Source organism: Phragmites australis, chromosome 11 (assembly GCF_958298935.1).
Source record: "Phragmites australis chromosome 11, lpPhrAust1.1, whole genome shotgun sequence".
NCBI classification, from domain to species: Eukaryota; Viridiplantae; Streptophyta; class Magnoliopsida; order Poales; family Poaceae; genus Phragmites; species Phragmites australis.
This window is the reverse complement of record NC_084931.1, coordinates 31751934-31891474: the sequence shown is the minus strand read 5'-3', so window position 1 is coordinate 31891474 and position 139541 is coordinate 31751934. Positions and strand designations below refer to the sequence as shown.

Sequence of the window (139541 nt, the reverse complement as noted above, 5' to 3'; positions counted from 1 at the left end):
TAGCATTGCAATTCCGTCAATCTACGGACTACGCGGTGTTTGCATTAGTGGTATTTCATCGGGCTTTCGTACATCCTAAGATGTTGAGGCCAAATGTATTTCCATTATAAAAAGAAAAGTGTATTTCATGGAAAGTCTTGAAACCAATACTCCAATCCAATATCCTTAGTCTTCTTCCCATAGAAAAAATGTAGTGGGGTGGGGTGGGGTGGGGTGGGGGCAAGACCCTTAGATGTGTTGTTAGAATTGACGCAATTATATTGCACCAAGCAAATTGATGTCTATAATAATAACAGCAAAGTTGCATCTCGAGCTTAAAAGGAATAAGATCACATCAAGATAGTCAACAGATACTGTAACAACACAAAAGAAAAGTAGATGACCTGTTTAAAAGCTACAAAACAAGTTAATGATGGAATCATTTTGTCGACAATAGCGTCATTACAAACGTGTTGTATGTGTTTGAAAAAGAATATTTTGCCAATAAGTTCAGTTTGCTTTCAGGAGGTTGCCGTCAAAATGGCAGATTTTAAAAGTTAGACGTGTCGGCTAAAAGTTATAGATATCAACTTTTAATGACAAAGGTAGAACGGCAAGAACGTGAAATCAACGTTAATACTTCATTTTCACGTGGCAATGTCTCCGCAAAACACATGTCATCCTTCGTACATTTGCACATTCTTTATGGAAAGCAAGCGCTTGTTAGTAACACCGTCAGCCCCTTGACACATGTACCGAGATAGGAAACAACCGTCGCCATGTTCATGTAAATAGAGGCAGTCGGGAATTAATTTTCGAATGTTTATTTAATGAAAACTAGTAAGTTAGCTCATATTAATAGGTGACTAGTTTTACTGTAATTTTTTATCATAATAATATTTAATTAATTATATTTATACAAACTTTTTATTTAGGTATTTAATTTTTTTAAGACTATATTTGATATGGATCATTTTTTTTTCTATTCTAACCTTAGATTTTAATTATTATTTATTTTATTTGAACTCTTTATTTAAATATTTTGCTTCCCAAACCTTATAGAAATCAAATTGCTAATTTTTCATAATTTTAAAATTTGAATTTAGCTATTTATTAATTATAATTGATATTGACTGTTTGGTTTAATCTAAATCGTTAGATGTTCATAATAATTAGTGGTATAGATTATTTTTTTATTAATGTGGTGATTTTGTAACTTTAAAAGCAAACGTGATAACTCCTTTTAGCCCTCAAATAATAATATAATATATTTAAATAATAATATAATAGATAGATATCGGTCGTATCCAGTTACTTGGAAAACCTTTTCATTTCATTCCTTTTCGGGACGAAGCAAACGACTGCAAATGAAAAGGAGCGCTTTGAACCTGTCGGGCCCTTTGCCTCCATGACTGGAGCAAGCGCAACGTCACAGAACCACAATCGCAATCGGCCGGCGTCTTCTCGATCGATCAGCCTGGCGGCCAGAGCCCGTGACATCGTGAGGGTGAACAAGAGCAACCGAGCCAACGCAAGCCGCAGCAGGCTCGAGTGCTCGACCCGAGCCCAAACCCAAGAGGAAACCGCGCGGCGCGGCCTCTGCTCGCTTCGCGACCTTGCGCTGCTCGCAAGCTTCCCCCTCTCGACTCTCCCTAATCCGATCGGAGAAACGAATCAGCGAGCAATCGAGAGGAGCCCCAGACCCAATCGCGCCATATATAGATAACGCATGCAATTGCAAACCTAGTTGCTGCGCTCGCCCGGTCTCCCCTGCGCGCGCACATTTGCCGCCTCTTCCATCCCCTCTCGCGTCTCGGCTCGCCTTTTCTCCGATGGAGTCCTCGCCGGCTGCGACCATGGCCCCGCCGCCGCCCGCGTCGTCGTCGCGGTCGAGGGACCCCCTCCTCTTCAGCAGCTTCGACCTCCCCGCCGGCTGGGGCTGCCGCAGGCCCATGGCCTTCTGCCGATACATTGACGCCGCGCACGTCGACTCCGACTCTGAGCCCGCCGCCGCCGCCGCCGAGCCCCAGAACAACGCCCCCCGATCACCGGCTAAAGGAGCCGCGGCGGTTGTGGGCCAAGAAGCTCCCCGGAGGCAGTGGAACCTGCGGGACCGGACGGCCTGGAGGGATTACAGAGCGGAGGACGCGTGGCAGCACAAGAAGCTCGGGAACATGGACGCCGGCGGCAAGAAGAGCCGCGGGTTCTCGGTGGCGCTAACGCGGCAGGAGATCGATGCCGACTTCGTCGCGATCACCGGGCGGAAGCCGCCGCGCCGGCCGAAGAAGCGGCCCAAGAACGTCCAGCGCCAAATCGACGTGAGTACTCCAACACACAGATAAAGCATTGCTAATCTTGATTTTGATCGCAAATCTTGTTCTTAGTTCTTTGATTACTTATCATCCAGTTCGCGCTTTCTCTTCTCTTGTGGCGCAGACGCTTTGCCCTGGGAGCTCGCTATCGGAGATGACCCGCGATCGGTACAAGGTGAGCGAGGTATTCACAAAAACTTCATATTTGATTTCCCCGGCATCTGCTTTGGAGGTTTGAGACGCCGATTAATTCGACTCTTAATTGGAGCAGAAAGGGGGCTTCTGAGTTGCACAAGCACGACGGAGGAGGTGATGGATTTACAACTGAGGAGCTTGAACGAGCAATGGCTCATCAGAGTTGTGAAGAGAAAGATTTAGGGTTAATTGCTTCAGTTTGCGGGTGTTTATGCAATTGATGATGTATGTCAAACCCTAATCCTATGTATGTTGGATTGTAGGGTTTTTCTTTTCCCTTTGATTATTGAGGGGTTTGCTGTCGGTTTCCATCTAGCCGGATTCTCTAGTTCCGATGTCAAACCCAGTCGCCAATTTTGCAGAAGAATCACGAAACTTAATTTCTGTCAGCGAGAAATGCATCTGTGGATTCTTCATCAGTTCTGGATGTCATGTAATCTTCTCCATTGATTTCAGTCCAGTATTTTTCTGCTGTATCTTGATTTGCACAATGCAGTTCATAGCAGTATCTGCTCTATTCATCAATCAGTTCTGCGCTTGATCTTGCCACACAGTGACCCCCATCGCTCCCCCGTCAGACAGACGCATAACACTATCTCTTCCCCATTTCTTCATCGGCGCCAGGAATTGTTAACGTTTGTTACCACAGCGAGGATCGTTCCGAATCTTGTAAGCATCTGTAATTTTTACCGTTCTCCTCATGCTGACCAATCTGCTTGAAGATAGCAGAGGAATTCTACGCTGATCTTCAGTTCAGAAGGCTCCAAACAAATATGAAAGAGTAAATTTCAAAAACTTACAATTATTTTGATATATAGTATTATAGAAGACTATAACTTCTATGGTTTATTTTTAAAAACTACAACTATTTTGATATATGTTAAAAAAATTATAACTTTCTCACGATTAATTCTACTATTACATACCATAGAGAATAATGAGTGAAAATATGATGAAAAAGTTATAATTTTTTATAACATATATCAAAATAGTTGTAAATTTTTGAAAGAAACACTAAACGTTATAGTTTTTTATAATATATATCAAAATAGTTATAGAATTTTAAATTTTACTCTATATGAAAAGAAAAACACTTACCAAAAGAGAAAGGGGGAGACGATGTGTGCTACTCCACACTTCAATAAGCTAGACCACCATGATTTCCCAATCATTATTCTGGTGGCATGGAATGTTTGTTCTGTCAGTAGTCGTTGCTGAAAGCGACCCCTTAAACAATGGAGAATGATCCTACTGGAGTAGTACTACAATCTTTTCACAGCCTAAAATTCTATTCTAATTTGTACCGGCTATTACTTTACCCTCCACAAAGATGTCGTTGTGTCGCACTGTCACTGATTTCAAGATTTCTTAAGTTTCTCAAAATTTTCAATATTAGGTTATAGATTAAATAATTAGAATAGGAAAAATCCTATTTTTCTAAATTCTAATTCAAATTTGAATAATGTTATTAATTGTTTGAATGCGTTCATGCTGGAAATAGGCATTCAGATTTTATTTTGAGTTGTGGATTTTCTCTGGTCTTTATTGGATTTTATTTGAGCTTATTTGGATTTTAATTAAATTTATTTGAGTTAAGTTTAATTTTAAATATACCAAAATATTTTCATAAACTAAAAATAATTTTATTTTGGCTTCTAAATGTTTTCAAAAGTTTGCCAGAATTTTCTAGAATTTTTAGGCTTCATTTGAAGTTTTATTTGGATTTCAATTGCTAGCTTCTTTTTTGTGGAAATTCCCAAAATAAAAGAAAAACCCTCTCTCCTTCGTACCCAGCGAAGATTCCATCCCAACTGGGCCAAGCCCATTTGGCCTTCTTCTTCCCTCCCACTTGGGCCGGCCGAAGCCAGTCCAATTCCTTTCCTCAACCGCCCCTCTGACCTACTTCCCTCTCGTGCACGTGTGGACTGGAAGCCGAGCCACAGCCTAAGGCGCACGCCCTCACCCTCTCCCTCTGTGCCACTGCCAGCTGGGCCTGCATGTCAGCGTTGTCTCTTACCTCTTGCCGAATATGTTCCCTACACCATTGAGTCGGTCGGCTAAATCCCATGCCAATCCGATCAAATCCAAACAAGGGAATCATCTTGAAGCTTACCAGATCAAGTCCGCGTGATCCCCGCATCCTGCTGTCATCTTATCCCCTAATAAATCTTGTTTGAATGTGGAAACCAGGTAGAAATTTGGTCGCCATCGCCTCGGTCCCCAACTCTCGTATGCCTACTCTCCGCCCTATAAATCCCAGATCGGGCTACGCCCTTGCCTCATTTTTCGTCATCAAGTCACTACCTCATGTGCCCTACTTCGCTAAGACATCGAAAACCTTAGCCGTCGCCCGCCCGCCATTAACGCCTCAATCGAGCTTGCCAATCCGCTGCGCCCAAGCTGTCTCCGGCCTTCTGAGTAGCTCTTCAGCACCGCAGCTGCACAAGGAGCTCATCCCGACATCCTTCGTCGTCTCTCCGCCGCCAAACAACTCTCCCCGACAAGCTTCAATCCCTTCATCACCACCTCGTCGTCGCTGATCATCCTCCGCCACACTCCTGTCGATGAGAACCACGCTGGTGAGATCACCGTCCATCCCTCTCCATTTTGGTATGTTTCCCGTTGTCCTTGGAACACTGGAGCACAATCATGTGTGTCTCCGGCGATCTCCACCCATGTCTGTGGCGGGGCCACCTATCTCCAGTGGTTGCCAGCCGTCAACAACCCTCAAACAACTAGCAGCAGTCGGATCCGATCTCAACGACTCTGATTAAAATCCCACCACCGTACCCCTGCGCCACATAATCGATCCACCGTAGACCGGTGGACCATGCCACATCAGTCTGTTCACGGGTCATGGTCCCAGTTAGTGTCCACGTGGCTGCCATGTGTGCGGCCATGCAAGCCAACCGAGCCCAGTCAACCTTAGATTTACAAATAGGATCCTGGCTAGTTTAAACAATTAGATATAGATTTTTTTTTCCAGATTTAATCCAAAACTTATTTTTAGAGTATCTTCTTCATTTTAGCTCCGATTTGAGTGATTTTTACACTTAAATCTTTCTAAAAACAAGATCTACCCAACCACAAATAGTAATTGTCATATCTCTACATTAGTTTTTCCTTATTAACATGTAGATCCCTACAATATGAAGATATTATTTTGATTAGTAAATTTATGGTTGTCATAGTGACATATAGGTCCTAATCATTTACATATCATTGTATCACAAACATAGGTTTATGATATTGAAACAATATATTAGTTTGTAGATTACACATGTGAATACTTCAACCAATCTTTTCTATTATTTCATGTAAAGTCCTAGTTCCTATATCTTTACCTTTCTTTGAAAGAAGCCCAATCAATTCTGTTCTCCTTATCTAATCCAATCCAAGATACCTGTCCATCATTCTATTTCTGTTATGTTTTTAATTTTGAGTTTATTTGGTGTTTATTCGATGTTGGTTTTGTTTGTTGATAGAATCCGCGATTAGTCGATAACGCTTAGGATCTGTTCGAATGACTTCAAGATAAAGGTTTCAATAACATTAAACAGCATTGGGTAAAAGACAAGTGTACTCATTGATCATATTGCCCCTATGTTTTAAATATTTTGTTTTACAAAATTACATGCAATGTCCATTTAATGGGTAGTCATCTATGCTATGGTTTACCTAGTTTTTCTTTTACATCTTTTGAAGCATATATGTTATATGAGTCTTTTAGTTAGAATTGTTTAGTTATTCTGTCGTGATATTGGGAAGTGTCATTTACAGGATTAGTGAACATATGCGGTTTTGATGGTAAACCTAATATAGTGACATGGAAACCTAGGATTTAGGTAAGGAGATGGTTTGATAATGCTGGTTCATGTGGTGGGTTTGTGGATATGTTCTAAGCAAAGCTGTTAGGTTATGTTGGTTATTTCCCATTCAATAGTCTTTGCCTAAGTGTCATATATATGGATCGGTTCGTGAAGCGATAACCCAAGAAATACCGTAACAACCATGAGACCGATATGGGTAAGGCTTAGCATATTGATTAGACACATGGCTCGCGTCTATTGGAGTATCTGGATCTAATTGATGGATCATGCTTCGTAGTGATCTTCTAACGATACACTATTAGCGTGTGCTAAGTGTCTTGTAAACACGACAACATGGAAATCACGACTCATGAGAAAAGCTGAACAATCTCTGCAGAGTGTAAAATCCGATATATTAGTTGTGCTCACGGTCATGAGAGACTTGGATCCTCACATGATTAGTTTGCTTGGGTTAATAGTTATGGATATGTTTATGGATACAGTCTGATGATATGGGATGGTTATGGTTTGTAAGGTGGGTAGTGTTGAGTGATAATTATTGGGTCGTTTGGGTTACATTCACTTAATAATTTTTAATTACATTACTAATTTTCTAATGGTATTTACACAAATATATCATGTGTTAGCCTATCATTTATATAAGACTGCATATTATTATTATTCTGTACACTTGTTGAGCGTGTCATGTACTCACACTTGTTATATTTTTATATGTCATGCGATATGTGTGATGCTACTCAGTGAGAGAAGATGTTAAAGTTTATCAAGACGAGATTATAACGTTATAGACGCGTGTCTCATGATCGGTTGCTTGTGGTATTATTGGACACCAATACTTATGTTCTGCTACAGATATCTACATAGAAGATAATATAGGTTAATTATTATAAGAGTTAAACGTTTATTCTATAAAAAATATTGTTTTTATTATTTCATCTATAACATTCTTACATATATTAAACATTCTACGCACATATAAATTATATCTAATTTTTATTTATTAAAACTAGGTGTGACACGCACTCATCTCTATCGGGCTTTTCCCTAAACTGGTAAAGCCAACTAGCCAAGGACCTGAGACTCAGAGTCAACGTGCCCTTTTTTTCTCCCGGAATATCAACGTGCCCTTCTTATAGTACAACATTTATCTGTCTTAAGCTACGGCCATGATAAGCTAGTAGTAGTACTACTACCAGCGACTAGTACTAAATTATGATATCGCTCTCATGCAGCTTCGCGCCAGACTGCCGGTGTCTGACAATGGTACTTGGTGATCTCGATGTGCCCAATAAGCTAATGCCCGGCTGCCTTTCTGAATGCTGTTTATGACGATGCTTTAGTACTCCCATCCGTCGAAAATACTTACGATTTAGAGTAGCACTGTTTTTATCCGTATTTTTTATAACTATTTTTTATTAAAATATATTTATAAAATATAATAAATTTATAAGATTATGATAGTATTTTTCAAAACAAATTTATACTTATAATTTTCATATTTCAAAACTAAATATTTTAGAAGTTTTTTATAGTTAAAATTTTAATTAGATTTTATCTAAAATATCATGTACTTACAATCGGAGGAGAACCATATTTACTCACTGCTACAACTGTTAATAAGAGTATGAGCTTCCACTGACATAATTGCGCCAATAACTGCATAATTATTCCACTGTTTTCTGGGCAAGATAGATGCGCTCTATTCGACCAGTACTCCTACCTGTCATGGCTCCTGAAGAACAAAATTATACTAACACTCCGACCTGTCCATCATATGCAATAGAGATCCTAGTCGCAGCAAGTTTCGTATATTATTTTCCAGTTAGTAGAATAGTAGTTAGCTGGCGATCAGCCGCGATCCTCCTCGTGCTGCGCTGCGTGCCTATATACAATTCCCATCTGAAACTACATACTGTGGTTGACGTAGATGTCAATTGTAAGGACCAACTCTCTTCTTCTTTCTCGATCTCATCTCCTTCTTTCTCTTTCTCTTTCTTTTCCTCCTTCATCCCTTCTATCTAATGGAGAGCAGCAATAAGTAGGGGGCATGAGCTCACCCACCCCGGTTGGATCCGCCTCTGGCTATGCACATTTGTTATACGTCCATGTATTTCAACCATGCGTTGGTCTCCGATCTCCATTGACGAACCTCCATTGACCTTTCTATACCCACATTTCTATCCCCTCTCTTGCACGTGTTATCTCCATGTAATCCCTCGTCAAAAAGGACAAGTTTCGGACGGCACGGTATCTGGTTGGTTGACGCTTTACCCCCGGGCAGACATAATATTCTGCGAGCCAAAATGCCACTACTCCTCCTACATGGCCTATTTGATTTGTGCCTAAATTTATTACATCTAAAATTAGTCACATCATAAATTTTTAGGTAATTATTTGCTTATTACTACAAATATAGCAAGTCACATTTTATTAGTCTCCTAACTTACATGTCATATACCCAGTTTTTAACTAATATTGTCAATACTCAGTTTTTAACTAATATTGTCACACTTATGGCTCAAAATTTGGACTTGTGTGGTTCATGACTAATTTTACCATATATTGCTGCCTAAGGTTAGTTTGTCACACTTTTGTGGCAAAAAATTGATTAACTAACCTTATACAAACTTTGGAAAATATCATGTATCTGACTAGTGGGTCGTGAGTAGGGATGACAATCGGGTATGACATGTACATGTAGTGCTCATTCATACCCGTACTCGTCAATTTTTACCCATCCGCAGTATACCCGCGAACACCCACGGGTGAAGAATAGGCACCAAGCCTATCGCTCGCGGGTATTCGTTTACCCGCTGCATACAGAGGAGAGGATAAATCGCTAGAATCTAGACGGTGATGAGCTTCACTGTGGTGGTCGACGGAATCAAGACGATGGCGTGGCTAAATGTAGGGAAGGAATAGGAAGAAAATGTTGGTGGCTCACCAGTGTGTGGATCTGCTCATTGGGGATTTCGGCCGTCATGGGGAAGCCCCAAAGTAGAGGTCTGATGGTAGCAACGAAGCTCAAAGTTGGTGGTCGGCCGTGTGAAAGAACAAGTTGTGATTGCCCGATTTGGCAGAGTAACCATGGATTCGAGCAATACCGAGTTGAAGAAGCCTCCCTGTGACCCTCCTTGCGCTGAACATGCCTTGTCCCTCGTGGATCCATGCCCAGCACCGATGAACGGGATGGGGTGGGGCTAGCCATAGTGTGGGCTAGTGGAGGCGGTGGGGGGAGAGGGTAGGGACTGGCCACGACATGGGTGGGTGAGGCGGGGTTGATGGCAGTGTGATGTGTGAGTTGTGGGCAGTGAGCAGGTGGCGGCGAGTGGTTTGGTGGTGGTGGACCAGCGAATCTCATGACTTTGTTAAGGTTTAGAGGATTGGGCTCACATGTCAGCACAGATTATACGGGTAAACGGGTTTTATGGTATTGGTATGTCTAATCTATACCCGTACTCGATTACTCATATACTCATCGGATAATATTTTTTACATACGAACGTACCTATGGGTACTAAATTTGAACCATATTTGACCCTATTAGGTTTTTTTGCCTGTGGGTAAATGGGCAATCGAGTTAACTTGTCATCCCTAGTCATGAAACTAAAAAGTTAGACAAGCTGGAATGGTGAAATCAATCAAACACTGTCTTACAAAACTAAGGTTGACTAAGTTTAGACGTGGCAAATATAGTTACAATCCAAATATAATCTTTATTAGTCACACTTTTTTAACAAGTCATACTTAACTTAATTTGTTATGATAAATTTAGGTGCGAACCAAATATGCCATTAATCCACTGTCTAAGATAAGAAATTACTAGCCTTCTTGGCCAAATGAATGGTCCTCCTCCTCATTATCCATCACCATCTTCAATATGATCAAAACCAACATTTGTTTCAGAGGCACATACACGATACCAGAGCAATATGGGTCTGTTTAGTAGAAATCTAGCTCAAAAATTCTTGCCGCAAGATATTTTTAGGTCTAGAAATCTATACAGTTAGAGCTGAATACGCATTAGAGATGTTTAAATGAGTTATTTTATTAATATTTTAGATTAAAAATAGATTTTTAAATTACTTTATATTAACATATAAATATCAGATCTAAGTTAGAGCCGGGAGCTAGAGATTATTGCCAAACAGGTTCCGTATATCTTATGGCTGCATGAGCTTCTCCCGAGTGCAAAGCAACGGCTGTTCGACGAAGCCAACACGACAGGCAAGTTGATCGATCACCCGTTGAAGCACGCGAGGCACGACCAGCTTTTGAGTACTTCTAGTAGGGCAGCAACGGGAGGAGCACGGATGGGTGCAGGCCGCGGCCGCGGCCGCGGGTGGGGGACCGCGCGCCCACCCGTCCCACCGGTCCGGCGGAAAAGACCAGGTCCAGGAACACAGAGCGGACGGCGTGCTTCTTCCTGACCCGCGGGTCCCACCCCGAAAATCCGAGGCGACCCATCACGTACGAGGACGCTCCCTGCCCGGTGGGCCTGACTCTCGCCCTCACCAGCTTCCGAGTTCCACCCTGTTTGGTGGCCTCCGTCCAATTCCGTTTCCGTCGCCAACCCCGCAGTCACCGAGCATTCAGCTATGAGGGACTGACAAGTGGGTCCGTAAATGTTATGGGCCCAGAAATCAGTGCCGCAAGACTGTACGTTACGGGCTGAAGCAGTTGGGCCGAATCCTCCGACGTGGGAGTCCTGGCCGGAGAATTACCAGGGTACCCTTGCGCCCGTAACAAAACGCGAGAGAGACCCCGCCCCTGTGGCCTCAAAAACCTCCTCTCCTCCTGCCCCTCACACCCCTCTATCTCTCGACTCCTCGCCGCCGGCGCAGCTGCCTCTGCGCGCGCGGTAGCTAGCTATGGCGGCAACGGCAGATCCGCGGGCGAAGCCGCCGGCCGCGCCGCCGCACCACCTCGAGCCGTGGGCGCATCAGCCACCTGCCGCCCACCGCATGCCTGTACTCCCCGCCATAGCCTCGCCAGCGGGTGGCTGCTGCACGGACCGCGATCGCCGCCGAGCGTCGTTCCACCGACGGGGCGCCGCCGCACAGGTCGTCGGCGAGGAGCCATACGACGGCGAGATCGAGGAGCTCAAGGCTAAGCTCATGGGCCACCTGCGCGACGCCGCCGACCGGCTTCGCGTGCCTCAGACTAGTCCCTCGCTGCCTCCTCCGCCGCCGCCGCCGCCGAAGCCCGCGAGTCCACCGCCGGAGATAGACTCCGAGCCTGAGCCCGACCCCGAGCTCAGGGCGCCGCCTCCGCCTCCGCCTCCACCGCCGGCCCCGCAGCAGCAGCCACAAGCAGACGTCGCCACGAGGCCGTGGAACCTGCGGGAACGCACGCGGCGGCGCCCCGCAAAGTCGTGGGCCGCGTCGGCGGCGGCGGCGCCGCCCTCGTCGTCGTCGCGGAGGCGACGAAGGCGCGCTCCGTTCTCCGTGTCCCTGACGGCGGAGGAGATCGAGGAGGACATCTACTCGCTGACCGGCGCCCGGCCGCGGCGGCGGCCGAGGAAGCGGCCGCGCGTCGTACAGCGGCAGCTCGATGTAAGGCGAATTCCCCGTCCTGCCCCTCCCCTTCCAAACCACTTTATTAATTATTTACTTAATCCCGCTTTTATTTATCCCCTCCTTACGCTTTAAGCTTACTTAGCACTAATATCCTACTCATATATATCATTGTTGAGTGCAAGAATAATCCTCTTGCGATCCAAACCACTAACACCAATCGTGCGGCGCTCTGTGCCTGTGCAGTCGCTGTTCCCCGGCCTGTGGCTGACCGAGATCACCGCCGACGCATACCGAGTGCCGGACGACTAGCTCCTGCCCTGCCGGCGCTCCAAGCCCTCCAACTCCAACCACCTCGCTTCATCGGCTCATCGCGTCGCAGTCGCGTCTCCTCATCACATGAACCGCACCCACCAACTTAGTTCTATGTCTAGTCGAGTTGGTAGGTCATATGTTCCAGGCCCAGGTTTTACAGCGCGTCAAACGGTGTACGTCCCTTCCCCCCGACCTCTTTGTAGTTTGTAGTTTGTACAGCGGTGTGCTTGTGATCATCTACTAGTCTAGTACTAGTACTACTAATTCACCGGCCATAGTACCTGTGCTCTGCCGTTGTCATTCAGTGCTGCCTCTGCATGTGCTTGTTCCATTTGCTGCTTGCCCCGGCACGTACGTGCTCCGCCAGCTCCGCCTTTTGTGCTGGCCTCGAGGATATTTGATCCGGTCGTGGTGCTGTCGTGGGGGCTGCCCAATGCTTCGATGGATCGACGGAGAGGACGCAGCATACGCGGGACGCGAGTCGAGCGGTGGTTGGGCCGGGCGTTTTGGATTCTTTGGACCCCTCTCCCCTCCGCTGGGGACGACACGCCACGCACCACTACGCGGTGCAACGCCGTCTGTCATCGCTGGGGGATAGCCGGATAGCTCCACACAAAGGCAAAGGGGACCTGAAACTTTTCGCGTCGTCTTTCTGGCCCAATCATCAAGCTAGCAGCACCGCGGAGAAGCTTGGAGTTAAGGCGATGCTGCCGCTACTGTGTTGCAGCCTTGTCGACGTACAGGTTTGTCATGTCCCTGCCGTACGATGGAACCGCCCCGGCCCCCGGGGATGCGGTTTTGTCGGAACATCGGTCTCCGTGTGTTGCGCGCGCAGCGAAAACAGTTTCGGGCAGTCTGTGTATCCGTTAATCTGAGGCTGGAGTGCCTGACCATATCGAAGAAGCGCGCATCATGCCGAGGACGTAGATGATGGTGCTACTGCGGAGAGGCGTTCGAAAGCTCTTGCGATGAATGGAAGAACGGACGGAACCATCACTCACGCACACGGCCGCGTCGCACCAGGTCCGTGGTATGTTAATGGAGGAATGCGCTATTCCTGTACCCGTCATGGCCCATTAAAAGGGCAATCAGGCAGTGTTCTGAATACACGATCTTTTCGGGTCCACCTGTCAGGTTTGGCCGGTACACTCGTGATAGGAGTACCACGTGCAGACCTGGCGTCGGGCCTGCCGATAATACTGCAGAGCCGGTCCCGCGTGTAAGTCTTACTAGCCCGCTATTCGATGAACAACGCAATCTTTTAAGGATATGTACTGTTAGATGGTGTCAACGATCTATAAAAATGTCATATGAAATTTTAGATGATGGAAAATGAGAGGAGTGTATTTAAAAATATCGTATAGTATTTTACAGATGGTCTATTAGAAAATTTGTTGCCGTTTAAACCATTATATAAACGGTTATTTGTGCTATAGCATTGCGTGCAAGTCTTAAAAAAAACTTTTATAGGTAATATATTGTATTTGCTATTTTTTTTACTTTCTAGAAACGATATGGATGAATCTTATATATAAATGTCGTCTCGACAACCATACATGCCCTTAAAGCTCCAGGTCCATCGAATAAGAATGTGAACACACTGCTACAGAAACTACCGATCACTGTCGGTTCTAAATACATAATCACCGTCGATTTTGAAACCGGTTATGGGTATCAAGCAGTGAAAGTTAAAGGATTATTACTGTTGAATCCCAAGCTGCTAGTGTTGCCCCTTAAAAAACACAAAAAGGAAACAAACCGGCTTGGCTGCCACGGTCGTCTCCGTCATGCCCGATCAGCCCCTATGCCCCCCTCGCCAACCATCATCCCATCACTCGGGATCCCACCATCACCACGGCTTGCGCTCTTGCGGATCCTTACTGACAGACGTGTGTGGAAGTTGACGAAGCGACGACAGCCGCCATGGCTATGGGCGACGAAGCAACCTGATGCGGTGAGGCGGGCCTGCTCCCCTGAGGTCCTCGTCGAGACGCCGTCGTGGATGACAGTTGCAGAGGGAGCCTAGGGAGGAAGGGATGGCGTCTAGAAATTGGAGGGAGCTTGGGAGTAAGGGAGGGTGGCAGGGGCTAGGAGCGTAGGGAGGGAGGGACGATGGTAGGGGACGGAGGGAGGGGAGGGGACGGAGGGAGGCCAATGGGTGAGAGAGAGAGAGAGAGAGAGAGAGAGAGAGAGAGAGAGAGAGGGATATAGATCGAGAGGGAAGAGAGCGAGAAGGGAGAGAGAGAGAGAGAGAGATCTCTTGGTGCAGGATGTCAGGAGGGGTAGCGTAGGAGGTCGGGAGGGGAAGGGAGCTAGTTGAAGGGAGAGAGATCAAGAAGATATCACCCGACCGGATATGAGTTAAAGGTCGATTGAATAATTTTTTTAAGTCCATTCTAACCATCACTACCGACTCGAATTATAAACCGACAATGACACTCTCACTGTTATAAGCTAATAGTGATAGTAATATAGATCTATCGATTATTTGTTACAACTGGTAGTGATATAGCTTTTTTTACGGATCAAAATAAAAAATGTATCACTATATATTTTAATTGATTGGTAGCGATGGACAAACATATAAAACCCATTTTATATTTGTGACGTGATCCATAGCGTTAAAACCGCAGAGGGCAATCCACTCCCCGCTGTGCCGTCCGGAGGTGATTGGCTGATCGGACGGTCAAGATAAGATATGATTACATGATAGACGATCTCCAAACGATTAAATCGAGTCACAGAGTTGTTAGAGAACAAAAATCAAACCAACTTGAGCTGCTCACAAGGGGAAAGGTCCACACGTGCCGGGATAATCGACCGAACGTACTGTACACGAGGGACTTGTTGGTTTGGATGATTGACCTGCCAAGAAATTCGCGCGCCCATTCCTGCGTACGAAAACCGCTGTGCGAGCGTAAGTGCGTGACGTACTGACATTGCCATCCACCTGCCGCTTTCAAACGTCGGCCTCAACCTGTAGACTCTAGCAGCGGTAACGAAAGGATTCCATAACCTGCGATTAATCCTCTGGCGCCGTCGTTGCCATCATCTTTTTTATATGCTTTTTTCTTTCTCGGCCACGCCTTTCACATGCCCGTCAATTCGCCTCAGCTCAGCTCTGCTCAGCTCCGTGGCGGCTGCACCATGATACAAAGGCATTCAAGTGGATACCCATTATTTTTACAAAAGATTTAACACATACAATATGTATTTGTATAGATAGTAGTTGGTAAGTATTTTCATATATTTGTTGTCAGTTTTGAGCGCTAACAGATAAGAAAAACCTTCTACGTGAGAAATACCCATCTTATACCGGTTACGCTATTTAGCCATTCCATCACTCTTAGCCCTATTTTTCATCTTCTCACTTTACCAACCTATTAGTCCAGCTAAACACTCCAATTTAAAACTTGAGGAATCAAATTTAAAAGCAGATAGACCGTCGTAACTTCAATCCTTAACCACTGAGTAGGCAACCTACGTACTCTAGTAAGGAGGCAACAACGGCCTCCTAGTAGTCAAGCACATGTACACCCTAATTCCATATTGGTGTTAGAGTTGTCACGTCCATGTTGGAGTGACGTCTCCTCATGGAACATCAGAAGTCTAGCACTGTCCCATTCCCATATCCATTATGCCATTCACAAACTCTATGCAAGCACAATAAGTTTCCAAATTTAAAAATACTCTATTTCTTTTTTTTTAAAGCCAGTAATTCTAGGTCTCACTTCTTTTGATGTTGTTTTGATGGTCTAGAAAACAGTATTAGTGTCATGGTCTACCATTGAAAATTGTTCATGTAAATTTGATCTTCTAACTCTACAGATGTTCCGTATGTATTAACTAGTGTGTTTCACCTGCATTTCATTTGTTATTGGACAATCAATGGTACGAAAACCTTCCTTCGTGCTATCGCGCCCCATCGCGTAGTGTTTATATTAAAGTTAAATATTTTTTAAAAACTTTGAATACACATTGTTTAAATCTGGCTTCTCCATCCGTGGCGTCACCATTACATGGCACCAGCAAAGCTAGCTAGCCCAGGCATCCTGTGCACCCCGGGGCCGCACGCGTCGCCTTCCCGCTTGGACCGGCTCGCCACATGATCCGTGCCCCAGGATAGTCGAAGACACGAGGAGACGGTGCTCGCTGCCAGCCCAACGGTTGCTGCTTCACTGATCCGTGTGTTCGCGGCTAGTTTTCCCTTTGGGATTCGGGGCCTGATGCGAAATGTTAAGATAAATTGAGTTTTACAATTGAATATGAGTGCATCTTGTTTTTTTAAAGATTCAATTATATATATATATATATATATATATATATATAGGAAAACTAGTATGTACTCCTGGGTGTATGTACTCCCACCTCTCATATACCACTTTTACACGTGTGTTATACTTCTTTATCACTTTAAATATACTTCATTAGTAATTATAAGATACTACAATACAAATCCCACGATTTTTTTTATGAAATTCCATGATTTTTATCTTAATTTGCGTATATACTTCTTTTATGTATAAAAAAGAGTATATAGCAAAAATAAAAGGCTAACATTGAATTTTTTTTCATACAACTCATATTGGAGTATCTTAGAATTAGTATTAGAGTATACTAAAAATGATAAAAGAGTATAAAGTGTTTGTTTAGGTGGTATATTGCATATGGGAGTACATACTCCTAGGAGTATAGAATAGGTGTCCTATATATATATATATATATATAGAACTTCTTATGATAAATACAGATGAATAAACAGAAAAAAAAATTCACTATATCGTGTCTATATTGTGCAATTATTTTCTTAAGGAATTTCTGGATTACACCTGGTAGTAGTGGTTCCTCAACACGTTATTAGCATAAAACTCTGCCAGAGACTAAGTTAGCGGAAAGAATCTGCCTACGACTAATCTGCATTTCATCGACATTGTCGTCAAGCAGGAAAGTTGTGAGGAACAGTGACATCCTAAGAGAAGAGTAAATTAGGACATTTAAAAACTATTTGCCTCCAAAAAAAAATCACAAGATAAACATATTTAAATTTCTATCTAAGTGTGATCTAGATTTATCTAATGTGTCTACTCTAACATTTAATATGATTGCAACCTACTCTAGCAGGATAAATTGTAAATAAGTAAATATGAAAACGTAAATAAGGTAGAGAGACAAACTCGGCACAAGTAATTTTTATCCCGTGGTATCGATGACATTAATGCTATCCCTAGTCCATGTTGAAGCTTCACAAAGGATATACTTCAGGTCGATACCCGATCACAGCTATTAAGTCACTAAATCACAAAGACAATGTCTCAAACCGGATTAGCCATCAAACCACCAAGGCAATGCCTCACCACAAGGCTCCCTTCCAGTTTCTTACTGTCGTGATCACTTTAGAGTTTTAGCCATCAAGGTAAGAGTCTCTGTGTCCCTGTACACATACCTTGCTGCTGCTCCACACCAAGTCGGAGGGTCAACAAGCTTGAGCCATAAGGACCCAAAATGCCAGTGAGTAAAAAACTCCAAAGCACTGACATACCACTCTGTACAAGCTAAACTACATTAGGTCATAGCTACTTCAACCATTTAAAAATATGCCAACTAGTAATGTATCATACAAACATTTGGTGTAAAACCAATGGTACGGGCTATGATGATACAGTTGGGTTTAATATGACCAAAGGGAAATGAATTAAGACTTGTCTTCATTGAAGTCGAAAATGAGAGTTTATCATAGCTGATCATAAAAATATCCCAAAGGAAGAAGGGGAGATAGTTGAGACCTGACGATGGTATGAAACATATTGAAATAGGCATATCAGATTTGAATCTTCCCACTCAGGAAGAAACTTGTGAAAATATGTGCGCTAAAATTAATGCTGATAAACTAAAAGACCTTACTCTTATAATAAAAAATAATGAAGAAGCACCTGAAAGTGCACCTAAAAGAAATAATAAAGAGCAAGATGAAAAAGCATATGAAAGTACAACCCATGATGAAATAGCCAAGTCTTGTATCTACTTTGATTAGTCACTCGAAAATATTTATATGAAGTCGCATGAGAATGCGCTTGGTTTATAAGAATAATCAATCATATCGAGCTGTAACGTGGTTTGAATACTACTAACACCCCCACTATTATCTATGAAGATATTGTTGCATGTGTTACACGAGTGCAAGCGAGATATATGAAAAGCAACTTAACAAGGCATATTAGCCCGAAGTTCCCTTTATGCCCAAGAATTGCATAAAATGAATGACATAAATGTAATACATACCAAATCATATAAAAATCTTGAAGATTTATTCATTAAGTCTATCCTTGCATCTAGTTTTGAAAGATATGTTAGTGGTAATGGGATGATAGAGCTTAGAGAGTTGTATATTTAAGGGGGGGAATTTTCACATATTACTGATATAAGAAATTAAATCTGAGTAAAGAAGATTAAGTGTCCAAAGTTAATTATGCAGATTATATGTAACATTTTGGTACTCTTTTTTCATTAAATGAGTTTTCCTAAAAAATTATGTAATAATATTTTTAATAAGGCAATTTGTATAATCATGTCACGAGCTATGTACTCTTTTTTCTAATTTTTCTTATTGAATTTTTAAGGAGTTTTAATAAAACATATGTATTTTATGAGAAATACTAAAAGGGGAGTGTTAAGAAAGCTAAAGTTTTACCATCGAATATGAGCTCATGCAGACCGTTTGAAAAATTCGATTATATTTCTTAGAGTTTTTTTATACTATATGTATAGGATAAAACTCTTTATTATAAATATAGATAAATGAAATATTTTTTTATTAACATGTATTTTCTTTCCCAGCACAGCTAAGACGGTGGCCTGAGCCAGCCCGCGCGACGCCGACGCCGACTCACCTGCTCCACACGCCTGCCGACCGCCGCGGAGCGAACGGTTAGACGGCGTCTCGTGGCTTCTCTACAGCCGTGTTGCGCTGAGCTGACCGCGAATGTTCGCAAAAGGTACGTGACCCCAAAGCCAAAAAGGATGGGCTGTGCTGGACTGGACTGGACTTTTGTATAGCAGTTGTGTCTGGCATAGTTGGGCAGTTGGTTACGTGACATACGTCGGGCCGTTTGAAGGGGAGTCGATATACTCTGTACGGGCTATGCCCTATCATGCTGGTTTGAGTTTGGAAACTACATTCAGGTGGCGCTGAAACGCATTCTGGGCTCTGTAAGGTCCAGTTCAGTAAGACCGTTTGCTGTGCAAGTGTATTACTGTATAAGCGACAGCGTAACCGACGTGACTGTTCAGCGTCAGTCAGAGACACCGTTTGGCAAGTCTCCAAGCATGCAGAAATTCAGTCTCGTGTCTTCTCCGTTTGCATCCACCGCTCTTCAGCATAAAAAAACCGAATATTATAATATAAGATCATCTTCAGCAGTTTTTTTTTCTGAGTCCGGTTACATTTAAAAAAATTCTCATTTATTTCAGTGTTTCAACAATCTTTTTTCACGATTACTTTTTCACTCACATTTCGTCTATCACAGTATTATCTCACCTTTATTTTCATAAATCTCTTTCGATGAAAATTATTGAAGATAAGATAAAATAAAAAGTTATATAATACAATGAAGAATAAAAAATATATAATTGAAGAGACCTAAATCCAAATTTTTCGACGGAGAAGGAAAGACATCGACGGGACATGTAAGATATCGATACGAGTATACGACGTGACGCACTCCAGCATCAACTGCTGCACAAGCGAAGAACATTAGGTCCTCCTGTTCATCCCCACAGGGACAGGGGCCACGGGATTTGCATCTCGATTGACACGAACTCGCCACGCCGAGTCAGCTTTCAGTGACCATTTTCGTTCTGTCGCTGTTGGCAACTCCGATTGAGAATACTAACTTCTGCTTGTGAAACGTGTCATCAGGTTACGTGTACTCTACACCTTCTCGTTCGTCATTGCAAAGAGCATCTTCTCTGTTCATCGTAAAAGAAGAGGGGAACCACCTCACAAGTTTTGGAACTGGAGTTTTCGTTTCTACCTTCTCCTCGATGCAGGCAGGGTGCCAACCAACCAATCATGCCGTTTCAGGTTCAAGTAGACAGCACTGGCACGGCACGGGCAGAAGGCGCCACTGTCACCAGTAGTGCGGCCGGGCGCTGCCAGCCACCGTTGGATGGATGCGTTGCAAGTGGCGGTGGGCGCGGGCAGCGCAGGTGGCAGCTGCAACCATACGCCTTTCTGTGCACGGCCAGGTTGTCCCGTGCAGAGACTAAAATTTTGCATAATTTTTAGTGAAATTTTACGAACTCGTGATTTTCGGAGGAAAATAAATATCTATTTTTGAAATTTTTTATTGACATGTGAGATCCATGATGAAAAATGGTCGAAATTTTGATGACATTTTATGAATTTCAATCTTTTTGTCGATGAAAAAAATTTGTAAAACTAAATTGAACTCCTGGTTCCGTGTATTTGTTCCACCCGCCCCTACTTGAGATCGGATTTATGCATGCTACATTGCTACTACTCTATCAGCGTTAAATTAACCTCACTACGATCAGAGCGCTGGTTAGAGAAACCTGAAGTTTTGAACGGCAGTTCTTCAGGGGGGGGGGGGGGGGGCTTCTGGGGACCTGCAATACAGTACAGTACAAGTACAACCAATAACTGGAGCCTGGGCCGGTAAAAAGAAACACCCGCGCGGTGAAAACGAATGTGCACTCTGGTTTCCCGCCATTTCACTGTCCGAAACTTTCTTGTGTCGGGCCGATTCGATGTAGCCCAGGGCATTCGAGTCATGCATATCCTTACCTTCAGCACAGGCGATTTTTTAATAATATCATTTTATTAAAAAATTTAAAAAATAATATCCAAATTCGAAAAATTACAATAATAGTTACTTGTTGGTATACAGAGTGACGAACAGAGATATGTTAGCACGCAAAATACTGACTAGAGATCTGTCGATACTTCACGTGCCAACCTCCTACGTGGAAGTGGGTCCGGGGACGAGTACCGACAAGACATGGGTCTGACGAAATGGGGTGCCATGGAGGCTTTCGGCGCACCGTGAGCTGATAGATGCCAGCTCAGCCCTGTCGGCACACGGAGTGCTGACAGACCTATAACTGACAGGCCTATAATATTTACATGGCTGTCGATCGATTCAGCTTCTTCCCCAAACACTCGCCGTTCGACTGACCGAGAGGAGTGACGGTGCACGAAGGAGAGAGAGGGCAGTGGCGCGTGGAGGAGAGCAAGCAACGGTCGGCGGGGCACGAAGGAAGAACCCGTAGCGCTGTACAATCATCTGTACTTTTTTCTTTTTTTTCTTTTATATTTAGATTAGAATAGGAATAGTAGTACATAGTATAACAAACATCTTGGTAGATTTTTAGTAAATTTGGGTAAAATAAAATTAGGTTAGAGGCCCAGTTTTGTAGAATAATAGATAAAAAATTTAGAGTACGATTTGCACGATATGTTTATAATTCGATATTTAGAGTGTTTATAAATTTTATTGTAGGATTTTTTGGTATATTTCGATTAGAACATTCAAGAGTGTTTAGAATTGTTAGACTAGGATTTTCATGGTATAAATAGAAAATTTAGAGTAGGATTTTTGCGGTATAAATAGAAAATTTAGAGTAGGAAATAGTCTAGGTCTATTATTTAGGAAATTTTGGTATATGTCAAATATGATTTTTTTATTAGATTTGAGGCATATTTAGAGTATAAATATTCGATACATTTAAGTTTATTTATTTAAAATTAGTAGGGAGAAATTTCGTAGTGTTTGATAAAATATTTTTGAGCATATTATTGATTAGGTTTGGCTTATTATTAATGTATATGATTGGTTAGGTTTGATAATTTAAGGTTTGGTTAGATTAGGTAATGTAGATACAAAATTTAGGATTAGAGAAATTTATATAGAAACACAGGAGTAGAGTAAGAAATATAGAAAATAAGGGACATAGAAATTAGAGTAGAAATGTAGAAGAAATGCAGTAGGTATCCGTAAGAATTTTTTTTTCTCTGTTTAGAAGTAGTTAGAAATTTAGTAGTAGTTAGAATATTAGAAATTTAGTAGTAGTTAGAATATTAGAAATTTAGAAAAACAGTAGGATGTGAAATAGTTAGAAAAACAATAGGTGATTTAGAATAAATAGTAGAAAATAGTTAAAAATTATGAACAATTAGAAAAATTAGAAAAACAATAGAAAATTATTAGAACAAAGAAATAGTTAGAAAAATTAGAAATGCTTAGAAAAATAGTCAAAAAATAGTTAGATAATATTAGAGAATTATCGAGTAGAGTAGCTAATTTAGAAAAATAAGGAAATGAAATGTATAATAGAGTATGTATGGTTCGGAAATTAGCTATATGTAGAAAATATAGTATAGTTAGTTAGGAAATGTAGTATAGTCTAGATTTGAAAAATTGATATTATTAGGAAATGTAGTATAGTCTAGATTTCGTAGATGTTGTATGTTGATTATAATTATTTAATTCGACGGAGTATAGTATAGTTGTTGAATCAAGGATGTCGACTATAGTGAGGTTTAGGGTTTTTACGGTATTGGATATATCATGCATTATGACAGTGATGTGGATTTGAGTAACTTCTAGTATGCAGACACAAAATTGCATAGTCCAAGAGAGTTACGACGAGCACCTTTCAATTCAATTATAATTTGATGTCTGACATTTAACATAGTGGTAGCATACAACAGTTCCAACCTCCTTCGACGCAGCGTCCGACTCGACGCACTTCGTACCGCACGACTGGTTGGCATTCGCGGTTGATGAGGAGGGCCCATCGCAGATAGTGAGGGCACCTCTATTGACGCAGCCGTCGTAGCCCGACTCTTCCACCCCTCCAGACGCTGAACGACCTCGACACCCTCCATGCGATCCCTTTATGTACTCCATCGACCATGTGCGTCACAGAGCAGCTGGCCAACGGATGGCGGCAGGCGTGCTCAATAAGCGCGCACGTGGCCACAGCGACGCCCTTTGATTGCGCTATTACATAGTACTTGGATATATTTATGTTATTTCTATTATATGCTTGTCATGTCATGTAGGATGTTTATGTCGGTATTATTTTATCATACATATTCTTATTACATGTGTTCTCGTTCTATCTATAACATCTAGGCAACTAGGTAAGTAGTAAGTGTTTTGGTGATTAATGACAATCGTATCATTGTGACTAACAAATTTATTTTGAAGGGTATAAAAAATTAGTCCACAATAATGATTGAGTATTCTTGGTCCCTAAAGCGTTTCTATGGACAGTCAAGGAGCATTAATATTAAGGATCTTCTAGTTCTAAGTATCACAAGGAGATAAATAACACTTAGAGTAGTATAGGTCATATTTCTTAGTCTTTTGTCCATACTATAAAGAGAGGCTAAGAGTAATAGCTTGACCTAGGTTAGTCTAGACATGGTTGATACGCACTTTTGAAATTCTTGCACTAGGCAGCTCAGAGAAGCCCATGGATGAGTTGTCAAGAAGTTAGAACTAAAAAATAGTTGAATTAGATGAGTTCAGAAAAAATTACATACACCAGATGGTCCAGCGATTAGCAGATTGAACACGCCAGAGTGTTTTGACTCAGGAGGGCAATTTCAATTCAATACGCCGGATGGTATGGCGTTAAGGATAAAGACACCGAAGCATTTTTAGGAGATGTAAAATTTCAGAAGAAGGTGAAGTACAACACACCGGATGATCCGACGTAATATCAATGGCTTCGCCAGAGTAATTTTTGCAAAGCGGGTTTCATCATCTGGTTTTCGTGGTTGTGCCTGTCGGATGATCCGACGTGTGAACAGGAGACTTTGCTGGAGCATTTTAGAGCAGTAAACGGCTTATTTGCACAACAAACATTTTTGGCCGTTCAACATTCGCACGCCTCAGCCTCTGTGTAGCCATAGTTGATATTTTTAAAAGAGTTTGAATTCTTTTATAGGATGTTACGTGGATATACATTGAGCTCTCAATGCATCTCATTAAATACATTATTCTTCCCAAACTATTAATAAAAACAAAAAATAGATGTTACCTACCGGCAAATAGAGTGTCAACAGACCTGTTAGCAAACGAATTACTGGAAGGTTATCGATATTCTAAGTATCAACAGGCCTGTCGACTATCAGGTAGCGCGACACCCATATCGATGTCTACTGTGAATCCTGTCGACATGCAGAGTGCCGATAGGCCTTTTCGGCACAATATGTGTGCCGATAAGCCCCTAGACCCACTGCCAATTGGCTGTCCAAAGCATCGAAAGGACAGGGAACGCGTGCACAACAGTTTGCTCAAAGTACAGTATCTCGACATGTGCCACTGCAGGTGGCCCAGGAGTCCGTTGACAAGGGTTGGACCATACATGGTACTTCTGTTGAGCCAGGCTGTTGTCTGGCTCACAACTGTATGCGCAGTGCTCGTACTCGTACTCGTACTCCTACGTGGTACTACGCCATCGATAAAGTTACCTGCAATAGGATAGGATGCTGGAAAGGAGCTGAATCACAAATGTCCCGGTACATATGGTCCACAGTAGTGAATGATCAAATGTGCATTGATGTTTTTTTACTAGTACCTATAAACTATTATACATTTATATCATCTTAATGTTTTTTAAATGGAGATCCTATTTTTATTATTAGAATAACAGAATCATTCATCGAACATAGTTTACAAAATTTAGATACGAAGCAATAGTATAAAAGATCATCCGAACCATATGAAAAAACCATGAACAGTGCGAGAGGTAAATATGCATACTAAACGTTAGACTATCACTAACATGTTAGGGCATAACAAAAAAATATCCAAATAACCACAGCAACGGCAGAAGCACTCGGTCACTCCTCCTCCTAGTTCTCCTATATCATCTTGATATAACGATAAAAATTTAATAAAACTTTCTTTTTAAAAAAAATTCTGGCTTCTACCCCAAAATCAATGGGGGCCTGAAAGCAGAAGCAACCATACTAGCAGTTTAGGAGCTAATCCTTGCTATTGAATTTGCTATTAGTCAATGTTATATTCTAGAATGTCTGACTAAAAGCGTACCGGCTGGAGAAGAGCCTTATCTTTTCCCCTCGCTATAGTTTAAGCTTGGGCGAAACAGAGGCGACTGCCTTCTGAGGTTGATTCAGTAGGCCCCCTCACCTCTGACGGCCTCTCCGGTATCGGAGGGGGAGGGGAGCCTGGTCAGCACCTTTTAGCAGTGTAGATTACTATGTTTCCTAGGTATAATTTGGTAGTTAGGGTTGTTTTCGACGGTGTCGCCTTGGAGTCTGTCGATGCTTTTGGTTTGCCATAACTTTGGTGATTTCGATTTATTCGACTTTTTCAGGGCTATTCAACTAAGGGAGCCAGCCTGTGTCCCTGCGGTGTATCCGCAGTGCGGTTTTGCTTCTCCTAGCCCCTTCTTCAGTGACGACATCAACGACGTTGACTCCAGTTGGGTGAGGGTGCTTTTGTGGTTTTTTTCTCTTCGTCATCTCACGACGTTGGAGATCGTGGAAGGTCTATTCTAGTTTGCTTTGTTACGGAAGAGATGGAGCTTGTAGGTCTCCCCATGGTGGGTTTTGGTTTCCCTGCTCATGTGTTTATCACCAGTGGGGAAGATGTGTTCTGGACAGTGTGTATTGGGTTCTCCATGTTGCGCTATCGTAGAGTTGCCTCTGAGCTACTACTTCTGCTCGATGGCAGCAACGCCAATTCTTTTTCCTTGTGGTGTCCGATGATTCGGCAGTCGATACTCCTTCAGTGGTTTAGATATGTCTTGCTTGTTTCAAGGCGTTAAATTCTGCGGCGTTTTCCAATGTTTGGAGGCCTTCGCCGGTGCGGCAGTGGAGCCAGTTCCGGTTTCGGCAAACTTCTATGGCGGCGGCAACTGGAGCTACCATCGTCAGTTGATGGAGACAACACAGAAGGGTCTGGTTGTAATTTTTGTTTTCTCGGGGCCTGTCTTGAAACTTGGGATGTACTGTCACTCCTTTTTAATATAATTTCATCCCTTTGGCAAAAAAAAAAGAGAAGAATGTCCGACTAGAACACACGCTTGAAATACATTGGCGCTACCGTTATCACACGCATTTGACCTAGCGACCTGGAATCTTTGCACATCTGCAGACTTGATGTACCCTTGTTTTGCTGCGGTTCAGCACTCAAGGCTAGCCGTCTCATGACTAAAAAAATGTTCGCTTCGTCATTGTTGTCTGAAGGTATGTCATTTTAATCTGCCACTACGACACTAGGCCTTTGAAAAGTTTAAATTTCAATCCAACGTCTTGTCATATGCGCCATCCTGTTCAAACTTCCTAGCAGAGTAGTTGACAAAAGGAGCAAACATAAGACACTGGCGCTACCGTTATCTTGAGCAGTAAATTGAAGAGCAGATGGCCTTTCTAGTTCAGTTACTTGACCTGTCCGTATGCAGCAGCAGCAACCTTGTCTTTACTTTGACCTCACTCTTCAGTTGGACACAGCCTACGGCCAATTAGATACACCAGCACTGTATGTGTCTGAAACAATTGAACAGTCACTCTGATTGTCACAAGATGGGAGTATGGAACTTCTTGTGGCGAGTACAATGTTACCATCTCAATGGCACTGATGCTATTCAGCAGTACAAGCAACGTTTCACTTTTCATTTCTTCCTTAGATTCCACTCAAGTTTATGGAAAAGATAGTAACATTTCGCTCGAATTCATCTAGAGCACGTTTTTTTACTCTGAAACTGCAGTTGCATAGGACATGAACAACTTTGGAGTTTGGATCAGGATTAGACCAGTCCAAAATTTCAACAGAACCGCCAAAAAAAGAAAAAAAAAGAAATGCAGCGAGACCGGGAAGCAAACGAACAAAAACGAGAGAAACCAGCACAGAAAGGTTCGCCGCTGACAGAGCCAGTCACCTACACTGGCCACACATCACACTCGCAGAGTCACACACAAAGAAACAAACAAATTTTTTGCCAAAAAAAAGAGAGAAACAAGCAATTTTTCCCCAAAAAAGAGAGAGAAACAAGCAATTTTCCCCTAAAAAAAAGAGAAACAAAAACAGTCTCTCTTGAGATGTCGCTTCCTATCTGTAACAGCGAATAGTGCAAAGTAACACCCCAAAAGCCTCCTTTCCTCTCTCTTTTCATCTATAGGCCCCCCTCCTCACCTCTCCAATCGCCCGATTCTAACACTTGTCTTGCTCTGGATCACTTCACCAGTTTTTCTTTGTCTGATATAGAATTTAGTTTACAAAGGGCTCACAAGACTTCAAGAGGAATCACAGTTCAGTAGTCATATCTTGAGCATGAGTTCATGGGATGTGACCAAGGCATGATCTATTGGGCATTTAGTGATCCCTTCAAGATTCACCGAGTCAAGAAGAACCGGAGGTAGCAATTAATTCTTTAGGAGAGCAGAATTGGCAGCCACTGGTTCAAGATTCTTTTTTTCTTGCATTTATTTTGAGTTTCGTAAGTATGTGCGAGAGAGAAGCATTCAAGATTCAAAAGGAGGGCATGCATTGCGTTACAAGTCTTGGAGAGAGTTGAATTTGAAATTTTCTTGTGGGCGTGAAGAAATGAAGAACGGCAGCGGCAGCGCCTCCGCGCCGAGCGCCGGCGGCAACAGCCTGGCGATCGCCGAGCGGCAGAAGCCGGCGCCGTCGTGCGTGGCGGCGCTGTTCCAGATGTTCGCCAAGAGGAAGCTCTTCTCCTCGTCCTCCAAGAAGAGCAAAATGCTTCCCCAAGGTGAGATTGCAAAGAAGCTACATTGTTCTTGCTCTGCGCCAGTCATGTTCCCTTTTATTCACGGAATTGTGCAAATCTGCCGCTATTCGTTAGCTTTTGTGTCTTCGGTGTTTTAGTGCGCGCGCAGAAGTTCTCGCCTGGGAGACCGCCGGGCGGCGGCGAGAAGACGTCGGCGGCCAAGACGCGGCCCCTTTTGGTACGGTACAATTTCCTCCCTTCTTTTCCCTTTTCGGCATCAGAGTTTTTTGGGGGTCAAACTGCAATTTTGCTTCGGAGTTTTGGTTCTGAAATTGTGATGAGCTGATCACGGTATTTTGGGCCCTTGCCTGAAAAGTGAAACCCTCCTTCCCCCAAGCCATTTACCGTTTATTTTTCCAATAGTTCTAACTCTTTCATGTTCTTTTCCTTCAGCTTGATTCTGCAGATTACTCCAGAAGCAAAAGTGAAGGCAATGGCACCAGTCGCTACCCACAGCCAGGCCAAGAAAGAAACTGCAGTGAGAATGAAATGTGTACTCCAGGAGTGGTAGCCCGGCTGATGGGTCTCAGCTCGATGCCGGCTGTGAGCCATCAACGGCCGACCAAAGCCACAGATTCCTCTGAGCCTGGTGATCACCGGAATTCAGGCCCTCCAAATTGGTCCGGTACATCTCAGAGCATATACACATCACCTCAGAAGCAGCAGAAGACAGGGCAGTTCACAGACGATCGGCGGCATGAAAGTGCAATTCAGTTCAATTCTCCAGATACACGGTCGTTGTGGCCACGAAGGCATGCACACAAGGTAGCTTCACCTGTTAAGAGCCCAAGGTCACTGTCCAACAGGAACAAGGCTAGGTTGATTGAAGCAGCAGCAAAGGTTCTCGAACCTGGTTTGCAGTCCAGGAATCGCCGTCTCTCTCGGCGACATGCATATTTGGAGTATTCATGCGACGGTGTTGATGACGCGCCCGGTGCTGCTGCTGTCGTACATAACTTATCTGACCAGTTCTTAAGAGAAACGTGTGATATTGATGCACCAGGAGTAGGTGCTCACAACATAGGAGTTACCTCTCTGCACAATTCTACTTCTAATCAATGGACTGAAGAAGATAGTAGCAGGGGTATTTCGGTTAGGTCAGACAAGAATGTATCATGTCAAATGCAGCCTGAGAGAAATGGTAAATGTTTGCTCGTTAGCTCGAGCAAGAAGGCTGGATTTGGGGACAGTGTTCAGGGGGACACCAATCGTATTGCTGTTACAAATCAAGATGTCCGAAAAAATCAGCTGAGGAACATATCCCGGGGGAGTGTTCCTTGTGGCCCTCTCAAGCAAAACAACCTGAAGCAGAATGCACTGCCTGTAGCTTGTCGAGCGGCAGATCCAGGATACATTGTCCAAAGGCATAAACATAGAAGTGGGGAGCGAAATCCAACAAACACAGCCCAAGACTTTGTTTCTCTGAACAAAAGGATGACTGGCAGTACATCTTTGAGGTCAAAAAGAAAGGTAATGGATAGATTTGGTGAGTCACATACTAGTGCAGAGAACAAGAACATGAGCACAAAAGGTCGTCAAACCAGTAGCCTGCATAGTGATAACTCTAACAAACTGAAGCTAAAGACTGCAACACCAAAAGCTATGGAGAAAGACATGATAATTGCAAAAGGCGCAGGGTTAGTCAGTGAGAAACCGAAGTCTGCCAGTCCAAACTATGCAAGGAGTGGTTTGCAGAGACAGGCAGTGCCACGCAATATTTCAAGGTGTAACAAGAAATCAGACATCATTTCTTTCACTTTCAGTTCACCAATAAAGATTGCCCCTACTTCTTTGCCTGGTGATAATGCTACAGGAACAGGTAGTGCTGTTCAGGGATCTCCAGTCGGTACTTGCTCTAAAAGACACCCTCGTAGAGATTGTCAAAATATGTCTCCTCAAAGAGAAGTAGTTTTCAGGGAAGTTTTACAAGGCACATCATGCCTGGAGACTGCAGAATCTGTTTTCTTTAACCAAGATGAGTCGAAAAATAGATATATTTCTGGTGGTAGAGCAGCCTCTTCTTTGTTTGAAAAGATAAGTGCTGTCCCTGTTACAGAAGAATCTTTAAGCGATGAACTTCTAAGGCAGTGCAACTCAGATGATAGTGTGATTGATGGCTTCAGAGACCCTTATAAAGCGGTCCAGTTGCGTGAAGCTCATAGAAAGCATGAGGTCAGTAATTTTGTTCTTTCTTGTTCTCAAACATGGCATAATAATGAGATATTTCTCATGAAAACCACACTAGATTTTTTGTCTGACAGAAATTCCTTGCTCGCTACCATCTGCAGGCTGATGCAAAAGGTACTCATCCATCTCCATCTATATCCAGAGGCAGCAATAAGCGAAGCCCTACATCTATTCTTCATTCTACATATGCAGATGATGCCTTCATTTCTGGTATTCCACTCAGCGCTGCAGGTAAGGAAACAACCTTTTTAGTGCACTGAACTGAAAGCAATCTATGTTGTTTATAACTAGTTTATTTCTTCCCTCCGTTTTTATAATTTTGGTCAATCAGCAAAAGCTTTCACTAACGAACACTGAACATGCGGTTACCTTACCTTGTATGTGCTATTATGTTATAACATGCAACATCCCGAGAGATGTGTGTGCTGACAATTTCGTGTCTTCAACAATTGCCAACAGAAGCTGCCTTCACTGACAGCCATCCAATGGAGACATGTACCGCAGCAGCTAGCATGCAAGATGTAACTACCGAGAGAAGTTCCAGGTGTTCTGAACCTAATTTTGGCCAGCATGGTGCTCAACCGTTTGAACCGGCAGTCCAAGGCAGCAAGCTGACACCTGGTGAGGTTAGAACAACTGTCGAACTGCTGCTAACACACGTTTGCTCATCTAGTCGACGTAAATCGAAAGGATCATCCAAGACATTCCTTCGCCAGACAATTGAGTCTGCTCTTGCCACCTTGACGACAAGCGCCAAGCAGGATTTCAACACCATCAAGGGGACAGAAGCGACCCCACTAAGAAACCTAGCACTCGATTTTGTTCTGGAGTGCCTGGACTCGATGTGTGTTCAGCTTAGCGGCTCGGGTTACCGGTCATTCTCAAAGATTGCTCTGATCTGCACCGAGGAAAGGCTGGCTGCCGAGGTCAAGAAGGAAATTGCAAGGTGCAGTGACATGGCTGGGAGGGGCTTGGATGATCTGGCTGTGAGCGACGTCGAGCACGCGGTTGAGGCTGGCATGAATTTCATGCTCGAAGCGTTTCAGATTGGAGCCCAGATCGAACAGGATTTGGTCCAGGAGCTAGTAAACGAAATCGGGCTAGACATGTCAAAGCGTTTGTGACTCCCTAGTACTTATATGACTCCTAGAGTTCTATTTTGCTGTGTAATACTTTTCCTGTTTGCCTGCCGCAACGTTTGCAAAGCCAACGCCTCCAGAGGAGAACCCGTTATCGTTAGAAAGCAGTGCGTGCATGCCAACCAAGCTCACGACGGCGGCCGGCGAAGGAGGTAGTGGTAAGTGGTTGGGGCCTTGGGTTTGGGGTTGACCGGGAGTGAGGAGGTTCGCCGGTAATTAAGCCGGACTTGCAGAGGCGGCCGTGCCCCGCTTACCAGATAGAGATCAACACCAGGAAGGCGGGGCACTGTTGCGAGTACTAGGCTTTGAACATTGAGATAGGTAAATTATAAGATAGGTGAGAGAATTAATAGATGGAAGAATATTAGATAAAAAATAAGTCTATTTTATATGAGGGATGAATAGACAAGATAAATCTGTGTCCATGTCGTGTAAAGTTGCCTTTCCCGGCACTGTTCCTACAGCTTCAAACGACAGATGGGGGAGAACAAACAGCTGGCCGGGTCGTACTCGTGGGCCTGTCTGTTTGCATCTCCCTCCGCCGCGAGCGCCAGGGTCCATGCCGAATTGCCGATCCAGCGTCCGAGACGCCTGGCTGGGCTGATTCGGTTTGGCTAGTCTCGCCATGGTCGCGTCCCGCAGCCCTCGCCGTCTCATCCTCGTAGGAACTGCACGGCACGGGTGCACTACTCGACGCTTAGGTTGCGACTTGCGAACCGGCACTCCAGCAGTGCCCCACGCCAAACCAAGCGGAGCGAGTGGCGATCCAGCGTGAGTGCGCGACGGTGCATAGCCTGCAACCCGGAAGTGTCCCAGGCCAATCTGGCTATGAAATGAATGACTTATTTATCAAAGCTACGAACACAAGGTTTCCCTCTCGTTGACATAAATATATTTACAACAATGAATCGCACAAAAAGACGAGCAAATAAATCTCGCCTGGTTAATTTGATGTAGAACACTCTGCCGTGTCAGTCTTGATGACTCTGGTGTTATACGAACCACAGAAGCCACATTTGTGGTACAGCCAATGGAAACGAGATCTACCTTTTCTCTCACAGTCGTTACAAAGTATGTCCTGGGACAATCACGCAACGCAATGGTAAATATACTTTAGCCGTACGAAAGAACGAAAGTGGGAATAGGAGAATGGTGTACCTGACAACGGTCCCGGTATTCCTCAGGAAGCTGTTCTGCAGCCAGCAAACCATCAAGCATGCCAAAATACACCTTCAGAGAAAATCAAAGATTGCATCAGTTGCTTTACTGAACTGGAGAAAGGACTGTACAACATAAATCATGCATAAAAATCTGTGAGCAGAATAAGACGTCCAGAAAAGATACTGATAGACCATTCGATATGCACATCAGACAGACGCAGCGAGAGAAAACACTACGGAATTTACTCCTGAGGTCCAAAGGAAGACTCTTAAGGTTGTCTAAGCTGGCTAGCTGCTGCTACTTCGAATGCAAAAGAAGAAACAGTGGTTTCTGCATATGGAACAGCAACTTGGAGAGCATAGCCTGTAACTTGTCAGACCAGCTTATGATATATCAAAGTCTGTTTCGTGACCCTTCTCTTCTTTTCTTTTCTTCCAAAATGAAACACTTCGAGCCCATATGATTCTTAGGCATCCCTCAGATTACTTTGGAAAAGAGAGCATTAGAAGAATATTCCTACGAGCTATCAGTGGCAGAGCAAACCAAAATGGTAAATGCAAAATAACTCCCAAGGATTACCGTCATATCACCCAAAGATTTGGAGCAGATTGGACAAGTGTAGTGAGTACAAGTATATGCCTGAAATTGAATCTGTCAGAACAGCACTTACCCCCGCCATAGTACTACATCTACATCAGAATACTATCAGATTATCGTACCTGAAAGCAAGCTGAATGCATGAAATGGCCACAAGGAAGACCTTTAACTGCTGCACTTGATGTAAATAGGAAGTCGCAGCAGATTGGACAATTCATCTCTAGCATCTTTTCTCGGCATTTATGTTCTATCAATTTCATGCCAAGGCAACAGTTGCACTTCATGCAATGGAAGAAATCAGCACCCAATCCGTTCCCAAGACGACACAAATTACAAAAAGGACAATGATAGACACTCCTGAAAAACAACCCAAAATTAAGAGTGTCTAAAATAGTGCATAGATTGTTATGGAAAGTGTTATGGAAAGATTCAAGTTAGTTTAGGCAAGTTATCTATGTTATGGAAAGAGTCAAGTTAGTTTAGGCAAGTTATCTAGTTAGTTAGTATTAGGTAAGGTTAGAGAATCCTAGGTGATTGTCTATTTCCTAGTTTCCTAAGTTAGCTAGATGGCACCTCTCGTATAAAGGTAGCTTAGTCCTTGTTAGAGGGGAATCAAGCAAGAAGAATTCAGAAACGGGCTTTTGCCTAGATGGTTAGATTAGAGTCTCTTCTCTGCGGGAGGAGCTCAACGATTAGAGGGCGATCTGTCCTTGGTATCGACCAGAGCCTCCTCTGGTCTATCGGAGAAGCCCAAGATTAGAGGGCGATCTATCCTACCCTATCTCTTGTATCAACTGTTCCTTTCGTTACCATAATATTCAGTATCAAAGCCGTTTCCTTCCAGCAGATCATCACCCTCCTTCGATTTCCGCCGCCTCACATCAATCCGTCGCTGTTGTTCTCCTATAAACCTTTGTCTTCGGCCTAGAAAGCCAAAAAAAATCGCTTTCTAAGGTTAGAGAATCCTAGGTGATTGTCTATTTCCTACTTTGCTAAGTTAGCTAGATGGCACCTCATAGCCCAGTCCTTGTTAGAGGGGAATCAAGCAAGAAGAACTCAGAAAAGGGTTTTTGCCTAGATGGTTAGATCAAAGCCTCTTCTCGGCAGGAGAAACCCGACGATTAGAGGGCGATCTGCCCTTGGCATCGATGAGAGCCTCTAGTCTATGGGAGAAGCACAGGATTAAAGGGTGATCTGCCCTACCCTACCCCTTGTATCCACTATTCCTATTGTTACCATAATATCAATGGACCACATCAACTAAGAATAATTCTAAGTACTGCAATGCAGTTCATTAACTAAATGAGGCACATAACATGAAAAGTTCTCACAACTTACACTGTAGTGGTTTGAACTTTTGCATGAAGCTGAAATTAGAAAAGAAAATAGCACACGGCATTTTTACTGTTCATAAATAGAATACAACAATAAGAGGATATTAAAATCAACATCCGTATATTCAGTGCCAAGAAAGGGAAGCAGTATTGTTCCAAAGAAAAGTGGCCAAAATTGAGCCACCTGGCGGAGAAATGTACCTAACCTTACATACTGCAACAGAAACTAAAATCTTGATCTGCACAGTATTACCTTTCATCGTCAAAAAACTTGCATATGCTACAATAATACTTTGCCATAGATAGCCCATTGCAAGAAGGAGTTTGGCAAGTTGGACCAACTGGTTGAACATTCAGGCATAGCATGCACATCATCTCCACCGTTGCTTTCCTACAAATAACAGCTCCACACAGTAAGCTAAGTATTTTAGCTTTTTACCTCATAACAGATTTCTTAAGTTCTAACAATCAGCACATCATATAGCATGCACATCATTATTAAGTACACAAGTATGTATGTATCCTTATTAAGCCTAGTTGATATACTAAGAACCAAGCTGCTTCAAAGAAAATAAAAGGTACAACTGGAATGTTTAATGAGGGAATAAGTTCAGCTCACAAGGGAAGTGCAAGCCCATAGCAGAACTATAAACAACTATTTCCATGTAATAAGTGAGTGCTTATTTGTTGTTTTTAGTTGAATGATGGAAAAGGGGGGGGGGGGGGGGTAATCCTTGAAATTTTACTAATTCAGAGGCACAGAAGAATCCCTCAGAAGTAAAAGTGTAAAAGACATTGAGGTGAGTGGTTGAAGTGAGGTTACCTTTCCATTGTATGGTCACTAGCTTTATCATGGCAGAATCTGCATGTGAATAGCTTATTGCAGCATACAGCAACAAGCTTGCAGTTTCGTTTGTAGTGCTCACAACCAAATATTTGTTTCTCTGGATCTCGATATGAAGGAACACATCCAGGTATTCCTGTACATCTGTTATGATCTTCTGCACTTGGTTGTGATTTCTGCTGAGCAGCTATCCAGCGGCTAAAATTTACAAAATTAGAAATAGACAATAGCCATATCAACTTAATTACTTTACTTTTAGGGGAAGTAGTAGGGAAACCCACTTAACTTATTTACTGTATTTTTATATTACAAACCTGGTCATGAGATTTTGGATCAGATAGGCCTTCCTCCTTGGATCTAGTGTAGAATCTCGAGATACCTTTCGTATCTCAGCCTCGAGCTCACTCTGATTCATTCGGAAGATGTCCTTCCAGCCAGGCCTAAACATCTGGTCGCACTGTTCAAGATTCTCCTGAAAATGACTTTCTACAAGGCCAAAGCAAAAAAAAAAAAAAAAAAAAAAAAAAACTCAGTGACACAGAAGTCCCTTCCACCATTTTGGAGAGTGAAACCAATTGAACAGACCTTCTGGAGGAGCAGCCTTGCCTGATGGGTCTGATGAAGTTAAAGGTCCCTTCCACCATTCATTTAGCCATTCATCGAACATTGTATTCTTAGTCGCTTGCTTCCATGTATCCAGCATTTTGTTCTGTTCCTCAAGGCTAAGTGCCGATGTAACCCAAGGTAACATTGACTGCAGAACCTCAGCACCTGTTGTTCCTATTATACGACCAATAATCTTATCCTGCTCCTCTACAGAAAAATGTTTATCAAACAATGGCCACAACTCAAGTTCTTCTCTGTGAACGTGATTAGACAAGGTGACCCGAATAGACTTGCACAATCCTTGAAGCTGTGTCAAAAGTTCATTACGCTTTCTGACAGCTTCAACATCAAGGGGTTGGCCCAAAGCATCATGTAGTTGTGAAATCTCAGATAGGACAGTGGATATATCTTGAAACAATTCTTCTTCCTGCTTGTGATCAAGAGTGTATGAGTGGCTGACATTGTGCAATGTCTCCTTCGATTCAAGAGCAGGAAATACAGTCTCATCTTCAGCATTGCTGTGCGCTCTATAAAGACCCCACAGTAAATGAAACCTTCCAATGAATTGGCGAAGGCAAGATTCATTCTCATCGATAAGCTTTCCAGACTCAACATCTAAAAACTCTAAATCCTTGCGAATTGCCTTATGAAACTTGAATATGGTGTCAATCGGCCTAGAAATGTTATCTGGGCCAGAAAACGATGCATCTGTCTCCCATGAAAAAAGGCTTGAATATAATGAAGGTGCAGAATAGTTGTAAGGCAGAGAGCGGAAGGACTTTGTAGAGGCAAATGAATTAACACAGAGGTAGCTACTTTCTACTCTTAACCTGGGAATGCAACAGGGTCTGTTGTTGCATGGAGATTCTTCAATGTCAGCACTTTGCAAGCAGTGATTTCTGTTAATATTGGTACTAGATTCTGCACGACTTGCTCGCTTGACTGGCCTAGAAAAATCTCCATTGTAACCTATAGAACATGGACAGAATGACAAACATTTTTTGAACTCATTTCCATCCAATGCGGGGCTCATTGCTCCTGATGTCAAGCATATAAACTTTCCAGGGTTGGATGTGTCCTCCAAACGACCTTTGCATGCCCAGCCGGAGAGAAGGGTGACCAATGCAGTTTCAGAGGAAGGAGCTGTGCCATGCATTTTTAGTAAATATAAAAAATTTGGAAGGGTTGTGCAAAGCTATTGTATTATCCAAGAGAGCAATAGGAAAGTAAATGAAGATAACCTGCCAATCGCATATTCTGAAGAAAAGACACCGCATCTTCATCCCTCAGCTTGGCTGTGAACCATGGTAAAACACGTTCCAGTAGCTTCAATGGCATGACACATAGACTCCTATATAAAAGTTCCCTTTGTTTCTCAGGTGAGAAATTTATTCTAGCTTCAGGAAGTACCTAGGTAACAAGGTAAACAAGAGAGGAGAATCTGTCGGTCAAATAGGGTTAAAACTCTGACAGATAGGACAGTAGTTCCAGCTTCTTTGATACTAAACTAACCTTTGTTTCCTCATCATTGAAGTGTCTCTCGATTTTCTGCATTATCTGGTCAGCTTGTGCACATAACTCAGAGTAAAAATCCACTGCAGTTGATCTGGCTCCTGCTTTTTGAACTTGTTCAATTAAACATCTAAATTTATTAAACCGTCGCTCTTCTTCAGCATGCTCCTGCACAAAGGACAATTCACCATCCACTGCAGGGAATATAACTTGATCCTCGGCAATACTGCAGACCAAGAAAATGCGACTGATGAAACTAAGGAACCGATATAATTCACTTCACTTAAGAACGCAAAAAACATTTTAGATCTTACACATCAAGCGCTTTGACCTAAATAAGCATCTATATTCTAAGAAGAAGCAAACAAAGAACATATTCTAACATGTGGCTAGTATGTTCACACCTTCACTGTTATTGACATCTGTAGTGTCTAAAGTGCCAGAACATTAAGCAATGTGTTGTCACATTCCGTGTAAGTAATGTAATGTGCAGCTGAACAATAAGTGTAACAACAGAAATAAAATTTCATTGACTGTCAATTTGCCATGTAGCATATCGAATAAGAGGAATTATTCACAAAAAAAAAAAGAATAAGAGGAATTGGTTACACAACAGGCTTTTGAAACAAAGATGCACATGAGTAGATTCAAAGTCTCATACCTGTGGAAAATGCACACATCTGCAATAAATTGCAGCCTCGTATTAAAGGCTGATATGCCAGAGAAAAATCCAGACTGCTGGATCCTCCTTGTCTCTTCTGCTATATCACTGAGTTCGCTCCGAATAGCATTGTGCCAATACAGAATCTCATCAATTGGATGCACGGCAAGCTGACTATGACTAGATTCTGAGCACTTCCTCTTTCCAACTTTAGAATGCTCAAGTGAGCATACATGCTTATCTGATTGATCAGAGCTACACTCATATCTGAAACTGCTTTTTGAACAAGGACTGCAGAAATCTTGTGTTATTGTTCTGAATGATTTACCTTCAATCCATGAGAATATAATCTTCACAAAGTAAAAAACTACATTAAGTAAAAACAACAATAACTTTGTTAATAGAAAGGTAATATGCATGATGTCATGATCACAAGGACCTCTTGGAGAAGTTTCTCTTCAGGAACTATTTTACGTAGGCAGTCAAGAATATCTTGGTTCTCATCAGGTGAAACAGAAGCTGAAAGCCATGGAAGGAACTCTGCCATCATATTTACAGGGATGCTGCATAAGAACTGCCAAACTAAACCAGCTTGCTCTTCGTGTGAAAACTTCTTGATGAGCAATGGGAAGACCTGCAAAATTCTCAGAAGATTAGACACCAACGTTAGATGCCCTATGCTGGAAGGAAAAATAGGTGATCAAAATACAGGACACTGAAATACTGAATAATTGCATAATTCAGATATGTTTTAAAACTAAATACCACCAGGCGAAGAATTGTGATCGAGTACGTGATCTAAAAGGTTTCTGTAGCATTAATAAAAATTCAAGAGAAAACATTTCATTGGTGTAAATCTATATTTACTCTCATCCAATTTTCTGTGCTGTTAAAAATCACTTAAATCAAGTCTTATATGTGATACCATTGCATATCTTTGAAGTAAAAGACAAAGTGTTGGACAAGAAAGTGCATATGGAAGACAAAAAATGCCAAGTTCTTTCTCTTATCTAGGAACCACAACAATTAGTGAGCATACCAACAGTAACATTCTAGAGATACTCCACAGTTGGCATCCAGATAATCAAGTCTTAACAAACAAGTGAAGAATTACAAGTTAAATACATACTTGGGTTGTTGAGAAACGTCTTTTATACTTCAGCCACTAGTGTTACAGAGATCATTGTGAAGTTACCACAAGTTCACAATATTTTACCTGTTGCTCATTAAAATGATCCGAACTACAAATTGGAGTACACTATACTATTATAGATGTGACAAAGAGTAACTGAAAGGTCCACAAATACACCTTATTAGACTACTAGAACATGTCAGCACATCTCATACAGCTGCTCAATAGAGAAACTGAAGGCCTGGAGTTTTATTTCCAATATTTCATCGGAAGACATACAAAGGGAAAACAGGGAAAGGAAAACCTGTTCTTCTTCCTTGGACATATGTTGGGTTAGAAACGTTTGAATTGCTCCAGTACAGGATGCAAGCTCCCTCCGAATACCATCATCATTCTGCACATCTAGCTGTAGCAGAGCGAATAGATGTGCAAAGAGATCATTTTCCCCTTTGTGTTCAAGAGAATATGTCCCTGCTACATTTTTCACTCGAATATCCAGTGCTGGAAAGATAACCTGCAATTATCAATAGAAAACCATAAACCCAAATGTTCAGTAAACACTCTACATCGTGATAGGCTAACAGTTGGCTTAAAAATCTTTCGCCAATATATAGGCTTAAGTCAGTGGTGAATCTACAGTAAGGCTATTATGTCCCTGATTTAAACAATCGGCATATCAGCATTTCCCTATATAGCTGTATGAGACAGGAACAGCAGTTGTAATTGCAAATAACAAAAATGGCAGAAACTTTTTCACTTTCTGGATAGCATCCTTCGTTGGGTCTACAACATCCAGCTTCTAACAGGACGGAATTTAAACAAATTCAACACATTCCATTGTCAGCAAATCACATTGGCTATGCTACTCTAGCAAGCATTAGGAAACATGTAATCCGAGATGGAACCATATAAGGGTCAGAAATAAATCAGTTTTAGCAATTTAGTTTAAGACACAACTAGACGTTTGCATCGGTGACAGTAAAATCCTGGAAATCGCCAATTATATCAGAAAAGCAGCTAACTGTTTACAGTCACATGGACCGTACACGTACAGCATCTTACTATGCACTAGAAAATAACCAAATCGCACAATCAACTCGCTGTACTTGCAAACTACATCCATTTTCAGATCATGTTGATGCAACCGCAATTCAACCCGAACCCAAGCCAAATCCTCTGAGCCTACGCTACAATTCCGCAACCCTGAACCCCTCCCCTCCCGATCCCGACAATTTCGCAAGCTGAAACATCGGCGCACTGGTAGTCACCCCGATTGCACTACCAAAGCAACGCGAAACAACAATGCAACGAGAAACAGCCGAAGCCAGCACCGGGTCGCACCATGAAACCGTACCGCGTCCTCGGCGTCGCAGTGGTGCCTGTAGATTGAGAAGAGGAAGCGGCAGCGCGCCTCGAGCGCCGCCACGTCCCCCGCGCGCTCCGTCGCGAGCAGCACCGCCGCGGCGCGCATCCTCTCCAGCTCCGCGCGGATCGCCTTGTGGAAGTAGACGAAGATGAGCACTGGCGCCTCGGCCGCCGACACCCCCGCGGCCGTCGGGAGAGGAGGAGAGCGCGGCAGTATTGCCGCGTGCGCGATCGGCCCCTCCCCGGCCATCGGTGTCGCCATCCTCCGCGGCGGCTCTGCCTCCGTGCGCCCGTCCGATTCTCTCTCCGCCCAGTCGGCTGCAAAGCCTGTAATGGTTTGGTTTTCTTCCTTTTCTATGAGCTTATATGCTCGTGTGCGCCGGTCACTTTCCATTTTTCCAGTGGGATTGCAATTTAAGGCCGAGGGCATGTTTGACTTTTCTTCTCACTAGGTAGAGGCATAGAGCTTAGCCGGGGAAGCTCCGTACGTGCTAAGAGGTGCTTAGCTAGCACCGTCTCTCTCTTACCATCAACTCTGAGTCACTTTACGGACAGATTTTCATTGTGGAGAGATTTCTGTTCTTTCAGTATTTTTAACGACTTTTCTTCACGGTTTCCTTCACGACTAGATTCTCAGGGTTATTTTCTTCAGAACGGGATTCTCTCTCCATTCCCTTCGCGATTTCCCTCGAAGGGAAGCTGTTGGAGATAAAAGGAAATAAAAGGAATGAGAACAGGAAAGGGAATCGGGAAGGGAACGAAATGAAGGGAATATGGTTGGAAATAGTCTTAACGTCTCTTTATAGGTCAAAGTAATTTAAAATATTTAATTTTATTATTAAAATAAAGTTAACATCGATAGTAAATTTTATTATCGATGGCATACGTTCCAGCTTTAACACTCATACATATATTACTTAGTATCAGCATTAACTCATTTCTCTCTCATACCTTCTCCTTAGCTCCAATGAATATACATACTCTAAACCGTTTAAATCAACTGCAGAGCTTGGCTAGAAACATTAAACATATGCGCGTGGAGTGCTAATTATCTGGTTCGTCCAAGGTGCTCGTTGACGACTTGGGTTAGGATTTGAGTAATCGGTTGCCAGGCTTAGAAGGATTGCCTAGGCTAGCGGTCGGACCGACAGTGTGTGGTAGCATGGTAGTGCGGTAGTGATATTGTCAGAGTCGTGGGAGGCATAAGGGCGATGGATGGGGAGAGCGGCTGCAATGGTTAGGGAAGGGTGGGGTCAAGGTGTTGATGACCGGAGGTGGGCGATAAGGCGAGGTGGTGGGACATCACCAGTCGTGCGTGGAGGGAGGGGATAGGAGGGTGCAATGGAAAGACGCGGCACCAACAAAGACGCTAGCGACCATTACTGCGATGAGCAGCGGTAGGGGGCCGCAGTGGAGGAGCCCCAGCCTGGTGGAGGTTGAAGAAGGAGAGTGGGCTACGGGTGGTATGGCTCCGCCTAGGCAGATCCAAACAACCCTTAGGGATTTTTTTTTTGATCTAAGATGTCATGCAACCAGCGGTAGGGCTGACAACGAGTCGGGACGAGTCCGGTCCCCACAGGTTTTAGACCCAGTGGGGACAGGGTGGGTGCAAAATTTGCCTTGTGGGGGTTACGGATTAGGGACCCGATAGGTGTTCGGGTCGAGCGTGAGGATAATTTTTCGCTCACGGGCGCCCGATAACGAGTGCACAGTTGCCAGCCTAACTGGCTCAGCCCATCGAATCAGCACCGCCGCCCACTTGCCTTAGCGCCGCTCACCCCAAGCCATCGCGGCACTCGGCACCTAGCTCTCACCAGTGGGACCCCCGTTGGGTTAGAGATCGGGGATGAACCCGTTAGTTATTTCAGACTTAGATCGGATTTTTGGTTAGGTGTATTTTTGCTGCACCCGGCTTCGACCCATCTCGTTGCCGGATCTAGCCAGCGGTGGATCTATAGTGTATTGATTGGTGTCCTATGATACTAATGACAATAGCTAAATGCTTTTGTAAAACCGTTGTTAAGTAGGAGATGGTCATATGACTTTAACAATATTATTGTTCAGTGGCACGAATGATTCGATGTTGTGGATCCGCCCCTGCATGCAGTCAGTGCACGTATGGCCCGCTGCCGTGTCAGCTCCAGCTACGACATAGTAGAAAACAATGCGTGCCGCGTAGAAAATCTGATGGCGATGCCCTGGAACGATGTCTGATGTCTCCCATAGATAATGTCGAATCCATTTGTACATAGTAGAATGTGACGTTGACAACGAAATTAAGTATGGTGTTACCAGATCAAGGGTGCAATTCAGACATGTCACGTGGTACTGTACTGATTTTTACAGGGTCTCTGTCCAGCTCTGACTTCGCAGTCAACATTTCAGAACTTGGATCACTTTCAGTTTCAGATTTGCTAGCATAAAACAATTCCCAGAATGGAAGAAGCATCAGAGCACAAGCAGCAGTGTCCCTGGTTGCCTCCTCCACATTCTGAAAGGGTGCTTTCGGATATACTACTAATACAACACTGGTCAGTTAACTAGTTAACTCTTCTTTGCACTGCTTAGAAGGACCTTATTAAGCACGGCCAGATCATGGGAGAAATTTGGAAGTATTCGGCTGCTCTCCCGTCTCCCCACCCAAGCCCGGATCCATACGTTTTATGCGTCACGGGAATAGAAAATTCTACTGGCTTTTGCACATACATATGCTATTAGGATTATTTATTTACGTTGAGATTCGTATTAGATATGTAGTTAAAAAAATCATAGAATAGATTAAAAAATTATAAGTAGTAAGATAATTAATGGATAGATAAATATCAGATAATAAAAATATACACAGATAAGATAACATATGTGTCCACACTCCATACAAAGTTGCCTTTCCGATCCGTTACGTCGCCATCTAGATCGTCCGGGAGTAGCATATATCGATTGGAATATGAACCAACAAGCTGATAAATTCAACCGGGATCCAGGCTACTGTATCATCTATTTAGAGATATAATAAACTTTGTTAGGTCTTCAGGTTGCCACAGGAGTATAAGCATATATTAATGCGTGGATGCGTGTGTCCTAGTCAGTAACCACTAGAGACGAAGATAACATTTAATCAGCTATACGGTTGAGTTGGAGAAAGGGTGATCAGCAGCTTCTCATGAGTGATATTAGACAGAAGCTAGTAGGATCCGAGTGTATATGTATGCCTTCGAAAAAGGAAAGGCCAGGGAGTGGCCAGCTCTTGCATTGGACGCCAGTGGCCAGCTGCCCAGTGGAAAACAATGGGTCATCGTTTCCAAAATGGTTTAAATCACTTCGCATGAAACAAACCAATCCAGATCCACTATCTATGATCGATCATGGTTGCAGCATTAGTTCGGCCGAACTGATCATTTCCAGAATTAAGAAAAAACATCGTTAAAAAAAGAATTACTGAGTAGTAAGAAAAAAGGGTGAAGGCGACGATGACGGGGACAGCCAACGTAGATCATTTCCACAAATCGCCCCGGCATAGAAGGTCAAGGACTACTCAATAAGGTCCTCGATTCATGTCAGTATCAGGTAACGAACGGGACAGAAAAAAGAGTCACTGCCTCACTGCTCGATCGTTTGCATAGAAGACTTGTAACGGTATTACCTGGTGTTCGCGAACCTGATGACCTGTCTTGAGAGTTGAGACCCAGCGTGAATCATGCATGCCAACACGTTACACGTACGTACGCTCCAGGAGAACACTTCCCAAACCACTTAGGGTATGTACAACGCAAAGGTGCTTAGATAGACGTTTAATGAGAGATGATAAAGAAACATTTGCATCAGTCTTAATCTACAATGCAAATTGCTAATTTTTCACACTAATCTCCACACTTAAACCGTCATTTTCCATGCTCAAACGACTCCAAGCGCCGACGCCTTTGCGAGCAGCGACGCACATGCAAGCGCTCAGGCCAAGCTCCACGGTGGCGTGAAAAATTAGCAACCTCCCACAAACGGCTGGCCACATGTACGCATTGTACGTGGCCTTATGTGAATGTGGAGCAGTATTCGTGGATCCGCTTGCCCGGCGGCATCTGCCAAAGACCAAACGCAGTGGTTCGTGACGTACCCAACGGGCCCAACGCCACGCATTCGCAAGCTCAGGCGGGTGGCCTCTTCGGCATCGACATGTGCCACCTCGCGCATCCGTCGGCGTCACGCGTGGCAGCGTTGGCCTGCCGCGAGAAAACGGGTGCCGTGCAGCGGGGCCGGCACGTGCAGCGGGGCGACGGCGCGTCCCGGGACCGGGCGCGGCACGAGCCCCTCGGCCCTCGCGCGCCTGCCGGCTGCCTGGCGCCTTGGTGGCGCGGGCGCCCACGCTTGCGCCATCACGTCACGCGCACTCGCCTACCCTTTTTCTGAGTGTCCAGCGCACCGCTGCGCCACGCAGCGGTGAAATTTTGGAGACCCCAAGCTCAAGTAGATGAAGTTGGGCCGCCAAGTTCCGTGCCTCCTGGTCCTGGAACGCCAGCTCGGCGACCATTGTCATCATCGCATCAAGCCCAGTAAGTTCTTGAGGAATAGTAGTTATGCTGGTTGGATGGGCCTAATTAGATGGGTCACAACTCAAAACTGTATGTTGCCCCGGTTTGTTTTTGTTTTGACAGCTATATGGCCCACAAGTATATCTTGACAACTACACCGTTTAAAAGCCGGGCTCGGACACTGAGAAAGGAAACTTTCCCCAGTAATTACTTGTACCACGCGCAGTTCCTCAAAAAAAAAAAAAAAAAAAAACTTGTACCACGAGCGTTACCAGCTGCCGCAGTATCAGACACGATCACTGCTCATATGTACATTCTACCAGTTTCAAAAAATTCAAGACCAGCATAATTTACATCAACAAGCGGCCAAAATCCCAAAACTTCCATGGATCTGATCCCTGCTAGAGAGCAGGTACTCACTGGCTAATGCTGGCCGTTGTACTCATGCTGTCCCACGGAGCATGGACGGTGTCAGGGGAGCGGGGCGCGAGGAGCGGGTCTTTCTTCTTGGACCCGTCCTCCTGTATGCTCCTAAGGGCGTCGAGCACCTCCCTGATCGGTGGCCGCATCTCGCCGTTCTGCTGCAGGCACCGGAACGCCAGCTCGGCGACCATCGTCATTGCCTTCCTCGTCGCCTCGTCGGAGCCGTACCTGAGCTTGAGGTCTACCAGCTCGTCGAGCTGGCCACGCTGGATCTTGTTGACGGCCATGCCGGCCAGGTTGATCTCGTTGCGGTCACGGGTGACGTCCACGGCGGGTTTCGATGAGACGAGTTCCACCAGGACGACGCCGAAGCTGTACACGTCGCTCTTGTCGGTGAGCTGGTAGCACTGGTGGTACTCTGGATCCACGTACCTATGTCACGCAGAACATGTCACAGAAACACGAGTTTCTTACGGTCAATGTCGTGATTTTGGTGTAAACTGCAATTGAGTATGCATCGATCTTGGCTTTACCCTGGGGTGCCCTGCGGGGCGGTGGAGACGTGAGTGACGTCGAGCGGGAAGAGGCGGGACAGCCCGAAGTCGGCGACCTTGACGTGGAAGTCGGCATCGAGGAGGATGTTGTTGGTCTTGACGTCGCGGTGCACGATCGGCGGCTCGACGGCGTGGAGGTACGCGAGCGCCGCGGCCGCCTCAACGGCAATGTTCAGGCGGAGCGGCCACGTCAGTGCGCGCTCCGGCGCGCGGTGGCCGTGGAGGTGGTCCGCAACCGTGCCGTTGGGCACGAACTCGTACACCAGCACGAGCTCGCGGCTGCGGCTGGACGTGCAGCCGTAGAACATGACGAGGTTCGGGTGGCGCAGCCGGGAGATGATGGCCGCCTCGTTCAGGAACTGCTCCACGTGCCGGCAGCTGTTGTTGTAAAGGCGCTTCACGGCCACGACGCGCCCATCTCGGAGATGCCCTAAACATGTCAAAACAACCCAATCCAATTTGATCAAGTACACGCCACACTGAAAATCATAGCTGGCCTAGGCCTAGGAACATGCTAGTGCGTGTACCTTTGTACACGGTGCCGAAGCCGCCATCGCCGATCTCTCTTGTGCTACTGAAGCCTTCCGTTGCCTCCTCCAGCTCCTCATATGTGAAGTGGTGCCTTTGTGGGCTATGGACACTGCCGGACTCCATCTCCATGTCACAGTTCCATTTGGAACGCGGCGTGTCGCCAGATGCAGTGTATTTGAGGAGCCTGGAGGACGAGGTCATCTTGTACTGTCTTGTCTTACGGATGTACAAGAACGACACGACCACGAGAAGCAAGAAGAAAACCCCGGCAGCTACGGAGGTTCCTGAAGTTTCAGATTTGCAGACGGTGATGAAAAATACTGTTCATGAAAGACCATGTGGATTGATGTAGGAAGTTGTATGATAACAATATAGGTTAGTGTTGCACGCCTGGTTGCTTTACTTTCTAGCACTTTGCACTCACTATTAGGCTCACAATAAACTTTTTACGTTTTTTATGTGTTTTTAGTACCTGACATATTTCCAATTTTCAATCTTCACTGCAGCTAACGCAAAACTTCAGAAAAAGATCATTGATCAATATATAGCTGACCCATGGAATTTTTCTGACTGGATAGGCTAATAATCAAAACGAAGTCTTCAAAATTATAGATACTTCACCAAATAAAAGAACTTTACAGTACATGCATGTAAGATTTTCGTATCACTGGTAAAGTAGGCCAAGATTTCAGAAATTACCTATAGCAATTGCTTTTTTACTGGATTTCTTCAGCCCTGCAAAATAAGAATTTTTTTTAACAATGGACAAACCAAGGCTACCAGTAATAACTTAGTGCTACAAGAAACTCCCAATTAATTATGTCTTATTGCAATTCAAGCTAGTTACAAATTTATCTCCTTGGTTAGTATCTTAGACTTGTCAAAGAACTATTATCCTCACCAAATTTCATCTTTATGTTTATGAAAGATTCTAGTGGAGTACTCGGTTTACCTTGAGTCATAAGAATTAATTTTGCTGTATCTCCTAATCTTCTATAGTCAACAATTAACTATACGTATAGGTGCAGTGTCAACATCAAAGATGAAAATGTTTTCAGAAACAAATAATAGACCAATTCAAAAGATATCTGAATTTTCCATCCAGGTAGCGTAAGCAGTTTCGGGTAATTTGGACCATGTCAAATGCACCATGGTCAAAGATTGAATTCGGTAAGTAGATGGGAGCTCCAGCAAAGTTCATATATATTCAGGTCAGAACAAGACATCACACGCAGAACCCTTCCCTTTGAGTTTTTACCTGTCTAATACTACCAAAAGGATAGAGCCTAAATAGCACGATTATATTATTTTCTATCAAAGGCTATTGTCCTTAACAAAACAAATATGCTGCATAGCAGCCCTGAATCAACCTTGACATGTGAAAGTTTTGATTTGAGGACAGAAGATACCTGAAGAACACGACCCAATAGATGGGCCATCAGGGCAGAAACATGTTTGATCACTAGGATAGCTACCATTATATCCGCAGATCCCTCCGGAATACCGACAGTCTCCACACCACCCCGTACCCGCCTTCCACTTCACCGCGAAACCGCCTTTTATCGCATCCCCAAGGCTGGAATTCCCGGCAGCCAGTGAGCCCGCCATCGTTGAGTTGTACGGAGTCACCAGAGTTGAGGTACATGATCCCATCACATCCGGCGCCAACGTGCCATTATCCAGCGTATAGTAGGATCGCCCCCCAGACAAGCACGAGAATATATCATACGCAAAAGGAATCGACGATGATGTGGCGCTGCAGTTGATGTACACCGTCAGGAACTGGTCACGGTCGGTGTACATGAACATGGTGTCGTTGATGGTGGTGTTCCGGTAGGGCTGCAGGCACGTCTGTTCGGCTAGGCTCTGGTCGATGACGGTGAGGAGGTGGTTGTCGTAGTCGACGCTCGTGACCTGGAACCCGGTGGAATTCTCGTCGATCACCAGCTTGTCGTTTGTGCAGGAGAGGCTGTACCCAGGGAACGAGCAGTAGTCCGGCCGGTTCACGCCGGTCACCGAGAACGGGTAACCGACGTCGAACTTGACTGATCCGCACTGGTACGGTGTCGGGGTGCAGTTGCTGTACCGGAAGTAGGGATCAGATTGTGGCTTGCAGGGTGGCACTGATGAGAGAAGAATGATGAAGAGCAGTGGTGCTAAATGCAGGCAACGCATTTGCTCTGAAGGCGCCATTACTTGATGAACCATTGCAATGGGGAGAGACGTAGAGAGGAGAGAGGTATATGAATGATCAGAAATACTAGACGAGTGTGTGGTACTTAAGATGGTGGTTCAGACATTGCAGTGGTCATGGTCCATTTGTGGCATTGTCAAGGTCAAGAGAGGATGGCTGAGCAGAGGAAACAGAACATGGTGCACGGATGTTGATCCATTCCAATGGATTCAAATATCTTTCTCCTTCCTTGGCGGCTCAAGCAGAAGAAATTTCTGGTACAGTGAGGCCAAAGTCAAACAGTTGAGGCGCCTCTTGCTGTCTTGTAGATGGCTTATGTGAACAAGATGAGCTGATGAGCATCGAACTCGGTTCGCTCGCGTCACTAGTCTGAAACTCTGAATAAAATTTGCCGTTGTGCCACAATAAACTAGGTCAGAATCGACGACGGCCACCGTTTTTCACTGCGACTTTGTCAGCAAGAAATGTATCCTATGCTTGGTTTGGTGACCATAGCTGCCCACCAATTAAGACTAGTGGTCAACTCAGTCACATGGCTGCGCTCCGCAAGGATCAGAAAGACAGAAACCACTGCCGCCGACCGAGTGACCTGGAAACAGATGGAGCAGGAAGAGACCAAAATTGGAAGAAACTTGAGTTTTCTAGTGTTCTAGTAAGTCGGTACAGTCCAGCAGATAGCCAGTCCCGTCACCGAGCAAGCCGCGAACAAGATGTGAGACTAGGGTTCAAATCCCGGCCGGCTCGGTACCATTCTGGTACCTTGCCACCTGAGCTACAAACAAAGTAGAGGAGCAAAAAAGCAAACGGGAGAATGCTACTGGACTAAGGTACCTTTGGTTTAGTTTCAGTTGGTTTTTGCTATTCTGAAGCAGAAAATTGAACAAAACAATATGTTTTTAGAAATAACTTCGGATAAGCAAAAGTTGTTATTATTTGAAGTCAGAAGCTAGTTTTGAGGAATTTTTTAGCTTATGAAAGATGATGTTATGAGATGTATTATATATATTGTATATTTCATACGTATTAAAAAGGTAATTTAAAAACAACTTTTCTATAAATAGCTTTTCAACAACAACTTTTAAAATTAGTTTTTGAAAAAATATAAGTCCAACCAAATAAACTCTAAGCTGAGGCAAAACAATAATTTTGTTTGATCCTATTACAAGGTACGCATGCATGTCAATGTAAAATCCCAAGTGGTACAGTAATACAGTACTGTAATATACTCGTACTTTGACATGACGCAATGCAAATTTGCGCGTCTGTCTGTGAAGTTACGTAAGAAAAAAAAGTAAATACGTTTGTAACAGAGAGACCGAGAGAGAGACTTACCACAATCCGGGAGGCGCACGCGGCCGTCGGAGCACAGGCAGCCGATGAACTCGCCGCTCTGGTTGTAGCTGCACTGCCCCTTGGAGTGCTCGCACACGTAGCACGGCCCCGCGCTCGGGTCCCAGCTCAGCTGGAACCCGTGCTTCAGCACCTGCCCGTACCAATCGTTGTTCAGCCGCGGCAAATACTCGGGGTCGGGGCTCAGGAGCCAGTCTCTCAGCACCGGCACGACGACCATCGGCTTGCACGCCAGCGCCCAGACCGGCCACTCCTCCTGCGGCCGCACGACGGGCTGCGCCGCCACGAAAGACATCCCCTTCCCTTCCGGGAAACTGGTGCAGTTGATCGGATCGATGTACGTCGGCTGGGGCGTCGCCGGCGTGAAGACGCAGTCGTAGAAGAAGACAAGGTTCTCGTTGGCCGTTGCCGAGAAGTTGAGCCACGTGTCCGGCGGGACGGTGACGTTGTGGGTCACCCTCGGGCAGTCGCCGCTGCTCAGCACCTCCGCGTCGGCGACCGTGACGGTGTGGTTGCCGTAGTTGATGTCGAGGACGGTGTAGCTGTCGCCCTTGAGCCGCAGGGTCGCGCGGCCGCCCTCGCAGGTGATCGCCATGCTGGGGTACCCGCAGTAGGAGTAGGCCGTGTACCCCTCGATGGACCTGGTTGCGTTGGCGAGGAAGAACGGGTAGTGGACGTCGACGTTGCCGCCGCACGCGAGGGACGTCTGGCACATGCTGGCGTTGTAGTAAGTCTCGCCGGCGACCGGGGGCGCGCCGCCTGAAGCGGCGAGGGAGACGGCTACGAGGAGGAAGCGAAGCATGGCGCGATTGAGAATCACGCACACTGACACGGCTGTCTCGACGAATGGTTAGCTTAACTGGTTGCTTTCGAATGTCCGATACATCTGGTGGTTTGGTGGTGACGGCGCGCGGGCGGACAGCCTGCTAAGCTTAATTCTTGCAGTGGTGCACGACTTCGACTTGGCCGGTCTCGGAGAGGGTTGGTGGCAGCGAGGGTCCGTGCCTGGGCGCGGTTGGGTGATTGGGTCTTCGGTTGCTGGTGGCACGCCATCGGCCGACGACCTCGCGCGCGCGTCCGCCTCAAAGGGAAATTTTAGAGTTTTATCAACCACTCCTTTCCAGTTTTTTTTATTATATATAAATATGTCAGTTTCTATGGTTTATTCTGTGGGATGTCCATATTTTCCGATTTTTTAATGTTTTGATTTTTATACATTTTTTTGTGAGATATAACACTTTTCGATTATTTTATATAATATGTAAATGTTATAATTATTTATTCGTATGTTCCGGTAGGATGATTTTTTTACCATTTTATTGTTTTTCGAATCTAAAAGCACACAATCGGCATATACAACCGGTGTGTGCACCCGAAACGAGGTTGCATTTTCCGTGTCTGCTGCACGGTGGGGCCTCGATTCATGGCTGCGTGCCCGCTTCGTGTTCGTGGCAAATGAGCGACATGTTCCTCGTTTCAAATTCTTTTTCGTCCTAGTTCGTTCTTTTTTTTTGTCCGCTTGTCCATGATTGTTTGGAAATTGGGACCTGAAGACTTCTGTTATTCCAACACGAAGCAAGCATGCGAGTTGCTGGTGTGTAAAGTGAGAAAAAGGATTAAAGCGGATGGTATTGTTAAGTGTGTAGGGCCATGACCTGCCGCTGCTACCGGCGCCACGAATGCGTGATTACCGAAGGGACCGGAACAAAAAAATAAGAAGAACATTTTCAGATTCAGGGATGTCTATGTATGATGCAGGCATATGCCCTATATGGACCGTTCAGCCAACCCGACGTACGCAATATTCCAATATGTCAGTATGGAGAGAATAAATTCGTCAGAATAAATACGCAATAGTTACAATCAGTCCATATTTTTATTTTTTAATTAGGTTGGTGATCTTTCATAATCCAGGCAAGGAAGGATCGATATTCACAAATTTTTCCTCACAAGTCCAACGGTCGAAGATGTGTTGTACACTATCGACACAGGGGGTTGAAGCACTAGTCGTTTCACTCCTAGATATACTGGGTAACAGGGAGGATATGCATACTACAAGTCTTCTGAGGTCTTAAATGATGAGAGTCTGAGGGGTCCTTTGTGTCTGTGTGCGCGGAGAATAATTGAGCAACACGCACCCTCCGTTATTCTTCCTCCACCTATTCCTTTCTCCCTCTTCTTCTTTGGTAAGCCCTGTAGGCTCAGGCTGCTCTCCTTCTCTGCCTTCAGGAAGTGCTCACCGTCCTCCTACTTCATCCATGCCACTACATTAACCCAACTTTGCCTGCCTATTGATTTGACACCCCCATTGTCATCCCCGCCCTCCGCCTTCTTGCCACTCGTGGCTTCGGATGCCAACTTTGCCTCACCGCCCACCACTTGTCTCACCACCAGTCCTAACCATCCCTATAAGCCCAGCCCACTCCACCTAGAACCATAACCCTAGCCTTGAACCCTAACCTGAGAGGCGAGTAGCACATCGAGAATCTGTGTAAAGAGGAAGACCCTACCAACACACGGGGCTTGCTGTCGGTGAGAGAAGAGGGAGAGAGAGGGGGTTTGAGGCGCGGGATTTCCGCTAGCGTACGCAACAATGAAGATTGGTGTAATTTCAAGCTTTGATAAGCCTATTCTCTTTCGCACGATCATATCATGTGCTTAACTTGTTCATACGTGTTATACAGGCATGCTTATCTACTCCTATACTGTGAACTAGAAATATGAACCGTGCAAATTTATGCGGCTAGGTTTGTTACAATTTATTTATTTTATTCTTATCCTTTGAATTATCTTCAGCTTCTCCAGTGTTGTGGCACCAAATTGCTCATTATGCTCTCTGGTGAGTTGTGACATGAGTCTCTTTCTACGACTATGATACCTCTTTCTGTTAGACATTTCTACGCGAGCTCTTTGTTTCTTGTGGAGTTTTTATTTTTTGTTATTTTTTAAAACAATTTTTATATATAGTGGCGTCGTAGATCCATTTCATGACACCATTAATATTGGCACCATACTCTGCCATGTCGGATACACGCTGGAAATGCCTAGATGACGTGGCCTAGTATGGTGCCAAAGGATGTGGCGCCGTATTTCAAAGGTACAACGTCATATAAGTTGGCGCAGTGTTGCAGGAATACATAACCGGGCCTGCTTCTTTACCTCTGCCCTCTCCCTCAATTTCCGCACCCGAAACTCTAAAGCTCTCTTGTGAGGAACCGTCCAAATAGTATTTTAATTAACTATTAAGTCGATCATTTAAATAATCACAACTATAATGATTAACTAGAATATCATTCCGCTAGTGCCGGCACCTGTTTTGTGTCTAAGATCGGAATATATACGTTTTCAATAGGTAACATCACAACAAAGCTTAAGAAAGAGCAAATAATTAAATTATATTACGAACATTAAGAAGATTATCATTCACAATAATTTATAGAGATACTACGCAACGGAAAGTGACATCTATGAATAACAACTAGGTAAAATCATATGTCCTTAGGCTCCACTCAAAAGCACGCCACTCGAGTCTGACCCCAGGGGGTAGCCACTTAGATTTGTCACATGGGCTTTCTATGGTTTGATCGACCCTTTTCATGGTCTAACCACCACAACGCAGAGGCTCCACTTAAGCGAGTCGGCCAACTCTCTCTCTCACTATCTCTCACACTCTCACTCTCACTCACTCCTTCACCCACACCAAGAGAGAGAAAGAGAGACCACCTCGATGCCCACGATAACCGGAGATCGACAGAGAGGACTTTCTCGAGATCCTCGAAGGCTTCCTCGAGCTCATCCCCTTTGCCCTCATCGTCGGTGAAATTTCCACACGAGTTCATCCACCTCAAGCCCAAACCACCCCAGAGCCCGATCTCAAAATTGAAGTTCTCCAAAGTGATCCCCTCCAATAGAATGTTTCCCTATACTATGGTCAGCCATCCCCTACCCTTTTTCTATCATTTCCAAGCTCGAGTCGATCCCCATGTCGTATGGTATTTTGAGTTCAACCTAGCTTAGAGCTTATCCATAGGGTATTTTGAGTTTAGCTCGGTGAATATTATTCAGATCACTTTAGAAGTACTCTACTAGTCCCATAGAGTATTTTGGTATGCTTCATGGTCGAAGGTCTCGCCGAAGCCTTCGTCGGTGGCTCCGCAAAGTGACGCCGGTAGGATCTCACGATCTGATCACCAATAGGGCCGGTTTGACCGCAGGCATATCGTCGGTCTGACCACCAAAAGCCAAAACCTTTTTCATGCCAGTGGTTTGATCGCCACTTTAACACCGGTTTGACCGCTAACCACTTAAAGTTATATGCACTTAGGTTGCCTTATTCGAGGTTTCAAACTTTGGAACCCTAATCATTTAATGGTTTTTTGTAAATATTTTCAAAACACGATGCTCTATTAATTTTCAAGCATGCATCATATGCACACTTTTTCACCATTTAATTATTTTTGTAATGCATTCTTAATTCGTTTAGAGAGCATTACACCGACATTCCAAGCGAGTGAAGGTGACACCAATCTACCAGAGTTTTGTGAGTGTTGCGCCAGGAGTACTAGGGAAACCACCAGAGCATCAAGATAAATATCTAAACATACTCAATATACTACTTTGGATCTCTTATTGTATAACTTGATAAATTACGCTCTATATATGTTTGCATGAGTAGTGAGTCCATTGTCGGGTTTAGATGGGTAGAACCTATGTTGATGAATTACATTATTTCTACCTTGAGTTGTTGATTATTCATATCCTTATAGCCTTGCTAACATTATTGATGTCTAACTTACAAGTTTGTTCGATAGTCTTAGCAATGCTTAGGTCATCGGTAGAAGTCGAGCAATAGTTCACATGTTGTTCGCAAGTTTAGGGCTTACTTATTGTTTACAAACACAATGACATGATGTGGTTTGTATAAGATGTGCGGTTGGGGGAAGATGTGGGCGGTGTTAGGGGTAAGTCAGGAGATGAACCCGAATACCATATACTACTTGCATTGTTTAAGCATCGTCCGTCAATGTCATTGGCTTTAACACTTTCTGTACAACCACATATTCGGATAATGGACAAATAAGCTGAGTATTATACGCCATGCTGATGCTTACCTTGCGACCCTATGACATGTAAGAAAAATAAAGGAGAAGCAAGGTGGTGGAGAGCCGGGATACGCTCGCGGTAACCCCGGTGCCATATGGACATGTGAAAATAGGTAGTTTCGGATATGAGAAAGGTTATCTCGGGGACTAAGAGGATGGACCCGGATCGTGTGGGTAAAGTTGTACCCCCTATAGAGTGTAAGAACAATTCAAATTGCCGCGCTATTGATCATGAGCATGCTTCTGTCCATCTATATCGATCGTAAAGTCGCGAATGTAGGATGTTGTTGTATGTCATGTTTGGTTATGGTTGAGCTGGTTCTATTTATAGATATGTTTATTTTGGTTCCAGTTATATATTTTCTTGTAATAATTACGGGATAGAATGATACCTGGTGTAAAATATAGAAGCTCATATATGTATGTCAAGTTGCATTTTGCTTATAAAATTTACTTAACCATGTGACCGATTCCTTACTAATACATCAATGTAATCTCCTTGAAGTGAGTCTATTATATATACCAATTATGTATTAAGTTGCGAGTACCTTCGTACTCATGCTACTCTTTCAGGTTCTAACAGTGAGGAGGAGTCCGTGTTTAGCTACTTCACATCCACCGGTGTAGGTGGTGGGAATGAGTAGTGCAAACTATTCATGTGGCGTGCTTTTGGATGGAACACAAGGGCATATAGCTTCACTTAGCTTTTGGTGTTAATAGATGTACTTTTTCGCTGCGTAGTTTCTCTAATTTTTTGTTATAAATTATTATAAATGGTTGAATACTTAAGAACTCGTAATATAATTTAATTACTCGTTCTTTTTTAAGCTCTATTGTGATGCTATATGTTGAAAAGATATGTGTTTCGATCTTGCACAAAACACGTGCCGTGACTACCGGGATGGTATTCTAATTAAATATCATGGTCGTGATTAAGCAAATAATCATCCCGATGATTAATTAGAATACTATTTAGATGGTTCCTTACAACGTGGTATCAGAGCTTGGTTTAATGAAGTAGCTAAAAATACTTAAGACGTGGGTTATTAAAGGGTGTCAACGTCACTAAAAAAACCCACTAAAGTTTCTTTTTAAATCTTCATTCTAATATGTATAAACTTGTTATATTATGCACCTATGTGTTGTATTCGGAGCAGTATCGAAGTGAAGGTCGTGGTTGACGAATCAAATCGCTTTTATAGTTGGAAGGGTTCGTCATGTGTGGAAAGCGGTGGCGCGGATTGCTGCTGGCGTCAGACTCCTAGCGGTTTGACCGCCAGGCATGCAGCGGTCTGACAGCCGCATTGCCTGCAGTCTGATCTCCAGGCGGTGGTCTGACTGCTGACACTTGTGGAGTATACGTTATGAGTTGTGAGCTAGGCTACGTTATCGTATATGTTGCACTACACTTTTAATCATGCATTCTGCTTATACTTTGATGCTCTAGTGTGCATCATTTGTTTTGGTTCGATTGGTGTCATTTGCATTAAATCGAAGTTTAACCTTTCGCTATTTTTCTTTCTGCCGTCTCTAAGCGTGTGTTTGGATGTCCGGACGGAGATGGCCATCCAGGAAACACGGTGTTTGGTTAGCGGACGACCAGGACGGGAGCGGACAGAGCGATCCCATGCCAGGGAATATTCCCTCGTTATGCTGGATGGCTCGGTCCAGCGAAAACGACCGGACCAGAGTTTTCTCATTCGATCGTGTGATTTTATTTAGAGTATAAAGAGTTGTCTAGCAACCCGTTTTAATTATGGTGGATGCCTTCCTACATACTACGGGACGTGTTACTGCTCTACCACTCCTGTCCATGACCTCACTCACCGAAAAGGAGTGACTATGGAAGAAAAACACTTAAATAGATGGCATTAAATGCATCCTAATAGTTAGATGAATACCTGTTATGCGACCAGTAAGAGCTAGTCGCAAGATTTTCGTCTGCGACTAGGGTACTAATCGTACGAGCCCTGTTCTGATCAGACGATAAGTCATATAGTCTTAAAAATATCTTTTTCCAACTGATATTTAGTGTTGTAGGGCTTATTTTGTGAAACATCCCTATTACAGCGACCATCGTTGTCTTAGCCCACATAGGAGCTAGAGTATCACTGTGTATCAAACGCAAGGCGCAGCGGCTGATTACAACGGCACCACCAACCGTTCCAGCCTTAGGCAACTCATGCTCGCTCCCATCCCTTCTCCCACTCTATTCTCCGGCAAGACGCCATCAGCCGCTGGCAACAGCGTCTCCCTTCAACGGTTTGCGAACTGCGTGTCTATGTCTCAATTTATTTTTAAGTATTAACTCTAAGTTGAGCACTCTTTTATTAGTACTAAATCACACGACATATGGCAGCTAACTAGCTGGTAATAGCAAGCCATGACATCCGTGTGTACTTACATGAGAGCGCGCACGAGAACGAGCTTAGGCACTCAGCAACTGGGCAGGGGCACTATCGGAGGATGAACTCCTCAAGTGGGGATCCTGAGGGATCCCCTTTGAGATTCGGCCAGGGGATGATTTCGAATCTACCTCGTACGTGAAATTAATGCGAGTATGAGAGATGTAGGAGGGGCGAATGATCGGATGCTAGTGGGAGTAAATGCTTGAGGGGCTTTAGACAGTTTCGGGCCGCATGCAGCGTAATACCTTACTCCTGTGTGTATGCTATAAATGCTCTGGGAATGCCTTTCTCTGGATCTCTTGTGTTACAAGGTTTTCTATCTAAGTCTAGAGCTTCGGTCTTGGTGAACCTCTGCTCAGCTTCTCAGACTTGTGCTTGAGCTTAAGCTTCAGTCTTCTAAGACGTTCGTTGAACTTGTCTGAGTCCGTTCTCTTCTCCAGGGCGCGCTCCCCCTTTTATCCCGTCAGGGAGGCTTGGCGTGCCCAAAAAGGAGGACACGAGTCCCTATGAGCCATAGATGGAAAACAACCATCATAGGGCTGTAGTTTGATGTTACAGGAGGTTGAAAATGCGTCCTCGACCGGTCATGTCGTCATCATGCTACCTTTTAGCGGGTGCAGGAGGGGGGTCTACGGGGCAGCCATCGAGCAACCCCGCATGCCCGCCCGGTCAGAGCAGGCCTGACATAGCAGGGCGACAGGCGATATGCCTCGAGCTCAGCGACGATATCTCCAAACCGCGCAGGATGACGTGCGATAGGACCCGTCGCATTAAATGTCCCTATGCCTCCCTGCCAGGCGGTGGCAGGGACTGACAGCAGACGTGGTGGGAGTGGTTGGAAGTGAGGCCACGCTCCCTCTTAAATGCAGCATCGGACCTCTCACCAATTGACACCTCACCGCTGAGCTCTTGTAGGGTCCACCGGCAAGGGGCTTCTCAGGTCCTCGGGGAACTCAGTTACTCGGGCACAACTGTTCATGACCCCGAGCACCCTTTCCCAGAACTGTGTCTTCTCAGGTCCTCGGGAAACTCGGATACTCGGGGACTACTGTTCATGGCCCCGAGCACCCTCTCCCGGAACTGTCTTCTCGGATCATCGGGGAACTCGGGTACTCAGGGTCCACTGTTTATGGCCTCGAGCACCCTATCCCGGAACTGACTTCTCGGATCCTCGGGGAACTCGGGTACTCGGGGACCACTGTTTATGACCCCGAGCACCCCTCCTGGAACTGGGTCTTCTCGAATCTGGGGAGATAGTCCCCAAGAAAAAGCGTCACGTGGCATTCTACTGTCCTGACTTTGAGACTCGAGGACCCCTGATTCCTATATCACCGACAGGCACCTTGCAGACGACGAAGACCTTCTTGTCGTTGGGGGAGTTGACGTAGCGCTGCAGGTTCGGGTCCTTCTTGTACCTGCAGAAGCAGCTCGCCGAGTGCGCCTTGAGCCTCGCGCAGCATGCCGCCGGCGCCGCGTTCCCCACGATGGCGGGCGCGCACAGGGTCAGCTGCGTCGGGGTGCACGTCGTCGCCGCGCCCGTGCCAGGGGAGAGGCTCAACACGGCGCTTGACACCGTGAGCACCACCAGAAAGAGCACGAGAGACGCCTTGCTCGCTGCCATGTTAGGAGGATGGGATGAAATGACAGTGGCCTGCCAGACTGATCTCAGAGTATGTAGAACACGGGACAGTGTGAGACGATGGTGTGTGCTGCGGAGAACGGAGTGATCCGTGGTGTATTTATAGCCCTTGCAGTAGGTGAAGCGCGGCGTAAGCAGTAGGTGTGCAACCTTTCTTCATCGTCTCCATCGTTCGCTCGCGGTGTAGGAAAGCTCGTGCCCTGATGAAGGTTGGTACGTGAGAAACAGGATCACATCGCGGAAGCATCAAGCATGCACTGGAGGACTGACACACCGTTCCACTACTGATCGAGTTCGTTGCGCATCCATGTGCAGGGCTCTCACGGACCTGACGCGTGGAGCATCAAATTGTACGGATAGGTGATGTGTTAATCTCTTTCTCTCTCTTTTCTGTATGAACGGGACTATCCTTTTCTGAAGAGTCAAGAGCTTAGTGGGTGGGGTTAGTAGAACGGGAAGAATGCTGAACTGATGGAGGGATGGCAAAAGTTGGTAAAAAAGTCGTAGCAACGTCCACTGCCGAGTTACACATAGTAGTGTTCATATATGTAGGTGTGAAAAATGATAGCAAATATCTACTTTTTTCGATATCTGTATTCTTCAAAATACGAATATGATATCCATATCCGTATTTATTTTTAAAACGAATATAAAAATAGATGTATCCGAATTTGTTTTTAAGATTTAGATTCAAATGTGGATATCAGAATTGCTTTGAATTCAGATGTAGAAATAGATAATATATGTATGCACCAATCAGGGAACCAAATTTCGCTAAAGTTTAGACATTTCAGAGGTGAATGAAAATTATATATTCCGGTCCAATCAAATTGGATTAAATTTCAGTCAAATTTGATAAAAAAATAAATTTCCAACATGAATTTTGAATGAAATTTCTAAAATTTTTGGTAATTCTAGTAATTCCAAATGTGAATGATTTTTTTTGTGCCAAAATAAAAATTCTTATCGTTAAAGGTGTAGGATATTTGTATACAACCCGATCAAGTAGATTTCCAAATATGAATTCGGGTTTGAACAATCCGATTCATATTCACATTCAAGTATATTCAAATTTATATTTGTATTTGCATTAAAATATAGATAGCAATGTGAAAAGTGGACTATTCGATCTGTTTCCACCCCTACATGTATGTGCACTTGGAGCTTCGGGTGAACTTTCTTTGGATGGCAAGAAAGAGAGCATGCTAATTTCATTGAAGCTAATCAGGGCCTCAGAGTCATTGGGACATCGTGACTGACATGGTGCAAGTATTTGAATCCAAATCCTTGACATTTAGTTCAAATTCTAATGTATCTAAAAATTCCTGGAGCAATCTCCTCGCTAATCCAAACAGAGTTTAGTGCTAACATACTGTCAATGCCAAAATTACATATCATTGCTCCTTTAGACAAAAGGTGATTATCGATATCCGTCGAAATTGTGAGGCTTCAGATTAGCCGGAAATGGGTTAACCCAATTTGAAGGGAAGTCCACCACTCCATCAAGGTGTTCGCCTGTCTATAATAACATATTAATACTAGAAGTTTCCTTTAACTCCTTTAGATTCTTGCTCAGCCACTATCGAGTTGGACTTGTTCATGGTATATGTGCAGTTTTTGTGAAAAACATATGAAAACAACCGGTTTTATGTTCAATACTGGAAATTAAATAACCGTTAAAAATCATAATTGTCATGAATAAATGTAAAACATAATAATTAAATATGCAAGATTGCATGTTTAGTTGGGATCACAGGTTTATTGCCTTCATAATCGTTTAACCCACCCAAAATTATGTTGAATAGTGGATGATGTGCATGAGTATCACGCAAAAGTTCAACTTAAAAAATGATGTATATAGGTGAATAAAAAAGATAAATGTCAGTGAACAATTGATATATTCTCCCTTTTCTCTCTTTATTTTCAGGTTTCCTTTTCAGTAGAATTTGTTCTTGTTGTTTCTCAATCCGTACATCAAATTCAGGATTGAAATGTTGTGGCATGGACATGGTATCAACGTTTTCAAAATTATTTCATAATTTTATGACCATTAGCACCACTTTTTTTAATACTGGTACATAGTACAATAGCACCAGTGGATACATTCATGTCTTTCATCTATATTGGTTGGCTAGAGGCAAGAGCTTGAGTCTCACAATCACACCAATATACAAACCTACTACATCTTTGGTAGATATTTTGTGGAATATCTGGTACCTAATTTCACGATTTGGCCAATTGTCAGATCTTAAAGATGTCTCATTTTCATAACAAACAATATAATTTTCTTTGAAGGGATCGGACAATGTAAGAGTTGAGATTTAACTTGTGAATTCTTTGTTGTATTTAATCCTGCCAAAGTTTACTTGTCACTTTTGAGTTTTGACCGTATCGCTCCAAAGCAACCATGTTGTTACTTATTACGATTAGAGTGTCCTTTTCTTCATAGCGCACTGCTTGGCAGTGGGGATAGGGTACCCAAGTGAAAAATCATGCATAAAAAAACATTAGGGATACAACTCGCTCAAGTGAACTAATGATGCACTCCCACCATGTTGGATAATGATGCCAAATGAACCAAAGTATGCATCCACATATAAATATTTGTGAACAAATTATGTGATCAATAGCAACAAGTATATTTATAAACGGAAACGGAGAGAGTACCACGAACCTTCACTAGTCATCCGCCCATTATTTAAGAAATTACTGTTAATTTGCGCTACTTTTACCACAATCATCTCTTCACTAATAGAAGACTCATAAACACACAATATATGTAGTTTGTAGTGCACACGTCATTACTACAGCCTTTATTCATACACACGCATAGGAGGCTGAAGAGCTCGGTAGATACAGGCAGCGGAGAGTACAGCAACACCAACGGTAACCAATAACCATGCACGGCACGATCGAAGTACGTACGTACGTACGTACGGAAACAAGCAACACTGCATGCTGCGCCTCTGCTGCATACTACTGGACGCATCGCTGTCAAGTAGGCCCGCATGCCAGAGACTCACGTACGTAGGCAGAGGCCAGAGCACCCACCGGCCGTGCGCGCGCGGCAACCCATTAGCACCTCGGCACGGGCACCTTGCACGCGGCCATGGTCTTCTTGCCGTTGGGCGAGTTGACGTAGCGCTTCAGGTTTGGGTCGCGCGCGTACGCGCACATGCACGGCTGCTGCTCCTTCATCCTGCTGCAGCACGCGGCGGTGGGCGGCGCGTTCCCGATGATGGCGCCCGCGCACGGGGTCAGCTTCGTGGCGTCGCACGCCGTCGCCGCGTCGACGCCCCGCGGCGCGGCGCACAGCAGCAGGACCATCGCCCAGGCGGCGAGGACCGCGAACAGCGCCTGAGCCGGCTTCATGGCTTGGAGCACGGGAGCTAGTGCGCTACAGGGACTGCTACGAGTTGGGTGGTGCAAGCGTTTGGAGAGAGACCGGCGGTATATATAGGCTTCAGGAGAGTGGCAACGATGCGCCACGTCATGCAGAAAGCTTCAATCACAAGACCAGACATGATCACATTGCTAGTGCAGTACAAGTGTGCAACGCAGATTGACTTGCCAGGAGCACGCACAATGTACGTATGCGCCACTAGGGACGACAAGATGCTATGCATAATTGCATATGCACTACTCAAATGGAAACAGAAAAGAGAGAGAGAGAGAGAGAGAGAACGTCGCTCTGAAAGCAACTCGACTCGGGCTTAAGAAAACTGCGCACTCTGCAAGTCTCACACCGTAGCCAAAAGCAGGTTCGGCGGATTGGGCATGATAAGGTTTATAAACTGGTCTGCTCATTGCTCTGATCAGATCAGGTTAGTTAGGCCAGCTCCAGCGAAGGCCTCAAAATCGATCGGCTTCCCTGTGCTGCACTGCAGTGCTGAATTTGAGGTTTCCGTATTACTGTGCGTTACTCTAGCGGAGCCTTTTTCTACCGCTACAGGGATACAGACACAACTTTTTGCGGAACAGAAGCAGCAAATTTGCGGGAACTCGACTATTCACAGAGTATGTATGTGGATTTGCGGAGAGGAAGAAAATAATGGAAGGTAGAAAATAGAATAGTTGTTGAAGATGTAAAAAATAAAGGATATTGTAATAGTATTATAGGGGACGAATTTTTAGAGTATCTACTGCCATCTCCAACGGAGGCTTCATCCGCCGGCCGCATCCCTGTTGATGTACCTTTTGCCGATCGACTCTCCCGCAACGCCCTCCAATAAGTACGTTTTCCAGCGCTACAGGGAAGCCGGACGGGAGATGTACCTTCTGCCGATCGACTCTCTCGCAACGCTCTTCAACAGATACATTTTCCAGCACTATAGGGAAGCCGGACGGGAGGAGACGGCGGCATTTTTGCGGATGAAAACCGGACGTCGTATTACTATTCGTGAAGTATGCATATGGATCCGAAGAGATGATGAGAGTAATGAAAGGTAGGAAATAGAGTAGCTGTTGGAGATAGAAAAATAGAATATGCTGTAATAGTATTAGATGATACTGTAATAGTGTTATAAGGGATAATTTTTTAAGTATCTGTTGGAGATGTCCTTAAGCTGGTTAAAGCATAGGATAATTTTTGTTTATTTTGGTAGTTAATTTGGTTGCTTTGCAAAGCAAAGAGAAGATAAAACATCTCTACTTCTCTACTACTTAAAACGTTTGCAATGCATCCTTTCGTCTGCCCCAGTCGGACGATCGTCCGCTCCTCCCCCGTCCGATCAGTCCCGCGCACCCGCGCTCCTCATCGCCCGTCCAACAACTCCCGCCCGGCAATCACGCTACACCCTTCCCCACCACGCCCGTCGCGTCTCCTCATCGCGCGTCCAACAGATCCTGCCCGGCAATCACGCGCCACCCTTCCCCACCACGCCCGTCGCACCTCCTCATCACCCGTCCACCGCCGCCACTCTGCGCGCCCTCCCCCCACGCTTGTCGCGCCGCCGCTCCCATCCCACCTCGACGCCGCACCGCTCCAAGCTAGCTGTCATGGCCGCCCGTCGTCTGCCGCGATCGAGCGTCGATGCTACGCCCCTCCTTCGCGGCATCGTTCCGACGCCCCTCCTTCGCGGCGGCGACCTCCCCCTCTTGTCTCATGTGAGCGATTCTCCGAGGGACATGTTCACCGGACTCTCTCCGCCCGAAGCTATTCGTGTCGCCGTCAGGTCTCCACGCCGCCCCACATCGCCGGACTCAACTCCGCCCGAAGCAGCCGAACCAGCCGGGATCCCTCGCTTTCGCCACCGCTTCCTATTTCCTCCCCTAAGCTGCTGCTAGGATGTTGTCCCTGAATCGCATCTCATTCCCGCAGCCGTCGCCATCTCGCCTCTCACCTGCCCACAGGCCGGGTGGCGTCCTGACCAGGTGCAGCAACGCCGTCGCCTCGCCCAGAAGATCTTCGGCGCCATCAAGCTCCAGCTCAGGAGGTTCCTCCTAATAGCGGTGAGCTATTCTTACTTTCAGGACCAGGATGCAAGCTAAAGGAGGGATCTCCATCTCGACTTCACGCAGTGGCCACAGGCCACAGCACTTCAACTTGCAATTCAAACTGCACAAGGATTTCAGATGCCCTCCTTCCATTTCTTCTCTGATTGTCAGATGCTTGTCAACGCTGTAAAAGCTGCCGATCCAATTGACAGCCCTGGACATTCGAGAAAATAATTTTGTGTGCCCTCATGAAGGTTGTGGAAAGGTAATCACCATAATCTGTCCATTGTGTAATTCATTTCGTGATTTGAGCAGAGTTTTTTTTTCATGTATGAATGATTCTACATGTTTTCTCATTTCTTACGTATACTGTGAATGCTCACAGCCTGTTTGATTAATTGCTCAGGAGAATTTACATTTGTCAGTACCATTCCTATATATTGGCCAAATACAAATGGAATTATTTCGCGTTACAAAATCTACATCTCTAGAAAATACATACATCTAAACAAGCCACCTGAGATTGATGCTTCCTGACATACCGATCACCCAAATGTCCAGGTGAGTTCGCACTTTCATTTTTTATGCTTTTAGCTTTTGAGGCAAACTGAACATTCTGATCGAATCATATTCTTTACGCTCATGCCTAGGTATTGACTTCATTTAAAAAAACAACAGTTACGACTTTGCGTTTCCGTATTCATGTGAGATTGACATTTAAACAAAAACCGTGTTGACTATTGGTATCTAAGTACGTAGTGCATCTACGTGCAGGAGCCTCCCTGAAAACCTTTGAGAATTGCTGATAACTATGCAAGCTAAAGAGCTGCCTCCTTTTGTTCACTACGAAGATGAGGACATCTTCCTGACATTTGAGGAGTCAAGACTCAAGAGCAATGATCGATAACACCATCATCCAAGAGCTATACGTATTTGCAGTTCTCTTTGAGTCTTTGATTCAGTCGTTCAACAGCTTGGTTAACTGCATGGGTTGTAGGCAAAGAGAAGACTGAATTTTGGCTTCTACGATGGGTTAACTGAACATGCATGTCCTGGAAGCAAGTGCAATCCTGCACTGGCATTATATATGCATATAATTCTGAGTCAAGCTCAGTCTTAGCAGAACAGATAATTAGTTTTTTATTTACTTTGGCGTATATGGAAGAGTAGACATGACTATCTGTTCAAAATTATATACATAGTTCTTACTCAAGTTCAGTCTCAGCAGGACAAAGCATTCATTTTTCATTTACTGATTGTGGTTTATATGGAAGGCTAGAGATGACTATTTGTTCAAAAATAAAGAGCAAATGTTGTTTATGAAGCTAAAGCCTCTCATGGTAGAATTTTTCGTTATGCACGATTAATATTTCTCCTCTTTTATTCAATTCATAAGGAGCTTAAAGCTCTGCTATCATGTTTAAATTGAGGGAAGAGACCAGAACTACCATCCAAGAGCGGGACAAACTACGGAAAGAGATGGTAAAATTTGAACTGCACATTCGTGTACACCATAACTCAAGCTTGAAAGAACAACTCAGCTCTCCGTGTTGTTCCTTTGACTTTGGCATGGGGCTGCCATGTTTTGCTTTCATCTGTCCATTTAAGTCAAGTGACAGCCACCTGATGCAAAATTTTGTCGAATACATCCAGGTCATTAGTACTGTCTGCACATGGTCTTCCAGCTTGCCATAGCCAAACAGTCCCTACCAGTGTTGGGCCGTTGGCCAATTCCCATCTAGAGGAAAGCACCTCTTATTCTAACTTTTTAACAATAACCAAAACCTGTAGAGTTCTGTTGCTGACATCCAATAAATTGGCATTGTGGTTAGAATTCACAACCCCAAATAAATGGCTACTTGACAAGTTGGCATCATGTTTTATGTTCAATGGTGACTGCTAACATCTGAGCCAAATAGAAATCTATGAACTGCGAAGTTGATTGGCACCCAAATGTTAATGTATAGTTTGTGCTTGTAGTTAGGTAAATTGATGTGCCTAATACAGAACAAAGCTCTGCTATCATATTTGAATTTATTATCACGAGTCTCAACTATGAGTACATAATTTCACAGTACCTCACATATAATCTTGCCATATGCTTGATGTCATCTTGTGCAATTTTTGTTTCCGTTGCAACGCACGGGCACTCAACTAGTCTGGTAAAAGTGAAAGGTAAAAAGGTGATGGAATGGTCACGGCACGGCAAAGCTAGTACTGCATGCCTAGCTGAATATCTTCAGAACATTTTGGGTAGACGCAAGAGCAATTTTTATTCCTTTTTTCCCTTGACAGATAAAACCGCCACCTAACACCCTTTAATACAGTTACATACTTACATCCATTCGCAAAATTGTGCTAGGCCGTTTAGCTGCAACAGAAGTACATCGAAACTTGTTTGGCTGGTACAGCAGAACTCGTTTGTAGAAGTGGTTCTGCATTTGTAGAGAAACTGTACTGATATGCCCCCAAAAAGCAACATTTCAACATGCTAATGCCCACTCTATTCTTCATTCTTTGTCACCAACAAATAGACATGCACGGAAAGGAAACTCGCAGGATGATAATGCCCATTCCATTGAGCCAAACTTCTTTTTGTAGTGGCACTGGCACTTCCCTCTTAGCCATGCCACGCATCACACTGACAGATGTTTCTGTTCAACAATCAACAAATGCAAGATACTGTCGGGGATTTTTTCAACTAGTAGTATGTGGCTTAAAGGCTGTAAGAAGGCAGGAATCCCTGAGTTGTTAGAAAACCTCTGGCTGAAGCAAATCTTGCCTCATATTCGTTCATTCCCCTGTACCCCCTGCACAAAGCTATCCCTTCCTTCTCAAGCCAATCTCCTTTATCCTATCCTAGTGCCTGACTGGTTATAAGGACAATAGCTTTCGTGACCAGACCGATTAACCCAACCTACCACCAAACAACACAAGAATTTCCCAGAACTCTAAAGCCATGTTTCGTCATGTTCAGAGCGATTCTTCTGAGGATGATCAACCCACGATAAAACTATTCCGTGGGCAAAGATCAGTTCATAAGCTACTTGGTGGACGGAAAGGTGCAATAGTAACGCTTCATAAAAACTGTCATGTATCAGCATAATTTCAGGTACCTATGTCTGAATCAGCTCCATTATGATCTGTGATTTTTTCGGATTTACAGTTGCGGACATCCTGCTATGGAGGGACAGAAACTTATCGGCAGGGATTCTTGCTGGGGCCACATTGGTCTGGTTCCTGTTCGATGTAGTCGAGTACAACATAGTCACACTTATTTGCTACATTGCACTCCTTGGGATGCTTTTGCTCTTCATTTGGTCGAATGCCGCGCCTCTCTTCGACAGGTTACGTTGCCATGCTGTCTATTCCTTTTGTAATTATATCTCACTGGATAAGGTACAATAAGGTAAACAAGAAATCTGAACTAACCGCTCGTTTTCTGCAGGCCAACTCCACAGATCCCAGAAGTCATCGTTTCTGAACATGCCTTCAGAGAAATTGCACTGACCATGCATAACAAACTGGTTCACTTTGTATCAATCCTATATGACATTGCATGCGGGAAGGATCTCAAGAAGTTCCTTTTGGTACATAACGATTTGCTTCTTTGATCTGTGCTTAGTTGTGACACCAATTCCTACGACAGTCGCATTGTTGCCTGATATTGCCATGACTCAGAGTTCCGCTGACTCAAACTTTGATCAGTTAACTAACATCGATGTTACTTGTTTCTCAATGGCATAAAGAAATCTCAAACTTTGATCTGATTAGACATACAAAGTCTACCAAAATAATCTCTATGCCATTATTTAGCTGTTGCCGTTCAGATTAGTTAACTAACTCCAATGTCGTTTCCCCCCCTTCAATTCAGGTGATTGGATCTCTGTGGATACTGGCAGTAGTTGGAGATACTTGCAATTTCACCACAGTATTATATGTTGGTAAGTATAATTGAAACATGGAACTTCAACTAAAGTTTAGAGGTTGAAAGAGAACAGAGATGCAACAGCAAGGGCACATCATAAATTGATCATCATGTAGAATGACAACCTTTCCATATGTACTGACAAATTACCGTGTCTTTCTTCACTAGGATTTTTGTGCGCGCTCACTTTACCAGCATTGTATGAAAGATACGAAGAAGAAGTGAACCATCTGGTAGCGAAGGGTGGTGAAGACCTCAAGAAATTCTACAAGAAGGTTGACTCTAATGTGCTCAACAAGATACCAAGAGGCCCTGTGAAGAGAAAAGTTCGCTGAAATATACTTCGACAAACTGTCAGTGTGCACGACTAGTCCTATATAAAAAGGAGAATTACCGCTTATTGGATCCGATTTCAGTTCAATTTTATGATATACAAATGTACATGTTTGACTGCTACTGCATTGGTCATTTGGTCCATCATACTTTACCCAAGATAAACAATAATAAGTATAAAATTTGAAACCATTCCATTCGTAAATACAAACAAGTACTAGAAGAATGTAACAGCTGCGAAACCAAATTTCAAAACAAGTGTGGAGTTGATGTCCTAGTCAATAGCTACCGATCAAGTCTCCATGTTGGATTTTCCTTAAAGATTCGTGCACTCTTTACCTCCTATCATAATGTGTCACATTCCATATCTCTGCCCTCCTTATTCAATTCGAATTCAATTTGTGACCCTTCAACTCAAAAATCAACAACTTTTACAAGAGAAAACAATCCAAAGTTTTAATCTAAAAAATAAAAACCAATAACTAGAATCAAGAACCTTCAACATATTTTTTTTTGTGTGGAGCCTTTTGCCAATGAAAAAAAAAAGTGTGCTATCTAGCTAAGCACCGCATGTTCTTCGTTTTACTATTGTGTGCATTTACAGATAAGTCCCTTATAAAAGTTACAATAACTAAGTATACGCGCGTTGCAATGAAAACACAAATATTGGACGCGGTATCATCAAGCACAAACTCAAAATATGGAGATGTTGATGCTCTATTAGAGCATCGCTGAACTAATACGTCAAGAGCGATACTGTAACTTGATTTCAAATGAGATTCAAAAAAAGAGGAGGAATTTTTATTAGTAAAACGGGTCACATATCGCAGCTGGTAACGAGGTACTAAGGCAGGATGACGAGGGTGAATGATAAAGTGGGTAAATTATTTGAATTTTAGGGGTTTTTATTAGATGAGAGGAGAATAGGGGATAAGGTAATGCGGGAACCAACTCGCATTTTATACGATAGAGGTTGCATATTTCGGTGAATCTTAAGATCCTATCAAAGAAACCCCACGCAACAATCTGGATCGTTGATAGCTAACTCCAAGTCTAGAGATGGCAATTAGTACCTATTAACCACTACCCGACGAGCATTTACTCCATTAGAGATTAGGTATGGGATATTTTTCATACCCACAAGTTTGTTAACGAAAAATACTCACCCATCGGGTAGAGTGGGTTCGTATACGCTCTCATGGTACCTGAACCCGTTTATCTATGGGTCCCCCACCAAGCCACAAACCCACCTCCATTCATCCAAATCATCCGGTCCATATAAGGATGTAGCCCAAAGGCCCAACCGCTCAAACCCTATGAACCCTAATTGACTAACATCGATACCTCGTCGCCCTGCCCTCGCACAGCCGCATGGGCCACACCATGCCCCCGACTCCCCATCGCCCTCGTCAATCGCTACCTCAGCCTGTCGCTTGGGGCCTAGTTGCCCTCACAGGTGCCACCTTGGCCCGCCGTCGGGCCCCGTCGTCCTTGCCCTGTACCCTTGTCCCCTCTCCCCCCTGCCGCTGTCATCGCTCTCGATGCGGCCGACCTCTCCGTTCTCCACTGCCATCGCGCCGCTAAAGGCCCCTCTTTGCACCTAGGTGCGCCACTCCATAGGATCCTCCTTCGACCGTCATGCTAAGGTCGCCGGCCGCGGTCACCGCATTCACATCCTGGCCATGGTTGCCATCTGCATATTCTAGCTCACCCCGGGCTTGGCCACTACACCAACAACGTGACCATTGAGTGGCTAGACGCGGGCGCCGTAGGCCACACAGTGCCCCCAACTCTCTGTCGCCCTCACCAGTCATCGCCTTAGCCTACCGTCCAGGGCCCCGTCGCCCTCACCCCTTGCCCACATCACTTGCTACCGCCAGATCCCGAACACCACCGTTGAATTCTTGGTGTAGGTAACGCTTCAAGTACCCGTTACATGCTCGGATACGAGTATGGATAAAAATTGTACCTGTGAGTAGATATAAATATTGTAGTAGACATATTTATTTAATGTAGCTATATATAGGATGGTAAAACTTGACTGTCCTTCCTATCTAAGTTTCAACACAGCCTCATGCTGACCTGCTTGGGGACAAAGTGGGAAATATTCTGTGCAATCGAATTACAATTTCCAAACACGACGCAAAAACGCGAACCTCGTTCGTCCCCCTGAACTGTCCATCGCTCGCTTCCGCATCTTCTCTCCTCACCGCCCTGTTCGATTGGCCAAGGAACCAAACGATCCAATCAATCGCCACCTCCCCCAATCTGCCATCCCAATCCACGAAACCCTAATTCATAGAGGGGAACTCGAATTGGCGGCTTGGCGCTGGGGATTTCAGCCGTCTGGGTGGGATGGACTTGGATCTGTGGATCGCCAAGGTCAAGGAGGGGCAGCACCTGGCCGAGCACGAGCTCCAGTCCCTCTGCGAATATGTACGGTCCTCTTGACTCTCCGATGCCCCCTCACACTTCTAGGGTTTTGCCTCTGTCCGTTACCGTCGAGCAGCCTAGGTCCCAGGGTGCGATGCGATTCGCGTTTGCTTGGTGTCTAGTGAGCTGAGCTGGTGGAGGGAATTGGGGGTAGGAGCGGGAGGAATAGTTGCCTTTGCTTATTTCTTCGTTGTATTGGATGTTTGTATTTCCGTGCTGTGTGTGCGCGGTGTATGAATGTAACTGTGGTCGATGCCTCTCTGTGTGGTGAACCATCCAGGTTAAGGAGATTCTCATCGAGGAGTCAAACGTGCAGCCCGTCAACAGCCCCGTGACGGTGTGCGGTGACATCCACGGGCAGTTCCATGACCTGATGAAGCTCTTTGCGACCGGGGGACATGTCCCCGATACGAATTACATATTTATGGTGTGTTGAGCTATAGCTGTTCTTGTGGTTTGGTATCTTAGGTTGAGTGGTGAGTGGTGACCCTGATTTCTGACCTGAGGTTGGATTGACTTGCAGGGCGACTTTGTGGATCGCGGGTTCAACAGCCTAGAGGTTTTCACAAACCTTTTGCTTCTAAAAGCTAGGTATTTGCGTTGAATGCCTGTTTAGGTATTGTTTCGCCATAGTCGATGCGATGTAATAAAGTCTTGAGCATTTGAGAAAGTACTTATTACTGATCCAATTGCGACTTTGTTTCCTTGATGTCACGTAACAAAACAAACACACATCGTCAAATTAATTGAGAAACATCCAGACAACTGTTACATAAACTACAGTCTACACAATTGTGACTATTGAACTTTCATTCACACATGTCAATTAGACTATGTTGGTTTCTTGGTCCTTTTTCAAAATAGTATCTAGATCAATTTATCCTGTCATTTTAGCTTCTTGTCAGCAGTGTTTTCAAAATCGGCCGCCCAGGCCGTGTAGTGTCTAATTGCTGCCTAGACCACCTAGGCGCTAGGAACCGACCCACCACCTGACAAGCGCCAAAGCGCTCTCTAAACATCTGCCTGTCAGTTATTTACTATGCTGTAGCTAGCGACTGAGCACATGAAATTTAATATGAAACTCTTCCAGAAAGTTTGTATCTATAACTGTTAGTCACATAAGTAAAGTTGGAACATTAGGTTGTGTCACATACTATTAAGCTATAGAATGAAACATTGGTCATTCTTATCAAAATTTCCTAACAGTACCAAACTGTTTTGACTCCATTTTGGCGGATCAATAGTAATCTGCTATTTCTGTTTGATTCCAACTTGTTTTTCTCTTTTTGGAGACTTCTTTTCAATTCATCATTTCAAGAAGCTCAGATAATGAATGTGTGCGAAGCATCATTCAAATGTCTTATTGCTTCATTGGTTTTCCTGTATGTTATTAGGTACCCTGCCCACATAACCCTTCTGCGTGGGAATCATGAAAGCAGGCAGTTGACACAGGTAGAAATTCTGTCCTAATATAAAGATTGTTTCCCCCACTTTGCGTTTTCCCTAATTTGCGCTCAATGCATTTCTTTTGGAACTTGTATCTCATTTAGTTTAGTTCACTTCTTCACACGGTCAGGTTGATCTCTACTATTGACTATTTCATCTAGCCAACTAAACAGCTATTAGCGTGAAAATAAGCTAATGTATTTACTTTTGTTTTTAGGTGTATGGTTTTTATGATGAGTGTCAGAGGAAGTATGGAAATGCCAATGCATGGCGATATTGTACTGATGTTTTTGATTACCTTACTCTTTCAGCAATCATTAATGGCACGGTAAGTTACAGGTAAAGAACTTGTAAGCTGTGAGTTTATGTCGTGACAAGTGAGAAGCAACAAGTCGACAAGTGATACTTAATGACATATTGAGTGTTTAGGTCCTTTGTGTTCATGGTGGCCTTTCACCCGATGTACGTACAGTCGATCAGGTTAGTGATTCTTTTCACTCGTCTGCTTTCACGAATTGACGTTTTCATTTACAGTGTCTTGATGAACTATCATAATAGAAGATGTGTTTATTTACTGTTCTTGATGCCATATTAAGCCTTGTTTCCTTTTTCCTTTGTTAAATTAGTTGGTAACATTTTTATGCCCCTTTAGCTTTTTACATTGTTTGAAGGATACATTCATTAGTAGCAGCATCAGAAAATAATTGGCTATCAGTTATTCTAACTAGCATCAGAAAATAAGTGGCTATCAGTTATTCTAGCTTTCCACCAGTTTTCTTTGTGGACTGTCTTTTTGGAGTTTAATGCTACTAGAGATATACTTGTGATGTTTATTTCTCTTGGTGGGAGAAAACGGGCAAGCCACCCAACACCATGCTGCCATGCATTTATGGAAAGTGCTAGTTTAGTGGAACTATACACTAACTGAACAAATATCTGACTCTGTGACTGCACTTTGCCTGTTGGATGAGATTGGATAGCTGTTTGCAGACAATGTCTAAATGAAATACTGCACCAATTTTGTGTCTCATGAACAACATTCCATATCTTTGTTGTGGCCAGATACGAATAATCGATCGCAATTGCGAAATTCCTCATGAAGGGCCTTTCTGTGATCTGATGTGGAGTGACCCGGAAGAGATAGAGACATGGACAGTTAGTCCCCGTGGAGCAGGTTGGCTCTTTGGATCAAGGGTGACTCAAGAGGTATGAAAATAAATTGATTTTTTTCTTTTTTTACTTGTATTGTAGTTTATCTCAGTACAGGCTTCTTACTGCTGGCCTTTTTCTCAATGCAGTTCAACCATATTAACAAAATTGAATTAGTTTGTCGGGCCCATCAACTAGTCCAGGAAGGACTAAAGTATATGTTCGACAAAGGCCTTGTTACTGTGAGTTCAGTTCACATGTAGACTTCCGGTCAAACAAAAAAATGTTCACAAGTAGACTTGCCTCAAAATGCAGTTCCATATGCTCACAAGGTCTTTTCCTTCTTTTTTTCTCCAGGTGTGGTCTGCACCTAATTATTGTTACAGATGTGGCAATGTTGCTTCTATACTAAGCTTTAGTGAAAATATGGTAGGTCACTTAATCTTCACTCGCACTTATTCCAGATCCCTTTTTTTGTTACATACTTTTTCACCTGTTATTTGGAATTTGGATGGCTGACTTCAAGCTATAAGACTTTTCAGAGATGTTTTACTTGCCTTAGAAACATTCAAAGTAATCCTCCCTTCAGTCTTTGATAGTTTTGATGAAACCCTTTTGCTAGTGTGTAGATCTTGGTTGTGAAGTGATAATGCTCTATATTTAGATGACCTGTAGAAGCTCCTGAGTTCTGATAGCTTTCGCATGAACTCGACAATTGCTGTTTCTAGTCATTTGATTCTTCCTACAGCATGCTATAATGTTGCAGTTGGAACAATTCCATTATAATTGTTGAAATCCACTTCCTGTAATCTTGATGAAGAGGATATAACAATTAGAATTATTGGTGGCTTTTATCTACTACAATAAAAAAATATCTTTCAGGGTGTTGCAAAGCAACAAATATATACTGGTCGTCTGGTCTGTTCTTACTGCAGTTCAGGTCCTGTTATTTTCCTGTGCTTTATTCGACCCTTTTTGCTCTGTTGCTAGGAAAGGGAGGTCAAGTTCTTCACGGAGACAGATGAAAACAACCAGATGCGAGGGGCAAGGACTGCAGTCCCATATTTTCTTTGACCCTGATTGTACAATTTTTTGTTTGTGGTTTTTATTTTATGGGCTAAAGGTCATTAGAGAGGTGCAGTGTTTAGGTTTGGCTCAACACACAATCTGGTGCATTTTATGTCATAGGTTGCTTTATCGGCCTGTACAACAGATATTTGAAAGAACTGCTGCTCCCATTTTCGCCCTCCGTTCAAAGTGTCCTTGATCTTTGTTCATCACATATTCTGCACCCGAGCTCCTGGTGCCACGTACACCCGTTCATCCATCCTACTGTAGATTCGGCTGAAGATGCTCTAAGAAAAACCTGCATGTTCCAACTGCAAAATCGTAGCGTTGATAACAAAGAGGTGAGCGTTTGGTTGAATGAAGTTGAACGGGATGGAACTGGATGATATGTTTCTGGATGAGGTGATGTAAGTAAATTATTTGGTTAGATGTATGGGACAGTATGAGAATGTGTTTGATTAGTTGTATAGAATAAGATAATTTGGTACAAAATTCTATTTTGTTGTCTGAATGGGTTGATGCTCGGTGGGCTATATAGAATGATAAAAATTATATATAAATATAGCATTACAAAGTAACTTATTTTTTACCATATATCTTAAGACTGAATATAATTTTAAAAATTAGTCAATCATATAAGAAAAATATTAGTGATTTTTTTAGATTTTGGAGAATTTATTTGAGGCCTTAACAAATATTAGAAGTTATAAAGTAATATTTTTGAAGAATTTTAGTTTCAATTCTATTCATGCTTTTTAGGTGAATCCAATTAAAATGGGTTACATATGAATTATAAAACATGTATAAAAAGTTTTATGATTTTTAAGCAGTAGAAGATGACGTATGGTACTGTCGATTTTGGTGAGTACTGTTTGTACGGGAGGGTCAGAAATTAGAAATTTAGACAACATACTGCGGCGTATTTACAAAAATAGATAACAGATGAGCGTATTTGTAAATTTAGCACATGTATTCGGAACCTTAAAATCCGAAATCTTATTCTGAAATACCGAAAAAATATCGGCCCCCACAGTTTTCGGAAACTGAGGTACCGAATACGACACTGTGCACCATATTCGGTACCTCAGTTGCCGAAAACTCTCTGTATTCGGCACCTCAGTTGTTGAATACGGTGCACAGTGCCGTATTCGGCACCTCAGTTTCCGAAAGCCACCCACATCGTGTCATGTTTGATACTTCCTCTCCGGCTTACTTTCTTTTTGGAAACGCGCATGAATATGTAAGGGCGGTATAGATGACAGCTGCACCAGAGAGAATCCTCAGGTGGAGACTGCCGTGGGTGGCTTTCGGAAATTGAGTGCCGAATACGGCACTGTGCATCGTATTCGGCACCTCAGTTGCCGAATATAAAGAGTTTTCGGCAACTGAGGTGTCGAATACGGTGCACAGTGTCGTATTCGGCACCTTAGTTTCTGAAAACTATGAGGCTGACGTTTTTTCGATATTTCAGTAACCGAAAACAAGATTTCAGATTTTAAGGTTTCAAATACATATGCTAAATTTACAAATACACTCATCTGTTGTCTATTTTTGCAAATACGCCACAGTATGTTATCTAAATTTCCAATTTGGCCTAGAATTTGGGGTAAGGGATAGTTCAACATCTGGAGAGAATATACTAGAAATTCGTATCAGATCTCATCTTGCACCATGCATGATTCAAGCATCCAAATGTAAGGACAAGAGCTCGTCTGGATGGTCCCGTGCAGGCTCGCTCTTCAGGACGGCGTGTGGTTCAGTAGAATTTGGGATACAGGTTCGTTTAGTATCTGAACATAATATATTAGGAATCTATATCAAACCTCATCTTGCACCATACATAATTTAGACATACAAACAAGAGGACTAGAGTACATCCTAAATGATACCGTTCAGATCCGATCTATTCAGCCAACCAAACATATGGTAAATAGACTTACCATATATTTCTTTTTCATATCAAAATAATAAAAAGCTAGCTGCTGTCTACACCCAACACGGCACGTGATGATCAATTGCCCTGAGCCGCAAGCCCCTCACGTCGGCACGTGATGACCAGACCAACGCGGCGCGCGCCCCAGAAAAGTGGGTTTTCGCGCAGGCCGCAGCCGCACCGCCACTGACCAGGTCCACGGGGCCTTCTATGCTTCGCATGTGAGGCCCGTTAGCATGGCGTCGTACACCTGTTCTAGGCTCCGTTCAAGGCCTACCAAACAAAATGTGCCAGGCCCATAACCTCCTGACGGTCCAGCACTCGTCTTCATCCTCCTGAACTCGTCGTCATCCAGCGAACCCGTCGCCATCTTTCATCGTCATGCCAACAAAAGAAAAACATACTGGCCCCGGTCCGCTCTCTCCCTCTTGACCTTAACCGTCGATCTCTCTCTCGAGTAATGTTAATGTCGAGTAATAATCCTCGTGTTGCATTTCTCGTAGCTAACAGTGCCTGCTAACTGAACAAACGATTCTAGGAGCATCATTGCTGGCTTTATCCCCCGTTCTTTCTTCTCTTAGACCAACTAACTCCATGCAGTGCCTTCGCAAAAAAAAAAAAAAAAAAAAAAGCCTCCATGCAGTGAACACAACTTGATCAAAAGTAACACTAGCCCATTGGACTTGGACTAGAGATGAAAACGAACTTACAATAGGTGCACTGTGTTAGTCTGATGGACCTCAACTCAGTAATTAGAAAGACACCAACTTTTGGTCCGCGGAGAACAAACGATTCTAGGACAGTTGCAACAAATTTGTTAACAGCAGCTACGAGAAATGCATTGAAGAACTGATGTCTGTCATGCTTTGAGACGGCACCCTATTTAAAAATGGGGAAAACTTGTAATCTCTATATGCAAATGCGATCTTTTGGATCATGCATTTGTACAGTCATATATGGGGAGGGCTGTACAACAATACAGAAGAACAAATGCCTGTCACGTTTTAATCCAGCCATACAAATGCAAGTACTTCAGGTCTTTGAGACAACAGTTTTGCAAACTGGGCAAGCGTTCTTTCGAGAAAGCCACTGCTTTATGCAGTTTACATGATAGTTGTGGCTGCAACTCAGCTTCCCAGTTTCTTCATTTGGTTCAAACTCTTCCTGAAACATGAAATAGAATGGATAGCTAAGCATCAGGTGTCAATGCAACGAGACAGGACGTGAGGGACTACAGAGAAAAGAGAAGGGGCATACTTGACAAATGCTACATCCCCTATCCATTTCTGTTGAAAAATGATTGGGGTGGAACGCCGAGTATTTGACCATCCTAAGGCTTTGAATGATCTCATCCTCACGCAACCCTGTACTTACATATCCAATTCGGTCCTCAAGATCAAGCAGTTCCTGTCCAAAGAAATAGTGAGTGATAATAACATGCAAACTTTCTATTTTAGGGTACATGATATGCATCGGGGGTACCTCGTATGTCATGTTATCAACATCAAGGCGCCAATCCTGATACTGATCATACATACCCATCCTTCCTAATAATACCCTTGTTCGGAACATCATCATCTGCAAGACGTAAATAAGAAGTTTTGAAAACTGAAAGCAGAAATCATGAGTTCATACTCTTTGGAGAAAGCACATCCTGGCTAAATACATCAACAAAGTACATCGGGATATCCCCTAAAAAAAGACTCCAAGATCTAAATTACACACGGATGGCTGAGAATTATGAACTTGGAGTCATCAATGGCCAGGTGTCAATCTCTAGTATAGAACAAGTATATAGAGCTAAGGAAACAATATCATTAACCCATTTCCCTGAAGAACTGAGTACTTTAATCAGTAACTTCAACACTCCAAATCTACCACCAAATTGCACCTTTCATTAACAAGCATGTCAGTTCACACTACTTAATGCCTTTGTTTTAGAGTTACTTAATACCTACTATAGAACCCATTTGAACAGAAAACAGAAATTTTAATCGCTGCTCAGGCATATTCTTCATTGCCCCTGGCCTCTTCTAAAAAGCACGGTAAAACCATCATTTCAGCAACATGGTAGTTAACCGAAAGAATCAGCAACAGGTTGTTCAGTTCAGCACAATGATTCAGCACTTATGCATGTACGCAGAAAAGGAAGGGAACTCTGCATCTACACTCAAAGGCCCTCTTGACCACCTAACTTATCTATTCCTGAGCCATGTTCCACTATCACCTGCCCTCATGTGCCCCCCTCATATCTGTTGCAGTGTCCTGAATAAACAAGAGTACATTTTTCCTCCCTGAGGGGATTAAACTTGAGTACATGACTACCAAGTAGACAACATGTGCACCACATACTCCCCGAGCTGCAACCTCTTAGATATTGAATGTCTAACTGAAAGACACATTTTCAAAAGGATGATATTCATGTGACATGCTTAACCAACAAATGAGCCAAATCGACACACACCGTTAGTTACCTAAGAAAATATTCCCTGTCGAGGGGGCCTTATGCACGGCCAACCTTTCTAAGAGCAAGGCTCTAGCCACAATATCACGTTGTAAATTAGTAATTGGTATAGTTTCACTGGTAAAAGGTCATACGCAAATACACGACACAACAGGCAGAACTGAACAGATGCTGCATAATTGCAATGTACCTCTTCCTGAAGCCGTGCGTGAGAGTGCCGACGCCCATTCACATGTCGGTTGCGGCCAGAAGGTATACGGACGGCATCAATGAACGGCATTTCATGGTGTGGGGGTGAATTCATGGGAGACGAGGACATGTGCTCCCGCATGGTGACCCTCCTAGCCGGAGCTGCGCCAGGCCCCTGTCACCGAGCAATCGGTGGTCAATTCGGCAGTACAGGATAGAAATTTACTTGCATTTCTGAAGAAAACTACTACAGATGCTTGATTTACAGTGACGCAGCAACGATTTGGGAACAGATGAAACACCTCAAACATTGACTAAATTCGACCACGCTAAGACTCTAAATCCTAGCAAAATATGGACACTGAATCCAAGGGAAACAGAAAGCAAGGGATACCTCTCTGTTCGACCTCTCTGCCTGGGCGCGGCGACGCGTACCCACCGTCGGCTGGTGCAGCGCCACCAAGCAGTCCACCGATGACGCCTCGGCGGCGAACGGTATCCCCGGAGTGCACCACACGTCCCCGCCCATCCCCCCAGCACTCACAACGCCGCCTCCCACGCCCCTCGCCTTCCGCCTCTCCTTTCCCTTCCGCCGCCGCATCCCGCGCCAGTCCGCCGAAGACCCCAACGCATCCGCAGCAGCAGCCGGCGCGTGAGCCTGGGACGCCGCCGCCGACGTGCACCCGAGCCCGCGCAGCAGCCCCTTGCTCGGCCTCATGGCCTCCTCCGCCGCCGCCGGCAACGCGTATGACGAGGCCTCTTCACAGGAGAGGAGGGCACGCAGAGCCACCCTCCGCCGCTCCGCCGCCGGTGAGCCGCCGCCGCCGTCGCGGGCCATTCAAGGCTCCTTGCTCTTCGATAGCCGGTTGCTGGGGACTTCGGAAGTTGGGAGAAGAAGTGGGCGAGCGCCGAGCAGTCAATAAAACACGCGCGTCGAACCGTCACGATCGTCTCTGACCGTCCAATCCGCACGGTCTTTCTCGATCGGACGGTCCTGGACTGGATAATCATCAAAAGTAGCACACGTCAGTCATGCAACTGTGAATGAACATCGATATATTTGATTGTTCAAAAATACGCACATGGATTATCGATAGGCTTAAGCTCGTGGACGCGATTTGGATTAGATTGTAGCGCATGTTTGGTTTAAGTTGAATCTTGCCACGTTTAAATTTAGTTATGTTATAAAATTTTAGTTAGTTGTTTGGTGGTCTATCGTAACTGTTATATAAGTCATAGTTTGTTAGTTTTAACCACTCATCATAGACTCAATATTTTACTAATTTTGTCACGCTTATAATTACAAATTTATTAACTATATTTTTTTATAACAAATTGTAGTTAACTAAAGTATTCATGATACTATTAGCTACGAACCTAACATGCCGTAGTCATGTAGATTAGGCATCTCCCTTTCGGCAACCACTGTTGCACACCACACAGGGATGCAAGCTTCAGGCTCCTGCAGGCTGCAGCACGGCAGCTCAATCAATTGGTTGCAACTGTCTGATGGGAATGTTGCATATATTACTGAAATTTTCAATGTGTTGGAATTCTTTTGGGCTGAATCTTGCAGCTGATATGAGCTTGGGCCTTTGATTTGGCCTAGCTCATGGCTTCTTACCCTTATAAGGCAGCCGGCTGCTAGGGCTTGACGGAGAGAACGAGGGAAGGGAAGGCTGGGGCACCTGGGCGTGCGGCAGTGGCAACTGCCGTCCGCACCGTGCGCCTAGGAGCCGGAGGAGCTGCAGTTCAGTTGGGATTTGGATCCGGCCGGCCGGTGCAAGGTTCCCCGATATAGATCCTTCTCCTTCCCCTCTCTGGAGAGCAGACCGATGAAGAGGATTCTCTCTGTGAGCTTTTCCCCGATCTCCTCTTCCTCCCAGTGGTCTTTGGCCGGTTGAATCCGAGTCTTCCTCGGCTTGACTTGGCGTTCGGAGATTTGGAAGTGAGTGGTGTTGGTCCGGAGCTGCATACGCCGGAAGTTCGCCCACACGTGCCGCGTGCAATGTGGTTTGGGCATTGTATCTCCGTCTTCCTTATTGTCGGCGCTACGGCGGGCAATCGGATTTCTGGGACTGCGACCGACGAGTCGTGCCTTGCCCCGATTATTCAATCTCTTCATCTCCTTTCACTGTGAGTTTTTATCCCCTTTTCACATTCTGTACAGTATGCTGAATACTATTCGTGCTCTGTGATGATATAATTGATCTTATATTGGGTTATTGCTTAAGAACAATAGCATTAGGATCTTTGGTATTATGGATGTGTGAGCTGTGAACTAGTGGTTGGTCTGTGCGGCAATTTACTTGCCTCAGGTGTTGATCTGAGTGATATCTTCCTCACTGTTGGTGGTCTTCTGGCCATAGATTTCAGTGATGGCTTATTTCTTTCATATTTGGATATGCTCTGTACTGGGAAACTCCAGTAGGTTTCACCATCTGTTTGCTCGTATTACTTTTGTCATGACCAAATACTATCTGTTGGGAAACCTCTGGTTATGTACAGCTCACAATCCAGTGCTCACGCTTGGTATATTGTCCAAGATCCTTTTGTTAGCTGAGATCTTAAGGATAGCCCAATCTTTGATTAGATCAATAGAACAATTTGGGAGCAAGTCTTCAAAGACTTGGGGCCAATTGTTGTGCTTAAATCTGAGAGCAACATTTTTATTCACTTGCTGTCATAATGTTGAGGTACTGTCTCTTATATTTCATGTTGTTATTCGGCTATTGAAGTTACACATGAAGGGTTGCTTTGTTTTTGCTCTTATTCAGCTATTACTCTGCCTTATCATGTGTATAGTTAGCTCAAATTTTTATTCTTGTAATTATGTTTGTGGAATAATATATGCTCTATATATCACAAATTATTCAACAGGGAATGTCATCCTCTGAATATTTGTCCCAGGTGTAATCTTCTGAAAATCCTATCTGAAAGCAACTTTGTTCACTGCCCACACTGCAACTTCCTGCTCATTTCTCGGTCCAGTGATTGTGGCTCAACCAGTAGATTTGCGATTTGTTGGTGACGGAGATATATAATCAGTATTATATATTATATATATATATTTCGTGTGTGTGTGTATATATATTGAGAACGTGTCTGAGCATATATTTTTATTAAGAGGAAGAGTCCGTGTTGTCCTTTCAGATTCTCTTAATTTTGTTTTTCTATCTCACCTTGGAGCCCGTCAATGTAGTATTCTTAGTCACTAAGAGTCAGTGGATCAGACATGTGACACTAGATTCAGACATGAAATGTTGAATAAAAACATAGAAAGCATCTGCCTTCAACAGAGAGTACAATTTTTTTGTTGACTCCAAGGCAATTTATTCCCACAGAAGAAGCTATTTCTTCCCGTGACGAACAAACGTGTAGACGTCGGGGAAATGCAACTCCACAACGTGGTGTCCACGTACTTTTTATCTCAATCATCTACCTCTTATCCATTTGTTGATTTTCTTTTATATTTTATTTTTTTATCTAACCTTTTAATATGAATCTAAACACAAATATATAGTCGAGTTAAAGGATACTTACGCACTAAGTTCTGGAATTTCCGTCAGGAGAGCAGCCAGCCACCAGCACCAAGTCAGCATTCAGCAACAACCAACCCGTTCCTGGTCTCTCTCTTAAATTGAAGCCTTCTCGCCGACGAATAGTCGGCAGAAGCGCCTGCCCCTTCTTCAGCCTGTCCCAGTTGGTCACCAGCTTCCCTAAAAATACTGCAAAACGCACGAATATGTATGCTGGTTAGTCGGGCTGTTTCGTTGCTCTGCCCTTAGCTGATGCCGTGCAGGCGAGAAAGAGGAGCTCATCGCCGAGGCCGTCGACTTCAGCAGGCCTGCAGAGCCGGAAGCAACTCCTCTCCTCTGTGAGTATTGGGTACCAAGCGCTTCCACCATGTCATCTCTCTCCTGAACTTGAGATGTCCGGATCACGGCATTGCGGTTGCAATCTACTGAACCTATAAGTTGTTGCTTCCTCTCCTAACTGGCCGTTGCAACTGCCGTGAACCACAAGCAGTGTTCGTCTTAATTTCTGCAACTGTCCTGTCCATGCAATCAATCGCTCAGCATCTCACTCATGGATTAGGAGGAGATGCCGCCACCGGATCCGACACCGCCGGCGACCATCCGTCTGGGAGCTCCGCATCCGTACCTGAAAACCCATGGAGCCAAGGTTGCGAGGCTGCACCTGTTCGACTGGGTCGTGCTGGTCCTTCTTGTGGCCATCGACGTGGGGCTCAACCTGATTGAGCCTTTCCACCGGTTCGTCGGAGAAGACATGATGACAAGCCTCCGGTACCCCATGAAGAAGAACACCGTGCCCATCTGGGCCGTGCCGGTACATTTATACAGTCATACACCCTTCCCTGCAATTAATAGGAAATTTTTTTTACTCACTGGATTAAAGATTGCTCGTTCTGAATTGCGCCGCAGATATACGCCGTCATCGGGCCGATGATCATCATCGTCGGAATATACATGAAGAGGAGGAACGTGTATGACATGCACCATGCCATTCTAGGTGAGTTCTTACGCTGCCACTTCTGTTCTTCAGCAGGTGTGTCCTCGTGTGTTGTTGGGTCCTGACGTGTGCTGTGGCTGAGCAGGCCTTCTGTTCTCCGTGCTCATAACTGGCGTCCTGACCGACGCGATCAAGGATGGCGTTGGCCGGCCGCGCCCCAACTTCTTCTGGCGCTGCTTCCCCGATGGAGTGCCGGTGGGTTCTGTTCATAACCTCCATGACTTGCTCTGTCATAAACTTGAGACCTGCCTAAGCTTGTTTCTTGTTACCACCACAGTGTAACTTCATGATTTGACTTGATGTGTCCTACTTCTAGAATTACAACAACATCACTGGAGGAGTCATCTGCCACGGAGACCCGGGTGTGATCAAAGAAGGGCACAAGAGCTTCCCCAGTGGGCATTCTTCATGTAAGTGACCACCTGCAACTCTGAAAACCATTAGCTGCTTGCACTCTGCTCTGAACACAGTAGCTTAAAGTTCTCTCGCTAATCGCAATCACAACGTTTTGTCCCGTGCCAGGGTCTTTTGCTGGGCTAGGCTTCCTGTCATGGTACCTGGCCGGCAAAATCAAGGCGTTCGATCGCCGAGGCCATGTGGCCAAGCTCTGCATCGTCATCCTGCCTCTGCTTCTCGCGGCGATGGTCGCGGTCTCGCGGGTAGACGATTACTGGCACCACTGGCAGGACGTGTTTGCCGGTGGAATTCTTGGTAGGTTCCCGTCTCAGTTGCGTTACATTCCGTCTGTTACCATCTCTTCTGAAGATCAGAGTCGCACACTCACACTGTCATTTGGTGTAACTCTGCAGGGTTGGTGGTTGCTTCGTTCTGCTATCTGCAGTTCTTCCCGTCACCGTCTGGTGAACAAGGTAAGCATCATGAATGTGTTGTAGTACTTTGGCTCCCCTATCTAAATTCTCTAGGAGAAATATTTTTAAAAAAAAGTAATTATGTTACTTAAAATAATTCTCTAAAGTAAATTTTACGGAGAGAGTGATTTTATAAAAGAAGTGAATTAGAGAAAGTTGATTTTTTACTCTAATCATCTAGTTTATTTTAGATAATCATTGTAGGAGCTGAAAGCTACAAGTTCGTTTCACAGAGTTTCCATTAATTTCACTCTCGGAACTATTATGAGAGTTTTGACAAACATTGTTAGGTAGTAACAGAACATGCTTAAGAGTTTTTATTTATTTGGACCTCGTTGGGCCAGGAAAGCCCAGTTTATTGAACAGGCCCTTTCACATGCTTGGCCATGTTGTGCTATTTCTGACCCATGGGCTAATTTAAACCTACTCACGCTGGGTACAATCAGGCCGAATTATGTTCGAAGCCGGACCATATCTGAAACCAAATTTGCAGTCCTTGTCAGGATATTTCTTTTCTTTCTGAACATAACAAGACTGGATGGTTGATATTTTTCCTGTGGAATTGCAGGGCTTTGGCCTCATGCGTACTTTGAGCACATTCTTAGCCCTGAAGTTGAGAGGCAGCAAGTGCAGTCAACCACTAACTCTAACCACCATCAATCACTATCTGGAGGTGGAGGCCATGTTGCAATGGAGATGACAAGCACGAGCCAAGCATTAGATTCCATGGAAGCAGGCCGCGAAGCTCGGTGACTGGATACTGCTGTTATGAAGCGAGCTCGTACTGTCTGTCATTGGCAGGGGAGGATTATTTATTTACCTTCGCTTTCTCTGTCGTATTTGTATTTGGTGTAGTAAATATTTTCCTTTTTTTCTCTTCTCAAGTACGTGTAGTAGATATTTTCCTTGTATGCATCTTGTAAAGGTAGGTGAATAGAGCATGAATTCATTCACGATGGACGATGGTCATGCGTTTGAGGTGATGATGATCGATGCTTCAACTGCATGATTAGCACAACAGAAACATTGAGTTGAGTTCTGAATCCTTTTGCCTGAAGATTTCAAGGACCGGGGGTGGGGGTGGGGGCATAGCTAGTGGACACGCCACTGGTTCAGTGGTTTGCATTTGTGTCATGCAAGTGCCACGAAGAAATATCAGAGGAGTCTGGGGAGATGACATAGTAGTACTTGTCTTTGGGGCTGTTTGGTTTCAGGCAGGTGTCAAAAGCTAAAATTTGGTCATGTCTAACGATTTTAGGTGTCATTTGATTTGAGGTCAAATTTTGGTATTGCTAAAAAGAATGATCAGCCAATATATACTAGTACATTTATAGGCTGCATACCAGTGGGCAAATTAGCCACCTATGTTTTGGCCTGGCCTCTTGCTCATTCTCTGCTTACCGGGCAACATGAGATTGAGTGCATTAATTGTTTTTTTTTTATAATTAACCTTTGAATGATTATTTTTTTTCTAAACTGTGAGTCTAATTTATAATCCGTTTGTATCACTTATTCTTTATAATTAAATCTACAATCCAAGACCAGTGTTGGCCATATTTTAACAATAAATAATTAATAACATGTGGACCTTACGTGTCGTACTTAGTTTTAGTATTGTCACAACATTAATTTAGTTACAAATCAAATACTACTTTCTGAGTCAAATTTTGGCATTACATAACATTAGTCGTGACCAATATTTGATCGGGTTTGTTTGTGTCTACCAAACAGCCTCTTGTTCTTACTTGCAGCTGTCTACCAAGACTACAAGTGTAGTACAGCGGTTCGAATGGGGCTAAAAAAATCTACAGCTGTTGTATTTTGACCTTTACAGTGCGAGGCGAGGCGAGCAGCAAGCCTCTGATCTTCACGGCAAAGACGACTCGGTTAGCTCAGGTCTACTGCCGGATAGTCGTACTACCCGTGGAATTTCGGGGTTGTGGCGTTGGAAAGACTCCAGAACACTTTGTATATGTGTCATATGGGAAATGATTGGGTTGGAGTCTGATGACCTCTAGATCACTGCATGCTCACATGTTGCTCTTGCTTTCTTCTTCCATGTGATTTCCATTTAGTTTTCCTGTGAGAAATTATGATGTAGAGTACGGGTGGTTTGTTTGGGTTCTATTTCTGCTTTTTTTTAAAGTTGTGCTTTTGGTTTTTTTAAAAACTGTTTTTTATTTTAGCGGTTAGATTTTATAATAATTTTTTAACTTTTTCAACACACTACTTCTTAGAAAAATTACTATCAGCTAACTTCTCAGCTTTTAGTTTATTTTTTAAAGTAAACTTCTGACTTCTGTAAAAATCACTTTTCAGCAAAATCGTTTATTTAGATTTCTAGTTTCTGAGTTTCTAACAAAAAAACAGAAATTGAAAGCAGTCTAAAACAAACAGGGCCTCCTGCGTCTCTGTGATCTGTCTGCCGTACGATTTCAGTACCCTGCTATTGCGTGGATCAGAGCTCTCCGATCGAAAAACGACGGTCCGGATTAGAACCAGCAATACAGAAATCAATATCCACAGTAGAAAAAGGAACACATGGTTTTACTGGCTTGGTCCTGTACTCCTGGTTCTAGGCTGTTCAAACAGTAGCAATGATTTGAACACAGTGATAAGGTTTGAAACTTTGAATGGATCCATCAGGCATGCATCAACCTTTCCAGATCGATCGCCACATGCAAACGGGGAAAAAAATGCGAGCTTAACCTGACACGACGACTTGACTTCTAACGTTCGCTCCCAAGGCTGAAGAGGAACTCTGAAGTCTGAAGAAACTTTGATATGACGACTGACAACTGGGTGATCAGCTGATGTTTCTGTCGTCAACAGATTCCATTTGAACCGTAGAAAATTAGTGCTGAACTGCTCATCAGTGGCCAGTACTATTTGTATTGTCAGAGATTTCGCGGAAAACGGTCTAATTTCCGTGAGTTTTCTACAAAGTTTCCGTGCTCTAAATACAGCTGGCCATTCCACAGCTACTCCACTGTCGTCAAATTCTAATTCAGATACAGATACTCGCGAGGATGAAAGATTGCTTAAGCTAGCATACCTTATTTAGGATCGAAAGTGACAACTAAAGAGGATGAATAAATAATTTAATAAATTTATTATAAAATTGATGATTTTCTCTTATTTAATTACCAAACACACATCTAAAAGATAATCACAACAGAACGCAATATAAATACGTAGCAGAAAAGCTACAACTACTCATAAAGTCTGGAGACTCCGGGGATAAGACCGGAGAGTCCGTAGTTTTCAGGGAGTCCGAAGATTGGACTGGTGAATCTGGAGATTTCGAAAAAGATCAAAAACTAAATTTGAAGATTCAACAAAAGATGAGCCTCATGTTTGGAATCAAACACTAGATTCCACAGTAAACCAATCTATGACTCATCCCCACATAAAAGTTGAATCTTGAGAAAAGACCACTTAAACATCAAGAGATGAATACTGGGTGAAGAAGATCTTTAAGATGATAGTCTAAAGGTAAGAAAAATTCAAAACCCTATGACATATGAATGCGTATGCTAATTTTATATCTCTAGTATCAAGAAGAATAACCTTCCAAGGTGTTAAAATTTTATCTCAAAACGAAAAACAAAAATCAACACTGAAAAGAAAATTTACACACAAAGCAAGAGAAACAATAGAGGGTAACTAGAAGAAGTGGAATTTAAGCATATGTAACATGATAAACTTCATTACTCAAAGAAATTAATCCTATTTTAGGTGAGTTATAAATATTTTTCTCTCAAAATTCAAACCTATTATATAGATTAAGCACTCATCCTTCTATGCTTTAAAAACCTAGCACAGTGCACTCATATGGATAGCACAATAGACTCAAATAGCTGATTCAAAGCTCTCTCTAGCCCTACCCCTCTATTTATAAACCTAGAAAATTTGTCCGCTAAGTTTTCTAGCTTTTTCCCCAAAATACATCTCTCATGTAGTACACTTCTACCTACCATCGAAGATTTTTGATCAATTTTCTTCTCTATTCATCGGACGGCCACGACGGTTTCACGACTTAGCTTCACCTCGACGCAAGCTTCGTAATGATGCCATATACTCCTCCAGTCCTCCCACAGTTTTGAGGCCAAGTTGCGAAACCCTCTGCACGCTTCTCAAAGTGTGTAAGCAAGCGCTCTAATATCGATACGTGTACTACGTCTGGCGATTCTGACCGTCGGTAAGTCTCTCCCGCTCACGATCCCTCGGGCTACCTTGTCACTTGTATCGGTATCCTTTTCACTTAACTTTGTCAATACGTCGTTTTCATCAATCTTCCAAGCTTTGCTTGACTTAGACGTGTACCGCTAAGATCACTCTTGACTCCATCTACCCTCCTTGATCGTCCGGCACCAATTACCCCACTTAGTCCCGATCACCAAGTTGCATCCATCACCTACATACTATAAGACAAGTAAACACATATCTCTAACTCCATCTACAGTTAGTCCATAATCAAAATGGTCAATTGAAAACTCAAATCAACTTAGAGCATATTCCAATCGAAATTCAAATTCTACTCAACTGCGAACTCCCCGAAGAAAAGAGCGGACACTCCGTAAAAATACGACTCTTCGAGAAAATATACGGACTCTCCGCACATCCCAGTTCACTTCAAAATTGCGGACTATCCAAACAATTTTGTGGACTCTCCACAAAAAGTGCGAACTCTCCGAGAAAATATACAGACTCTCCGCATATCCCAATTCACTTAAAAACTGCGGACTATCCGAAATTTTTTGTGGACTCTCCGCATAACCCAACCAATTCAAAACTCGACAACCCAAATCAATAATCTTTTCAATCACACATCACGTATAAACTAAGACATATTTTAACTTATTTTTCTCACCTTAATTGCTTATAGCATCAGGGTTGTCTTTAACAACACCAAGTTGCATTCTCTCATGCTTCATAAGCAAGGAATTTATGGTTCCTAACCCCAATTGGTCCCATTTGGGGACCTCTCCAGCGATTTAACAACTTACTGATACTTGAAATTTCCTACTTGTTTGAATTGTTCGCCACTACACAAGTATCACAACACTAACATATATAAACACAAATTGGTCATCATCTTGTTCCCCTACCTGTCAGTGCCGTAACTGTCGTTGTGTTACTTGAGTTTCTGAACTCTCTGACCGGCACCTGATGCCATCTAGCTTGTCAAAGCAGCACATCACCCACATAGGACAAAGCAGCCAGCACATGGCTTTGGACGAACGAATTTGCCAGATGGCCAAGGAATATTATATATGGAGATGACTACCGGTTTGAAAAGTCCTAAATTTTTAGCTTGCAAATCTTAAGGACGATCGGTAGCTTGTCTAGAAGCCGAGAAGCGTGTCGCCGTAGACAGATACCACTTATTTGTTTAGGACTCTGATCTGATTGTTCAGGAGTGTAACCCCTTTTCTAACAATATATAAAGTTCTCTCTTTACGATAAAAAAAAAGAAGACCTGGATGATATAAGGGAAAACATTATAGGTGATAAATCCGGTCTACCGGATCTACTAGTGGATCCGGTAGAAAAAGTGTAACATATTTACTGATATTTTGTTTAAATTTATTTAAATTTTGTTCGATATTTCTAATATTTCAAATAAGCCATATTTAGGGGTGATATAAAAAATTTACCGATAATATTTTCCTTAGATGAGATTACGTCTCCTCTATATGTTAGAACAGTGTGCTAACAACAAAGCGGTGTGTCGTGCTCATGATACACTCTTGTGGCATGTGGGATATATACAACACGTCTGCAGATCTTTTTTTTTCTTTCAGATAATGGAAGCACAACACATCTGAAGTGCAAGATAGCTAGTTTTCTGAAGATGACAGGCACCCACAATTAATTCCGCTGCTGATGATCAGTGCAAATAAAAATGCTGTTGCTGCTAGTTTGTCAGCGTTGAACTCGCTAAATAAGTTTATTTTGAGCAATTCTTTTACCTGCCGAAAGCACATGAGATCAGAAGAGATATCAGACATAAGGATTTCGTCATCTGTATACAGCAGTAGAGAAACTTGAGGATCACTCTTTGCTGGAGATTAGCCATCTGTTTAAGCACTAGTTGACCAAGTTTGGCTTTGATGTGCTAATCATGGGCGATGAAATTTGACGTTTGCCCAACCCCACCAATCGAATGACGACATGTTCTCCCAACTTACAAGCACGTACTTGTCCTCTCTTATCCACCCATTTTTAAACCAATACTGATATGGTAAGTGACTAAGTGACATGAAATTTATTTCCTGACAACATCTCAAACGACAGATTCATGGCTACCACATGTTCCTCACTAAACTTTTGTCTTAGCTTGCCCCGGACCCGTTCATCATCCATCATCTGTCACCCGCTGTCGGTAGTGGGACACACGGCCTAGCCTCACCACCCCACCACCGTGCAGCTATAGAAAAACCTAAATTCCGAAACTACTAACCCTAACCCCACCCCAGCTGTCGAAATCCATCGCCTGAACACACTTCCTAAATATTAATAATTTCTTAACCAGCATGAAAATAAGGAGATATATCGATCATACATATGGCCGGAGAAGACCAAACCAAACGAAAACGACCTAAACCGGTGCAGAGATCTGAGGCATGGAGTCGATCAGCCAGGCAGAAGCACGTCGGTCGTCAGGGCAGTGCAATCGCAGGGTTGACGCGCCATGAATAGCCAGCCTCTCCACATGCAGAGTCTTCGCGTTCTTCGTTCACTGAACGATGACGAGTCACGAGTGCAACCTCATGCAACTTGCAGAGATATCTGTTACTCCAACCGCAGGTACTGTTGCCAAATTAACTGCAGGTGGCCATCGTCCAGTTGCCGATCTCTGCTTTTTCAGCGCGTGCTGATAGGTCCGGGGTTTCGTCAACGGTCGCCGAAGTCGGGCTGTCCCTGTGGAGTCCGGTGTGCTGTCTCTGACTCTACTGACTGAGGCTCTCTCTATACGACTGTATCTGTGTGTGTCCCATGCCAGTGCAAGTGTCGCTAGCAAGCTGAATTTTGCAGTGTCTATCCTCGCAGTCGCCGATACAATTCCAATAATGAACAGCGAGAGGTTCAATTGTCAGGATTAGACGACAGGATTAGGCTGGACCGCTGGAGATGTCTGAGTTGAAGACTACTGCCTACTATATGAACTACTTTACTACCCTCATTTTCTTGTTATCGGTTTTTTATCATAGTAATTTTGATATTGTGTTTTAAAAAAAATTATAAATATTTTAAAATATATAATATTAATAAAGTCTATTTCACGATAAATTTAATAATATAAAAAAATTAGATATATATAATTTTTTTCGTAAAAGGTAAGATCAAAATTACTATAATAAAAAACTAGTGATAATTAAACTAAAAAAATAGCTACGAGCCTACACTTCATCGGAAGGTGACAGGCACCTGGATGTTCAGACACAAGTAATCTGAAACAGAGGAAAGACAGTCCTAGACTCCTAGAGTAAATGATGGAGGCGGTTTGTTTGGTACAGATCTATTTTCACGGATTTTAATGCAGACGAAAGCAAGTATATGCAGCGAACCAATCCACTGGGTAAGCTCAAATGGAGCATCGTCTCTTCTGAATTCTTCGAAGGCAAAGTGCAGGCCTCATCGTGCGATGCAGATTGACCCGTCTCTCTCTCTCTCTCTCTCTCTCTCTCTCTCTCTCTCTCTCTCTGAGCCGTGTAGGCGCGTCTGTCTCTGTACAATGGCGGCCATAGTTTACCCTCGCAACCCCGGAAGCTTATCCGGTCCAAAACCGCGGAATGTGGCTCATCTCTTCCCATTGGAATTTACCTCGCATCAAACTTAACTAGATGCATGATATATACTACTTATACGTGTGAAGCGTTGTTGAACGATAATTAAGAATAGAGAAGTTAACGACAAATATTATTGCTTACTTATCAACTAGCATTCTAGATCTGCTACGTGCATAATTTTATTCCATTATTTAAAAAAACTAGCATTCTAGAAACCGGCGTGCTTCCTGTGCTAGGCACTGTTATCCCCATTCTCTCTCTTCTTTTTTTATCGATCAAAGTCTCAAAACTGCTGAACATGCGATTATGTGATGCAGATGTCGGAAGACCACTAGTAAGCTACACGCAGAGAATAGACCATGAACTTTCAAACTTGTTGTAAGTGACGAAACATGCTTTGCCAAGCAGTTCATTGTTTCCAGATTCTTCTCTGTTGCTAACCTTATCTTGATGCTATCTCCTGTGTAAGTATATCGCGCCACTTTAGATTCCGGCTGTTGCATTGTATCACGGCACTGTGTATGTATCATATCAGGTGCATGCATACATGCAATTATGGGCACTTCCCTCTCTTTTTCCACAATGGGATCAGATAACTCCCGGAGCTTTTCGCACTTCAGGTGTTGCATGCAATGCATCTGGGTGAAGCAGCACCTGTCACATCTTAACCACATGAAAGCACCAGAACAACAGAATCAAATTGCAACATGTAGCAACAAATTGGCATCTCTCTTCAGTTTCATACATGTTCAACCAAGGAGAGAGAGATATAAATTCCTCCAAACATCGATTCTTATGGCATGTAATCTTCATGGCTTGATTAGTATACACTTTTGCCACCATAAAAAGATGTCTAATTTACAGCGAATTAAGCAAGACTAGGACATGTAGAAGAAGAAACAAAATGAACAATCAAAGGAAGAGATGAAGTTCAAGAGCACTACGCTATAGCTACCACATGCATCCGAGTGAAGCGAGCTAGAGGGGAGCAAAAACGTTAGCTAGGTCATCGAGAAGTCTATGCATTGCTTCTTGAAAACCATGTGTGGTGTAGACCCGAAGATGATGTCCCTAGCTCTCTTGTTCGTGGTCATCTCCTCCTGCTCCGGCGCCACCGCCGGCCTCGGTGTCGTGAGCAAGTCGACGCCGAAAAGCCTCACCGCCTTCACTACAGGGGGCGGTGTGGTCGCCGATTTGACGAAGACGGTGGTCTTCGGCCGGAGCTTGCAGTCGATGAAGAGCTGCTTGCCGGCGGAGCGGTAGAACCCAACGGCGTCGCCGGCGTGCAGTCCCTTCTCCTTGACGAAGCGGCTCCACCCCTTGGTGAGCACGTAGCTCTGGCTACTGTTCCAGTAGGAGTACCGAAACCTCCACACCTTCCCCGCGGCGTCCTCGAAGTTGAGGAGCATGCCCTTGCACTCGCCGGAGACGGCGGTAGCGGCCGGGAGTTGCAGCGGGAAGTGCTTCTCCGCGTGCTGCTTCGGTATCACCAGCCGGTTCAGCTTCCCCACATCGCTCGGGGTCACCGTCTTGTTGAAGAGGTGCTCGCGCGCCGCGGACGCGGAGGGCACCGTAGGCGACGACGAGGTGAGGGTCTTGGGAGGAGGCGACGGCGATATGGCGGCGAAGGCGCGCCGGTTCTGCGCGAGCTCCTCGAGGTAGGTGTGCTTGCGGACCATGTCGACGACCTCAGCCTTGGACCGGGAGGCCAGGAACCGGAGCTCGGCGGCAGCCTCCGGGTCGGATTCGGCTAGCGGGCGGAAGTTGGTGACAGCGTCGCGCCCCCGGAAGCGCTGCGCGGCGACGTCGTAGGAGCGCGCGGCCTCGGCCTCGCTCGTGAACGTGCCGAGCCACACGCGCTGGTGCCGCTCGTAGATCTGCGCGCCCCACCGCCCGTTGGGCTGCGGCACGACGCCCTTGTACTTGGACGACGGCAGCTTCCCGCCGCCGCCCGCGCGCCCCGCGCTGCCTGAGTCCGCCTCCACGCCGGGCTCCGCCGCGTCCATTACCGCGCTGGCCCCGCTGCCCACGCGCTGCAGCGGCCTGCTCGGGGCCGCCGCCGGTGCCTTCTTGCCCGTGGACGCGCCGCTGCTCACGTCGTCGACGAGGCAGCTCGTGCAGTCCATCCGATACGAGAGTACGAGACCCACTAGAGAGAGAGTACAGCTAGCTGAGCTAATTAAAGGTGTGGAAATGGTGGGGGAAGGACATGTGAAGGGGGTGTGTGTGATATATAGGGGAGGTCAGGTGAGTGTAGCACACACTAAACTACACTACCCCCATAACATATATAGTACTTAAGGGTTAAGGCACGTTCGGCGTAGCTCCAATTTTAAGTATTTTTAAGTTAATTATTTTTATTTTAAAATTTTTGAAGTTAAAGCTTTGAACATATTGATAGCCTTTAGTTGAGGCATTTTATTATTATTTAGATTAAAAACAAATATTTAAATTATTCTATTTTATTTTATAAATTCTAAATTGTAGATAAATCCTAGAAGTAAACTCTACCAAATACCAAACAGAATATATGTATGTATGTATGTATATATATGTATATGTATATGTATGTATGTGGGCGTATGGTTATTTGTTATGTTAGGGCACCCGTGTGAAAAAGAGCTAAGACCCGACTGGTATTGCTTGAGGTTAAGAGGGGTCACCCTTAAAAATAAGACTAAGACCGACCCTCAAGCCTAAGAGCGTGTCCAATAAGGTGATATCAATTGTTTAGAAAAAAAAGTCACTTAGGATTTTATCTGACGTGGAGGAAAGATAAATAAGATAGAGAAAAATATCATCTATTAATTAACACAGTCTAAAACATCAGATAACCACTTTTATAAATAATATATCTCCCATTGTATAAATTTCGTCTGTTATTTGTGGCCTCAACTTTCCACGTGTTATTTAATACTTGAGTGTCACTTAAATTATTTACTGCCAACCTATACAATAGCTCGTCTATTATATTATCTATATATGATATGAAATCATATTTTAGGCAGTAACCTTTTGTACCACTGCACTTGACCTTACCCGGCCATAAGGAATAAACAAACTAATGAAACTAGCAGGTCATTCTCGTCTGCAAAGGCTTGTCGCCCCCCATCGTGAAGGCTCCCACCTCGTCTGCCGTTGGAGTTGACAAAATATATTGCCACAAGAGCTCGAGGATGACTTGGTCAATGGGAGCTCAGATCTGTTGCCGGAGGAATCGAGGGAGGTGGATCCAGTGATGATGAAGGCTTGGTCGACAGATCCGACGATGGTAAAGGCGTGGTTGTTCGATCCTACGGTGGGGAGAGAGAGAGGCATGACGTGGAGGGGAGATGGATTGATTTGAGGCAATAAGAGGGAGTTCGGGCGAAGGGAGAATGTAGGTGGATTGATTTTGTTGGAGGGGAATGACATGGTCGCTGCTTGGAAGAAAGAATTGGGACTGGTTCCAGAAAGAACGTGGAGGGGTGACAGAGAAAAAAGGTTGTTAGATTTTTTTTTTAATTGTAGAAGTGAGCCCAATCTTAAAGCCCAACTAGTCTATGTAGAAAGCAACAACTCACCCTTAGCCACATCACTATTCCTTAAGGCTAATATAGACCTTATACACTAGTGATGCCCTTACAGTATATATGGGGTGAGGGGATTTGTATATGTGTTAGTGGTCTCATAGGTGTATCTCATAGGCTCGTGTTGGTGTGGGTCAACTCAAGTGAAGATGATGTGGTATTGCATCCAGTGGCCATGCACACACGGGTCTGACTTGTTACAGGTGCAATCCTTGCGAATTTTTTTTAAGCTAGGCGCAGCGATTTTTGTTGTGTTAACATGCTTTGGCTTCTGGTGTTCTAGCTTCTGGGAGGAAAAGTAAAAGTGAAAAAAAGATTGAATCTCTGGATTAGTACTACTAGTCATGCTTGGTTTTTAGGCTACAGCTACGACAGGTATATTGTGTGCAGGTCTTTGTCACGGTAAATGGTGATCGTGACGGCGTGGTAGAATTTTCAGGGCTTTCTAGACGGTGGATATGCGTCGGTACGTCAACAGTGTTATCGATTCCGATATTTAATTGCCTGATTATTACCCGAAATGCCCTTTGATTTTCAAGGGTTGTGATTTGAGAACCTAGCTAGCTACCTTGCTTTTGGTTTGTGCAAGAAAGACAATTATTCAAAACTAGTACTATTTAAAAGGCTTAACAGTACTGGTTGAAAATAGGTTTCACTGTCGGTTTTTCAACCGGCACAAAATACTTGGTATTATTGGTATTTTCAGGCAATAAAAAAGAGAAAATTGGCAGTGACGGGAGCAGCATCCGAGATGGCTCGAATGCCGCTCCCACCGCAGCTGCTGTCGCCGCTGCCGTCGGCACTACCGGGCACACCTGCAAATGCGACGGCTCGAAGGCCGCCACCAAAAAAAGCCTACGGCAACCAATTCGAGTCCCAATTCGACGACAAAGAAATCTCTTTGAACCATCATCCTCAACATCCATTTCATTGCATCGCCGAGCCTAACACACACGAGTACAGATTACATAACCCAATCAAGAACAAGAATCACCACACGCTTGCTCTGCTCCTCCTCCGCGGCGGCCACTCTGCCGCCACTCGGCCACCGCTCGATCACCGCTCAGTCGCTGCTCGTGCTCGGCCGCCGCTCAGCCTAGATCTGATGAGAGAGAGAGAGATAAGAGAGAGAGGAGAGTCAGGAGGGGACGGGCCGGTGGGGAGGGGCGAGGGGAGGAGGCCGGCGGTGGGAGAGAGAAGTAGATGGGGAGAGGAGGAGGCCGGCAGTGGAAGGGAGAACGAGATGGGAAGGGGAGGAGCGAGAAAGAGAATGGGGAGAGAGTTGGACGCGACGCGAAGAGATAAGGATGGAGAGAATCGCGAACGGTGGACGCGATGAGCCAAAACTCGATTGAAATAATTTTTCAGGTCCAGACACTATCAGTGCCAATGTTTAATACTATCCGGCATTAATGCTACTTATCAGTGTTGGTTTTTATCTGAACGGACGCGTGGATGTTTGGTTTTGGTATGAACCGGCACCGATACTCTATCAGTATCGGTTTTTAGCTAAATCAATACTGACAAGCCGATATTTATAACTAGCTCTATAGTAGTGTAGCTAGTACGAGGGTGAACATAGGCATGTGATAGCTCAAGCAGCTAATTGTTGTTTTTGATCTCTGAAAGTCAAAATCAATGCATATAATGTGTTGGGAGTGAAGAGGTCAGAGGCAGCTTGGTATCTTTATCAGCTGCAGCAGAGGAGCCAGCTGTAAGTAACCTATGGACCTCATTCCTTTCTCCTCTTGCAGTCTCCTTCTCCTTTCTATTCTTTCTCCACATCATCTCTCTCCCTCTTTTCTTCTTCTCTTATAAAAAATGGAGAGGGGCTCCATAAAACAGCGGGGAGTAGGGGGCTCAATCCGCTGATCGACCGTTGAATCCGCCCCAGATCAGCTAGCCTAGCTATTTATTTTTCTGAATAGATAGCTAGACATGTTTCGGAAAACAGAGTCAGGTAGACATCTCACATCTATCAATGTATTAGTAACGATCATGCTCACTGCTATACTTAAATAAGGTCAATGATGCATCCAATTATATATATATATATATATATATAATTCTGCAGATATGCTCACTGTAATTCATGTCTGCGCATACCCCACAAGTTGTAATTCACAGTGTTTAGGTTGTAACTGGGGGATGTGCGCAGTACGAATAACAAGTTATAACTCACAGTGTTAGCTTCTTGTGTTGCAATTATGTATTTATGGACGTGAAGTTGTAACTGCTCTACCTAGGATGTGCGCAATACGAATAGTAACTACACATATGCGCAGAATAGCCTCGCCGTGTGTGTATATATATATATATATATATATATATACCTCTACATCTATCCCTAGTTATAATACTAAAAACTGCATAGTTACGACCTTAAAGATAAATTAGTTACTATAAATATATATGCTCGTAACTTGATACCTTCTGTAGTCATAATTATATGTTTTTTATCATATGATCGTAACTTGTTCACCATTGCGTATAACCCTAATTATGATTCTAAAGCAATATAGTTGCGATGCATAAGATATATCAATTACTACAAATATATATGATCATAATTCGGTACCTTATCTAGTCGTAATTATACATTTTTATCATGTGATCGTAACCTGTTCACCCCTACGTACACTACCAGTTACGGTCATAAAAGCAGTATAGTTACGATCTTAACTGACTTTTTGTCATGTGATCGTAAATTAAATATCTGGGCCGTCGTAATTAACTATTTTATTAGTCATAACTAGGGTGATACAACAGTAAACTATAGTACGCCTCGTAATTATATAATTTTTTTATGTGATTGTAACTCAACTAAATGTACCGTCGTAATTAACTATTTTCTTAGTCAAAACTTGGAGGTGACGCAAAGGTGACAACAATAACTAAGGTGACACAACAGTGAACTACGTTACACCTAAACACAGAATAAACTGTAAAGATGACAACAATAACTAAGATGGCACAACAGTGAACTACGTTACACCTAAACACAGAATAAACACAGAATAAACTTTTACCATATATATATACTTTTTGTCATATGAAGTAAAAATTCTAAAGGAACAACTTGGTAAGTACGCACCTTGCTATCGATCGTGTGTGTGTGTCTATATATATATATATATATATATATATATATATATATATATATATATATATATATATAAAAGGTTGCTTCAACGACATATAAGCGTGGACATATGCATCTATACATAATTCGGTTACTAGTTGACAAATGACAAGTCATAAAGTCGATCGATAGCTCAGGCGCAAGTTGGTTTAGATACCAAGTTTCGGCGTGCGCTAGCTGGATCGATATACATAAACAGAAGTTAGCAGGGTAGCACAGAATTCAATCTCGTCAGGTTTGACGTTGCGGTGCCTGACGGCCGCTTGTGCTGTCGATCATGTCGTTAAGCAGGAGTAAATTACCACAGTAATTCCTACTTAATATAATTGCGTGCAGTTCTTGTGAGAAAAAGAAAACTAAAGGAACAACTTGGTACGTACACACCTTGCAACCTCTTAAAGCTCTCGATCGTAGAATTAAGCCAGTTGAAACCCCGGTTTCACCGACTACGTACAATGGGCTTGCTTGCAACGGTATCTCTGCCTTCTATCTTTCTTTTCGTTTTTTCCTTGTTCATATTTTTTCGCCGACACTTGTTTTGATCATATACGCACCTGCATGGCTGCATTGATATATACGAGCTCCTGGTTCCACCTGACACCTGCTAATAACAGATAAGCTAGCCCAATCAGTTATCAACGATGTATGTAAATTTTTTTATTAAGTTGTGCATTCCAGAAGACCCCAGGTCCGTCCCAATGATTGTACATGTACGTACACGCTCATCAGGTCTGCTCGTGCTGGCGAGGAGCAAACCAAAGCAAAGCCAGCTTTCTTTCCACCCCGCGCCACGTCGGCGCCGTGAACGCGACAGGCGCCATGCGCGCATGTGTGCGCCTGACGGGGGCGCGTGGAAAAAGGGGTGGCCGCCGATGCCACAACGGGTCCTGTGATATGGAATGAAATACTCTGACGTAATAAAGTTAGAGAACTACAGTTTCTCTGATTTTATTCTATCTTAGACGTGCGTTTAGAAGTGACAGATTAGATTCAGAATTACAATAGATGAATAAACAGAAAATCTATACAGTATTTTATGAGCAGTAACCACGCACACTATTACTTATAAACAATATTATTAAAAGAATATAGTAATATTGCAGTAGACTCATTTTACTGTTTGACTGAAGCATAACTTGGGACGATGCCGTTCTGGTATGGAATGGGGGCGCTGCTGTTTCCAGGCGCGGGAGGAGGGAGGCAGGCGCGCGAGGCCCCGGCGTGGCGTTCACATGAAGTGTGGACCAGCCGTGCGACGCGACCCCGGCCGGCTCGGTTTTCCTCTTTCTACCCGCTCGGCGGTGTCAGATGCATCCCCCCGGCCCCGGGGACGTTGTGATCTGTCGCAGGGACGCAGGCGCAGCTGTACCTGGGCAACAGGTGCCGTAACCTGGCTGCCTAGCTGCGGGTGCCCATGAGCCCATCGGGGTATCCATGATCCATCCACGGGTCCTCACTGCCAGTCTGCCCACTGGCATACATATCTCGCACTGCGAGCGCATCATATCCATGCATGCATGGAGCCTCCCCAAAATCTCTAGCCCGTTTCACTTCTTTTTTTTTTTGCGCGATTCGTTTCGACCAGTTTCTTAATGACAAAGGTACATCGCTGGATATATAGTTTAAGAAATGGGAGCATTTATTCATGTTAGCTTAATTATTTGGCTCTTGTGGGAACTGGGAGGGAGGAGATCAGCTAGCGTATATGTAAGCTAGCTTTCCGTAAAGCAATCTATGCATTTTCAAGAATAAAAGGTAATCTGCGACGATCTTGTTTCGCAAAAGAAGGTAATCTGTGATGTGGTTGGACTAGTTTGTCTGCTAGTGTAGAAGTGGGTGATTAAGGGTATACTAGCAATTGCACACATATTTTACATGTTAAAATATTCAGAGGTTTAGAGTTCAGCTTCGTTAGTTACTGTTCTCATTCAGAGATGCAGTTGGTGGCCGCTAGAGTTTGCAAACTTGGGCGATTCTTCTGCTGATAGAAGCATGTGCCATTGACACACGATTCAACGCTTATCTCTCATCCATTAGCCTTAGATCTAGCGGATTAGTTAGCAGCACCGCTGCTCATGCACTTGTATAGAGAAATTTTACGATGGTCTAAAATTAATATAAGCTATTTATTTTTAAAGTCTAATGGTTCAAATTAATCAGGATACTACTCATTTTTTATGGGTAGTGTAGGTAGTATATGTGAGTAATATGGTAGTATTAGGGTTATTTTGGGAGAGAAAAATATGTGACATGAAAGTAATTAACTGTAGTTATATGTTTCTAAATAGAGTAATATTTTATTACTATTTTAATATTTTAATCTGCATTCTGTATGAGAGTTCATTTGCTGCCCATCAGCTAGGGTTAGCAATCCGACGTTTGCGGCGTCGATCTTTCTATTAGCAAAAGTATGAAGGATAATTTTAACAAAATTGCCACAATTATCAAAACATCCAATTACGTTGATTGTCGGATTAGATTTATACTACCTTCTACCTCTCGGTAGTATGGATCACCGTAAAAGAGCTCCTTGTATAATTCAGTGACAATCAATGAACATGTGGGCTGCAATTTTCCCAATTCACAGAACCATAGGTTCTTTACATTGTATCAAATCTTAGATCTTTTCACCATGCCTAGCACCGATGGAAATCAAGCTCTCACCACATCCCTTTCCTCTCTTCCAATCAAATTGGCATCCTACCAACTCCGGCATTCAACCATATGATCAATGTCAAGCTGTCCTAGAACAACTATCTACTCTGGACGGCACAACTCCTTCCTTATCTCTGAAGACAGCACCTCATCGGCTATGTCGATTGAACGGTCGCTTGCCCCAATGCCACCATCTTGCAAAATGGCGACGATGGTGTTATGAGGATCGTCGTCAACCTGGAGTACACCAATTGGTACTAGCAAGACCAACTAGTGCTCAGCGTCATCTTATCCTCGCTCTTTGAAGAAGTGCTCGCCAGCGTCATGGGCTGCTCTATCGCGTGTGACGTCTAGACCACCATCGAGAAGATGCACGCCTCGAGCTCTCGGGCGCGTGTGATGCAGATCCACATGACAATCGCCACAATTGCAGAAGAACAACTTGAGCATCACTGAGTACTTCCAGAAGGTAAAAGGATATGGTAACACCCACTAGAGATGTAGTATTTGATGAGACAGTGTTTCCTTTCTCTAAGATTGTGTCATCCGTTGTGCACATTCCCACTTCTTCACATCACCCAACCATTCTGCCCAAGATGTCCAGAAATACCCAATACACTGAACATGCACTTACAATTCTGAAAATTCTTCTTCTAACTCTCCCTCTGTTGATCCAGCAGTAGAGAATTCCAATGTAGAAATTGATATATCTACTCCTGAAGCTAACCCTAACTTGTCCTCTACTAGTGCTACTCCTGCAGGTACCTCTCTTGAGAGGAGTGTGGGGCTAATAGACAACAGCATTAGTGCTGCTACTAGTTTTGAATCTGTGGAGGTACAAGCCGATGCTGATTCAGGGTGCACGCATAGTCATCCTGCTGATGCCAGACAACATCCAATGTGCACAAGATCTAGAGATAATACTTGGCGTCCCAAAAAGTTATTGATGGAACAATTCACTGGACAAGCTTAGTGACTACAAGAAATCCGACAACAGGTGACAGTACAGCTTCTGAACCAACTTACAGCTCAAGCTTTCAATGATCCCATGTGGAAGTATGCAATGGAGATTTAATGTATTTTTATAATGTATTGGACGCATAGATATAGAAGATAATTAATATGAGATTAAATGTATTTTTAGAATAACTAATTAAAAAAATATTTGTACGATAACCGTTTGATCAATTCAGATAATAATAGAGATCACTAGATTCTGTTATAACTTATGCATTTTAGAGGAATATAGATTAGCGCGTGGCTGACGATAGTGTTTCCTATTTCGCGTGTGCATCGAAAGGTGCAAAGCGATTGGATTACGTTGTGTTGATTTTTATCCATTTTATTTTCCGCCCTCGTAAGCCCCCGTTCTTTTAAACTCAAAAGACACACGGAGAGAGAGAAGTTGCATGCCGACTGTTTGCGAGCAAGAGGCCGGTGATGTAACATAAAATATTACACGTCCGATGCATCAGCACAGTCACCCGATCCTTATCTCGTGGCATGCGCGAGTGTCGATCGAGGTCATATCTTTCTGTGATGCTTCCACATGTTTTACATAGTTTATTGCCTAATCTCTTTTTTTTCTAATTGTAAGCCCTATCACCATCTTTAATTTGTGTGCGATATATTCCTCTTCCTCGATCATGCTTATCTGATGCATAATCAATAGAGTAATCTACATTAAGCACGCACATACCTGCACGAACGGATGCGAATATATATCACATCTGACGGGCATCTGCAAGTGCGACGCAATGTCTGTCGTATCACAAAAAAGAGAGCGATTTTATTGGGAGATTACGTACTTTTGAAGTGCCTGCTTACTCATTCTTCTTGCCCAGGGACCACGTATCGTTCGCACATGTGCACGAACATACGCCATTACGCACTAATCGCGCTGCTGAATGGAGATTACGCGATCCGATATTTATTAATTGCGGGGTTTTATCCAACTGATGTGGCACTTTGCGCATCACACGCACTCATCTGCTTCGATCAGTTTTGTAAATGCAGCCTCGGTCGATCAATGGACACTAGATCAAAAGAGTTGGGCGCTTTCCAACGTCGGCAGATGATGATCATTAGGCGCGCATTTAACTTGACCGGAATTTCTCTGCTCGATCTTTTGACCAATGGGGAGGCTTCTGCTGTCCATGCATGATTCGTCCGTTGTTGATCACAGTAAGCGTTGTTTTTACTACTTTCACAATTCAGGAACTGCTCATACCAATTAACCATAAGCATATATGCCATTTTTTCCTTCACTAAACTGCTAAGATGGCACACTCAGTACATGAGTATATTTTGTTTTTTTACTTTTTATCTCGAAATCAAGTGAGTGAGTTCCACATGTGACGGCGAAAAAGTCTTTAATTTTAATTGTTATCTTCAGAAAAGGGAGAATTAATGGATCTAATTCAAGCTAATCCAAGCTGATAATGGGTAGCTTGATCATATGCTTGGAAAAATACAATTTCTAGCGCATATGGGTTTGATGATCTCGCAGTCATCACATGTGCGTGGTCATCACACTGATATATTGGAATGCTAATTTTATTGTACAAGATTAGCAATCATTCGATCCACAGCAAAAAAGTTAAAACGTGTGGCGGCTTACGTACGGTAAGATAATGCCAATTCAAAGACAATATATGCGGTAGCTATAGCTAAAATGTTTTCGAACATCTAACTATAGTATATATACGTATGAAGAGTATATCGTATATGAACATGATATATTGTGCGTATGTTTAACAACTTCAGATACTATAAAACTGAATTTGTACCTAGTACACCCGAAAATCTATAAGACGTATACTAGGTAGGTATCGATTGATTGCCTAACTCAAGGATGACAATATCCAAGTCTAATTTATCTGCTTGGTCATGGTAGATAAGAGGAATGACTTCCTATCGACTACGGCTAGATAGGAGGTGGCATGTCAGCCCTATATAAAGCGGTAACCCAGACCCCCTTGGAGAGAAGAAACTCACGCATCTGTAACTCGACACAAGCACCAAAACTATAAGAGATACTCGACGACATCATCCTTAGTTTAGCTTAGATCTGATTTGCTCCATGTAATAGGTCTAGACATATTGCTTGTACTTGAGAGAATATATATACAACACCATCCATATAGGACTTATGGTATTGCTCCAATCGGGGCTCCGAACATGTCTACATCGTGTGTCTCGCTTCGTATTCAATCCCTGATCTTGAAGGTACCCTAATCGATTACGAATATATTATCAGAAACTAATCTTCGATAGCTAGCACGTCAGGTAGGGGCCTTCTTCTCATTTTCAGGATTGATCAAGTCTCAAGTTCATATCCGTGTTGTTTTCTCTGACTGTGGTTTCTACAACCACATCGAGTCAGCGGAAGGCGTCTACTCATCACCTCCTGCTGGATCTGAGATTCTCTTCGGAACTATGGTTTTCCGCTGGGACAATCAAGGTCGACTGATCCACACTGATATCCTTGATCCAACCCATTGGACGCATACCATGAGGTGGGACATCTCGACTAGGATCCCGAGGAGACTAATGTTCTCCAGTGCATGGACACCGACACTGAGGACGAGGATCAGGAGAGTGGCAATGACAACTTGATCAACAGCTAGAGCAGCTGAATAAATCGATTCATGTTCATGGCTTAAGGAGTCGGAGCCTCACCCGACGACCGGATGATGGTAGATCGAAACACCACAGTGAACAATGGCACCGGGATTCCCATGGAACTAGTAGTGGCAGTCGTCGCCCATGTTATCGGTGTCGCTGGAGATATACCGCCAGGAACGTCTGTGGCCGGAGCCTAGTTCGCTCCTAATACTAATGATCATCGGCAGACCACAGGAGGTTAGGTGTCCTCTGGTCTTCAACAATGACTTCCGGTGGGTACCCCTCCACCAGTACTGGTCCGGAGATCGAGGAACGAATACTCTCAGGACAACCATCATAAGGCTTCATCAATTCAGTCGTAGCCAAACCTCGGTGGTGGTGTCTTTAGCACTCCAGATGCTAACGTCTAGGGCGCTCATCTGATTCTAAGATCCAACCCAGATGCTTAATCAAGTGAAGACTTTACTCGACGTAGCTTAGATCTAGGCTCCTCGAGTAAACAACCTTGATAGCTCTAGGCACCCGAGTTGGCAAGGACCAGTCGAGGAGCCACATATACGGACATTCCCGAGTCAAGGAATCATGATGGTAAGCTCAGGCGATCGAGGTCGAGCATGATCCTGTGGGTCAGGTTGTAACTAACCTATTCATAAGCACAGGAACTAGGAAGACCGGAGAAACTGTATCCCTCACGATTGGCACAATCTAAGGAGAGTAATGGACAACCATCGTGAGGAGTGCCGTAATGATGACCGATGCTATAATGGGCGCAGATCTCTAGGACGGGACAATCAGTGTGACTCCCTTGTTCGAAGGAACAGGTGTGACAATCCTCCTCCCCCGCCTCCTGAAAAGTTTGATGGGGGTTGCAAAGCCTTTGCACTTGAGCTCCGGTCGATACGGTGGTCCGAGAAGTTCAAAGCGGGTCTGATCCAAAAATACGACAGAAAGCTCAATCCCAATGAGTGGTTGTAGATCTATACCACTGTTATTCAAGCAGTGGGTAGTGACAACAATGTGATGTCTAACTATCTACTAACCGCCTTGGATGGGCCAGCACGGTCCTTGTTGTTGAACTTGCCTCCCAACTCGACCCGATCATGGACTGAGTTGAAGGCTTAGATCATCGTCAACTTCCAGGGCATGTTCGAGCACCCAGGAACGGAGAACGATCTTCATCAGCTAAATCAAGGAAAAGACAAATCTCTTTGAGACTTCATCTAAAGGTTCAGCAACATGCGTAACATAATCCCGAACATCTTTGACGAGTCAGTCATCACTGCCTTTAAGTGAGGCATCAAGGACACAGATCTAGTCGGGAAGCTAGCTACTAGAAAAATTTACACAGTAAAAGAGCTCTTCGAGCTGGCCAACAAGTCTACAAAGCATACTGAAGCTCAGTCACATGACAAAACCCCTCAACTCGGCAAGGACAATCCCAAGTCCTCACCACCAATAACCACCGGGCAATGCCTGTGGCTTCTATGTCGCGTGTCACATACTGCTAACCTTGGCAGCCAAGGATATGAAGTCCCCAAATGTAAGATAATTGCATAGCCTTTTCATAACTATTTTTATTCATTACTAATATCCGATGATAAAATAATTTTGCTCATGCTAATTGCATACTTTTTTCATAACTACTTTCATTTAGCAAGAATTCAACTTACCGGATGGCAACATCGAGGAGTCTGCACTCGCCAACATTCGAGGACGGATCGTCGCATTCATAATGACCAAAGTCATCTCTTCAAAAGGCGAGTTCTATTGTAGGAACACGGTGTCCTGACTTATGTAATTTGTGGTTACACTTTGGACTTATGTAATTTATAGTTATCTTGATGTGGACTTGTGTCATTGTACGTTTTGATTATGTATATGTGCATATCTCGTGACTTGGTCCCTACAATATGGGTATCTTGAAATGCATGGTGCGGCTTGAATGTTTTGAATGATTTTGATGTGGGTATCTGGATGTGTCTTGTTTGCAGGAGAAGACGGCTGCCAAATCCTGACATTGCTTCAGGATGCAACTAAGAAACAGGTAAATCCTTTTAGGGACGAGACCATTAGTGACAAGTGAAAACTATCTGTTATTGGGACTCAGTCATCAGTGACAGGTGAATTTGTCACCCGTCACTACACCAGTGGCGAGTGGTAAATTCACCCGTCACTGATAATCGAGTCCCAGTGACGAATAACTTTCCAATTCCTCAGTGAGACTCAGTTATTAGTGACGGGTGGTAAATGGACCCGTCACTACTATCTGGATCATTAGTGACAGTGGCAAATAGACTCATCATTGATGACTATGTCAACCGTGACAGGTTGTAGTTACCATCCGTCACTAATGATCGAGTCCCTGAGACGGGTTGGAAAGCTACTCATCACTGGGACTCGATAATTAGTGACGGGTGATAAATACACCCGTCACTAATGACCAAGTCCCTCAAACAGGATGGAAAGCTACACATCACTGGGACTCGATCATTAGTGATAAGTGGTAAATACACCTGTCACTAATGACGGTTACAGCGACAGTTAACATGCCTTCTCAGTCCATAGGAGATGCACTTTAAATATGGGTCTTAACTATGACTCATCACTAGTGACAGTCATTAGTGACGGGTTCCAATCTGTTACTAATGTTCCATTATTAGTGACGCAATAAGAATAACGGGTACAGTAACCGTCACTAATGACAGTTATCACCCGTCACTACCGTTTTATTTTGTTGTAGTGCCAACTCCTCATTATCGGACCATCCGATTCATACATCCTCACCAAACCTGCAATTTTGCAACCTCTCTAGAGAAATTAGTCCGATGTGCACAATGCCCCCATCGCCAGGCCATCTGGCGTGTGCAATTTTACCCGACAATCATTTTGCAACCTCTCTGGAAAAATTGGTCCGATGTGCATAGCTCACCATTACCAGATCATCTGGTGTACACTTTAAATCTTACTTCTGTACTAAAATACTTTGGCGTATACAGTGGCCCATCATCAGATCATGCAGCGTGTACAAATTCTCTAGCACCGAATTATCTAGGTGTATAATTTTACTTGAACTCAGAGAAAAACGTTAACTCTATTTTTCTCTGCAGTTTAAATTAGTTATGATCATAATTGTAATACATAGACATATTCATGCAATCCTAACTCATCTAACCAAATCAATAACCAAATCAATAATTTTATCCATCATTTATCACGTATAAATTAGAACATATTTCAATTTAATTTCTCAATTACCTCGTGCATGTTTCTCGAAGAACTCTCATCCATGTTCGACGCATGTGGACCTAGGTAGGTGTTTGTCCAACCAAAGACTACGTTGAACTTGACATGTTACTAGCATCTGATTGGATCCAGCCGGTCTGTCACTTCCACGGCAATCAATTCCAAATTGCCACAGATAGTACGAGTACTTGTTCGGATCCTTCCAGGAAATAATTACACACTTGCGTGCAACATTAATGTGACTATTTGCTGCTACTAACCGACTACTATACGTACAGTTGATGCCGGAAAGAACACTCGTACGAGCAAGCTAACTCTCAAGTTACAAAATCGAGGTGTACCACCGTTCACTACCACAAAACGGATCTTTCGTGAGGGTGATAAATTTTCGTGAGAGGAATTGAAAACCCTCATAAAAAACAAGTATTTTCATGGCGGGGAGCGTTAAACCCCCACGAAAACACTTTTTCACGGCGGGTCTTAGTGCACTCCCAGGAAAATTAGTTTCCTACGCGTAGGTCTCCGTTGGCGCGTTACTTTTTCAACATCGCGCGCGTTAATTGACACCACCTGGTCCCCTCTCAAAAAAAAAAATCACCTGTGTCCAGCCCTAAACGCGACCTTGCAGCCCCCCCGCCACCCACCTCTCCAGCCCCCGCCGCCTCCTCTCCAGCCCCCCCCCCCCGCCGCCCACCTCTCTAGCCCCCGCCGCTGCGTGTCCAGCACAAACGCGCCCTGCCGCCGCCTCTCCAGCCCCAGCTGCCGCCTCTCTAGACCCCCCCCCGCCACCCACCTCTCCAGCCCCCGCCGCCGCCTCTCCAGCCCCCCCCGACGCCCACCTCTCCAGCCCCCGCCGCTGCGTGTCCAGCACAAACGTGCCCTGCCGCCGCCTCTCCAGCCCCCCCGCCACCGACCTCTCCAGCCCCCGCCGCCGCCTCTCCAGCCCCAAACGCGACCCACCTCTCTAGCCCCCGCCGCCGCCTCTCCAGCCTTCGCCCCCCCCCCCTGCGCTTTCAACCCCCCTCCGTCCAGCTGCCGAATTCGTGCCGGCCCCGTCCCGTTCGAGCCCCTGCGCCGCTGCTTGTCCAAATCCATCGTCGTGGTGCCCCCAAATCACCCGCCTCCTCCCGATCTCCTTCGTCCCATCACTGCATCTTCCTTGGAGCCCTACATCGACCTTGGGGGAGGCAGCTGCACCGATCCAGACCGCTTCACCAACGCTAGACAAGGACGCATGCGGTGGCAGCTGCACTGACGCTGGAGGAGGCCGCGCGAGGAGCCCGCTGCAAGGACGCCGGACGAGGCCAGGCGAGAAGGCCGCTGCACCGTCTGCACCTCCAATCCATTTCAGGTAACGAATGAAAACAAGGTGTAGTTCATGACCTGTGGTATGACCTCTAGGACCATAGTCATCATAGAGGTATGCAGTTAGGCACCTTTTGTATGAAGTTTAATGGTTGCCACATAAAAATCATGTCTATAACCCCTAAGTTGCTACTGTTTTAAACTTCAATTCAATTTAGTTGACAAACTAAAAAAAGTTCTGAACATGTTCTGTTCTAATTTGATATTCAGATAACTGTCAGTGTTCAGAGTTACCTAGTCTTCGGATTTTTCAGTGACTCTAAGTTGGGCTATTTGTACATTTTCACCTTCATATTATTCTGAAATCGGAATCCTCTTGTTGTCCATTAGTTTCTCAAGTTTATTTCCTCTAGTAGTGCACCTCCTCACTCAGTGTACCCATTTTTATTGCCGCTACATTTCACTTCTGTTTTCTGACAGTTTTTTGGCTGCAGGTCTCTTGACCAAAGATCTCAGGAAAAGGCTCCAAAGAAAACTCATAAAGCTGAACGAGAGAAGGTATAACTGAAATTAGGTTCTATCATAAAAATGTCAGTATCTGCACTTAGATTCTATCATTCTGTTCTCCACTTGAACTTGTCTATTAATGGTAACCAGTACAAAGCACACTCCCCATGTGAAGGTATAACTGAAATTAGGTTATCTTCAGTTCATAGTGAATCCAGTGGTAATTTAGTGGCCGTTTGCTGCCGGCTTGGTGAGGGCGGTATCTTTTGTCGTAACACTCTATTCTTCTTTAATGAATGGCAAAGCTCCTGCCCTATTTTTGAAAAACTTGGGTCTACATTAGATCGCTGATTTCATTATTTGTGAAATTAACAATGTGCAGTAGTGAGCTGATGTTACTTCTCATATTAAGTGTCCCATTGAACACATTCTTATCTAGTGATCTGCATTGCAAGTTGCAATATTAACTTGTGTTAGAGTAGCAATTTTTCCACAAGTTGTTGCTTGTTCATATGAATTTTTTTATACGGTTGTTCATATGTACAGAACATATACTTGCTCAGTACTTGTATTAGATAGCAATTTTTTGATAAGGTGATGCTTGTTCATATGAATTTTTTTCATGTGCCGTGCCATTAGCTGTAATTATTTGAACAATCAGACAACATGAGTGAATGATATTGCTCATCTTTTTTTTAAACAGAATAAAGTAATGACAGACCGTGAGTGGATGTATGCTGGTTGGTCTCGTGGGCAGGCTCCGTCTAATGATTGGATTGAAAACACCAACCAATTCTTAGATCGTGCATTCTCTATGCCTAATCTGGTTGTAGGTGGAACCATTAGGTGTCCATGCAGTATGTGCCGGAACTTCGTTATGCATAAAAGGTTCACGATAGAGATGCACTTGTGTAAATTTGGGTTTAAGGATGACTATGCAACATGGACAGCACATGGCGAGAGACTTGTTGATAGTCATTTTGAAGGTGGACATGATGAAGGATTTGGAGAAACTAACCGCATGGGTGATATGTTTGTTGAACTTGGCGGCAACCATTCACCGCCAATCGATGAGGAGCCAACAGAGTCTGCTCGAGCCTTTTATAGGATGGTTGCTAGTGCTGATCAATCGGTCCATGAGAACACAACACACTCATCTCTGTCTGCTGTAGCACGCTTGCTCGCTTTGAAATCACAATACAACATGTCAATTGCACACTTTGAAGCGAACTTGAATTTAATCCATGAACTTTTGCCTCCGGAATCTAAGTTGCCCAAGGACTTCTACCAGTCAAAGAAACTCTTAGAGGGCCTTGGTATGCCATACATCAAAATTGATGTCTGTTATAACAATTGCATGCTTTACTATAAAGATAATGAAAATAAAGACAAGTGTGATATTTGTGATACCTCTCGTTATGAGGAAGGCCGTAATCGGGTCCCACGTAAAGTGTTGCGGTACCTTTCCATCACAGATAGGCTACAAAGGTTATATGCACATGCGGAGACGGCAAAGCTAATGCAGTCTCACAAGCGGTCCATATTTGGTAAGATGGTGCACCCATGTGACGGAGAAGCATGGCAACAATTTGATGAAGACTTTCCAGACTTCGCTAGTGACTGTAGAAATGTGCGGCTTGCTTTTGCAACAGATGGTTTCACGCCCTTCAGTTTGAGTGCAGCTCCATATTCTTGCTGGCCAGTGTTTGTTACTCCATTGAATTTTCCACCAAGCACGATTATGAAGTCAGAGTATATATTCCTTACCCTTGTGGTCCCGGGTCCTGAACACCCTGGAAAGAAACTAAACATTCTAATGCAACCTTTAGTTGATGAACTAATGAGGTTGTGGGAGGGGGTAAAAACATGGGATGCTTCACTCAAGCAAAACTTTACAATGCGAGCCGCCTATCTGTGGTCAGTTCATGATTTCCCTGCTTATGGTAACTTTGCTGGATGGAGCACTCATGGTAAGTTTGCGTGCCCAGTATGCTTGTGTGATAGTATAGCATTCACACTTCGTTATGGTCACAAGGCTTGCTGGTTCGATTGCCATAGGCGCTTCTTACCTAGAGGCCATGAATTCAGATTTCAAGCTAATGCGTTCCGTAAGAACACAGTGGTGCTTGATGAGGCTCCAAGGCATTTATCAGGGGAGGAAATATTTGCACAAATGAATACACTCGTAGGTGACATAAGAAACTTTGATAAAGTGCACAATTGGACCCATGTTAGTTGTTTTTGGCAGCTTCCATACTTTCATAAATTGCTATTGCCACACAACATTGATGTGATGCACAATGAGAAAAATGTGGCTGAAGCTATATGGACATAGTGCTGTTTGTGTATCTTGCCTTGATGATAACAACAATGAGCTGGAGTATTATGGTGTTATTAAGGACATCATAAGAATAAAATGGGAAGGAGGCTTGCAACTAGAGATGGTTTTATTTGATTGTTATTGGTTTGATCCAACACCAAATGGAACTAGGCGTACTGAAAAGTTAGGGTTGGTGGAGATTAAGCATACTTCTAGACTTTCAGTGTTTGAACCATTTGTCATGGCAAGTCAAGTTAAACAGGTTTATTACTTGCCTTACGCCTGTACGGCCAAAACAGATCTAACGGAATGGTGGATTGCATATCATGTTTCTCCGCGCAGCTATATTCCTTCAAATGACATCATTGATGATTCAAATCCTCCTAATGGGCCAACACAAGAAATATCATTCTATCAAGAGGATGGGCTGCCGGGAACTTTTGTCATTGACTTAGGGATGGATCTAGACAATATAATTTCAACTGTTTCAGATGAGATAACGAATCCAGAGGATTTGAAATTTCTATCCAAACTGAATATTGAAGCGGCAAATGAAGAAGATATGGCTGATCAAGATACCGATGAAGATGATGAAGAGGATCAAGATGATCAGCCTGAACACCCACCTTATGACCCAAATGATTTTTGACTTATATTGTCTTATATGGAAATAAAATTGTGTTGTATGTATGTAATGCTCTAAATTTCCTCCAAGCTTTATTTACATGTCCTTCTGTCTCTGTAGCATCCAAGTTTATGCCTCTTACTATTTCTTGTCACTTCTCATATGATTTAAGTTGAAGTTCAGTGTTGTTAAGTCATTCCTCGATTTGGTGGAACTACCATTTGGCTATTGCATTAATTTACATGTCCTAAATCTTTTTTTTTTTTTGCAATGAGCTTATAATTTTTTTGGTAATGCAGGAGATGCAGGGCCTTCGACACAAAAAACTTGCAGGTAACCTGCGTGCAGCCACTAGCGGGAGCTCCCAAAGGAGCGATGCTGACAATGTTGACTCCCAAAGAGTTGGTACTAATGGTGCCAACTCCCAATTGAGTAGTGCTGCTGGTGGTGATGACTCAAATGATGGTGCTATTGGTACTACACAGGCCAGCGAGGATCCTCCAAAAAGAGGGAGAGGGAAGAGGTGTAGGACACAACTGAGATTACCTCCACGTGATGGGAAGGTTCAGCTAATTCCTAAGGGTTCTAGGTAAGTATAAACATGAACTGAGCACTGTTTTTGTAAGGACCAGTTTACTAATGTTTGATGCCAGCCTCAACTCTGGGACAGCTTAAGCTTCATTGTCTTTGTTCCTTTGAACCAAAGTTCCAGAATTTGATTATTCCTTTTTCAGAAAAAGGGAACTTATACGTTGGAAGTATTATGTTTATAGCTTAATTTCAAGTTCATATGTACCTTCCTGGCAAAACATGGATTGATTGATTCTTTGAGCGCACAGGAAATAATTTGATAAGAGTGAATATGCTTGTTAATTGTGAAGAGCCAAAGTGCTCGATAACCTGGGTGGCTGGGTTGCTGTTTGTATATTGTGGTAGTTAGTCATATATTGTTTTTCCCAACCATAAATCATGTAGCAGTGCTGCAGTGGTCAATTGAATTTGTGTATTCTGCTTTATATTTCACGTATCTGGTACAGCAGGACATATATATTCCACACTGAATATATATGCTAAAATTGCAAACTAACATTTGAAGTTTATATGCTAACAGTCAATTCACCTATGCCAATTACAATCCTAAAGACTACAAGTATGGCTCGCAGCTTGGAGTAATCCTCAAACGGCTATACCCGGGTATTATCCAAATCCATGATGAGGAAGGCAGAGTTGTTGATACACATCCGGCATTTTCATGGAGCGATTATTTTTGGAAAAAGAATGAACGTGGAGTATCACATGCCAGACTAGTTAAGCATGAATTCTGGGTAAGAAAACTAACTAGCTTGTATCTTTTGGGTTTTGAAATTTGAGTGGACATATCTGACTTAGTTGGTTTTCACATGTGCAGAGTTTGTTCTCGGTTAGGCGACAAGATATGAGAAAAGCTGACCATAATTTAGAGACCTATCTAGTTAAAAGAGTATCTGATATGATGTATCAAGCCCGCTTGGATGCTGTCAAATTGTACTTTTCCAAAAAGAAAGAGGACTGCGATGACAAGCGAGCACGTACCATAGAACTTACAGAAGAACAATACTTAACCTGTAAGCTTGATTGGTGCAGTAAGGAAGTTTGGACCAAACTCTCCCACTATTGGACCACTGATGAGTACAAGGAAAAGAGAATGAAAGCTCAAGCATCAAGATTGAAATCTGAAGATGTTGCTCAGAACAGAGGAGGTTCAAGGCCATGGGGGGAGACACAACAATTGCTGGTACGAAATCCTTGTGCTTTCCTTGTCGGTGAATATATATGTAGCAGTATCCTTGTGCTTTCCTTGTCATGCTCAATCGCTCTATAATCTGTCCAATAAACTGAATATGCAACGAAGTCAATTTCCAAACCTACAAGAATTAGCCAAGCCTTGCGAATATCATACTTATCTCTCTCCATAGCAGCAAGAATCTCCATGCCCCTGGTGGAAAGATCCTTCTTGGCTAAAACACGGACCAGAGCCACAAAAGTTTCCTGTAAAGGGCGCACACTGGAACTTAGTTCCCTTCTAAGAGGTTGCATCTGCATTCAGAAATGCAACATTTTAGTAAATCCAATGCTCTACTTCAGTACTTCTTAGTGTAAGCATGTCCTTGTTTACTTTTCAAAAGTAGAAATTATCAAGTCAATGCAAGAAAACACTGCAGAGATAATTAGGCAACAGCTACATAACTAAGGCATGTCAAGTGTAGCTCCAGCTTAGACCTATCATTGAAATAAGCTAGAGCCAAAGAATCAACTTATTTATAGGTGTATGTTTAGTCTGAAGCTACCAAAGAGAAGCTAAACTCAATGGTGGTGACTTGTGGGCTTTTATCCCTCAGAAGTTATAAGCTAAGTTGAGATGTTAGCCTATTGCATGAATATTCATTTTATATGACGAGTTTGGTCTGTCCTCTAAAAATATATGGCTATCTTGTCCATTATAATTTCTTTATTGTTTGATGGTCTTATAGGAACATAAATTTGGCCGTGAGAAGGCTGGCACTCTAAACACATATGCTGTAATGAAATCTGGGATGAAAAATGTGGACAGCAGTGGAAAAAGTGCTCCAATCCGCAGCCAGATAGCACAAAAGCGATTGGTACATTCTTCATGCTTAGTATTCTTTTTAGATGAGTTTTTTCCATTCTTTGTAATTTTGATATTTTGTTTTTAGGATGAGTACAAAGCAGGGGCAAAAACAGATGAGAATTCACAAGAATTGGATGTCAAAGTGTTATACTTCATAGGACATGGCATGCCTCATGGCCGTGTACCAATAGCTAATGGTGTTGTAGAAAAGGCTGACATACTAGCAGCTGTGAAATCCAATAATGTCCACATATCCAAAATAGCTCACGGAAGTCTAGTCGAAGAAAATGAGCAATTGAAGGATACGAATGAGCAACTGAGGCAGACAAATGTGCTCCTCATGGAGGAAAATAGTGTCAATCGTGAGCTGATCCTGGTAATATCTGCTCCTTTGCTTCCAACAATCTTTTTAGTCCTGTACAACTTTGGTTGATTGCCTACTTTTCAATTGCAGAGGTTCTATGCGGACTTTGGAAAAGAACCACCTGCTGATCTGCTAAACCGTCTAGCCAATATTGATGCCCGTCATCATCAGGTCAGAATGCAGTCCAGCTAGCAGTTCTACGGTCAATAGATTTATCTCTTTGAACAGTCCTAGTAATTTGCTGGTAATAGCCCCCCAGAATATTCTTAAATACATACACAACAAAAAAAATGATATCTTTATGCTTACCAAACTCCCATCGTGCCCACATATCCAAATGCATACATGGATCAGAAGAGAGAGTCATGCATATACCCTGCATATCAAACACAAAACCACCATGATCAAATGCCTAATCTTAGTTTGATTTTTGAACAGCCACATGGGTATATGTGTATGATCATCATCATGAGGAAAATGAGAACTAGGGTTTGTAACACTAAGTTAAGCTGAAGAAATAGGTCTAGCTGTTATATGCACAAGATTAGCTTTGATGAAATCCAAGCTAGATTTTTTTTTTACTCAAAGATTTCCACGAGCAGCTAGCTAGCTTGTTATTCCTATCTGGAACCTTTGATCTTGCTGTTTTTGCTAAACAAAAAATTGTATGTTATTTTTTTCATTTCTTTTGATCCTAACTTCCTTGGAAGATGCAGAATGAGGAAAAGACTAGCTGGGGATCAGGAAAAGTGACTCGCAGCACTTTCCCTGAATTATGAATCTCGAACTATGACTTATACTTAGTATCATATACTATAATACCACAGTAGCACATATATACAAAATTCAAATTGATATTGTGTTCTTTTTGCAGGGGACAGGTTCATCACATGCAGCCACTGACCCAGACGACATGCGCAGCAATGGCAATGACCTGGACGACTATGGTGGCGATGAGGGCAGCGATGACGTCTATGGTCATGAGGGCTATGAGGGCATGTATGGTCGCGATGAGATGGATGGTGGATACAATAGTGATGACTATGGATACGATGGATGGTGAATGTCAAACTGGATGAAGCACCTGATGCTTTTGGCCTCTTTTTTGTTCAGGCGGAACAGATGCACCAGGAGTACTTTTGGTAACTAGTGACTAGCTTCAGGTTAACTGAGTCAACAAACCTTTTGATATTTTGGTAGACTTAAACTATAGCTATTGTGCTTTTGGGTGCTGGAGTGGATGTGTACATGTGCTGAAATGATATCTTTGGAACGGATATAAGTGTGCATGTTGTTCCTGTGTACATGTTGCTCGAATGAGTGTGCATGCTGTTCCTGTGTACAATTTGCTCGAATGAGTGTGCATGATGTTCCTGTGTACAATTTGCTCAAATGATATCTGTTCATGTGTGCTGGAGTTGATTGTGGCTGAGGTGTATTTGCAAATTGTACTGTGACTGTTCCTGTAACCTTGTGGTTCTAACCTGAAAACACATTTTCCTGTGGGTGAGGAGCCTTCTCCCTGGCGGTGCAGCTGGACAGAGAACGAATACTTTTCGTGGCGGGTCATATATTTTTCCTGAGGGTTTAAATGGGACACGGAAACATGTATTTCCCTGGCGGTTTGGAACCCACAGGAAATAAACAATTACCCTGGCGGTTTTGTACCGTCAGGAATAATATTCCTGTCGAATTTTCGTGTAGGTTGGCCGTCACAAATCCGACTTTGAAAATCTGACGACACAGGATATTTCGTGAGGATCACCGTCACGAAATCCCGTCACGAAATTATTTCCTGGCGGGCACCCGCCAGGAAATAAATATTTCCGTGGCGTCAGTTCCGTGAGTGATTTTGCCTGACGGTTGACCCACGGGAATAATTTTCGTGGCGGTTTTTGTTATTTTCGTGGCGGTTTGAAACCCACAGGAAAAGTCTGTTTTGTGGTAGTGATTGCATGCATCGACCTGCAAGTAATTTCGTTGGAGTAAGCTCCACATATATGCACCATATGATGTGTGTGACCACAATTATTCAGAGGCAAGTAAGCGGCCAGCACTGTACATGTGACCGGGTCAATGTTTGGGTTAAGTACTTATATGTATTTTCTCCACTTGTTTTGTACTACCCTAGTCGTTGATCTTGACCTCGGGCTCGGTGAGGTTAAAAGTCTTTAGACCGTTTCATCTCAAGTTAGTCATGGCGATTCACGTGAGCTGCAATGATGTTAACGCATAGAATAGTAAAGGTAAGAAGGTGGGGTAGATTCGATCAGGTCGTGCGTCTGAACGGGAAGAATATGCGCCCGCGTACGTACACCGACAATGCATGCAAGAAGAACCGGTCGTCCATTCCATCACATGGCATCATGGCGACGCAGATCGAGCTCATTGCTGCACTCTTACATTTACTTCCAAGTAGCAGTAATAAATTAAGCCGATCGAGTGCAAGGGCCAATCGATCTCCAGCGAATCGGCGTGCACATGGTAACTTGGCTTCCATTGTTCGTATTACTTTGACGCGGTTGTGGTAATAACAGATCTGCATGCATGCGTGGTAAGTTTTGCATCATGCCGCGTTGCTAGGTCGTCGTCACGTACCTCACGATCGAATCACGGACGTTTCGAGGAAGAAACAGCAGCTGGTTGGAAACTTGGGGTGAAGTCCGCGTACGTACGCGACCCCGTCACGTGCATTCTCATGAGATGATTTTGTCCATCTCGATCGGCTCTGCAAGTTGAGCTTGTCTGTAAAACCAAGCAACGACCGAGTCGAGCTAGGACGTACTAGATTACGTACAGGTACGGTGATACTTTACTTGGTACACCACTAACCGCTTTGCTAGTGATTTCTCTCGTCCGAACTTTGTTGACGTTTATTTGTGTTATGGTGGCCGGTCATTTGTTTAACATCACGGTCTGTGTGATGATGACAGCTTTATGCCTGTAACTGTGTAATAATTGATAGACTCGTACCTCCACGGAGGTTGAAGCCGAGATTTTATTCTATTATCTTACAAAACCTAACCGCTTCGATCCGAAGATTTCTCGCTAGAGAATTTTTCGTTCCACTCAATTGCTGTACAGGATGACTTTCTGTGCACTTTTTTAAGGATACAATAAAGACATATATTACATACTCACTTCATATTTATACCACACCTGTGCAGGAACCTTTAGTGCACATGAACATGTAGCACCACTAAACACGCACGTATATATATAACTTAGCATAATCCAAATTAATCCCGGACGCTACGATTACTGAGGGTGCGTCGAGCTCGACGCTGGAACGCGGGTGGGCTCTGGCGCACTCCGGCGCCTTTCCATCCGACCGGTCGGTCTCTTCTGCGCACTTGTGCGCTACGAGGTGTGGGCCCAGTCCGCAGCATGCGTCCTAGGCTCCTAGCCTCACAGGCCACAGCACGCAAGTCACAGCACAACAGAGCGGCCCGGCCGGGCACTCGCACCATTCACGCCCGCGCAAGGCGCAACCCAACCCACCTCCCGCCTCGCATGGGCTGCGCCCACGTCCGCGTCGGGTTGGACCCATATGTTTCCATCTGCGCCGGACGCTTGCACGAGCCATCCCCGCCCCCGAAACCAGAGTTTTTTATTTTTACATTTTCTAACATTAATATTTAAATAAATAGTCTCTTCATGAAAATATTTATACAAATAGACGCTAATTTATGATTATTAATTTTATAAAAAATATAGAGAAATTAATAAAACTCTAAATGAAATGAAATTAATTTTATAGATCCTCTTAAGGTACACCCTGCAAAAAAAATATTTGCATGTAAATATTTTCCATGATGTGAGTTAATAAATGAGCTGCACGCTTTTTAAAGCATGCTTTTTATTTTTGTCCCAAGCTTCCCTCCATGAAATATGATGAAAGGACATTATTTTTTAAAAAAATCACAAAATGTCTTAGAATTGTCTCTATTATTTTTAGAATTTTTGTGATTTTTATGATTTTTTTTTTAATTTTTTGATGCCACGTCAACGAAATGCGACCAACAGGGTAGGCTGAGTTGTCACCATGTAGGATGAGTCACCATCAAAATCAGTTAATGAGGTAAATTGCACCAGTTTAAATAGTTACAGGAAGTAGGATATCTAGTTTTGCGATTTAGAGGGGGACAGACAGACTGAACCAATAGTTTAGTGAAGCAATATGGACTTTTTTCGGCCTAAAAAAAAGGAGGCCTAAAGAAAAGGATAATCCCTTCCATATCATTGGGAACTTGTCATATCCTAGATATGTCACTGAAACTAGCTAATCCTATAAGTATCATAGTTCTTAAATTTGATGACCGAAAATGCTATTGCCATGGGTTCTATTAGAGTAGACAGTTAGTCAAACTTTAAAATAGCTACATACCCTTCCTACCCCCTCTCTCTGCGTTCCCTTCCTCGTCCCCATCCTCTCTCCTCCCTCTCTCTACGTGTTCCCCAGGTGCCTCCACCACCTGCCTCGGGTGCCTTCGTTCGGCGTCATCCTGGTTCAAGGAGGGTAGTCGTGAGGTCCGTTCTGGCATCATCTAGCATGACATCACCGATCAACACGTCGATCTCGTCCGAGGTGGCGGCATGCGGGCCCCCTTACCCTGTAGCCCGCTCGCTGACCTCAACTCTGGGGATGCCCACTCTGTTGCGCCTCCATCGCAGGACCCGATGATGACAGAAGGGCGGCAAAAGCTAGATCCATGGAGGTGTGGTGTTAGAAGGGTGGAGATGGCCAGATCTATGGAGGGGCAGCGTTAGAAGGGCGGCGACGGCCGGTTCTGTGGAGGGGCGGTGGTTGCTGAATCTGGTAGGGAGCAAGGCGTGGCAAGAGGGCCACGCAAGCTCACCTCAAAGAGACCTGTGATCGTTCCCTCCATGTTGAAAGCCACCACAGTGCTCAAGTTGACCATGACCTCGTCGGCGATCTGCGTGGCTCTCGCATGCGTGCCCTCTAAGTCCCCGGAGAAACCCTTCATGAACATCTGTTGCATGACGGTGGTGTCAACGACAAGCGGGAAGACGATGAGGAGCACAAGCACAAGGCGCCACTATAGGATGATGCCCACAGTGTAGGCGACGAGCATGAGCGTTGAGTTCTGGATGATGACAGAGATGCGATCCCTGATGGTGGAGCACACGTTCTGGGTGTCGAGCGCAAGCCTGGAGGCGACACATGCGCTGGTGTTCTCCTTAGCGTCGAACCCGGCGATCTCATTGAGGAGCACGGCGGTGAGCATCTTCTTGCGCACCTACTTGGTGAGGTTCTCGTCCATGGTGCCCCATAACACGTGTTGCAATGTGCTGAACAGCAGCGCCACCGACGACATGCTGATGAGCATGTAGCAGTACTTGGCAATCCTGCGCTTCATGTACTGGGGGTCTGGTGCATAGTAGACGCTGAGCACAACGCTGAGGATGTAGGTGAAGATAGGGCTGAAGGAGCCGCATGCCTCCACGAGCGAGTCTAGCCAGGTGCAACAGATCTGGTCGCTACCGAGCTCGTATAGGAGGAAGAACAAGGAACTGCTGACATGTGGGCCACAATGGCAAAACAATCTTTTCACACGTTTGACTGCCAGAATCTAGTCAAAAATGGCATTTCAGTGTACAAAGTTTAAGGATAGCAGCACTGAAGGAATAGACAAATTTTCGGTGGCATATTAGAGATATGGCAAGTTTCTAATGGCACATAAGAAATTACCCCTAAAAATAACGCAGAAAACTTCTGCGTAGCTCGTACTAAAGGTACTAGTACGCTGTGTCCACGCTGTGGCAAGCTCAATTTCAAGGGAAGCCATCCTTTTGGGCTAAAAAAAGTATATTATGTCTCCCTCAACTCTTGTCCGACTTCGATTTCCCCCTCTCAACGTAAAACCAGATATTGTTGCTCCCTCAACTATCCAAACTAGATGTTTTTCCCACTGGCACGGTTTTGACCCCGGTTTTGACCTACGTGACTCACATATGGTAGTGGGTCTCACATGTGGGCCCAATTGAGAGGCGGTTTGTATTCTAGATGGCGCTGATGTGGACCTTTTTTGTGATATGGCAATATTGAGAGGAAAGAAACACAAAATCAAACAATAAAAATATTTAGATTCACACATAATTCTCTATCCCTTTTTTCTTCATCCCATCCCCTTTTGTTCTCAATGATCCTCTCTCTCGATCTCTCTCAGTGCTGCGCTCTCCTCCTGGCAAGGGTGTGGCCGGCCACAGGATGCATGAGCACGGACGTCGTGCGGAACTTGGCGTAACCACAACGATCGGTTGTTGAGGATTTGTATATGTCTGCCTATTGTTAGAATAAAAAAAAATAGGGATACATACATAGTCGTCGAAGAGTATTGCAAAGAGAGACACGTATTAAGTTCAGCCCTCGAAGTTAGATAATAGCCCTACATAGTACAAAGAGGGTTGTGTGTGGATCTAATCCTAAGAGCTACACGGATTTCTGTGTTCCTACCACTAAAGATCTAGTCGGATGGAGATTGTTTCTGTCGTGGATCTTTAATGGGTGTTAGACTTGCTTGGAGTTTTGCGACTTCAGAAATATGAAGGCGTGAGTCGCTTTGCTGTAAGGCTTATGAGATTGGATTGGCTTCTCATTGACCTGTCATGGACTTGTCCTTGGATGTGCTTCTCTCTCCGCCTTATATAGTCGGAGGAACTAAGACGTGATTGATCCGGACTCCTCTGGACGCAATCTCTCCGAATTGCTAGACTCTCAAACATTTAGGAATCCTTCCAGAATTAGAGGATAGCTTCCTATTCGGTACGATTAGTTTTCTTTATATTTTATCCCTATATCCTACTCCATGTGACTATAACTAACCCGAACAATTCTCATATATTTTTTTATAAAAATATAATATATATAATATTAATTATATATCCTTATCAGTTAGCCTCTAACTCTGCTTTAAAAGAGGATTGCTGGTCTTAGTCGTGAATTCCTTCGGGGCGTATTCCATCCTTTAACATTTGCATGAAATCAGACGCACCCGACTTTTAAAAAGAGTTGATATGATTAGACCTTTGGTAGACCGCCCATTAATTACATGTTTCAGCTTCCACCGTACCACGCCGAGAATCAAAAGGTCGCGCCGGCCGTTAATGTTTGATGGCTCTGTTGTCTCCCGCGAGATGCTTGCATGTTTGTGTGATTCGCTTGCATAGGGAGAGGGCGGTGGCCTGGACCGCCGGCCGTGCTCCTGCATTTCCTAGGGCCTAGATCCTTTGCACCGATCTGCCTGGCCAACGCCGTGCTGCTCCTTCTCTGCCTTGGCGCCTGCTCCGCCAAACCCACCTGCATCGTCCGGCACGCGGAACCCATCCATGGTGTGGACGCAGGCTGCCGGGAGGGTCGTCGCTGATGGTGAACAAAGGATGAAGAAAGAAAGAAGGCAAAAGGCTAGGAGGAAGAAGGCAACGGCAATTAGGTCTTTACGCGCCTTCGTTAGGGCTCGATAGGTCAACAATGGCGAAAAAAAAGTTAAGGATTGTAACATAGATGGCATATATTTCGGATTATGTCTTCTACTATCGCATTTCCTAGATTAGAAACATTTGCAATGGTAAAAATAATAATTATTCCCACTTATTATCCATAGAACACAAGATAATACAAGAGATAGACTCTCCAAGTCCTTCTAAGTTCCTCAAAATGATAGCCTACCACCAACCCCCATTGAAGCCTGAAAGAGCCCCCAGACCTAAAGGACTACCAGTATCCAATGAATCATTGCTCCATAGTCACCCACCGCATTTAGATCAGATCAGATCAGATCAGGTGCAGAACACAACTGACATACAGTAACCAATTGGAATGGTTAACCAAACACAAGCTCAGAGCTTACCCTTGAGCCGCTTCTTCAGAACATCCATGACAGCGCCAAAGTTGGCCTTCACACTGACCGGCGGGTTAGCATACTTGCAAGCCATGTCCTCGATCTTGCTATCATGGTAGTCGATCTTGGACTGCGAGAACTTCAGACCATGCGCTGTGCTGACAACCACCACACGCTCATTCGCCCCAATGACACGCTGATCCCTGAGCTTGAACAGTGCAGCGAGCGCAACACCAGTATGCGGGCAGGCAAACATCCCAGTGCGGTCAGCCAGTGACATTGCGTTCATGAGCTCTTCCTCCGTGGCCTCCTCGACAATGCCATTTGTCATTTTGAGTGCGACCACCGCACGGTCGATAGAAACCGGATCACCAATCTGAATTGCCGACGCAAATGTCGGCTCGGCCACCTGTGGCTGGAACTCAGTCCACCCTGACTTGTAATATCTGTACAGTGGGTTCGCATTGGCGGCCTGAGCACAGACGAGCCGCGGCACACGATCAACAAGCCCAAGAACACAGCACATCTCGAATCCTTTGTAGAAGGCATATATGTTCCCAAGATTGCCTCCTGGCACAATGACCCAATCAGGCACCTCCCAATCGAACTGCTGCAGTATCTCAATGGCCGCTGTCTTCTGCCCCTCTAGCCGAAGGGAATTGAGCGAATTTGCAAGGTAAATAGGAAGCTCGGCAGTCACCTCCCTGATGAGCCTCATGCAGCCGTCAAAGTCCGTGTCCAGCGAGAGCACTGTGGCGCCGTTGGCGATCGGCTGGATGAGCTGCTCCAGAGAGATGCGATTGGCCGGAAGGAAGACAATGGCCGGGATCCCCGCGGCCGCGCAGTAGGCGGAGAGCGCCGCGGAGGTGTCCCCGGTGGACGCGCACCCAACGCCGGCGATGGGGCGCGAGAGCGGCGCGCGGCGGAGACGGTTGACCTGACTGACGAGCACGGTCATGCCGAGGTCCTTGAAGGAGCCGGTGTGGGAGATCCCGCAGTGCTTGACCCAGAGGTCGTTCATCCCGCCGAGGTGCTCGCGGCCGAGGCGCTCGGCCCAGAAGAGGTTGGAGTTGCCCTCGAAGAGGGAGACGATATGGTCAGGGTCGATCTCGGGGAGGACGAACTCCTTCTTGGACCAGACGCCGGAGCCGTAGGGCCAGGTGGTGCGGCCGACGCGGGAGTCGAAGAGGTCGCGCCAGTAGGAGCCTGGGAAGCGCGCGAGCGCGTCCATGTCGTGGCGCACGTCGAGGAGGCCCCCCGAGCTGGAGCGGTAGACGATCTCGTCCAGGGAGTAGCGCTCGTCGGGGTCGCCGTTCGGGGCGGGAGGGAAGGGCGCGTACCACGCGGAGAGGCCCTGCTTCGGGGCGCGGTGCCGCGCCGCCTCCTCGCGGATGTTCTCGTCCGCCGCGCGCCGGTGCTTGTTGGCCTCGGCGGGCTGGGCCGCGGCGTCGGTGGCGCAGCGGACACGGTGGGCGGCGGGGTGGAGCGGGAGGTGGGGGTTGGGGGTGACGGAGCGGGGGTGGGAGAGGAGGAAGGAGAGGAAGGATGCATGGGTGGTCGCCGCCATGGTGGGCGAAGCCGGCGGCGGCGGAGTGGGATTAGGGAGTAGTGGATGATGTCAATGGAGGGTTTTAGGGAGGTGCATCCGGACGCGTGATGGGGCAAGGTTCGCAAAACTGTTTAGAGTCTGAAAACCGTTCATCGGTGATTTTATTAGAAAATCGGGTAAAATTCAGCGAGGATTCACTTATAATTCACTTCATTAAATTTGAAATTTGGCAAGAATTTGAACTGAATCAACCAAACAGTAATCGATTGGTTTGAAACGTTTACCGACCGTACTTAACAATTTATCGAACGTTTTTTTCCGCATTTTTTGAATTATTGATAATCATTCGTTTTTTAGCGACTTATCGAGCGGTTTTCTTAATTTTTTTTAAAAAAATAAAAAAATAAAAATGACTCAACCTCGTAAATCAAAACTAATTAATCTGAGCTTCAAATCAAGTGAAACAAATTTTATTGGTTTCTTTGTATATGATCTACGTGATAAGAGTATTTATACTAATAAAAAAGTTGAATATTATCTGTAAGAAATGTATTTGCTAAACCTAGTTAAATACATAGTTTAATCTTTGCTAATCCGAAAATCATGAAACTAATTCTGTTAGTCTTATTACATGATCCTATGTCTTATAAAAATACATGAACTTATAAAGTAGTTATTTTTACATGCAGGATTGTGTAAATATATTACAAATAGATTAATTCATAACTAACCTATCACACCTCAAAAATTAGTGAAAACATTTTTATTAGTTTACTTATACTATGCTTTATGTAGGACAAATAATGGTAGATATAAAAAAGTTAATTACAGTGTTGTTTCTTAACATATTCACTTTATGTTTCTAAACTTTGTAAATTTTTTGGAGAAATTAATAAAACTCTAAATGAAGTGAAACCAATTTTAAAGATACTCTTAAGATACTCCCTACACAAGAAAAATATGTCTTTATATGTTAAGATTTTCTTTAATATAAATTAATAAATGAGCTGCGTGTCTTAACTTTTTTCTTTTTTTTTCAAACTTACCCCCTATAGAATATGATACAAACGATATTATTTTTGATTTTTTTCACGGAAGGTTTTAGAATTATCTTTAGTTTTTTAAAGATTTTTTTAATTCAAATTGGAAACAAGTCGGATTCTATTATCAATATGAAACGGTAAGCTCAGTTATTGTAATTTTCGAGCTGTAACCATCAATAAGTTAAATCCTCACGGGCTGATGGAAAGCTGGGAGTACGCGCGGACGGTGGTGATTCAACTGATGGATGGAAACGGGTTCTGCAGGATGACGATCGAACGGTTCAAGAGGACATCACTTTCTGTCGCTGGTCGGCAGTAGCACAAAGCTGTAGACTAACAGGCACCGTTTGCTCTGATAAAAATAGACAAGCAGACTGTCAAAAAAGAACCTAAGCATTGCATGGCTTAAAGTGTACAGGTACTAGCACAAACAGTATCAGGTTATCACAGAACAAATTGAAAGCCAGAAATCCAAATAATCCCCACAGGTTGGAAACAATCATCTGAATCCAATTTAAAACATTTGCTGTGCGATGGTTGTGATCAAATGAACTCAACAAAATGATCTGAGTAGTACGCCTATCAAGTTATCGCAGAACAAACAAAAAGGCAGGGATCCAAAGGAATCGCATGACTTGAAGACAATCATGCGAATCCACCTTACACGTTTGCTGCGTGATGATGTGATCAAATGAGAAACTCTACAGACCGACCAGGGTAGTACATATCTGCACGGGCAATGGCCCTGTGCTTTGCGCAATTGTGCGAATCTATACGTGTCTGAATACAATAATTTTCATCTATTCAACATTTCTGATGGCTGCGGCGTGTTCACAAATGTTGCACCCTTGTTGAATCCTTCCTGTACAATGATCCTTACTGCCTGCAAGCCCCTGCGTAACGTGAAATCAAGCTGCAAAAAATGGAGAAGAGTTACTGATGTTCTGCTTCAATAGATCAATGTTAGTATTTCGGCCTCCCAATTTTAACTTTTAAGATGTCATGATCCATTTAAGAAAACGATCATCAGAATAACACTGCCGAGCAAATTTGCATGCATCAAAATAAAATTGCTTAGTGCAATCCAACAAAAACCTCTTCTTGTTCTTGCTTGTTGAATGAGCGTAGAACAAAACTGATAACGCCCATCTCCCCATGTGGCCGTCCAATGCCTGCACAACATTTGGGGTATAATCTTTCAGACTTGGCACTTGAATGATAAAAAAAGGAGTGAATAATCGTTGTACCAATTCTTAGACGTGGAAAATCATGGCTCTGTTTCAAATGGTCGATAATACTCCTCATCCTGAAATTTCTCAAATGATTAGGTATAACAAAAGCACGACAATTTTGAACATTAAAAATCATGTCAATAAAATATTAAGGAAACGAAGGGTTCACAAGCATTTAAGTTCCAATCTCTATTCGGAGAAAAGGAAACATAACAATCACTGTCTTAGTGGAGGGGAGGCATGCCAGTAAGCGTCCTCCTTGTCCGAGCATGTAAGAAGATCAACTTATGAGAACAGAGCATTATACTATTTTACTGCAGCATCTGTTCAAGTCTCTTTAATGCTAGCCATGGAATTTGTAGAAGGAAAAGAGTTATGGAAAAGAAATTAATACCCATTATGTCCACCATGGCCCCCCTTTGGCAGCAGACGCAATTTCGCAAAGGGCAAATCTAGATCATCATAGATCTAAAAAGAATAGGAGAACAATATATGGGACAAAAGACTCTGTAAACATGATAAAGTACCAGCTCAAGGACAAAATTTACCACAACTAATTGATTGAGTGGTATCTTGAAATATGAAACCAGTTGCCCAACCTGCATAAATAGCAGTAAGGAGAAAAGGACTAGCAAGCACAGTGATTTCAAACTGCGGTAGAGTTATTTTACTTACAGACTCACCACTTGCATTCATAAAAGTTTGTGGCTTGGCAAGCATTATGGGGACATCACCAATGAGGCCTAAATAAGAGATAAGTGTTGTATTTTCAGAAACTTCAAAAATTTATATGCACCCTTCGATTCCACTCAGGTATATATTTAAACATAAATTGTGGATTAATAGGTTGTGTTTGCTTGCAGATGATTAAAATTCCACAAAAAAATGGCTAGTAGATACATCTTCCAAATCATTAACTGAGAACACTGAGTGCAAACAATAAGTGCATGATGATCACCAAGGGATGTTTTCATCTCAAGGATAGAGCAAATTCGGAAAACGGGTTCACATTCACCTACTAGATCATTGAAACTATTCAGTGTCGCAATGCTCAAAAGCATCAGCAAAAGAATTTAGTTGTACTTGTTTCGCTCATCCAAAATCTGTTTCGTGGATTCGAAACTCGACTTTCGAACCGTGTATTGTATAAACTTGGAATAGATCATTTGCGGGTGTGCCAGTATATGTAAAGTATACGAAAGAAACAGTAGAGCAATGTAATAGAAACACTGAACTTTATTCATTCATTATGAACTCATAAAGTACAGGTTTCGTCGATTACACATTCTGCCCCACACATACGCACACGCTATCTGACTAGAACTTCTGATCTGGCGATTGCGTCATCCTGGTTCCCGTGGCCTCGTGAAGCATCCGGTTAATTACGCTCGTCTCTCGGGTTACCTCTGATTAAACTACGTATAGAGGTCGTCTTCGAGTCTGCAATGCTATAGTCACAAGCAACACAGACAAAGTAAAGTGATTGCATTAGAAAATAAAAGCAGAAACGACGGGATAATAGTCTAGCATGAACTTTTTGGACTGTTTATGTATCCCGGGTCATTATCGGCTAAACAACCTCATAATAGTATGCAATCGAGGTGTGCTAGGAGCACGGCACGATGCATAGTTACAACCGGTGTGACAGCGAGGCTGCGATTAGGAGCCCAACGCCGTGTTTAGCTTACTAACTTCCTTGGGCCTTGGACTTAACCTCATCGACCGACTCCGAAAGGCAACAAAGGGGCAAGCCACAAAGGCTATCGGCCACACAGGCGGGGTAATAATAACGAAGCCACAAAGGATATGAGCAAGCAGTGGCAACCGACAACAGTGACCTCTCCATTGCTTACTCAAACATCACAAAGTAAAATGTAAGCAAACAACATCCGTAGTGATACAAGCAACCATCATCATAGCCAGGGCAAGAGCATTATAAGCATCGAGCCACCGAGGCAACATAGACTGACATCAGCATCTCAAGCCAACAAGTAGGCAACAGGGATGACAAAAGGATACAGCAGCACTAAATAGCCTCCACAACACAGAAAGAGAGAGAGAGAGACTTAACCATCCATTCATCATCCATCATCAGTAAAGAGAGTAACAATCAAAGATGCAGTAGATCAAATAGCCACCACAACTCAGAGAGAATTACTCAACAGGCAGCAGAACATCAGAATACAGCAGCGGCACCCCACATGGCCAGATCAAAGAATATGGAATGTACCAACAGATAAGGTGGCACACACAATGACAATGACAGACCGGGCATATACACACAGCGGCACTCAAATTACCAAGCCAACAATGAATGTCGACGGTACTGACTCCCAGCCGGCGGCATCACGCCCCGTGGCTGCATGAAGCCTTATCAGTTTGCATACCAAAGTAACGGCATAACCCAACAAGGGTATCAAGCACATGCCCAGGCGCTAAGACGTAGCAACATCAGCTCTTCACTAAGTGACAGCATAGGCACAGGGTCATCACCAACAGAAAAGAGTATCACCAGCAGATCACAATACCACGGACGACACCTCGACGGTGCACGCGCTGACCAGGCTTCAAGCACTCCAGTACGTCGCACGGGCACAGGGAGGTCACACTGGCACAACCGGGCTAGCAGCCACACGCACGCACAAAGGTAGCATCACACATGCTCATGCACAGATATGCCTAGATAGAAGAAACGGCGGCAAATACACACGCCAATGCATAGGTTAAATAAGGTGACCGCAACACGCACACAAGCAGCACAACCCACCCAGCCATTCAACGACACGGCTCACCCGACCGGCGGTAAGAACTCAACGGCGTCCAACCAAAGACAAACGCACAGGCACAAACTCGGCGGGCAACAACACAAGTCCGGCCGGAGATAACACCCACGAGGCAGCGCGGCGGCTCGCCGGCAAGCGCCAAGCCCACACGCTTCCACGGTCATGGCATAAACACCAGCCAAAGCCCACCACATATCAACAAAACTGAAGATGACCACCACATCTCAACAACGACGACAAAAGGCCGGCCAGATCACACCTCACCCACACAACCACAATGCAAGCGCTGGCTGGAGCTCATCACAATCAAAAGCACCGCCGGCCACCAAATCAAACCAAGCACCTCTTGACGGTCGCGACAACCAGGCCGGCCGAAGCTCATCACAGATCAAAAGAATCGTCGGCCACCAAATCAAACAAAGCACCTCTCGACGGTCACGGCAAAGGCCAGCCAGAGCTCATCATTGATCAAAAGAACCGCCAGCCACAAAATCAAACAAAGCACCTCTCGACGGTTGCGACAACCAGGCCGGTCGGAGCTCATCACAGATCAAAAGAACCGCAGGCCACCAAATCAAACAAAGCACCTCTCGACAGTCGCGGCAACAAGGCCGGCGGAAACTCATCACAGATCAAAAGAACTGTCAGCCACCAAATCAAACAAAGCACCTCTCGACGGTCACGACAATAAGGCCGGTCAGAACTCATCACAGATCAAAAGAACCGCCAGCCACCAAATAAAACAAAGCACCTCTCGACAGTCGCGGCAACAAAGTCAGCCGGAGCAACACCTGCACACCTCACGGCCACGACACAAAGGCCGGCCGGAGCAACACCTGTACACCTCACGGCCACGTCACGAAGGCTGGCCAGAGCACACTTGTAGCAGAGAGGAAGAGGATGAAAAGGTGATCACAGTGAGAACCCACCACATCGGGCATCAACGACGACGGCCATTGGCGGCGGCGAGAGGACCTGTGCGGCGAGGATGGCTTTCTCTCTCTTCTCTTTTCTCTTCTCTCTCTGGATCTCCTCTCTCTTTTCTGGCCTCTGTCCCCCTCTCCCTCTGGCTTCCTCTCACGGGCACCCCCTCCCAGCCCTTTATAGCGGCAGCTAGGACTCCCTCACGGAGGAATTGGATCGAGGCGTTTGGATTTGGGGAGGGGATAGAGATGGAGAGGAGATAAGCACGGTCGAACAGCTTGACGGATAGGGATGGGAGCGGGCGGCTCGGCACGGCCAGGAGCGGTGCGGGGAGAGCAGGTGGAGCAGCTCGGGCGCGTGTGGGTGGCTCATCCTGGAGCGGCGCAGCGCACTCCGGGAGGAGAAGAAGCACATGACCGGCCGTGTGAAAGTGCCTAGAGGGGGGGTGAATAGGCTTTTCTGAAAAATTAAAACTAAAAACAGCGAATTAAAACTGCCGGATATTCCGGTGAAGGCCGGATACTCCGATATGGTCCGGAGTATCCGGTCTAGTCCGGAGTCTCCGGCCTAAAAGGGATTTTCAGAATAAATGTGAACTAAAGATAACAGCTAGAGTCTAAGAATTACACTAGGTCTACTAGATATCACAAAGCTAGAATAACACTTAAAACTAGCAAGATTGTCACTAAAGTAATTTAAATGATAAGTTACCAAATTCACACGATAAAGTAAATTGCGCAAATAAGAACACGTGAATTTATCCCGGAGTTCGGCCACCTCACAAAGAAGTGCCTACGTTTCCGTTGAGGAGCTCACAAAGAGCAGGGTCTTCTCCAACCCTATCCTCTTCTAGCGACCACCAAAATCAAGCTAGAAATTCTTACTCAATATGAAGATGTTTACAAACTTCCCGAGGCACACCACAAGTTTTGGGTGCTCTTCGGGCGACTCATTTCCTTCTAAAAGCCCAAAGCTTCAAGAGAGATGATTGTAGTAGATGCTCGATGAAGAACTCAATGCTCAAGTGGTTTGAACCCTCTCCAAACACACACTCTCAAATTTGTGCAAACTTTGCTCTAAAGGTGGTCGGAGGGGCTTTGAATGCTCTTAAAGTGTTCAAGAGGTCTCAAGTTTACCAGCCACAGCAAACTCTAAATGCTATGGAGAGAGGGGGCATTTATAACACTCTCTCACAGACTAGCCGTTACTGTTTTTGTCAGAGCTTACCGGAGTATCCGGTGTACACCGGAGTCTCCGGTCCTAAATCCAAAAACGGCGTCAGAACGGTCACCGAACGTGTCAGAACTAGCCGTTACAATTCTGTTGAATTATCGGAGTCTCCGGTGAACACCGGAGTCTCCGATCTTGACAGTCTTTCCAAAAAGATTAAGTTCGGAGACTAGCCGGACCCTCCGGCATCTCCAGGTACCGGAGTATCCGATGAACACCGGAGACTCCGGTCTTTTTTTTCTTTTATCAAAAAAATTAAATGCTAACCGAAAGTCTCTGCCGGAGTCTACCTCGGAGACTCCGGCTGAACACTGAACATTTTACCGGAGACTCCGGTCTTTTTCCAAAAAGAATAAACCGTAACCGAGACTCTCTGCCGGAGGCTACCTCGGAGACTCCGGCCGAACACTGAGTACCGGAGTATCCGGTGAACACCGGAGACTCCGGACTCAGTGAAGATTTTCAGAAAGAATTTTGTGTCCGTGAGTGAATGTGTCTCTCAACTGGGTGGTTCTAAAGGATCTCTTGAGCATTGAGACACTAACCAAGCAACCAAATCCATCCTTCTAAAAAAGACGTCTATCCTAGACTCAATTTCAAAAATAAACGAATGCAAACCCTATCTAGTACCCTTCGTTGATTCTTCATTTGTTTCGGCGGGCGTCAAACATCATTTATCTTCACAACTAATGCTTAAACCTGTTCAACACTCGAAAAGCATGTTAGTTCTTTAATCGTTTTATCATCAATAAACCAAAACCCACTTAGGGGGCCTAGATGCACTTTCACCGTGTAGATAAGAGAGAAGGGAAGATAAAAGAAAGGGGCGGTCGGGCCAGCTCGAGCCAGAAGAGGAGAAAATAAAAGGCCAAGAGGGCGGTTTAGGCTGAAAAGGGAAGAGAGAGGAGAAGGAATGGCAGCCCAGACACTCTCTCTCTTCTTTTTTTATGTATATGTGTATATACGCTGTGCAAATATACGACAAAATGACATCGTACAATACTGTTTACCAGGAAAATGCACAAGTACGAAAAAGTTTAAAACCAAGGATTAGACCGATGAAAAGAGAGATGACACCTTCTTTGGTTATGTACAAGTCATACACAAAAAACTAACCGAGTAAATAAGCTAGCAAGAAAGAAAAGGAAAGAGAAGAATGGTTATAAGATATCACAGCATGAGTAGAATGGCCTAACTCAGGGGTGGAGCCGTAGATTAGGGATAAGAGAGGCTAACTATGTTATTGGGATAGAATTTAATTATATACGATGAGGGGTGCCAAATATTCCCACGAGCAAAATTCCTCAAGATGCAAAAAAGTACAGCGCAAAAATTGATCATCATGAGGTGAACAAGCTGAGCTAGGAAAAATTTGAGAGGGTCAAGGATTATCTCAGCAATATATGTATAAAAATCAGTAAACTTTGCACAAAAGTACCTTTCCCAACGATCGCCTTAAATTGCTTACTGCTGACAGAAATGCCCTCAGCTTCTGCGATAGCATCAATCATCTCAAATCCAACCTGTGCACCGACACAATATGGTTAAAACATGATACTGCAAGGTACTGTTCTCTATTATTCTCAACACAAAAAAGTTCAGGATAACCCAGTGGGACAGGAAGTTATTCACCCAATTCACAGCATGCCCTACCCTACTTAAGTATTTGTCTGAAACCTTATACATAACTAAAGATCTATTTTTCTCCATAAAAAGGTGCTACTTTATGTATATTTTCAAAGAGTGATGCAAGCCAATGCATACTTAAATCGATAACGGCACAAATACACAGCAAGGCGGCTGGGAACAAACGTAACTGACATCTTCAGCGGAGCTAGAGGATGGAACTAAATGATGCATAGAAGCAATCGCAACTGCTGTTTTAAGTTCTGAGGTTACTGGAGCCTCTGTTAAAAAACAGCATAATGGGTAGTTCTCTATGGCTGCTTTAGAGTTCTGTTTTCCATTGCAGTTTTACTGTTTATTGAAAGACTTCTAGTTTGGACGGTTTTTCTTAACCAAAAACTGGGAGGATGGTGCCTCAAGTCTCTAGAAAAAATCACATATAAGCACATTACCAATAATTTTACATGAATGTCCTATGTGCGCAATGCACCTAATTTGCAAGAACCAAAGCGCAAAATGCTTAAATGTCAAAACTTTCTATCTAATACTATCAGGTAACTAAAAGTAAAAACAGCTTTACCATGGTAGAGCTTAGCATCAACCCAAAATAAGTGGTAGGCTGGTAGCACTTCCCAACTCACACATTAATATTTTATCTCAGTTCTTCTAGAACAAATTATAATTCTACCAATGCAAGTGAACTAACTTTAACTTTTATGAATTTAATTCATGCTTAATTAGTTTAACTACAGAAAGGTTACAGTTTCTATAAGCTAAACTGCAAAAACAACACAATTCCTTTGACAAGCAAAAAGGAATTCATTACGGGATACATGCTATCTGTACCAAGTAAAAGGAAATAAAGTCCATGGCCAGGCGCCAGAAGAAAATACCCAATGGCCTAAGTTAGCTAATTAAAATTAAAAAAAGATTCCACATAACCAAACTTTACCTCTTCCCCCTCCTTTTATAAAAGCTAAGCAAACTTGAGCCATGAAAAATTAACAATATTTCCTAGTTAGGTTGGGGGGAACTGACAGATCCCTATACAAAATTTCTCATTCGTAGTTTGACACCAAGCTAGTAGCAATAGATGCATTTGCATGCACAACTGATTGATGCAAAGAAACTTTGACCACCAGTAGCACCAGCTGTTGTCATCAAAGGCTTGTAAATACGCTAATGATCGAGCTGTGCGGCATCAACGAAGGCATGCCATGTAATTCATCTTTCTCCTTAAAACAACTGCTGGACCTGATTCCCCACTACTGCATCCGCTAAAATCCGGCTTCACCCACAGGCCATAGCCCATCCAAATAGCAGGATACTAAAATCGCTTTAAGTAAACGGCCACATAAATCCCCAATCACCCAGAGGACTACTCGTTAGTTCAGGGAGCGTGAAGGGGTGAGAACCATGGAGCTGATCTCACGATGGTCGCCGCCGACGAGGCGATCCCCCTCGCGGCCCTCGTCGTCTTAACTAAACTAATCCTACCCGAGAACAAGATGGATGGAGAGAGCGTGGGAACTTACGTTGTGCCGAGTCCCTTTGTACATCCTTCCGGGGTTCCCCAAACCGACGAAGAGCCACGGCTTCTGGGCGGCGCCGGCGCCGGCAGTGGCGGACGAAGATGCGGCGGCTTTACAAGCGGGAGAGGGAGCCGTCATGGTTCTGGGGTTCGCTCGATCGAAGGATACGCGCGAGAATCCGAAGCGGGCGAACGCGGCAGACGCGGAGCCCAGGACGCCGGAGAGAAGCCGCATCACCGACGCGGGCGCCGCCGGTGATTTTATACCACGCGATTACGGATCAGCGGGTCCGGGTCCGAACCGCGTAAACAAGGGTAGCCTTTGGCCACAAGAATACAGAATTTTTTTATTTTCATATTTTTAAATTAAAAAATTACAAATATAATCTCTCTGTTGAAAAACTAGTTTGCTGCCGTTAGCATCTCCGATCCGAGAGTTGGATGACTCCGTTAGTTTCGGTCGGGAGCGCTGTGCACGGCTGATGCGGCACCTCACAAGGCTCGTCTAAGTAAGCAAAATCTATAGGATTCTATTTAAAAAGATAATTATAATATCTTATCTATATTATTTATATTGTGATTTAATAACTGGGCTGAAGAGTAGAGAGAGAGAATGAATATATATCATAACAGAAAGAGAATTTTTTGTAGAACCAGGTCCTATAAAATTTATTTTTTCATATGAAAGTGCGTCTGAAACTGAGCAACACATGGATATAGAGCATTTCAGACCCGCAGGGGACGTGGGTCTATGTGTCAGCACAATAGGAGGAGAGCAAACAGGAGGGAGAAGGGGATGGACTTATAATGACTCCAACGTGCTTTTAAGTAGTCTATATTACATATCTAGACTTCATATGTCATTCTTTTAGTATAAATTTAAAAATAAAAAATGTTGCATCTCAATAGTCTCAAAATTCAAAGTACTATCGTCTGTTTTGTTGGCCCAACATTTCGGTGTAAGTACGAATTGGGTTTTTTTACATAGCAATTCACCTTAGCTAATGATCCGATTATTTGTGTAAGCATTCATGAAATTGCACTGGGTTGATAAAGACATGCGTGATAGACTCCAAAATTAGACCGGCATTCATGAAAATTCCCCAAGATACATATGGTATGTGATAGAACGAATGATCAAATCCACATGATAATATCTAAATTTATAAATCGTGCTTTGGGACATTACATCACGAAGTCTAAGCACGCGGAAGACTCCTCTTCTGCCTCTCAGCTGCCACATCGAAGAGGCCATTAGGAAGCAACTGGTTGCAGAGTTCCATGTAAGTGGAGTAGAGCACTCTGTCCTTTGCGCCGGTGCGGTGTTGCCCTGTGTGCGCACAGAAATGCTTCAGCTGCTCCAGAGTGCATAGCCCTACCATTTCGCCGAGCAGCAAGAAAACCCAGTTGATCCTATCTTTATCCGTCGAGATCACCGGGCGCACGCTGTTTCTCTGCCCGCACTTCTCACAGTCTGGCAAGGTCGGGCTGCTCCACCTCGACGGCGCGCGGTCGTTCATGGACTGGACGTTGCGCGTGATGAAGTCGTACAGCTCCATGAACTTGGTCCGGATGTTGAAGACAATCTCGATGCAGACATTACAGCGCTTGCACTCGGCTTCGCCTTTGATGGTGACAATTCCTCGTTTGGACAGCTCGGCGAGGGAGTGGTGCATACCCACACGATTCGTTGCCCACGGGAACGGCGGGCACAGGAGAAGGCCGCCGTTGATCGGCACTTCGTTGCTGCCGACGTCGTCGACACCATCTGCCGGTAGTGGACCGTTGCTGTTGGTGGTGCTGGTGGCATGGCCGGACGTGCCTCCGCCGTTTGAACAACCGGCGGTTCTCGGTCGGCGGCGGGTCGAACGCCCTGTGATACGCGGACACTTTGGTGGTGGTGCCGAGACCTCCTTTGAGGGATGAGAAGTGGCCGACGGCAGAACTCGTTTTAGCTGAGTTGGAGCCGGCGTAATACCAGTGCCACGGACCGGTATCGGCGCTGCAGCATTACCATCGATCGGGACGGGGACGGCACCATTACTACCATCGCTGGGAAATAGCGGTGGTAACAAAGGAGTCAGAGACGACGCCATCTGAGTTGGCGTCAGGACACCGGCAGCAAGGAAGGCGTCGTTGCCATTGCCTTGAACCACCACCGAGGCAGCAAAGCGCGGCGGCGGGTGGACCGCCGTGGCGGCGGCGGACGCGCCCAGCAAATCCACTGGCCGCGGTAGTACTGGCATCGTCGGCATCACCGGCGAGCAGAAGCCGTCGTCGGCCAGCGCCCTCGCCACGGGCGCGTTGCCGTAGATGGCGCCGAGCGACAGCGCGACGAGGCTGTCGCTGTCCTTCACCTCGTCGCCGTCGGTGCTCTTCCATGCCACGGAGTGGCCGTCGGTGCTGTTCCCTGCCATGGAGTGGGCGTGATGAAAGGTGTTGGAGCGAGGTAAGAGTAGGACGATCGGCGATGGCAGACGTAGTCGCGGCGTGTGTGTATGAACTGGAGTAGCGAAATGGTTGCCGAGACGGTGGGGACTTTTTAAGCGGACCGACGCCTCGATCGGGGACGCGGAGCTGCCACGGGGTTCTTGTGAGATTAATGCGCGGCTGGAGTTCAAATATTTCCGAGGGGAAGCATCGTTTGAACAACCAGTAAATACACGCTAGCGTTTGGGCTTCCGGGCCATAGCGTTGCATGCAGCCATGCATGCACGCCCGCTTGAGGCCTCATTCTGCGCCATTCCAACCAAGAATCGCGCGCGTGACTCACCACGTCTTCTAGCAATGAAATATTTGAACGATGCTTCGGTATGACCAAGGTCTCGTAATTATCTTTCGATGAAAAATCTTATAGAATTTCCTTCCGTCTTCTAGATCCCGTTGTCTCTTGTCTGCACGCGTGTATATCTCCATTCCTGATGCCCATTGGTGCCTGGCACGGTTTTTATCTGTTGTAGAATGTAGATTGGCATGCAGCTCTAGATAATGATACTGTTG

At 44.2% G+C, this 139541-nt stretch overlaps 14 protein-coding genes and 1 long non-coding RNA gene across 22 annotated transcripts; 7 read left to right on the top strand and 8 right to left on the bottom strand.

Moving 5' to 3' along the window:
- Window positions 1–1811: 1811 nt before the first annotated feature.
- Window positions 1812–3027, top strand: LOC133884172 (uncharacterized). The gene is made up of 3 exons (XM_062323525.1): window positions 1812–2297; window positions 2416–2475; window positions 2983–3027. Exons 1-3 carry the CDS (start codon window positions 1812–1814, stop codon window positions 3025–3027), a joined length of 591 nt encoding a protein of 196 aa, XP_062179509.1.
- An 8115-nt stretch (window positions 3028–11142) lies between these two features.
- LOC133885875 (uncharacterized) lies at window positions 11143–12451 on the top strand. The gene is made up of 2 exons (XM_062325641.1): window positions 11143–11871; window positions 12079–12451. The coding sequence occupies exons 1-2, from the start codon at window positions 11188–11190 to the stop codon at window positions 12142–12144; spliced, it is 750 nt and encodes a 249-aa protein (XP_062181625.1). The 5' UTR covers window positions 11143–11187; the 3' UTR covers window positions 12145–12451.
- Window positions 12452–27235: 14784 nt separating this feature from the next.
- On the top strand, window positions 27236–31310 carry LOC133884795 (uncharacterized). The gene is made up of 5 exons (XM_062324354.1): window positions 27236–27918; window positions 28035–28114; window positions 28330–30108; window positions 30225–30354; window positions 30583–31310. Exons 1-5 carry the CDS (start codon window positions 27750–27752, stop codon window positions 31245–31247), a joined length of 2823 nt encoding a protein of 940 aa, XP_062180338.1. The 5' UTR covers window positions 27236–27749; the 3' UTR covers window positions 31248–31310.
- Window positions 31311–32085: 775 nt separating this feature from the next.
- LOC133884794 (zinc finger protein BRUTUS-like) lies at window positions 32086–40818 on the bottom strand. 2 transcript variants are annotated; one of them, XM_062324352.1, is made up of 14 exons: window positions 40464–40818; window positions 39414–39623; window positions 38417–38611; window positions 37978–38327; window positions 37317–37542; window positions 37046–37214; window positions 35784–36947; window positions 35513–35684; window positions 35178–35396; window positions 34608–34745; window positions 33143–33377; window positions 33003–33062; window positions 32421–32492; window positions 32086–32340 (listed from the first exon to the last, which is right to left on the bottom strand). In XM_062324352.1, the coding sequence occupies exons 1-14, from the start codon at window positions 40734–40736 to the stop codon at window positions 32206–32208; spliced, it is 3618 nt and encodes a 1205-aa protein (XP_062180336.1). In that variant the 5' UTR covers window positions 40737–40818; the 3' UTR covers window positions 32086–32205. The 2 variants fall into 2 exon arrangements, with proteins under 2 accessions (XP_062180336.1, XP_062180337.1); XM_062324353.1 differs by having other exon boundaries at window positions 40451–40581.
- A 4149-nt stretch (window positions 40819–44967) lies between these two features.
- LOC133885772 (LEAF RUST 10 DISEASE-RESISTANCE LOCUS RECEPTOR-LIKE PROTEIN KINASE-like 1.2) lies at window positions 44968–51084 on the bottom strand. Of its 2 annotated transcripts, none has more exons than XM_062325520.1 (5): window positions 47915–50017; window positions 47205–47240; window positions 46502–46789; window positions 45954–46404; window positions 44968–45852 (listed from the first exon to the last, which is right to left on the bottom strand). In XM_062325520.1, exons 1-5 carry the CDS (start codon window positions 48711–48713, stop codon window positions 45414–45416), a joined length of 2013 nt encoding a protein of 670 aa, XP_062181504.1. In that variant the 5' UTR covers window positions 48714–50017; the 3' UTR covers window positions 44968–45413. The 2 variants fall into 2 exon arrangements, with proteins under 2 accessions (XP_062181504.1, XP_062181503.1); XM_062325519.1 differs by lacking the exon at window positions 47915–50017 and adding an exon at window positions 50032–51084 and having other exon boundaries at window positions 44972–45852.
- Window positions 51085–58844: 7760 nt separating this feature from the next.
- LOC133884171 (probable non-specific lipid-transfer protein 2) lies at window positions 58845–59319 on the bottom strand. Its single transcript, XM_062323524.1, has one exon. The coding sequence runs from the start codon at window positions 59178–59180 to the stop codon at window positions 58845–58847; it is 336 nt and encodes a 111-aa protein (XP_062179508.1). The 5' UTR covers window positions 59181–59319.
- Window positions 59320–61981: 2662 nt separating this feature from the next.
- On the bottom strand, window positions 61982–62629 carry LOC133884878 (non-specific lipid-transfer protein 2-like). Its single transcript, XM_062324457.1, has one exon. The coding sequence runs from the start codon at window positions 62568–62570 to the stop codon at window positions 62274–62276; it is 297 nt and encodes a 98-aa protein (XP_062180441.1). The 5' UTR covers window positions 62571–62629; the 3' UTR covers window positions 61982–62273.
- A 1346-nt stretch (window positions 62630–63975) lies between these two features.
- LOC133884263 (uncharacterized) lies at window positions 63976–65873 on the top strand. Of its 2 annotated transcripts, none has more exons than XR_009903049.1 (3): window positions 63976–64899; window positions 65041–65195; window positions 65409–65873. It is a non-coding gene; the product is annotated as an uncharacterized LOC133884263 (long non-coding RNA). The 2 variants fall into 2 exon arrangements; XR_009903050.1 differs by having other exon boundaries at window positions 65285–65416.
- A 1541-nt stretch (window positions 65874–67414) lies between these two features.
- LOC133885392 (reticulon-like protein B9) lies at window positions 67415–68960 on the top strand. The gene is made up of 5 exons (XM_062325104.1): window positions 67415–67696; window positions 67801–67981; window positions 68083–68224; window positions 68509–68578; window positions 68731–68960. Exons 1-5 carry the CDS (start codon window positions 67594–67596, stop codon window positions 68895–68897), a joined length of 663 nt encoding a protein of 220 aa, XP_062181088.1. The 5' UTR covers window positions 67415–67593; the 3' UTR covers window positions 68898–68960.
- Window positions 68961–70958: 1998 nt separating this feature from the next.
- LOC133884790 (phytochrome-associated serine/threonine-protein phosphatase 3-like) lies at window positions 70959–75172 on the top strand. Of its 2 annotated transcripts, XM_062324346.1 has the most exons (10): window positions 70963–71331; window positions 71609–71755; window positions 71852–71919; window positions 72723–72780; window positions 72992–73102; window positions 73204–73254; window positions 73837–73980; window positions 74073–74165; window positions 74281–74352; window positions 74914–75172. In XM_062324346.1, the coding sequence occupies exons 1-10, from the start codon at window positions 71251–71253 to the stop codon at window positions 74995–74997; spliced, it is 909 nt and encodes a 302-aa protein (XP_062180330.1). In that variant the 5' UTR covers window positions 70963–71250; the 3' UTR covers window positions 74998–75172. The 2 variants fall into 2 exon arrangements, with proteins under 2 accessions (XP_062180331.1, XP_062180330.1); XM_062324347.1 differs by lacking the exons at window positions 74073–74165; window positions 74281–74352 and having other exon boundaries at window positions 70959–71331.
- A 2477-nt stretch (window positions 75173–77649) lies between these two features.
- Window positions 77650–80455, bottom strand: LOC133884789 (uncharacterized). Its single transcript, XM_062324345.1, has 5 exons — window positions 79972–80455; window positions 79579–79752; window positions 78407–78502; window positions 78182–78331; window positions 77650–78088 (listed from the first exon to the last, which is right to left on the bottom strand). Exons 1-5 carry the CDS (start codon window positions 80413–80415, stop codon window positions 77957–77959), a joined length of 996 nt encoding a protein of 331 aa, XP_062180329.1. The 5' UTR covers window positions 80416–80455; the 3' UTR covers window positions 77650–77956.
- A 769-nt stretch (window positions 80456–81224) lies between these two features.
- LOC133884788 (lipid phosphate phosphatase 2-like) lies at window positions 81225–86024 on the top strand. Of its 4 annotated transcripts, XM_062324342.1 has the most exons (10): window positions 81226–81713; window positions 82488–82995; window positions 83147–83454; window positions 83676–83927; window positions 84023–84110; window positions 84196–84305; window positions 84427–84520; window positions 84633–84821; window positions 84920–84979; window positions 85548–86024. In XM_062324342.1, exons 4-10 carry the CDS (start codon window positions 83682–83684, stop codon window positions 85730–85732), a joined length of 972 nt encoding a protein of 323 aa, XP_062180326.1. In that variant the 5' UTR covers window positions 81226–81713; window positions 82488–82995; window positions 83147–83454; window positions 83676–83681; the 3' UTR covers window positions 85733–86024. The 4 variants fall into 4 exon arrangements, with proteins under 4 accessions (XP_062180328.1, XP_062180326.1, XP_062180327.1 ...); XM_062324344.1 differs by having other exon boundaries at window positions 81225–81713; window positions 82488–83465; XM_062324343.1 differs by lacking the exon at window positions 82488–82995.
- A 7499-nt stretch (window positions 86025–93523) lies between these two features.
- On the bottom strand, window positions 93524–95023 carry LOC133885655 (AP2/ERF and B3 domain-containing protein Os05g0549800-like). Its single transcript, XM_062325388.1, has one exon. The coding sequence runs from the start codon at window positions 94899–94901 to the stop codon at window positions 93777–93779; it is 1125 nt and encodes a 374-aa protein (XP_062181372.1). The 5' UTR covers window positions 94902–95023; the 3' UTR covers window positions 93524–93776.
- Window positions 95024–124348: 29325 nt separating this feature from the next.
- On the bottom strand, window positions 124349–126429 carry LOC133884784 (threonine synthase, chloroplastic-like). Its single transcript, XM_062324337.1, has one exon. It carries the CDS (start codon window positions 126188–126190, stop codon window positions 124622–124624), a length of 1569 nt encoding a protein of 522 aa, XP_062180321.1. The 5' UTR covers window positions 126191–126429; the 3' UTR covers window positions 124349–124621.
- A 1275-nt stretch (window positions 126430–127704) lies between these two features.
- On the bottom strand, window positions 127705–136855 carry LOC133884785 (peptidyl-tRNA hydrolase, mitochondrial-like). Its single transcript, XM_062324338.1, has 8 exons — window positions 136546–136855; window positions 134823–134907; window positions 129123–129190; window positions 128996–129046; window positions 128842–128915; window positions 128463–128521; window positions 128311–128387; window positions 127705–128128 (listed from the first exon to the last, which is right to left on the bottom strand). The coding sequence occupies exons 1-8, from the start codon at window positions 136774–136776 to the stop codon at window positions 128012–128014; spliced, it is 762 nt and encodes a 253-aa protein (XP_062180322.1). The 5' UTR covers window positions 136777–136855; the 3' UTR covers window positions 127705–128011.
- Between the last annotated feature and the right edge of the window lie 2686 nt (window positions 136856–139541).

What these genes read in the sequence shown, in the direction of transcription:
- LOC133885875 (XM_062325641.1), top strand. Translation starts at nt 11,188, where the DNA reads ATGGCGGCAACGGCAGATCCGCGGGCGAAGCCGCCGGCCGCGCCGCCG. An exon ending in TCGTACAGCGGCAGCTCGAT is followed by an intron (nt 11,872 to 12,078) that starts GTAAGGCGAATT and finishes GTGCCTGTGCAG; the next exon opens with TCGCTGTTCCCCGGCCTGTG.
- LOC133884794 (XM_062324352.1), bottom strand. Translation starts at nt 40,736, where the DNA reads ATGGCGACACCGATGGCCGGGGAGGGGCCGATCGCGCACGCGGCAATA. An exon ending in AAGTTTTTTGACGATGAAAG is followed by an intron (nt 33,378 to 34,607) that starts GTAATACTGTGC and finishes GTTGTTTTTCAG; the next exon opens with GAGTGTCTATCATTGTCCTT. An exon ending in AATCTTTGGGTGATATGACG is followed by an intron (nt 32,493 to 33,002) that starts GTAATCCTTGGG and finishes TTTTCTCTGAAG; the next exon opens with GTGTATTTTGGCATGCTTGA.
- LOC133884785 (XM_062324338.1), bottom strand. Translation starts at nt 136,776, where the DNA reads ATGCGGCTTCTCTCCGGCGTCCTGGGCTCCGCGTCTGCCGCGTTCGCC. An exon ending in TGAATGCAAGTGGTGAGTCT is followed by an intron (nt 129,047 to 129,122) that starts GTAAGTAAAATA and finishes CTATTTATGCAG; the next exon opens with GTTGGGCAACTGGTTTCATA. An exon ending in TTTTCCACGTCTAAGAATTG is followed by an intron (nt 128,388 to 128,462) that starts GTACAACGATTA and finishes AATGTTGTGCAG; the next exon opens with GCATTGGACGGCCACATGGG.
- LOC133885392 (XM_062325104.1), top strand. Translation starts at nt 67,594, where the DNA reads ATGTTTCGTCATGTTCAGAGCGATTCTTCTGAGGATGATCAACCCACG. An exon ending in GCCGCGCCTCTCTTCGACAG is followed by an intron (nt 67,982 to 68,082) that starts GTTACGTTGCCA and finishes CGTTTTCTGCAG; the next exon opens with GCCAACTCCACAGATCCCAG. An exon ending in CACCACAGTATTATATGTTG is followed by an intron (nt 68,579 to 68,730) that starts GTAAGTATAATT and finishes TTTCTTCACTAG; the next exon opens with GATTTTTGTGCGCGCTCACT.
- LOC133884788 (XM_062324344.1), top strand. Translation starts at nt 83,682, where the DNA reads ATGCCGCCACCGGATCCGACACCGCCGGCGACCATCCGTCTGGGAGCT. An exon ending in GCTTCCCCGATGGAGTGCCG is followed by an intron (nt 84,306 to 84,426) that starts GTGGGTTCTGTT and finishes TCCTACTTCTAG; the next exon opens with AATTACAACAACATCACTGG. An exon ending in GTTTGCCGGTGGAATTCTTG is followed by an intron (nt 84,822 to 84,919) that starts GTAGGTTCCCGT and finishes GTAACTCTGCAG; the next exon opens with GGTTGGTGGTTGCTTCGTTC.
- LOC133884789 (XM_062324345.1), bottom strand. Translation starts at nt 80,415, where the DNA reads ATGGCCCGCGACGGCGGCGGCGGCTCACCGGCGGCGGAGCGGCGGAGG. An exon ending in CAGAGAGGTCGAACAGAGAG is followed by an intron (nt 79,753 to 79,971) that starts GTATCCCTTGCT and finishes GCTCGGTGACAG; the next exon opens with GGGCCTGGCGCAGCTCCGGC. An exon ending in TTGATAACATGACATACGAG is followed by an intron (nt 78,332 to 78,406) that starts GTACCCCCGATG and finishes TTCTTTGGACAG; the next exon opens with GAACTGCTTGATCTTGAGGA.
- LOC133884790 (XM_062324346.1), top strand. Translation starts at nt 71,251, where the DNA reads ATGGACTTGGATCTGTGGATCGCCAAGGTCAAGGAGGGGCAGCACCTG. An exon ending in TCCAGTCCCTCTGCGAATAT is followed by an intron (nt 71,332 to 71,608) that starts GTACGGTCCTCT and finishes TGAACCATCCAG; the next exon opens with GTTAAGGAGATTCTCATCGA. An exon ending in CAGCAATCATTAATGGCACG is followed by an intron (nt 73,103 to 73,203) that starts GTAAGTTACAGG and finishes TTGAGTGTTTAG; the next exon opens with GTCCTTTGTGTTCATGGTGG.
- LOC133885655 (XM_062325388.1), bottom strand. Translation starts at nt 94,901, where the DNA reads ATGGACTGCACGAGCTGCCTCGTCGACGACGTGAGCAGCGGCGCGTCC.
- LOC133884878 (XM_062324457.1), bottom strand. Translation starts at nt 62,570, where the DNA reads ATGAAGCCGGCTCAGGCGCTGTTCGCGGTCCTCGCCGCCTGGGCGATG.
- LOC133884172 (XM_062323525.1), top strand. Translation starts at nt 1,812, where the DNA reads ATGGAGTCCTCGCCGGCTGCGACCATGGCCCCGCCGCCGCCCGCGTCG. An exon ending in ACGTCCAGCGCCAAATCGAC is followed by an intron (nt 2,298 to 2,415) that starts GTGAGTACTCCA and finishes CTTGTGGCGCAG; the next exon opens with ACGCTTTGCCCTGGGAGCTC. An exon ending in ATCGGTACAAGGTGAGCGAG is followed by an intron (nt 2,476 to 2,982) that starts GTATTCACAAAA and finishes TGCACAATGCAG; the next exon opens with TTCATAGCAGTATCTGCTCT.
- LOC133884171 (XM_062323524.1), bottom strand. Translation starts at nt 59,180, where the DNA reads ATGGCAGCGAGCAAGGCGTCTCTCGTGCTCTTTCTGGTGGTGCTCACG.
- LOC133884784 (XM_062324337.1), bottom strand. Translation starts at nt 126,190, where the DNA reads ATGGCGGCGACCACCCATGCATCCTTCCTCTCCTTCCTCCTCTCCCAC.
- LOC133884795 (XM_062324354.1), top strand. Translation starts at nt 27,750, where the DNA reads ATGAAGAACGGCAGCGGCAGCGCCTCCGCGCCGAGCGCCGGCGGCAAC. An exon ending in GAGCAAAATGCTTCCCCAAG is followed by an intron (nt 27,919 to 28,034) that starts GTGAGATTGCAA and finishes TCGGTGTTTTAG; the next exon opens with TGCGCGCGCAGAAGTTCTCG. An exon ending in CCAAGACGCGGCCCCTTTTG is followed by an intron (nt 28,115 to 28,329) that starts GTACGGTACAAT and finishes CTTTTCCTTCAG; the next exon opens with CTTGATTCTGCAGATTACTC.
- LOC133885772 (XM_062325519.1), bottom strand. Translation starts at nt 50,851, where the DNA reads ATGCTTCGCTTCCTCCTCGTAGCCGTCTCCCTCGCCGCTTCAGGCGGC. An exon ending in CTTCGGCACCGTGTACAAAG is followed by an intron (nt 46,405 to 46,501) that starts GTACACGCACTA and finishes TGACATGTTTAG; the next exon opens with GGCATCTCCGAGATGGGCGC. An exon ending in GCCCCGCAGGGCACCCCAGG is followed by an intron (nt 45,853 to 45,953) that starts GTAAAGCCAAGA and finishes TGCGTGACATAG; the next exon opens with GTACGTGGATCCAGAGTACC.